This window comes from Ursus americanus, chromosome 17 (assembly GCF_024610735.1).
Source record: "Ursus americanus isolate L20-20 chromosome 17, mUrsAme1.1.p, whole genome shotgun sequence".
NCBI lineage: Eukaryota > Metazoa > Chordata > Mammalia > Carnivora > Ursidae > Ursus > Ursus americanus.
Window position 1 is genome coordinate 9,120,852 of NC_142143.1, and position 139,114 is coordinate 9,259,965.

At 55.7% G+C, this 139,114-nt stretch overlaps 3 protein-coding genes and 4 non-coding genes across 12 annotated transcripts; 6 read left to right on the forward strand and 1 right to left on the reverse strand.

Moving 5' to 3' along the window:
- Window positions 1-11,124: 11,124 nt before the first annotated feature.
- On the reverse strand, window positions 11,125-38,163 carry SYNGR1 (synaptogyrin 1). Of its 3 annotated transcripts, none has more exons than XM_045780136.2 (4): window positions 37,949-38,163; window positions 20,409-20,646; window positions 19,042-19,187; window positions 11,125-14,938 (listed from the first exon to the last, which is right to left on the reverse strand). In XM_045780136.2, exons 1-4 carry the CDS (start codon window positions 38,045-38,047, stop codon window positions 14,717-14,719), a joined length of 705 nt encoding a protein of 234 aa, XP_045636092.1. In that variant the 5' UTR covers window positions 38,048-38,163; the 3' UTR covers window positions 11,125-14,716. The 3 variants fall into 3 exon arrangements, with proteins under 3 accessions (XP_045636092.1, XP_087724824.1, XP_087724825.1); XM_087868698.1 differs by having other exon boundaries at window positions 11,125-14,872; window positions 37,949-38,156; XM_087868699.1 differs by lacking the exon at window positions 11,125-14,938 and adding an exon at window positions 17,270-17,567 and having other exon boundaries at window positions 37,949-38,122.
- A 20,996-nt stretch (window positions 38,164-59,159) lies between these two features.
- On the forward strand, window positions 59,160-66,048 carry RPL3 (ribosomal protein L3). Its single transcript, XM_045779892.2, is given in 11 exon segments — window positions 59,160-59,221; window positions 59,223-59,310; window positions 60,292-60,484; window positions 61,212-61,380; window positions 61,931-62,066; window positions 63,149-63,335; window positions 63,819-63,979; window positions 64,525-64,626; window positions 65,104-65,199; window positions 65,581-65,700; window positions 65,948-66,048. Coding segments are annotated over 11 exon segments (1,359 nt in total). The 3' UTR covers window positions 65,993-66,048.
- On the forward strand, window positions 59,806-59,869 carry LOC123780972 (small nucleolar RNA SNORD43). Its single transcript, XR_006776563.1, has one exon. It is a non-coding gene; the product is annotated as a small nucleolar RNA SNORD43 (small nucleolar RNA).
- LOC123780978 (small nucleolar RNA U82P) lies at window positions 61,876-61,930 on the forward strand. Its single transcript, XR_006776569.1, has one exon. It is a non-coding gene; the product is annotated as a small nucleolar RNA U82P (small nucleolar RNA).
- LOC123780976 (small nucleolar RNA U83B) lies at window positions 63,383-63,476 on the forward strand. Its single transcript, XR_006776567.1, has one exon. It is a non-coding gene; the product is annotated as a small nucleolar RNA U83B (small nucleolar RNA).
- LOC123780975 (small nucleolar RNA U83B) lies at window positions 64,895-64,988 on the forward strand. The gene has a single exon (XR_006776566.1). It is a non-coding gene; the product is annotated as a small nucleolar RNA U83B (small nucleolar RNA).
- A 51,405-nt stretch (window positions 66,049-117,453) lies between the features above and the next one.
- PDGFB (platelet derived growth factor subunit B) lies at window positions 117,454-137,345 on the forward strand. Of its 4 annotated transcripts, none has more exons than XM_045779676.2 (7): window positions 117,454-118,542; window positions 126,143-126,239; window positions 128,517-128,606; window positions 129,804-130,009; window positions 131,316-131,460; window positions 135,284-135,437; window positions 135,908-137,345. In XM_045779676.2, the coding sequence occupies exons 1-6, from the start codon at window positions 118,480-118,482 to the stop codon at window positions 135,409-135,411; spliced, it is 729 nt and encodes a 242-aa protein (XP_045635632.1). In that variant the 5' UTR covers window positions 117,454-118,479; the 3' UTR covers window positions 135,412-135,437; window positions 135,908-137,345. The 4 variants fall into 4 exon arrangements, with proteins under 4 accessions (XP_045635632.1, XP_045635631.1, XP_045635633.1 ...); XM_045779675.2 differs by having other exon boundaries at window positions 117,457-118,542; window positions 135,766-137,345; XM_045779677.2 differs by having other exon boundaries at window positions 117,459-118,542; window positions 135,287-135,437; window positions 135,766-137,345.
- The last annotated feature ends 1,769 nt before the right edge of the window (window positions 137,346-139,114 follow it).

Below are 139,114 nucleotides of genomic sequence, written 5' to 3' on the forward strand. Positions count from 1 at the left end.
TTCAGGAGTGAAGGAAGTGCTTGATCTCATCTAGTTGTCTCTGAAAATAAAGGTGCAATGTTTTTGTCCCCCATCCAGCCTCCCACACTCCTGTGGGACAGTCAGCTTCCTTTGCCCTGAGGCCAAATTCCTAGAAGCGGTTCCATTGGGTCAGAGTCTGCACACTGGTTAACTATTGCTGGCGGTTAGAGATCACCCAGCATTGAAAGGGCCTGTCCTCCCGCCTCCAACCTGCAGCCAGGGGTCCTCAAATTCTTCATCTCCGGGGCCACTCTGCTCTAACGTTCTGATGGAAACGGCCTTGAGCAGCTGCATATCCCCAGGTCAGGCGGGCTCCACCGCCCGCAGTCGGACAGGCCAGACCAGACCAGTGGTTCGGGAAAGGTCCGGCCTGCCTGGCTCAGCCATCCTCCTGTTTGCAGATGGTGGGACTGCGAATGCACACACGATTTTCCCCGCAGAGAGTGGAAAACCCAGCTTTAAAAAGAAAAAAAAGTCCTTTAACTAACAGACCCAGTTTACATAACTAAACAGAACCCCTAACATCTTAGTCTGAACCTGCTGGCTCGGGGCTGCCCCAAGAGCCCCGGCAGCTCTACTTCGCAGCTGCCTGACCAAGAAGGTCCATGGAGCTGATCTTTCCAGGACAATCTAGAGCAAAGGGAAGGTCCTCTCTGCAAACAAACTCGCTCTCCTGCCCTAGAACGCAAAATCTGTTTGTATCTTTTTTTTCTTAAGTTTATTTACGTGATTTCTACACCCAACGTGGGGCTCGAACTCACGACCCCAAGATCAAGAGTCGCATGCTCCGCTGACTGAGCCAGCCAGGCACCCCTGTTTATAACCTTTATTTTTTTAAGATTTATTTACTTATTTGGGGGGGGGCAGAGGGAAAGAATCTCAAGCAAACTCCCTGCCCGGGGCAGATTCCCACTCCCGCAGGGCTTGTTCCCATGACCCTGAGAGATTGATCACGACCTGAGCCCAAATCAAGAGTTGGACATTTAACCAACTGAGCCACCCAGGCGCCCCTATAACCTTGAAAATGGCAGGTTCTAATGAGGTAGTTTTTTTGACTATTGTTGTGTTGGTGAGGTTGGTGGGGTCCGGAGCCCACGGCCAAGAAAGAACTCTTGAGACATCTTTGGTGCAAAGAAGGTGGTTTTATTAAAGCACAGGGACAAGACCTCAGGGCAGAAAGAGCTGATGCCTGCTGCTTCCTTCTGCCCCAGATTGTGAAGAGCACCTGATTATATACCTTGGGGCTGGAAGAAGTAAAGATCAGGGAAATTCCAAGAGGACGTCATATGCTAAAGAAGACGCAGGATCCTGGAGAAAGGTTGCACTCTGCCTATCTCAAGTATTTGTCAGTGGGCTGCAGGTTGTAAAGACCTTTTTTTTTTTTTAAAGATTTTATTTATTTATTTGACAGAGATAGAGACAGCCAGCGAGAGAGGGAACACAAGCAGGGGGAGTGGGAGAGGAAGAAGCAGGCTCATAGCGGAGGAGCCTGATGTGGGGCTCGATCCCATAACGCCGGGATCACGCCCTGAGCCAAAGGCAGACGCCCAACCGCTGCGCCACCCAGGCGCCCCATAAGGACCTTTTTAAATCTACTTTTCCTTCCACCTTTGTTTCTCACATCACTCCCATCAGCAGTTTTAAGATGCAGTCTCCCGCTGCACCTCGTGATAGAATAATCTCATTAAAACGAATATTGGATAATTTGGTAGATTACAAATGGTACCTGAATTTGGTTTAATTTGTGTTTCTATGATTGCTCAGAAAATTGAGCTTTTTTGGGTACGTGTATCGGTGCACTATATTTCTTATTATGGGAATTGTCTGTTTACATCATGAACCTATTTCTGTTAACATGTTGGGAAGACTTTTCCCGGTTCTCTATTTTCATTTTAACTTTATTTTTTGACCTACTAAAAATTTACATTTTGCCTAATGAAATCTCTCAATATTTTCCTTTATGGTCTTTGTTTTCTGCAGTAGGCTGAGAAAGACCTACCTGACCCCGAACTGAAGTAAATATTCACTGAACTACAGTCACGTGCATTCCATTTGGGGTATAATGCAGCGGAGGGGATCCAGTCTGGTTGTTTCCATACACATGGCCAATTTCCCATGAAAGCCTTTCATTGATTAATCTCTTCTTTCCCCCCACCTGCTGCTTTGGAATGCTGCCTTTATTAGTTTTTAAACCTCATGCACCAGTTTCTTTGTTTTTGAAATCCCTACCGTCCAGAGATGTGACAACGATCAAATGAAGTAACGTTTTCAAAGCCTTTAGCGTGGGAACACGGAATCCGCTCCGAACACACTGGTTCTCTGCCCTTCTCCTTCTCCAGCCTATGACTCCCTCCTTATGCCCTATGCTTCTACTGTTTGACCTTGGGATTCTGGGAACCGTTCCAGCCACACAGAAGGTGCTTACTCGGCCCTCACTGTTTGGCCCCCAAACTTCTTTTTGGCCTGTTATCACCTCAACCAAGGTGACCTTGCTCAGGAGGGCTGGGTGGGTGAGTTGCCAAGGGAAGATGGTAGTTACCCAGTGCTGAGGATGTGGTGGGGGTGGGGGAGTCAGGGGGAACTTCACAGGAGAGGTGACCTTGGCTGGGTTCAGGAGGGGAGAGGAATTGGGGGGGTAGAGAAGGGTGAAAGGGCATCCTAGGCCAAAGGAATAGCGTGATCGAAGTGAGAATGGGAGGGAGCAATGGTAGAAGTCAAGAGCGGCAGGAGGCTGGGACTAGTGGGGGGGGGGTTGGTCTGTGCACAGGAAAGGGCAAGGATTCATTTCGGTGGGAAAATCCCATGATTACACTTGTATTTGAGGAAGATTAGCCCAGGCCAGATGGCAGGCGGGGAGACCAGCACTAGGGGGCTGCTGAGATAACGCAGATGAGATGGGGTGGTGGCCAGGACTACGGGAGTGGCCTCAAGATGAAAGGAAATGGGCAGTTTTCAAAAACATGTAATTAGATAGAAAGAAAGACTGGCAGTGGATTGGAGGTGGAAGAAAGGGGTGTTAAGGAGGACCCCAGGTTCCCTGGTTGGGCAGCTGTGTCAGTGTGGAGGATTTACTGAGACAGGAGCACTTGAAGGGGAGCACGTTGGGGCACGGGTTGGGGAGGACAAGGGGATCAATTGAAAGGACTTGGGGTAGAGAGGACACGGAAAAATTCGAAATCGGCAAAACCCAGTGTATGCTTGTATGCATTCCAGGCATCTGTTATGGAAGGGCAGAACCAAGGAGGTGGCAGAAGGGATGGTGGGAAGTGGATGGTTTGAAAAATATTTAGGAAGTTGAGTCAACAGGATCTGGCAGATGCTTTGATTTTTTAAAAGAGGAATAAAAGCTCGGATATTACCTCCAGGGAGAGGAACCAGGGGCTGAAGGTGCCTGTCTCTGGGATGGATGGTGAGCGCAGGGAAAGGAGGAGATTTGGTGGGAAGATTAATTCATTAAGGCAACAATTCTCAATTAAGCATCTACCATATGCCAGGCACCTTGTATTTAGGATAGAGCAATGACAAAATCTCTGCTCTCGTGAGACTTAAATTCAGTGAGGAGAGCTAGACAATAAAGAAACAAACCAACATATGTCAAGTGGTAAAAAGTGTTGTGGAGGAAAATAAAGGAGGGGTGGGGTCTGCCATTAAAAAAATATATATTTTTATTTTATTTTTACGTAAGCTCTACACCCAGCGTGGGGCTGGAATTCACAACCCTCAGATCAAGAGTCACACGGTCTTCCGACAGAGCCAGAGAGGCGCCCCTGGTCTGCAATTTTTTAAAGACATGACCAGGGATGGTCCCATTGACAAGGTGTCATGTAGGCAGAGACTTGGAGGGGGAAGAGCATTCCAGGCAGAAGAAACAGCATGTGCAAAGGCCCTGAGGCAGGAACATACTAGTCATGTTCTAGGAACAGTGAGAAGGCGGGTGTGGTAAAGCAAGGGGAGGAGTGGCAGATGATGGGATTGGAAGGGTAGCAGAGGCAGATCCTGTGGGGCTTCCTAGGCCATTGTAAAGACGCTGGCTTTTTCTAACAAAGGCAGGAAGGCTTTCTGGACAGTTTTGAACAGAAGAGGACCCTGAATGGCTTGTATTTTAGAGGCTTAGTGAATAAGAATTCCTTGGTCTGTAGATCCCAATTCCACCACTTTCTAGCTGGGTGACCTTGGACAAGTTATTTAATTTCTCTGTGCCTCAGTTTCATAATCTGTAAAATGGGTATAATAACAGTAGTCACTTTGCATGGTGATTTCGAGCATTAAATAAGGTTGATACAAAGGAAGCACTTGGACTTGTGTCTGGCACATTCTAAGCACTGTAGACTGGGAGTAGCAATTACAATCATGATCATCAAGGCTGCTGGTGTCACGAACGGATTGCAAGGGGCCCGGGTGGAAGCAGGGACACCATCTGGACAGCTCCTGCAGTGGCCCAGTGGCCCAGGAGAGTCATGAGGATGGCTTGGAGCAGAATGGTCATGGTGGAAGTGAAGAGAAATGGTCAGAATGAAGAAGAGCTGACAACATCTGCCAGTGGATCAGACATGAAATACGAGAGAAAGGGGAACCATGATAGCTCCAAGGATTTTTGCCCAGAGCACATGGAAGCTGAAGTTGCCATTTACTGGGTTGGGGAGCAACGTCAGGAGTCTGGCTTTGAGCGTGACAACAGGAGACGTCGACTGGATATCTCAGTGTAAAGGCAGGCAGTTGGCTCTACGAGCGGCCCAAGCTGGGGAGTGATCAGCATACAGTGGATATTTCAAGCTGTGGGACCAGATGGGCTTACCAAGGAAGCGAGGATGGAGAAGAGGGCCAAGGGTGAGCCTGGGAGTCTGCCATGTTGACAGCAAGGGCTCGGCGATGACACCACCCAGCTGACGTAATTTTTGAAAAGCCTGCAGAGTTTTGAAAAAGCTTGAGGAAAAGGTTTTCGGTTTTGTTGGAGATCTCTCAAATGTTTAAAGTAACATTTCTAGGCCACGTAATTGGGACAGGCTTGGGAAGGCACCAGAGATGGGAAGCACAGAGGAGGATGGATATGCATGACCAAAGTTGAAGCCTTTGCTGATCCAGAAACGTTCTGAGCGGGGGCAATTTTTGTGTAAAACTGGCTTTAAGGATATTGAATTACCAATACAACCATAGACTGGTATCAAAATAATTTAACAGGGGAGGCTGGGTGGCACAGCGGTTAAGCGTCTGCCTTCGGTTCAGGGCGTGATCCCGGCGTTCTGCGATCGAGCCCCACATCAGGCTCCTCCGCTGGTGAGCCTGCTTCTTCCTCTCCCACTCCCCCTGCTTGTGTTCCCTCTCTCGCTGGCTGTCTCTGTCTCTGTCTCTGTCAAATAAATAAATAAAATCTTAAAAAAAAAATAATTTAACAAAAGGCAGTGGCTAAGAACATGGATTTTCAAAAAATTGTTTATTTATTTATTTATTTATTTATTTATTTATTTATTTATTTGAGAGAGACAGAGAGAGCAGGGGTGTGTGTGGGGGAGGCAGAGGAAGAGGGAGAGAGAGAGAGAGAGAGAGAGAATCTCAAGCAGATCCCCCCTCTCCCCACTGAGCACGGAGCCTGACGCAGGGCTCCATCCCACGACCCTGAGATCAGGACCTGAGCCGAAATCAAGAGTCGGATGCTTTGCTGACTGAGCCACCCAGGCGCGCCAAGAGCATGGATTTTGAAGGCGGAAGCACTATGGTTCTTACTATGGTTCAGTTCTCTGGCCCAGCTCCTCAGCTGTAAAATGGGCTCAGCGCAGTGGCTCTGTCACGGGCATTGGAAGAAGTGAAATTGATATGCTACCAAAGTGCTCAGCACAGCTCTGTCCCTAAACACAGGCACACACACTTCTTTCTTCTCTACTATCACCAGCGCCCACACTTCTGATACCGAACATGTGGGTTTTTTCTCACATTGACCCACTCTCTGACGCCCGCTGGGTGTCCTGTATTTCGGTTCAGTTCTGACATGAGCCACCTAGAGTTAGTGTCAGATCCCACACATTAAGGGCTCAGTCCCAAGAAGGCCCTCCCTTTAGATGTTAATGGAAAGTCCCAGCCACCTCTACTTCTGAGCTGCTGGCTACAGAAATCAGGGGTTCCCATGACTCCCTCCTGAATAAGTCAGTGATTTGCTAGAATGGCTCACAGAACTCAGGGAAATGCTTTACTTTCTATTACCTATTTATTATCAAAGGCTACAACTCAGGAACAGCCAGATGAAAGAGATGAATAGGGCAAGGTACCTGGGGGGCGGGGGTGTGTGTGCACGCGCGCGTGCAGAGCTTCCATCCTCTCTCTGGGTGCACCACCCTCCCAGCACCTTGATGTGTTCACCAACCTAGAAGCTCTCTGAAGCTCTTTGGTTAGGGTTTTTATGGAGGCTCCATTAGGGAGGCATGCTTGAGTCAATCATCGGCCATTGGTGATTGAACTCATCTCCAGCCTCTCTCCTCTACCCAGAGGTCAGGGGGTGGGGCTGAAATTTCCAGCCCTTCAATCCCATGGCTGGTTTCCCGGGCAACCTCCCTCTCCCATCCTTAGGGGTTTTCTAAAAGTTACCTCATCAATATACACGCAGGTGTGACTGTAAGGGGCTTGCTATGAACAACACAAGGTGAACCTCTTAATCCTATCATTCAGACATTCCAAGGATTTTAGCAGCTCTGTGCCAGGAACTAGAACTGGGTGATCGAATTTATTATAATTATAGCCAATATGACAAACCCACAATTAAGTGCTGCTATCTAATTGACAAGGAGACTGAAAGGAGAAAAAATGGTTCAGAATAGAATGAAGGAGGGGGCCCTGGGTGGCTCGGTTGGTTAAGGGTCTGCCTTCGGCTCAGGTCTTGATCCCAGGGTTCTGGGATCGAGCCCCACATCGGGCTCCCTGCTCAGCGGAGACCCTGCTTCTCCCTCTCCCCACTTCTCATGCTCTCTCACTCTCAAATAAATGAAGTCTTAGAAAAAAAAAAATGAAGGAGCAGTGGAGAGGGGCCTGGAATCAGTATTCTGGGCAGGGCTGAACTCACAGGCGTGTGACCTGTGGAGTTATAGAGGCCTCCCAGCTCAGAATGGACCCAGCTCTTGGTTTAACACTCTGCTCTCGCCATCTTGAAATTCGTGATAATTTTCTCCTTGAACCTGTGCTTCGTACAGGAAGTCCAACGGGACAGTGAAGCATGTGTGTGAAGATACACCAGGTGGTAGGGAGCAGGCCCTGGCCAGCAAGTACGGCAGGCGGTGGGCAGCATGGGTGCCGAGCAGTTGGCCTGGCCACCCACTGTGCACCCACATGGCCGCGCAGTCTGGGATCTGTGCCCGGACTGGCAGCAGCAGAATATGGCTGCAGTCCACCCAAGCCAGGGTGAGAGGAGGGACCCCCTCCCCCGCCCCGTGGAAGAGCCCATCCGGTAGAGCTACACAGACGGAACGTCTGCAGCCGAAGTCTGGGACAGGAACTGCGAGCACGTGGGCAGTCGACTGCCGGTAAATTATTACAAAACCAAAGCCTGTGCATGGACGTTGCAGTAAAGCATATCAGGGAGTCGTCAGTTCCTCCGAGTTTAGCCTCCCTGGTTTTGAAGATCGCCGTAACATTGCAAAGCAGATATTCAGAGGCTTAGGACTGGAACTCAAATTTAAAGGTCACATTTTATAGAAAATAATTCTATTTTCATGTGACGCTTCATTACTAATGAGAAAGGTAACTTTAAAATTAATTGTTCTTGTCATCAAAGATATGGCAATCAGGTGCCTACGTAGGTTATGAAAATTCTAGACAAATTATGAAGTCGCTTTCAGTTTGGTTTTTTTCCCCCCTGAGGAGACCACGGCTGCAGGCCCGCACGGCTGGGAATTGCATAGCGGAGTCTCCCACATTTCCTAAGTGTGGTGTATGAGCCCCACCCTGCAAGAACCACCTTGGGGATCACTTAGCATCTCCCCTGCCGGGTCAGTATCACTTTCAGTTTCTTTTCTTTTTCTTTTTTTTTTTTTTTTAAGATTTCATTTATTTATTTGAGAGAGAGTGAGAAAGAGAACACGCACTAAGGGGAGGGGCAGAGGGAGAGGGAAAAGCCCACTCCCCACTAAGCAGGGAGCCCAATGTGGGGCTCGATCCCAGAACCCCGGGATCAGGGCCCAAGCCGAAGGCAGATGCCTAACCGACTGAGCCACCCAGGCGCCCCTAACTTTCAGTTTTTTGTATAACTACACAAGGTACAGAAAATGTTAGAGGAAATATTAAAATGTCACCGTATAAACTTACATAGAAAATTAAATTCAGGCATATGTGAAATTGATTTTTCGAAGACTTAAATCTTTTGACAAATTGTTCCACAAGAATCATCAGCTCTAAATGTACTAATATAATAAAATATATTTTTTTGCAATTTTGTTTGTGATGTCACTCACATAACCCCTATTTCATTTTATAAGTAATCAAATATTTTGAAAGGAAAAAATTATATTTTAGTACTTTTTTTTAAACTTTTTTTTTTAAGATTTTATTTATTTATTCGACAGAGATAGAGACAGCCAGCGAGAGAGGGAACACAAGCAGGGGGAGTGGGAGAGGAAGAAGCAGGCTCATAGTGGAAGAGCCTGATGTGGGGGCTCGATCCCATAACGCCGGGATCATGCCCTGAGCCGAAGGCAGACGCTTAACCGCTGTGCCACCCAGGCGCCCCTATTTTAGTACTTTTAACTGCACTTTTTTTTTAAGATTTTATTTATTTATTTAACAGAGATAGAGACAGCCAGCGAGAGAGGGAACACAAGCGGGGGGAGTGGGAGAGGAAGAAGCAGGCTCATAGCGGAGGAGCCTAATGTGGGGCTCGAACCCAGAACGCTGGGATCACGCCCTGAGCCGAAGGCAGACGCTTAACCGCTCTGCCACCCAGGCGCCCCTATTTTAGTACTTTAACTGCACTTTTTTTTTTTAAACTGCTGTGTGTGTTGCTGTAAGTACGCTCCATACCCAGTGTGTGTGGGAATCTGAGATCAAGATCTGAGCTGAGATCAAGAGTTGGATGCTTAACCAGCTGAGCCACCCAGGTGCCCCTTTTTACCACTTTTTGAATAAGAGGCCCCGGAAATTATGTAGGGGCCCTGATTCTGAAAACTAGTATTTCTTTGAGAGGATTTTCATATTTCTCCAAATTATTCTGACTGTGTTAAAGCCCTTTCAGGGTTTTACTGATTTCTGTCAAGTCTAAGGAACGGCCGTCATGTTACCACGGTTTGAAACCCACATCACAGCATGAAGGGTCGGTCATCTACGAGGGTGGAGATGACCACTGCGATATCCTCCTCATCTCAATCTGGGAGCATCTTCTCCAGCTAAGGCTCATTCTTCTGAGTAGTCCCCCCCCCCAACCCCCACTCCTCACAGCAGATCCGAGTCCTTTGTATTCAGATTTTAATTTTTGAAGTCCTTTGGCAGGTAAGGTATGTGACAAATACCGTGGTAACTCCAGAGTGCAGGAAATAGGCGAAAAATGATGACAAAAAAGGAAAATGCAAATGGGGGTGTGTGACTATTCAGTAACAATAATAATGATGTGATAAGTCTTGTTAACAGTGACTCTGCACATGAGCTCTGTCTGGTTGGCTCGCAATTCCCTTAGTCTTCTTGAAGCCTGGCGGGGAAGGGGACTGGCGGGGAAGGGTTGTTATAGGTGAGGAAGCCTTCCAGGGGTAGTCAAGCCCTTGTGATTGCAAACAGTTGCAGCCCCCAGGCCTCCTTTAAAGCAAGAGGAGGACTTGAACTTGCGCTCTGCACGTTCTCTAGCAACTGCGCCTCTTCCGGGGTCTCCTCCAGCTTCCTCCCACTCTTGATCGACCAATCCTTCTGCCCCATCATGGAGGGAAGCAATCTGATTGGCTTAGTCATCGGGAGGGCGGTGCCTTTTAGTGCTGCCTTGGCACCTAGGCCTGCGACCCATCAGCCTATGAAGGGGCGCCTCGTGGATCAGGTGCTCACCTCTGTCCAGTCAGAGGCCCCGCGGCTGGACTAAGGCGGGACTTGTGGACCGCCATGGTGTGGGCGTAGCCAGCACTGTGACAGACAGGCCGATACAGAGGCCGGAACTCACCTGCTCCTCCCCGACCACCTGAGCTCCTGCTTCTGATGCGGAGTGGTTCTCACACCCACCTCAGTCCTCCTTACTCATGCCATCGCTTACCGATCTGCTCTTTCCTCAAATATATCTAGATTTCCTCCAATCTTCCTATATCCATGGTGACCTTACGGTCTGAACAGGGGGAACCAACATCTTGGCTGCCGTCCGACCACAAGCAGTGGTCTTTTTCTAACACAAACCAGGATGGTCATCTGCCCCTCAGTGGGCTCCACATCACTCAGCAGGAACCAGACCTCCTACGGAAGCCTGGAGGCCCTGCGCGGTGGGACCCCCGAGTACCCTGTGACCTGTCCCTCCTCCCTCTCCTCTGTGTCCGCCTTGCCTGCCTTCCGTCGCTCCCAAGCTTTTCCCCGGCCGGGGACCTCCGCGTTTCAGTTCTTCTCTTCAGATGGCTCAGCAGCCCACCCCCTAGCCACTGAACACCTGCTCACTGGAGAGAGCTCAGGTGAATGGTCACCTCCTCAGAGCATCTGTATCTGAGCCCAGGTCTAAACGCATCTTCTGACGTTCTCTCTGCACTTGTCACAACTTACATTTTTGTTTGCATGTTGGTTTAACATCCACGCCTCCTGCTGGAAGACCACGTCTGCAGGGACAAGGGCTGTCTACTTTGCTCCGTGTTGACTTCTAGTGCTGCCCAGCGCGGTGTCCGGATGAATATTTTGTCAGCTCAGGGCCACTAACTTTAAATAGTGTCCTGCAAACATATGTGTAGGCCTGGATGGAGGCTTGGGTGCCTCTGGGGATTGGGAAAGGGGCCAGGAGAGGAACGGTGACGGGGGTGTGTGTGTGTGTCTGTGCGCCTGCATGCACGCATGTAAAGTGGGGGGCACTGGCTTCAACTGTAATGATCTTACTTGTAGTGAACAATAAGAATAAATAAAGCACGTGCCAGGTCAGGGAAACCACACTCAGAACAAAATCATCGTGACACGCTGCAGTCAGCGGGTGGGTTTGTCCTCACTTTATTAGTATGTCACCAGAAGTCACCACCTTCACTTGGTTCACCACAAATGGACAGATGTCATAACAGAGGGTGCCACGGGGCCACTGGATTCACTCTTGAGACTTGACCAGGTGGTGGGGGGAGTCCAGAGTGGGGGCCCAGGATGGGGACCGCCATTCACTGCACACACGCACACACACAGAGATAGATTTGTGGAGCCTTATATTATACATCTTATATATAGAAAATATATATATTTATACTATACACAGGCAGTTATGCTGCGGGAGGGCCGGGACACCCAGACAAGGGCTGTGGGCACCAGGGGACGGGGAGTGTCACATCAAGGGGCAGCGCTGGGAGATGGCTGGACCAGCCCATCCTCCCACAAACTCTTGGGAGGGGTATTCCCCCTTCCTGCTCCTTAGAGAATCAAAGGGGTCTTGGGCCAAGGTTGGGGGGCCCTCAAGGGGTAACGAGTGGGAGCTCTTGGTTACATGGGGGAAGCCTGGGACCCCCAAGAGTCTTTGAAGATCAAAAATCACAGGGGAGGTTGGAGTAGGGGAGCGGATGCCAGTCCCTGGGGAATTAGTCCCTTGATTGTCACACCCCCAGGTACCAGAAGCCATACCCAGGCAGATGGCCCATGGCTGTGCAGGATGAGTGTTAACTCGGCAGCAGGAGACCTAGGTCCTCAACCTCTGACTCTGGGCGTACCTTTGGACAAGTGACTGTCTTACCGGCCAACTCTACCATCTCTAAGGGTCCTTGCAGCTCTGAACTTGTGTGGAACCCAGTTTTCCTGGGCCCTCTCTTGTGTTTGGTGGAAGGAGGGAGCCCAAACTCAGCAAGGTCAGGCTGCAGGGGCGGACTTCTCCAAAGAAAGAGTTGGAAGCAAGGGAGAGGCAGAGGGAGGGAAAAGAGGATACCATTGGCCTGTGAGCACAGGCTCAAAGTTTGGGGCCTCCAGGGGGCTGTCCTCAGCCAGTGGAAGCAGCAGGGCATCCCTACCAACCTCCCAGAAGGGGAGTCAGGAGCCCTGGGTCCCAGCTGAATCCCGTCCTCTCCCTGCTTCTCACTTCCACCAGTTGGCCCCTGCCAACACCCAGCCTTATGGTGGGATCATGTCTGGGTTGTACCCCAGGTGGAATGAGGAATGCAAAGACAAGATTCCATGCCCCTCCCTCCTAGCAGGGGTCCTGACGTAAGCTTTCCTGGTCTGGGGAGGCAGGGAGAGTCTCTAAGAAACACCCAGGGGATCGGTGAAGCCTTAAGTGCAGCCTGCCCTCTGGCTCAGTATCCCGAGACACTGGTCAGTGCCGGGGAGAATGGATGGGCGGCACCCTGGGGTCTCCTGGGGTCCATCGGCAGGGGGTGTTTGGTGGGGGGTGGGTGAGGGGAAGGACCTGTCTCAGCCCCCTGCATTTGCCAGAAGCGCCCCCACAAGCACCCATGCCCTTACCTGCTTCGCAAACCTGGCCCCGGTACAGGCTCCGCTGCTCGGCCTGGTAGATGCCACAACCCCATCCCATCCTCACTTGCACCACTGCGGGGCGGGGGTACCAGAGACAGAGCCCCTTGCCATGTGGAAAACTGAAGTCTGCGATGACCAGCTATTGCTCAGCTGTCTGGGGTTCTCTCCTGTCACTGCTGCCCCTTATGAGGACTTGAACAGGCTTACGTTCAGATCCACGCTCCACTGCTAACTCGTTTACACTCTGAGCCTCAGTTTCCCCTTCTGTTAAGTGGGGACAACGATGCTACCTCTCTACCTAGGAAATTCCTTCTCCTTCCCTCATGGCTAACTGCTGCCCGTCCTCCCGGCCCCTCCTAGGGGCGTCGCGTCCCTTGGCAAGCGTGCAGATAGCACCCTGCCCTCTCGTGGACCCTGGGTACGGTGGCTGGCTTGGTGCTCATCTCTGGATGGCCAGCTCGCACACCTTCTGAATCCCTGGCACAGGACAGCCACGGAGTCAATGGGCAAGCGAGTGAGTATCACCTGTCTCTGAGGGTTCTCGTGGGGGCATGGGGTGCTGGCGGGGGAACATCCAGCATGGAGCCAAGTCACGATCCCCTGGCCCTGCTCCGCGGGGCACTGGCCAGTGGACCCGGGGCCCCACATCTCCCCACACTTCTCTCTCTCTCTCCTTTAAGGCCTCCCTGTCCTTCAAGATTCAGTGAAGAATCCGCCTGTGCGAGAGTCCCTCCCCAACCCTCCTTGTGCCTTTGGAGACACTTGCTACCGTCTGCACTGCAGCCCCCAGCCTCCCCCAGCCCACCACGCACCAGGGGCTCTCAGCGTTCATGCTGGGAGCAGTCTGTCCCATGGCAGCAGCTCGAAGGCTGGCCTTGCTGGCTCCAGAGCCCCCTGCCCCCTACTCGGACTCCCACAGGGTGACTGTCCTCTCAACAGGCCTTCTGGAAGGCCAGTGGAAGGACCCTCCATGTCCTTGGCTGTTCCGGCCCCTGAGCCCCTGGCTAACCCCGGCTGAGGGAAATATGACACAGTGTCCCAGATCAGTTCTGTTTCCTGGGAGGTCACAAGGGCAGGACAGGGAATCGGGCACCTGCTGGGTGGCTGGGGCCAAGAAACCCAGGCAGCAAGCCCAGCTCTGCCACTTATTCACTGTGACCTTGGGCCGGTCGCTCCCCGTTCTGGGCCTCCTTGTCCACCCAGCCCTGGGCAGGGACGATGGTCAATCCTTTGGGAGGCCACACAGAGGGTGCTGGAGCTCCCGGTGGGGCACGCACAGCATGGAGCAGTACATGGGGAAACAAGCAAGTGAGGCGAACCCTTTGGCCCTCCCACCCTGATGGGAGCCCAGGGGAGGGGCCGGTGGGGATGTGGGGAGAGGGGCCTAGAGGCAGGGCTGTCCCACTGTGGGGAGCAGCCTGGCAGAACAAGCCCCTGACCTGCAGCAGAATCAGGGTTATCTCACGGGCTGAGGTCCCCGAGGCCTCCCAGAGTGACGGGAGTACTGAGTGGTGGAGCCCCAGGCTCGGGGACGGGGAAGGCAGGGAGGACTGGGGACAGCAGGGGCTCTCTGGTCAGGTGGCCCGGGCTTGGCCCCAACTCTATCACTGGCTGCCTGAGTGACCCTGGGCAAGGGACCTTGACCTCTCCAGGCCCCGATGTCCTGCGGGTGTTCCCACCCACCCTGAAGCCAAACCTTCCCAGCACCGTCCGGTCTATCTTTCACACCGATTTCCACTTCCGGGACCAGCGGGGCTTCTCTGTGCCTCGTCTTCCCTCTTCCCGGGACCACTGGTCTCTCACCACCGGTGTCAAGCACATACCTGACACACAGCAGGCACTCGATGAACGCTCGGTGACACAATGCACGAACGCGAACGCCCCCAGCCCCTGCTGGACAGACTTGCACACATGTGGAGACGAACCTCCAGCCCCTTGCAGCCCCAGCCCACCCTGAGCTGCCCTGGACCTCAGGGGAACAACCCAGAGGCTGCCAAGGCGCTGGGCAGGGCAGCCTGAGAGGGAGCAGGGGTCTGGGTGTGGGCAGGGGGAAAGGGCGGGGGGCAGCTGGGGACGGGGCGGGGACAGGCGAGGGGCAGGTGGTCACTGCAGCTCAGTAGCCCTGCGACTGGTAGCCCTGGGGCTCGGTGTCAAAGGCGTTGGCGGGCTGCTGGTAGGTACCGCCCATGCCGGCGGGGTCTGGCCCGGCGCTGGGCTCCACGTAGGGGGCATAAGGCATGCTGGAGTCCTGGCTGGGGTCCATGTAGTCCTGGGAGAAGAGGGCCGAGTCGGCGCCAATCTGGTACCGCTGGAAGGCCAGCACGGCCTGACCCGCCTGGGATGGGGGCCAGCGGGGACAAGGACAGGCGGGAGGGGATGGTTAGAGGAGAGACAGACAAGAACAGCGGGTTAGTGGCAGTTAGTTCACAGGACACAGGCAGTAGGGGTTAAATATCCTCAAAGCACGGGAGACGAGACCAAGCCTGACTGAGGGGGAGTCTGTCCTGGCGGCCAGCCCTCGAGACATGCAGAGCCACACTGTCCATCCGGCCAGAAAGACCTTCAGAAGTCACCCGTCCCCTGTCCCCCAATCCCAGAGGTCCTGATGGGTCAGCAAACGTCCTCCGCTCTGGAGTGTTAAAATGGCCCAAAGGCCACAACACCATTCTCAAACTGGGTTCTCAGGGGTGTTATGCGGAATGGGGAACACAGATTTTTGGGGGGCTAGAGAACGGCTGGCATCTCCTAAAAGCCGTCCCGTCTCTCTTGCAGCTAGGTGTAAGCGCGTGACTAAGTCCCAGCCAGCACACTGCCCCAAGTCCTCTGTCCCACCCTTGGACCTGACGCCTGGAATGCGGATGTGGTAGCTAGAGCCCTAGCTGCCACGCAGGACCACGAGGTCCATGAGCCAAATTGGAGGGATGGGAAAGGCCTGGGTCACGAAAGACCTCTGGAGCCACTATGCCAGCCCTGGACTGTCCTCTCAGACTTGGGCTTCATTTAAACCACTGTGATTTATAATATCACGCGCTGCTGAACCTCATTCTAACTAAAACATATGGTCAAACAAGTTTGGGAACAGAGTAAAATAAGCCACAGGACTTGTCAGAGCCTTGACTCATGTATGCTGGGATCCCCCAGGGGAAAACTATGGCAAGCAGCATTTGCCAACCTTATCTGACCAGCAAAGCCCTTTCCCACAGGACCTAGTTGGGAAAGCCTGGTCTACAGCACATGTACGTAGGCGGGAAATTCTTTTTCAGCAAAAACAATTGCATTGTTATTAAGGACAATGACATTGACCACACCAAGCTAGGGAATAAATTTTAAAAAATAGCTTTTAGGTTTACATGGAAAGCCTCCGCCCGAGATCTTACTAGCAGACTACCCGGAAACACCGATGGAAAGATGCTAATGCTCTACATACCCGCTTTTGGGCTGGGAAGACTGAGGCTTGGTTAAGGGAGACGTCATGGCAGAGTTAGTGCCAGAACCCAGACCTGGACACAGAGGTCCTGCCTCTTCCCTGGCCGGGGCCCTCCCCATCTCCTTCCCTTTCATCAGCCCCCTGACAAGGCAAGAAACAAACAAGGAACCCCAAAGGGCCATCTGGTGAGAGGTAGGGGGTGAAGTGTGCTTGGCATTTTATTCTAGAAAATTCCAGAAGCCCAGTGACTAGGCACTGACGATTTGTGTCACTGGTAAAAGCTCTGAGGGGCAGTCCTTCTGAATGGTGGCTGTTTAAAGCAGTACGGGAGCCTGAGAAAGGCGGACCAGGAGTACAGGAGTTGAGCTGAGGAACTCAGGCCTCCCTTCGCCAGCCAGTTTGAGGCCACAACACAAGAGCCTGGGGGGGAGGGGGAGCAGGACAGGGACCCTGCTGGACTGGGGTGCAAAGGGGAGGCTGGGGCTTCTGCTCAGAGCCCAGCAACCTGGTGGCGCGCCTGGCCCTGCTTCATCAGAGTGGGTACACTGTCTGTGGCCGACTGCACTTGTATGCCTCTAGAGTTAGGAAGCTCACTCTCTTTGTGCTTTGCTCTGGGGGCCTATTTGCTCTAAGACTCCCTCAGCTCCTGCAGACAGTGGAGGGATAGGTGGATCCTGCCCAGGTAACTGGAGGCTGTGTAGAACTGGAAGCCAGAGCCTTTTGGAAGAACAAGGACTCACCCCATGAGAATTGCCCCCAAAGCAGGGATTTTGGAGGTGTCTCTGACTCCTGGGAGAGAATGAATGAATGAATGTATGAAAGAACAAAAGACCTACATTTATTGAGCATCTCTGTGCCAAGCCCTGCGCCAGCCTTTCTTTCGTCTGCACAACAGCCCTGAGAGGTTGGTCCACTGGGTAGTGGACAGAGGCTCAGAGAGGTGCAGGGCTCTGCCCAGGGTCACACAGCATACGAGAGCAGAGCCAGGCGAGGAGTCCGCTGACGTCCTCGGCCAGGCCCCCCCAGCAGCCAGCCTCCACGGGGACTGTAAGGTCAGCCTTCGTGCTGCAGCGAGGGCCAGGCTCTCCCAATGCCCAGAGTCAGCACCCTGGCAGCCCGTGTACGACCCACCTCCAACCCTCTGATAGTCCCTGGCAGTCTGTTTGGGGGAAACTGCATTTGTCTTCCCCTCCCCAGCCCGGGGCCAGGGACCCCGTCTGATTCATCACTAGGCACAACACAGCTCAATAAATGTTTACTGAATGAATGGACAAACGAAACATAAAGGAGGCAACAAGTGAATAAGTGGCAGGACTGAACTGGCCTCGCCAGCCAGCCTTCCCCTGCCCTGCGTGCCCTGGTATCCTGGCCACTCCAGGCAGCAGGCCGCCCCCCACAACTGCGCATGACACGGGGCACCCCTGCCTCTGGAAGCTGGGCAGGCCTACGGCTGTGCCGAGGCGGGAAACAGTGTGCTGTATTCCTCCTGGAAGGTAAGGTCCTTGAATCTCCGCACGGCCAGGGCTGCGGTCAGGCTCTGCCAGGAGAGAGCAGGGGTGAGGCCAGTGGAGAAGAGCTGGGAAAGGCAGAAGTGCCAGCAGGGAGGCTGGCTTCAGTGGGCCAGTGGGCACCTGTCGGTCAGGCTTTTGGATCTGCCCCTGGAAGTCCTGCTGTCCAATCACCCACTCCTCCTCCATGAACCCCACCCCCATCTCAGGGCTCACTGTTCCAAATACCTCCCTGTAGGGCTGGGGGGGCGGCGCTGGGTCATCCCCACACATGGGGCACCTTCTCTGGTCTGAGATGCCCTGGGGTCACCTGATTCTTCCTGCTCAACCTTGAGGACCTGGATGGCTGGTGTGACCACAGCTGGGGAGCTGGGGCCTGAACCACAGGTGTTCTCTAAACTCTAGTTCCTAATGTTGCATCGCGGGGAGGGGGGGTCCCAAGAGAAAAATGGATATTCAGGGGCCATCGTAAGGAGCAGGAAGTCACTCCAGGACAAGCCCAGGAGGGTAGAGGGACAGGGAGGGCTGGCTGCAGCACGCTTTGCAGAAGGGGCGAAGGCAGTCCACATCCAGCCCCAGGGGCTCTTTGCAAAAGGCTGGGCTCAGGTCTGCCGGAAGGCCTGGAGGGGAAGGGGGTGCATGCAGGGGTGGGAGAACCCTTGGGACGGGAGCCTGGAGCCCACGTGACCCCAGACATCTGCAGGAGGGAGATGAGGGGAGAAAAAGTACATCAAGGCACCCCGGAACCGGTGGGAAAGAAGGCCCAGCCCGGGTCCGGAGCTTGCCGAGGGGGCCGCTGGCCAGTCGGGCCCAGAGACGTGCTTTCTTTGATCCACATGGTATTTTTTTAACCTGAATAAATCGCTAACACATAAAAGATCAGATTTCACACAGAAATTCAGATTTCTGGCTTCCCTGGAAAACAGGAAGACCTGGCCAGTGTGGATCCCCATTTCTGCTTTGGAACAGGGGCCGAGGGTGCCCATTTTGGGCCATGCATCTGCCACCGGCCCACTCATCATTTCTCACGTGCTGCCTGCCCCATGGGCGTCTGGGTTTGTGACACCCTCCCACCCCAAATCCAATCTCCTGATTTTACAGATGGGAAGACAGAGGCCCGGAAAATTAGAGGCAGCCCCAAGATGTGGCCCAGGTCTCCTGACGCCTAGGAGCCTTATCTTCCCGGCTAGGCCTCTGCTTGTGTTTGGAAAAGGTTAGAGTAAATGCCCACGACCCAGCTACCAGAGTGTTGTGAGGGGCGTTCACGATCACTGGAGGGGGGTGCTCTGTGCCAAAGCGAGGGTCTCCCGTCCTAGGGGACTGTCCTTGCTGGCACTGGCGACAGCCTCCTTCCTCAGGATGCGGCCCTGTGTGAGCGTCGAGGAGAGACGCAGGGGGCCGTTCGGGCCCCAGGAAGCAGGAGGCCCTGGCGAAGCGGCAAGGCCGGCAGCCCAGGCCTGGCTGGGCCGGGAGAGTGCGCGCTGCGCGGGCGGCTGTACTCACCCACGTGAAAATGGAGAAGAAGGAGAAGGTGATGGCCGCCCGGGCAGCATCTGTCCCTTCATTCATCGGGTTGTCCTTGGGCTTGGACACCTGCCACTGGTTGGCCAGGAAGCAGAAGCCCACGAACCAGAGGAAGGCCCAGAAGGCTGGGGGGTCCACCAGGGCCAGGCAGAAGGGGCCACACGCGAGAGAGGGTGAGTGGGGAGGAACAGGGAGAAGCACGGCTCCCACACTCCCCCACCCCCAAAGGGAGAGGCAGGGGCAGGGGGGTGCCAGAGAGGGAAGCACAGGGAAGGTGAGGCCAGAGCAGGGAGGTCAGTCAGACGCGGAGCGGGAGAGAGAGCACAGAAAGGAGCCGGCCGTGCGGGCCGCGCAGCCAGCAGCAGAGCCGGGGAGAGCCAGGGGCAGTGAGGGGAGGGAAGGAGGGAGAGACAGAGAGAGAAAAGTCAGTCAGCCTGGGCGGGCATTTCTGTCACCTCAGCCAAACACAGATTTCCTAGCTGAATCCCTGCCTGGGGACTGCAGAGCGCCCTGCAGCAGTCTGGGAGGGGCACTGGTCTGACCCCCGGCCCACTGTGGCCTTCCAGAGAAGTGGGCAGAGAGAGGCTGGAGGAGGCTGGGCAAGGGGGGCAGCTGGGCTGCGCGGGTCTGAGCACTGACTTCTCCTGTGCCTGCAGCCCGGCAAAGCCCGAGGTTAGGGAGGGGCCTGGGGAGTTGAGCCGTGGGAGCCTTGTGGCAATGAGATCTGTGGGTGCCCAGAGTCCACCCAGAAAGAACCAGAGCTGCTCCGATAAAGCGTGTGTGTGTTGAAGGGCTGGGCTGTCTGGAGACCAACATCTCCCACAGGCACTGCTGGGGAACCCTGGGGCTCCGTGGAATACAGTTTGAGAACTACTAATTTCATTCTCTCAAGTTTAAGGGACTGGCCTTACTGCTTCCAGTCAGCCAGGCTCATCCTGAGAGTCCCAGGCCCAGTAATGGGGGGGAAGTCCCAGCCAGAGGCCTGAGACCACAGCCAAAGCCTCACTGCCCCTCGACCAAAGCACCCAGTGATCAGAGCCTCAGAACTCGTGGGGACAGAGGTCAGGTCATCTCTGCCAAAGGCTGTTTCTGGAGGACAGGGACAGCAGGTCACCCTCCCCGGGCCTGGACTGTGTGCCTTACTTGCCTTACTTCTCAACGAGGCTCCACCAAGGGAGGTGATAGAGAAAAGGCCTGGAGGGCAGGAAGCCCTGTCCCCTCCCTGCTGTGGAGCCGAGGGCCGTCCCAGGGTCTCAGGCCCAGGCCTGGTCCCACCACTCCCTGTTGCCAGCCACGTGACCCCGAGTCTGTCCCCTCACCCCGCCCCCATGGCCAGGGGGACTCACCCGAGACTCCGATGTCGGACAGCACGGCTTTCTTGCGGTCCTTCACGCTGCTGATCTGCGGGAAGTACGCGTCCAGCGCCAGGTAGAGCAGGCAGGTGAGGAAGGCGAGCACGCCCACGGCCACGCCATAGCTGCAGGCGCTGGGGTTGCGGTTGTAGATGCAGAACTTCTCGCCCCCCGAGTTGCTGTTGAGGTAGCCCTCGTTCACGATGGAGCCGAACACCACGATGGAGAACACCTGTCGGGTGGGGAAGGGGCCAGGCCGGGCCTGAGACCCAGCGCCGGGCCTGGGGAAGGGAGGCTACGCCCCTCGGCCTGCCGCGTGCCCCCACCCCAGGGAGCCCTCTTCACCCCAAACGGCCACAAGGCTGCTGTTAAGCGGGCATTGCGGAGGGGAGGCCCAGAGAGGGAGGACAACGCGCTCAGGGGCACACGGCGCAGGAGGGCACAATCACTTCCTTCCTCCGCCTCGGGCTCTAAGGACCCTCTGACCACAGATTTGCCCGTACCGTCAGGTACGTACCCACCAGGTCCTGAGAGGCCGTCTTCTCCTGACACCAAGATTCTTGTAGAATTGGACCTGGCCTCCCAGAACGAGTGGTCTCATGCCCTTCTTGGAGGTAGACCTGCCAAGCCCCCACCCCTAGGCTGCCTCCCCCAGATGCTGGCACAGGCCCAGCCCCATCTCCCATCATGACCTGAGCCGAAGGCAGACGCTTAACCAGCTGAGCCACCCAGGTGCCCCTAAACCTCTGACTCTTGGTTTGGGCTCAGGTCATGATCTTGGGGTCCTGGGATCAAGCCCCGTGGCCAGCTCTGCGCTCAGCAGGGAGTCTGCACGGGGTTCTTTCCCTCTGCCCCTCCCATCGCTCGTTCTCTCTCTCTCTCTCTCTCTCAAATAAACATATTAATTAAAAAAAAAAAGAGTAACACCAGTCACAGTCTAGCCAATGCCAGGGCAACCTGCACGTCCCCGAGCACAGTGCACGTGGTACCTCGTTTACCCCACCGACCCTCTCTGATGGGTCTATTGTAGCTGGGTAGGCGGCCCCCCCATCTCCCGACCCCACCTCCCGGTATTCACAGCCTTGTGCAACCTCCTCCCCCTTGAGTGTGGGCCCGGCCTCGTGATTCACTTCTAACCAACAGCATATTGCAAAAAGCGACAGATAACATCTCTGCCAGGAGAGCACAAAGACTTTGGCTTCCACTTGCTTACCCTCTCTTGCCACTCCCTGCTTGCTCGCTCTAATGGAAGAAGCTGCCATGTTTTGAGCCGCCCCGTGGAGAGGCCCACGTGGCATGGACTGACGGAGGCCTCCAGCCAACAGTCAACTCAGCCCGTAAGGAATTGAGTCCTGCCAGTACCAGGTAAGTGGGCTCGAAAATGGATCCGCCCTCAGCCTGCAGATAGGATCACAGCCCTGGCTGACCCCACGATGTGACCCGTGAGAGATCCTGAGGCAGCGGCAGCTGGCTAAGCAGATTCCTGACGTCAGAAACTAGGAGAGGACAAATCTGTTGTTTAAAGCCACTTCGTTTTGGGATATTTTGTTACACAGCAATAGCTAACTAATACATTAGTATCACCAGCATTTTGCAGATGAGATAGTTAAGGTATGAGTATTGATTCATGTGACCAGAGTCACAAAACCATAAGGTTTTAGAGTCCAGGGCTGGACTCTAAAGTTCATGCTTCAGGGGCACCTCTGACTTCAGCTCAGGTCATGATCTCAAGGTCCTGGGATTGAGCCCTGCATCAGGCTCCCCGCTCAGGGGAGTCTGCTTGTCTCTTTCCCTCTACCCCTCCCCCTGCTTGGGTGCTCTCTCTCTCTCTCAAATAAATAAAATCTTAAAAAAAAAAAAAAATTTATGCTTTATCCTCCTGCCTCTCCCTCCCCTGAAACCGTTTGAGGATGAAGGGGCCCGGACTCAACAGGCAGAGCCTCAGCGGTGGTCTTCAGTGAGCCTGACGCAGAGGCCGGAGGAGATTTTTACTGTCCGTTTTCCACTTCTTTGTGTTTTCCAATTTTTCTAAAATAAGAAACTATCATTTCAGGCATGTTTTCATCCTCACCTGATACTCAGGATGGGCAGTAACTCCGTGGCAGGAGTGGGAAAACACAGGAGAAGTATTATTATTTTTTAAATCTCATTTCCTAAGATGTCTATACTTTATTTTTTTTAAAGACTTTATTTGAGAGAGACAGAGAGCATACATGAGCAGGGGCAGAGGGAGATGGAGAGGGAGAAGCAGACTCCCCGCTGAGCAGGAAGCCCGACATGGGGCTTGATCCCAGGACCCCGGAAGCATGACCTGAGCCCAAGGCAGATGCTTAATCTGAGCCACCCGGGTACCCCTAAGATGTCCATAGTTTACATGGGTTTTGTAATGTACTGGATCTGTGTAGTAGAAATGTATATAGAACAGATAAATCTACATTTACTGGGAGGATTGGTTCAAAAGTTTTTTTTCCTAAAGGAGGGCATGACCAAAAGTCTGGAGATCATTGGTTCATGGCACTGTGTGTTAAGAAAAATTCTAACCCAGGGGCGCCTGGGTGGCACAGCAGTTAAGCGTCTGCCTTCGGCTCAGGGCGTGATCCCGGCGTTCTCGGATCGAGCCCCACATCAGGCTCCTCCGCTATGAGCCTGCTTCTTCCTCTCCCACTCCCCCTGCTTGTGTTCCCTCTCTCGCTGGCTGTCTCTATCTCTGTCAAATAAATAAATAAAATCTTTAAAAAAAAAAAAAGAAAAATTCTAACCCAAATGTCCATCGATGGATGAATGGAGAAACAGGTTGTGGCATATCCACATAATGGAACAGTGTTCCATCATGAAAACAAACAACAAAACAGTTCTGACACGTGCTACAACCGGATGAACCTTAAAACGAGTGGAAAAAGAGGTGAAGGAAGTCAAACACAGAAGGTCAATGTTACATGCCTTTGTTTATGTACTGTATCCTTAACAGGCAAAACTGACAAGCAGCAGACCGGAGGCGACCAGGGCTGCGGGAGGGGAGGATGGGGAGTGATTACTTAATGAGCTCGGGGTGTTTTTTATGGGGTGATGAAAAGTTTTGAAACTGGACAGAGGTATTCATTGCACAACATAAATGCCACTGAACCGTGTGCTTTAAAATTGGTTACTGCGCGCTATGTGAGTTTTTCTGCAATTAAAAAAAAAAGACAAGATTGTGGGGCTGTGTCCTGGTTCAACCATGAGCACACAGGTGGGCCGTGGTGGCCCGTGAGCCACACATTTGCCACTTCAGACTTGAGAGTGTATACAAGGCCACGGTCCAGCCCCGTGCGGGCATGCTGGCTCTCGGCGTGGCCCTGTCACACGTTCTGCGTCCTCACGATCACCCCAAGAAGCGCAGAGGGCAATTCGCGCTGCTCCCAATTAGCGGCGTAGGAAAACTGAGCCTCAGAAACAGCAGGGGGCACTGCTGTCAACAGGACAGGCTGATCCTGACCCCAAGTGTCTCTGATTCTCAGCCCTGTGCTCTTCCCCACCTGACCAAGCCAACTCTCAGCCTCTGGGGGTGGCCCTGAAGGAGGGGTGGTCTCTCCCGCCGTGTGACTGAGTGCCAAGTCTGGTGCTCGGGGGCATGGGAGGGGAGAGGCAGGAAGTCCGGACTTCACAGCAATTGTCTAAGGGACTCCCGGGACACTGACAGTCTGGACAAGCCAGGCAGATGCTGGATACCGGGAAACGAAGACAGTCCCTGATGGCTGGTGGCCAGAGCCATGCACAGCACACCTCCGGGACTGCCATTCACGCAGCCCCTTGGACCAGTGCGCCAAGAGAAGTCCAAGGTCCCTACCAGGAACCTGTTGGGGTCAGGAATCTGAGGCCCGGCTCCGGAGGTCACCTGACATCCCCAATCCAGCAGAATGGAAAAGCCTCTCCATTAGAGGGCACTCCAGACACTGACAAGTCACACAGGGTTGCTGGAGTCAAATCCCAGGCCTGCTGCTATGCTGGGTGGCCTCAGGAAATGACCACCTCTCTGAGCCTCAGATTGGTCCTCTGCAAAAGTTCACCTTCCCTTTAGGGCTAATGGGAGAATTACAGGCAAGTGCCCTGAGCAGAGCAGTGCACGGGACGGACGGGCTTAGCAAGGATTAACTCCCTTCTTCAGAGGCCCCAGGAAAGAAGGAAGAGCACCGGGAAGGCAGTCTTGGGCAGCACTTCCTGCCAGACATGCTCCACCAGGGGTGGGGACAAGGGTGGACCCCCGGCCAAAAGCAGGCCAAGAGGAGGTTGGAGGGAAACAGGTGGGCGGAAGTTGGGGCTTTGGGGACAGCAGAGAAGGAACCATTAAGACAGGGCCCTCTTGGGGGAGAGAAGCAGGGAGTCCCTGGAGAGGCCGGGAGGCACGTGCTGGAGGCAGCGTGTCCCCAGGAGGGTAAGTCACAAGATCACAACATCCTCCAAGGAACCGGTGGGGCCCAAGGGCGGGGCAGAGAGAGGAGGCTCTGTGCCAGCTCTGGTCCTCCTCTCCAGCCCACGGCTCTCCTCACAGCTCAGAGTCACCTTGGGCAAGTGACTCGCCCTCTCTGAGCCTCAGTCCCCTCATCCGTAAAGCGCGGCAACCACAGCACTCGAACCACTGGCGTGCTGCTGGGAAGTGATGAGGTCATGCACGTGAGGACCTGCACGTGCTGGGGAGGCAGCGTCCCCGACGCCAGACTGCCGCTGACCAACGCGGGGGCGGGGGGAGGGCAGCAGGGGTCAGGAAAGGGAGCTGAGGCGGCGATTTCTGAGCACAGATAAGAAAGCAGCCAGCCAGCCGTGCCAAGATGAGGGGAAGCGTGTTTTGGGCAGAACAGAAAGGGCAGACGCCGAAGGTGGGAGGAAGTGACCGAGGAGGGGCTGGAGAGGCACCTAGGTCGGGGAGAGAGAGGTGGGGGGAGAAACACAAGGCCAGATGAACCACGGTGTCACAGGGGGGTGACCAGACCCGTGGATCGCCATCCCCAGCCTGCAGCATGAAGGTCCCTAAAGCTGTTCCCCACCGCCTGGCGGACACAATCCGAGCTTCCCGGGCTAGCTGTCAAGGCCCTTGAGCCTCACCTCCCTCCACTGCTCACCTCCCCCCCTCCCCATTTCCTCTCTGAACCCAGGTTCTACCTGCGTGGGTTATGTTCCGTGGAGACGGATCCAGCTACCACCCAAAGCCTCCAGGGGCAGGAGAGTTCAGAGCCACTTCAGGCCTAAGTGTGGGTGGGTGACTTGATGTGACTTAGGTCTGAGAAGAGCCCCCCTGGGCAGGTGAAAGCTGAGAGACCCCCTGGGGGCTAGGCAGGCGTGGGCAGTGGTGGCGGTGGGACAGGGTGGGCGCTGAACACGTGTGCGAGGGAAAGCCAGCAGCATCTGCTGACATGTTGGCGGAGGGGGATGAGAGGAAGAGCAACGGGGGCTGGGGGTGGCTTGATGATCACCAGGGACACAGGTGCGCATGCCACGTGCCCCGCACCTGCAGAGCTGGCCCAGGGCAGGGAGCCTCACCGAGACCGGGCCCGAGAGGCTACACAGGGAGAGGTGTTGCCAAGGATACACAACCGGTCCCTTGCAGTCCCCAAGCTCCCTTCAGGACCCTGCAAGGCCCGGGTTAACTTCTCCATTTAGCGGCCGTCCCTCCACCCTAGTGGGAGGGAGCACCCCAAGAGCGGGCATGGGCCTCAGGTTTCCGTCCCCCAGAGCTCCCATCCCGCTGGGAGGAGGGGGGGGCTCCCTCAGGGTCTGCTAGGTGACTGAAACGTGTCCTCCTCACTCGGGGACCTGCCCAGGGCCGTGGCTGGTCAGGGTGGCTGCGGACGCAAACCCATGTCTCTGCGCCCCGTGCCAGGCTCCGCGTCAGCGCAGGCGGCCTCCAGGGGACTTGCTAAGGCCGGATCTGCAGCAGGCAACGCATGGAAATTAAACCAGAATGAAATTCTATGCTGCTGTGGCCGAACTCTTCCTGACAAGCGCGTCTGCTGGAGGCCCGGGCCACAGGTCCGTGACGGCAAACCAGCGCCCTGGAAACAGGACACGGTGGCCTGGGGGGGGGGGGGGTGTCCCAGAGAGGCTGCTGGTCACGGGAAGGCACAGAGAAAAACACCCCTTTTCCTTGAACTAAAGAAAATGCTATAAAAAAAATTTTTTTTTTTTTAAAGACACCAATGTAAATGGGCCGAGGCTGTTTTTTCACCGTCTTTATAATCCAATCCTGGGTCTTTTTAAAAATGGATTTTTAAAAAATGGATTCCAGATGGCAGTTGGAACAGAGCTATGGTGAACTCAGAAAAGCAAATCAGGGGTACCTCAGAATTTTAGGATCTTGGGGTACTGGATTCAGAGACACAGACACGGAGACTCCAGAGCAGCCAGACACCACCCCCCCGCCCCAGCCTCACCTCTGCCCCTCCCCCACTCGACTCCCCCATCCCAGAGGGCCAGGGTTGGCACAGCCGCAGGCTGTTTGGTAAGCCTGCACCTGCTGTCCCCACTCCCAGAATGCCCTTCCCCACCTTTTCCATCTTTCAAATAGGACCGAACTCCTCACCCTTCAAAACTCTCCTCCACCCTGCCCCTGGGCACGCTCCTGGTTGGAACTCATTCCTGGGTCTGTCTCCCCCAGGAGACCCCGAGCTAACCCCACAGCCTCTGCAGGGACTCTGCATCGACTGGGAGTGCCTGCCAAAAATCACGTCACTTCATCCTCACTGAAACGTCTAAGGCGCCCGGGTTTTGGCTCCGGTCGTGACCTCACAGGAGTGGGATCGAGCCCCGAGTCGGACTCTGCAATGGCTGCGGAGCCTGCTTAAGATTCTCTCTCTCCTTCTCCCTCTGCCCCTCCCTCCCTCTCTTTTTCTTTTTCTTTTTTTTAAAGATTTTATTTATTTATTCGACAGAGATAGAGACAGCCAGCGAGAGAGGGAACACAAGCAGGGGGAGTGGGAGAGGAAGAAGCAGGCTCATAGCGGAGGAGCCTGATGTGGGGCTCGATCCCATAATGCCGGGATCATGCCCTGAGCTGAAGGCAGACGCTAACCGCTGTGCCACCCAGGCGCCCCCCTCCCTCTCTTTTTCTAATAAAGTATCTTTAAAAACTTAAAAAAAAAATAAACCTAAAAACATCTCCACAAATCAGGCTCACTTAGCCCATTTCATAGAGGAGGAAGCTGAGGCTCAGAGAGGCCTGGACTCTAGCCTGCCCGTAACAGGCTGGCCCACAGCAGGTAAGCAGGGTGCCTGCTTCTAGCCCAGGCCTGCCCCCCTCCAACCCCATTCCAGGATGTAAGCCAATTCTCTACCTTCAGCCGCCTCCCCAGGAGTGAATTCCAGATCCCAAACTCTAGGAAAACATGAGTGCCAGGAGGGACACCTGCCGTGCCGAGCTGTGTCACCACCCCACTGGGTAGGAGAGGCGGGGCCCCCGTTCCTCCACATCCCAGAGCGGCAGGCCGTGTCTGGGCCACTGCAGGCATCAGGCTGACACGGCTCCCGGGAGAGCTGGGCCAGGCCAGCGTGAGGGGCAGAGGTCGCTGCTGTTTGCTGGGAGCTCCCCAGAGGTGGGCTTTAACTATCTTTAGGCACATGCTGGGTTTCCCTCCAGATAAACGGTAGAGAGGGGAGCTCTTGGGTCCTGCCAGCTCCGAATGGCACTGTCCGTCTCACCCTCTACTGGGACATGTTCCTAAGCCAGATGGCTGGAGGAGTCGCCGGCCCCTGCCCCACACACTGCAGGCAGCCAGCTGATCTGCTCCGTAACCCTCGGCTCCACGGTCCCAGCTGCTGCCCACCTCCAGGCTGCAATGTTGCCTGACCCAGGACAGCCTCCTCTCCGGCCTCCTCCAGTGACAGCCAGCGGGTGCTCACCCATCCCGACTCTTACTAGTCCCTCCCAAGGCTGGGGGTACAGTCTAGCCCCTAGGCAGGCTCTGAGGTCCCCCTATTTGAGCCGCTGGTCTCCCATCTGACCTCTCCAGCCCCAGTGACCCCCAGCGCCCCTCATCCATCCACACACTGGCTCCCACCCAGGAGCTCGAACCCCAAACTGAGCTCATTCTCAAATGCCACCCAGGGTGGCGCCAGGCCCACTGCTTCATCCTGCCCCAAGTCACTCAAGTTACCCCATGTCCTCCATGCTGGCCAGGGCCACGACCACCTCTTGCTAGGCGATGACAGCAGCTTCCCAGTCTCGGTGTGTCCACTCCCACTCCAGCACCATCCCCTTTACAGCAGCTGGACAGATCCCTTTGAACAAGTCAGTCCCCTGCTCCGTCCTACCCACCTCCACCCCCACTGCGAATCCCCCGCCCCATCGCAACCCCAGGCCTCCAGCCCTCCTCACAGACTCCTTTCTCGTCACTCTCCTCTAGCTCTCCCCAAAGCTCATTCCTGCCTCAGGGCCTTTGCACGTGGCTGTTCCCTCTACCTGGAATACCCAGGGTTCCCCAGATCTCCCAGGCTGGCTCCTGCTGGTTCCTTCTCAACATTCAACTCTCAGGGCAAGACAACTACTCAGAGAAACCGTCCAGACCCGACTCCCAGATCTATAATATTTTTTCAATAATCCACCTTATTTTCTTGATAACATCATTATACACAAATGTCCCTAGTTATTGGTTCCTTTGTGGGTGAACAACTCCCTCCTTGGACCCAGAGGGCAGGTCAGGCAAGGCTTAGAGGGGAGCAAACGGCAAACCTGACATGGGCAGAAGCAGCATGGGAATCAGAAGGCAGTATTTGCTCCTCAGTATCCTTAGCTTGGGCCTCTGCTTGCACACCTCTGACCACAGGGAGCTCACTCCCTAAAAAGTCCTCTCCATCACCCTGAGCTGAACCTGCCTTCCTGCCAGTGTCCCTACCAAAGTCTCTGATCCTGCCTCCTGGGCCCCAGGGAAAGGCTGTGAGGAAAGAAGTGGCTATGCTTTTGAGGGATGTGTCAGGCTGCCAAGGGGCCCCCCTTCATGGGAATGGGGCCCTGCCTCCCACGGGGTCATATGAGGAAAATGGCAGAAGCCAACACAGGGGCACATGACGGGCACCAGGCAGCCACTCTGCTTCCTGGAAAGCCTCGTGCGGAGCCGCAGGGCTGAGGCAGGGTCAGGTCGGGGGGCTCCCAGGGTCCCTTCTCTCCTCTGCTGCCGGGCACCCTGTTCAGAAGCCTTGGGTGTGACCTGCAGGGGATTAGGCCGTAATCTTCCTGCAAGCTGTCCCTCACATTCTCAGCGGTGGGGGAGGGGGCTCTGCGGGGCAGGGGCCTGAGCAAGCAGACCCTGGTCCCCAAGGTACTGAGAGCCTCAGCCGGGTGATCCGAAGGCTCCCCCTCCTCTCCGCACTGTCCGTACTTCACCCTCCTGTGCCTGTGTAACCACAGGGGGCAGGGGGCAACGAGACCCAGAGACAAGCTGCTTGATGGGCCCCGGGCTGCTGTGTGGGGGCAGGAGTACCCACACCCGCGCCCCCCCGCCATAGCCCAGGTCCTTCCTCACCCATGTCCGGGCACGCCGGAACTTCTGGAGGTAGGGAAGGGGAGCAATGCCACCCCTGGAAAAGCGTTGTGAACACCAGCCAAGCACCACCTGAGCCCTTCCTAGGCAGGACCTCATCTATTCCCCAACGGCCCCCTGGGGCAGGCACTGCTCTCCCCATTTTGCTGACGGGGAAACCAAGGCTCTATGCAGTCTCTGCGGGTAAGAAGAACCGGTCTGTGAGCTCTTCCTCACCTCAATGCCTGGCCTCTTCTCTGCTGGTTCCTACAAGCCTGACACTGTCCACTGTTTCCTTCCCTCTGCGGAAATTCCAGGTCTTACCTGGTCCCAGGGGCTGCCTCACTTTCTAGAGAAGAAGAAAGACACAAAGGGGGAAATGCCTTCTGCTTTGAGAGTTCTTACAGCCATTCATCTAGAGCACAAAGGAAGCAAGGAGACAGCAAGCTTGGGCGGGGGTATCCTGGAAGACTTCAAGGAGGAGGCGATATCTGAGTTGGGCCTCAAAGGCTGGGTGGGAGACCCTAAACAGGGACGGAGGGTGGAAAGGGGAAGGCAGAGCAGTGCAGTCCCCCACCTCGCTCACCCACATACAGAGCCCTTACGGGACACCACGCACCATCCAGCACCAGGGATACGGCAGTTACGTAACAGACGCAGTCTCCGCGCCCCCCCCCCCCCCAGCTTACATCCATGGGGGTGGCAGCCTCTTCACTGCTCTGCTGCACTTCTCGGTCTTTACCAAGATGTTCCTTCTGCCTGGAAGTCCTCCTCCCCGCTTCTCCGCCTGGCTGGCCCCATCCTTCTCATCTCCACTGTACTGTCGCCCCCCTGTCCCTGCCCCGACTGCCTCCTCACTCGGGCTGTGTGCTCATCTGCGTTTTTACTGGTTTCATCACCACATTTCCCTCCACCAGACCGTGAGCGCCCGGCAAAGAGCAGGCCCCCCGCACACACTCCCGTGTGTAGTACACGGAAGACGACAGGGTGCATGTGTCCTGTGGCTGGTGGGGAGGATGGATAAGCCTCTCCCTGCTGACCAGGTTGGGCTGAGAGAGCCGTTCATGACAAACGACCTGGGTCTGGCAAGGAGAAGGTCACAGATGGTGGAGAGGAGGGGAAGAAAGCCTGAGCAGGGTGAGAAACTGAGGGAGAACCCTTGGAGACTGTGACCACACAGGTCTTCTGAAGGCCCGGCCAAGTGGCTACAGGGAGGCCCGCCGGGGCCACAGACATAAGAGAGCCCGGGGGCAGGGTGAGCACCGGATGCAGGAGGCTGGGGCTGGGCATGGGTTGGTGAGACCTCCGAGGAGCCCAGCCAGAGGGGGACAGGGAGGATGGGGAAAGGGCACAGCCCAAGGGTCAGTGGCTCAGAGGTCCCAGGCCCAGGGATGCTGGGATCAAGAGGTGAGAGAGAGTTGGAGACACAGGAGAGGGGAAGTGCAGGCAGCTGCTGGAAAGGTGGGCCAGGCCTCTAGTACACCTGGCCAGAGGGGCTATGGCCCCCTGAGGAGAGGACTGTGGGACGAGGCGAGGCGGAGGAGGGAGTAGGATCACGGAGGCGGGTGGTACAGTCCCCAGGAATGAAGGCAGTGGCAGGGCTAGAGAGAGCAAGTGCCAAGTCGTAGGCACCTTCAAGGAATAGGGGAGTGACCTGCGGCTGGCCTAAGAGAAGGGGATGCCGGGGCCGACAGGGAAGTCAAAGCTGGGGGAGAATGGTCTGGAGGCAGCCTCGGGAGCCAGGAGGACCCTGTCCCACCTCCAGGCTCGGCAGAGGGAGGGTATGAGGGAAAGAAGAGCCCCCTTAAGAAGGCTGCCAGGGGGGGCGCCTGGGTGGCACAGTGGTTAAGCATCTGCCTTCAGCTCAGGGCGTGATCCCGGTGTTATGGGATCGAGCCCCACATCAGGCTCTTCTGCTATGAGCCTGCTTCTTCCTCTCCCACTCCCCCTGCTTGTGTTCCCTCTCTCGCTGGCTGTCTCTATCTCTGTTGAATAAATAAATAAAATCTTAAAAAAAAAAAAAAAAAGAAGGCTGCCAGGGGAGTGGGGTTGTGGGGGGAGGCCAAGTTACAGTGTGATTTATAATTAGGAATGTTCCGAGTGGGGCTGAAGACTCAGGGACCCAGGCCATGTTCTCTCGCCCCTGGACCGTGAGCTGAGAGCCCCGGCTTGTTGGGGATCTAAAGAGTCTGGGCCTGGCAGCCTAGGGCTGTCCCAGCCAAACAGCCACCCCCTCCTCACGGTCCCCCTCATTCCCCCCCACCAAGGGGAGTTGAGCATAATTCCATCCCTGGAAGGGAAGTGTCCTCCAGAAACACAGGGGTATGAGCCACCGTGCCAGGATCCAACCGACACTCTGCTCACATACACGGACCTGGGGCCCAGGCCCCCCTGCTGTGGGCCCCCCCGAAAGCATTGTGGGGGTGTGGTTCTTGATATCACTTCTTCAAAGACTGACAGGTCCAAAAGTCCCCCAACCTGGAGTCCGCTAGGAGCAAGAGTGGGGGTTCTTTGAGGATAGAAAGGTTGGGAACCACGAGCCCAATCTGACTCTCCTTTTCCCATTTGACAGGTGGGGAAACTGAGGCCCAGAGCACATGGCATCTTGCTCAAGTCATACCACCAGTCAGGGTCAGAGGGGGTGCAGAACGTGGCCTCAGGCCTCCAGGCCCCAGACACTTCCCAATGGCCTGTCCTGCCTCTCCTCCCAGCTGCCAGCTGGTTCTCCCGGTTTCGGTGCCAAGTGCAGCTCCCTCGCCAGCTCTGCCATCTGCCCTTCCTTTCCTCCTGGTTCTTCCTCCTCTCCGCCCCTCCTCCCCCAGCCTTTGTTCTTTCTCCCCAGGCTCGGGCTTGCCTCAGAGCTTCCCAGGAGCAGGCGCAGATCCCTGCAGGAGCAGGTCTTGGGGCTCTCCCCATGTGGCTGGGTCTCCCTGAAGCGGAAGCTGCCTGCTGGGATTCCAGCCGCTCCACTTAACCTCTCTGGGCCTCAGCTTCTCACCTCAAGTGGGGTAACAGAACCCACTCGACCGGGACGCCACAGGCCTGGGTGGAGTGGATGTATAACAGGCCCTTTCGACACCCGTCTTCACAAAGCTTCGAGTCTGCCCCAAACCTAGCATTCCAATCGCAGGTCACAGATGAGGCTTGGAGAGGCCAGGACTTTCCAAGGTCCTGCTCAGGCGATCCAGCTCCCCACATGAAATCCCAGGCTCCCCCAGGCTCCCAAGCTCCCACACTGCCCCTGTGCACGAGGAAATGCCCAAGACACAAGGCAGGATCCGACCAGCCAACATCTGAAGACCTCCTTGCCACTGACTCCATTCCAGACCTAAGACAGATGGACCAGCCAAAGGTCAGCCACCAGCGGATGAAAAGATAAGAAGATTCCAAGACTGTTAGTGATAACCGCCAAAGGAGCATGTGATCGACCTCCATGGACGTAGTTCTCTGAGTCAGTGACGGGCCGTGCCAGGTGCTGGGAGCGGACAGGCTGGATGAGGCCACCCCTTTCCTGTCAGGACACGTGCCCGCAGAACCCTCTCAAGCCGCACTTCCACACAGCAGCCACAGGGAGCGCTTCTCTGTTTGAAACCCCTCTCTGCGGCTGCCCACGGCCCTCAGATGAAGTCCAGTGTGTGCACCTGTCACCCGAGGTCTTTTGTGAGCCGCCCCCTGCCCGCCCCTCTTGAGCGCACTCGGGGTGTGACGTCACTCTCACTCGCACACCCGGGACCCCCAAGAGCTCACCATCGTTTCTAAAGCCCGCTCGGACCTCACGCCTCCGGATATTTGCACATGCTGTTCCCTCCACCTGGAATGTTCCCGCCGCACTTCTTTATCAGAACCAACTCAGAAGTCACCTCCCCCTGGAAGTCCTCCATACGCCCCTGGCAGTGGTAGCGACTCCCTACTGGATTTTCTTCTTGTAGTGTCTCAAGCCTGAAAGAGTACGTGTCACTGGACTGAGGGTGTCTCTGGTGGGACACACAGGCCGGTGCAGAGCAGGGACTTGGCATTTGTGGAATGAATGACTGAATGCCAGAGCCAGCCAGAGGTTCTATCTCCACCCCGGACCCCCTTTCCCCACCCCACAGCTCCAGGATTTTGATGCAGGATGGCTAGGGAATGGTGATCTGGACAGGAGAGGGGACAAGGGGTCTCATCTCGAAGCTGCTGGGTTTCCAAAGCAAACTCAGCTTTTATAGCCAGCGTTCACTGGGATGATTGAGGGTGCCGGTGACAATGAGACCCCGTCGGGCCCCCCTTGGTGCCACGGCAACCTAGACAGGGAGGCCAAGAGGGTATACTGAATGTGGACCCCGCAGACCTCCAAGTTGTGCCTTATTCTGTCGTGGGGGGGGGGCGTGATACCCACCCCACTCACAGAATCCTGGGATGTTACTGCCAAGGCCCTTCAGAAATCAACCCTGAAAAGGCCGAAATTTCAAACGTTCTAGCATTCCAGATGGAATTAAACATTCCAGTTTAATGTTCTCAAACTGAACATTAAAACACCAACTACCCTCTCCTCTACCGGCGCCAAAATTCCTTCCCCGCAGGTCAGTTGGACCCTCTAAAAGTAAGATTGCAAAGGCCAGAGAAGGGGGTCCTTTATATGAAATCAGCTAGCTCCCTGCCAGAGCTCCGTGCCCCCCCCTTCCCTGGCTCCGGAACACAGAAAGGTGTCCACTGACGGTCTGCGAGCACCTCTGACCTAGCTCGTCCTCCTCACTAAGCTGGGGAGACTGAGGCACAGCGGTGGTCACAGCTGGTTCGGCGAGGGGAAACCTAAAGGCACCTTCTCCTGGCCGCCAGCCGGAACGGCCCTGTCTCCCTCCAGCCCTCCAGCCAGGTCAGAGGCAGCAGCTCTGAGCTTGCCCTCATCGTCGGGGCCCCACCTCAGCCATGCCCTCCTCACCCCAGGCAGGAAAGGTCCCAGTCAGCTGAGCCAGAGGGCTGCCAGCTCCCTGCCCACTTAACCAAAGCGCTCAGTGCCTGCTGTGCAAAATCACACTACCAGGCCTGGGGGCCAGTGGGTGGGGAAGGGGGGGCAGAGAGGAGCTACAGAAGCCAAAGAGGAGGTGCTGGGGGATCTGTGTCTGCCCCGGTGGCTCAGGTTCTAGGGCAGATCCAGGATTGCAGAGGCCCCGAAGCTTATATGGTATGGGGGTCCCTCTTTCAGAAATCAGATCTGTTTTTTACAAATTGCACAAAATCACCAGCCCACGAGCCCACGGGGCTAGGGCCGCTCCACGGGAGTGGTCCTGTTAGAGGGACCAGGCGTCCGGGTTTGTGTGGGACTGATGGGGCTCCCAGGACACAGGACTTGCAGCGCTAAAGCTGGGAAAGGTCCAGCAAACCGGGATGAACCGGTCACCCTAGCCCCGGAGCTCAGGCTTCGTTAGCTTGAAGGTGAAGCCTGGTGCCTCCCTGACCCCGTGCGGCCCCAAGGGAACACCAGGGCGAAGGACAGGTCTCCAACCGCATCTTCTCCATGCTCGTCAACGTGTTAAAACATGTTGGCCCACCACACATTTTCGAAAAAGCCTGGAAGGAAGCACTGGGCCTCCCTGAGCAGTGAGATCATGCATGATTTTTTTTCCTGATTGTTTTTACCGTGGTAAAACACACAGGATATAAAATGTCCTCATTGCTAGCTGTACGGTGGTATTAAGTCCAGTACGTTTATATTGTTGGGTGACCACTGCAAATGATGTTTATACTTTCCAGACATCAGCAAGCATTTACTTTCGTGATCAGAAAAAAATACTATATATGTTTTAAAGGTGTCAGTCAGCCTGTATCAGCCACCTGTGCTCACACGAAGGTAGTGAGCAGAGCTAGGAGGCGGTGGGGGGATTTGGGCATTAGATGGTGGTTGGCCCAGATGACCTTTATCCTGCCCAATCCCGAAAGCCGGCATTCTGACCTCTCCCAGCTCCCGGGGAAGCAACCAATGTGCTCTGGAGACTCCAAGATTTGGGTTCGGATCCTCTGTCTGCCGCTTATGTGCTCAGGAACCTTGGGTCTCTCTGAGCCTGCTTCCTCGGGTGATGCAGGCCGTAGCGGGATGAGCTGGGTGACCACGTGCGCCCCCCTGCACACAGTGGGCTCTCCATCAGTTACTCCTCCTTCCTCCTGCTTGGAATGTCTCCCCGCACCCGGACGTGAACAGAGGAAAGCCCTGCTCATCCTTCAAGGCCCAATTTGATAACACCTTCTCCACGAAGCCTCTCTGATTCCCACGGCCGGGAGACCCCTCTGCTGGTTCTCACGGCCTCTGCCCGGGGGGTACCTGGCTTCCTTCCCAGTGGGACTGTGCCATCCCCGAGCGCTAAAGGCTGCGTCTGAGTCATGCCGCCTTCCCTAGGGGCCGAGCGGACTTGATGAAGCTTTGCTAAATGAAGCCATCACAGGCAGAAGTGCCCCAAGCAGGCAAACTGCCCACACCTCCCTCACAAAGCCAATGGCTTCGCCCTCCCAGGCCCGTGGTCCAGGGGCTGGCAAAGGGGAGCAGAGCACACAGCTGGCCCCTCGGATCAGGCAGGTGCCACCCCAGAGCTCCATCTCTGCCGAGGGCCAGTCGGGGTCTCTGGGGAGCTGGAGACTGGCACAGATGAATGTTCTGGATGTGCCCAGGGTGCCAGGCCCGCTGCCAGGCCCTGTGCTGCCACGGGGGCTTCCCTGCCCTCCCCGAGCTCCCCATCTGGTGGGTACTTGAGAAGAAAGGGGTTTACACTTGGCTATGCTTCTTGCAGCACCACGAGGAGGTTTTAACGTTTTCAGACAAAGGACAGTTAGCTTCCTTTCTCTCTGGGAGGCCAGAGATAAACACCCAAACTGTCCCACCCATCAGACCCTAATATTGCCCCGAAAACCTAGCAAGTGAGGGAGCTTGAGCACCCTGAGGCCACAACTGGCCTTAGGTGTAGCCCCTTGGGGTCGCTGATAGTGACCCTGCCCAGTGTCCCCAATCCTAGCCCTTCAGGTATGGGCCCACAAGAATAGGCCCCAGGCCTGCAGAGGCATGACCCTCTAGTGAGGGTATCTGGGCAATGGCCAGCAAACCCTAGGGGGCCCCAGGCACTCCCTCCTGTAACGGGCCTTCTTCTCCTGGGGTACTGCCCAGACCATTTGAACCCCTCCCTCTGTGCTCACGGTCTCTGTCCCATCCTCCTCCCCCACAGTCCCGGGTCTGAGCAGGGACCCCCTACTGCTGGGGGATTCTGACCCCCACCAGGCCGGAGGTCCAGAACAGGCCTCTCTGCTCTTCCCTGTGGGTAGAGGACCTCTTCCTTATCCCCTCCACAAGCATCCAGGTGTACTTGGGCGGGGGGCGGTCTGGATTCAGGAAATATCAGAGCCCAAAGTGGCTCCTCCCACGTCTCTACAAATCGGGAAACTGAGGCATGAGAGAGGAGTTGCCTCTCCCCACCTCAGTGTGTAACTCCTCGTTTCCCATAAACATTTCTTGGGTGGTTCCCAGCCCAAGGTCACGCAGCGAAGGAGAGGCAGTTCCCGGGTGGAAGCCAGGTATCCGGCTTCCCAACGAATCTCTCCATACCTTCCGGGCTAAGCCATCAAACCTGGTTTCCGGCCCTCACCTCCTTGAACGTCCGCGGCAGGCGCGGCGTGCACCCCGTGAGATGATCCACGCCCTGATCCACCCCACCAAAAAGGCCACCTGAAACCCGGGCTCAGTCCCCACCGCCGCTGATCCGCCCGTGCGGCAGCGCGCACCCCGAGCCGCCAGCTGCATAGCTGCGGCCTGGAGGTCACGGCGATGGGGGGCCGCAAGCGAATGGGGGCGCCGGGACGCAAGGGCGCCGTCGGCAGAAGCGGGAGCCCCTCGCCAGAGCTGAGACCCCCCTCCGGGGCCCGGGAGGGAGGGAGCGGCGAGCGCCGGCACCCCGCCGGAAAGCTCCCCGCCGGTTGCGGCACCTTTGCCCGGGGTCCGGCGGGGTTGGCGTCCGTCCGGGCGCGCCGCCCTTGCTCGAGCCCCCACGACACGCCACCCCCAGCGCGGCCGGGCCACCCAGCCGTCCTTACCCAAGACACGACGCGCAGAATGGTGTGCGGCTGCCGGACCAGGGTGTGGGGGTCGAAGGCGCCCCCGGCTTTGCCCGCTCCGTACGCACCCCCTTCCATCGTGGCTGCACCCGCGCGGTGCCCCCCGCTCGGCGCGCGCCGCCGGCCCTGCGCGTGCGCGGCGCCCCCGCCCCCTCCCCGGCTCGCGCGGCCGGCGTGGTCGAGGGCTCCCGCCAGGGGGCGTCGTGCGCGGAGGGCGCCGGGGCGCGGGCGGGCAGTGGGCCGCGCGCGCTCGTTCGCGGGGGCGCGCGTGCTGCGGACCGGGCGGAGGGCTAACGTCGTGACCTCTTTGCGGAGCCCGAGCCGGGGGAGGCGGGGGCTGCCGCAAATACAGGACGTCCCCGCCCCCGGGCGGCCGCTCTACCCGGCCGTCCTGTCCCCATCACAGTCCCGCGGTGCCTAAGGTTCTGGCTGAAACCCTGTTCGTTATTCGTTTCCTGTCGCTGTCTGCCCCCCAACATAGTAGGGCAGGGGCCGCGTTTGTCTTCCTGCACAGTAGGTGCGGTGTGAAGATTTCGCAAATGGATGAATGGACCACGAATGAATAACCCCTCTCTCAGAGTCCTCCGAAGCACAGCCCCCACCTCCCCGAAGACCTTTCCACTTTGCCTTTAGGCTGACATCAAGTGGGCCCGTGTCTGCGCACCCCACACGCCCAGCCTGGAGGGGCCCCGACACCTGGTACAGAAGCGGAACCTGAGGAAAGGCGATAAATTTTTTTATTGGACGTAACACCTCCCCCCATACACACACTATCCTTTTCCTTAAGTCAGCAATTAATTACATAATTATTTGTTCATTGTTCTCTTCTGCTAGTGTGTGGGTTCTATCTCTTTCGCTGCTGGAGCCAATGGCCTGGCACACAGTAGGTGTTCAATAAATAGACCCTACTCCCCAGAACCGCGTCAAAATTTGGGTTAGACCTTCAGGTTTCATGGAAACAGGCAGGGTGGAGGAGTGCTAACTGGCGCAGTAGCAAGAACACCTTCCAGCTCTGGCTCTTGAAATGACCTGCAGTCCTTATGGCTTCTCTCGAGGGCTCAGGTACCTCCACTCGTTCCAGGATCAGGTTGGATGAAGATATGCTTTGCTGCTGTGTCTTGTCATTCTGTGATGACAGGACACAGGTCTGTGCAGAGGAAACGTGTGGTGGGTGTGCGGGCACGTCTTATAAATATCACCTAGGTAAATGTCCATCTTAGGCTCTGTTCACTGAGGGTTAATTCTGTGCCAAGCTCTGTGCTAAGGGCTTTACATACATTACCCCCATGCAATCCAGCAACCTCATAAGGTAGCTGCTATGATTATATAAAACTTCTAGAAGAAAACACAAGAGAAATTGTTGTGACTTTGAGTTGGGCAAATTCTTAGATATAACGCGAAGAGCATGATCCCTAAGAGAAAGCAACCGATCAGTGGAACTTCATCAAAATTAAGAACTGCTCCTCAAAAGTCACTCTTACAGGAACGAAAGAAGGCAAACCACAATCTGGGAGAAAATCCTTACAAAGCATACATCTGATAAAGAATTTGCATCCCAAGGGCCCCTGGGGGGCACGGTTGAGTGTCACAATCTTGATTTTGACTCAGGTCATGATCTCAGTCAGGGTCCTGAAATCAAGCTCCGAGTTGGGCTCCGAGCTCAGGGAGGAGTCTGCTTAAGTTTTTCTCTCCCTCTCCCTCTGCAACTCCCCATGCTTGTACTCTCTCTCTAAAATAAATACATAAATCTTTTTTAAAAAAAGAATCTGCATCCCAAATATATAAAGAACCCTGCAAAGTCAATAGTAAGAAAATAACCTGTTTTTTAGAAAATGGGAGAAAGACTTGAACAGATACATTTCACCAAAAAAGATACATAGATGGCAACTAAGCACATGAAAATATGCCCGACATCACCAGTCACTAGGGAAATGCACATTAAAACCAGGACGAGACACTTCCACATACCTATTAAAATGGTTAAAAAATTTAATTTGACAAAATCGAGTGCTCAAGAGGATTTAGAACAACTGGAACTCTTGTACCTTGCTGGTGAAAATATGAAATGGTACAGCCACTTAGGAAAACAAGTTAGCAACTTCTTATAAAGGTAGCTTAGACGTTTACCATAGGACCCTGTAATCCCCTCCTAAGTATTTACCCTAGAGAAATTCAAAGTTATGTTCGCTAAACCCTTGTACAAGAATGTACATAGCAGGGGCACCTGGGTGGCTCAGTCGTTAAGCGCCCGCCTTCGGCTCAGGGCGTGATCCTGGCGTTCTGGGATCGAGCCTGGGATCGAGCCCCACGTCAGGCTCCTCTGCTGGGAGCCTGCTTCTTCCTCTCCCACTCCCCCTGCTTGTGTTCCCTCTCTCGCTGGCTGTCTCTCTCTCTGTCAAATAAATAAATAAAATCTTAAAAAAAAAAAAAAAAGAATGTATATAGCAGCTTTATGTGTAATAGCCCAAACTTGGAAATAACCCCAATGTCCCTCAACTGAAGAATGTATAAACAAACTGTGGGACGCTGCGTGCAATGGGATACTACTCAGGAATAAAAGGGAACGAATGATTGATACGCTCAGTGTTACAGTAAGTAAAAGAGGCCTGGTTCAAAAGACCACAGACGGCATGTTTCCTTTTATGGGTCCTTCTTGCGAAAGCAAAACTATAGGGACAGAAAACAGATACTATGGTTGCTGGGGACTGGAAATGTGGTTGGAGGGCACGTTAGAGGATTTACTAGTAAGGAGCATGGGAAAATTTGGGGGATGATGGAATCCTTTTCTATCTTGTTTGTGGTGATGGTTATACAATTGGCAATACATGTTGGTCCATAAAAAGGGCGATTTTCACTATATGTAAATTATACACATTTTTTATATGGTAAAGAAATCTGTGTGAGTGTGATGGGCTGAATGAGTAAGTAATATTCACATATTCATTCACTAAATCTTTATTTAAAAAAATTTTTTTAAAGATTTTATTTATTTATTAGAGGTGGAGAGAGAGCGCATGAGCAGTTGGGGAGGGGCGGGGGGAGAGGGAGAAGCAGGCTTCCCGCTGAGCGGGGAGCCCAACTTGGGCTGATCCCAGGACGCTGGGATTATGACTTGAGCTGAAGGCAGACGCCCGACTGAGCCACCATCAATAAATCTTTATTTGAAGCCCACCTTACCGAAGGCTTTGTGCTAGGCACGGGGGCATTCGGGGTGAAGAATTTAAAGACTGTTTCTAACCCTTCCAGCATTAAGATTTGATCACACCCATGAATTTAAATCTCAGAAAGAGTGGTGTTCAGTAACTTGAGCTCCAGATGGAGATATTCTTGGGTGGAAGTCCTGGTTCCCTCTGACAGCCACTGAGTCACCTCGGGCAAATGGCTTCACCTCTCTGGGCCTGTTTCCTCATATGAAAAATAGAAATTAGCATAGTACTTTATTATAAATAAACCTGAGGGGGTGCCTGGGTGGCTCAGTCTGTTGAGTGTCTGCCTTTGGTTCGGGTCCCTCTCCCTCGGCCCCTCCCCTCACTCTCTCTCTCTCAAAAAAACAAGTAAATAAAACCTTAAGAAAAACAAACCCTGAGGATTATTGTCAGGATTAAATGAGAGAATGCACAAAATGTACTTAGAATAGTGCTTGATACAAAGAAGGAGCTCAGTAAACATGGTTGGCCTTCCCGTCCCAGTTGGTTTTCAGGGTAGGTACATACAACAGGTGTGTAGGCATTTTCTTAGAAGCACAAAGTTACAAACGATGGGTAGGTTTCCAGGGTGCCCCATGAGCCTCTAGTTCATACCTAGCAGCATTGCCAGTTATAGAAACGTCCTTCTCTCTTACCGTTGGTGTTTACGTGTTCCCTGTTAACGGCAGGGCCAAAGGAGGAAGTCAGGCTGTCCTTTGTACGTCAAGATTTTGCAAACCCAGAGCTGCCCAATCTTGCCATGTTCTGCACGGTAATCTGAGTTCCCAGTCCAGGCCGAGCTGTGACTCACCATTGCTCCTCCTCTCCTTCCCCCTTGAGATCTGTTTTCTGTGAGAGCGCGGGGCTGCCTGGGCAGAGGGGCAATGTGTTCATTGAATTTGAGTGGATGAACCACAGCAGAATTATAATCTTAAAAATTTGCTACTGCGATGGGTGCCTGGGTGGCTCAGTCAGTGAAGGGTCTGCCTTTGGCCTGGGGGGTGAACTCAGGGTCCTGGGACTGAGCCCCACATAGGCTCTCTGCTCAGGGGGAGGCCGGCTTCTCCCTCTCCCTCTGCCTGCTGCTCCCCTTGCTCGTGCTCTCTCTCTGTCAAATGAATAAATAAAATCTTAAAAACAAAGCAAAACAGAAAAAAACCCAAGAAATAATTAACAACAACAAAAACTACTTAAAACCTAATATATTAGATTTTTAAAACACACTACCAAATAACCCATGGACCAAGGAAAAAAATTATAATGAAAATTAGAAAATACTTAGGAGTGCAAAGTAATTAAAGTGAAAATCTGGGAGCCTGCAGATAAATAGTGTGCAAGAGGAAATTTTTTTAATTTTTAAATGCTTAATTTTTTAAAAAGATTTTTTTTTTATTTATTTGAGAGAGAGAGAGTGAGCAAGAGAGAGAGAGAGCAGGGTGAGGAGCAGAGGGAAAAGCAGACTCCCCACTGAGCAGAGAGCCTGAAGCAGGGCTTGATCCGGGGACCCCAGGATCGTGACCTGAGCCAAAAGCAGACGCTTAACCCACTGAGCCACCCAGGAGCCATTATTATAAAAGCCATTATAATAAAGATAATCCATGAAGCTAAAAGTCAGTTCTTTAAAAAGACCAAAAACCTGACATATTTTTTGCAAGACTGATCAATAAGACCGGAATAAACAATATTAGGGGTGAAAAAAGCCTCTATCTACAGGTACAGCAGAGATTTTAAATAATAATTATTATAAAAAAAAGCAAGAGGATATTGTGAACAACTTTATGCCAATAGCCTTGAAAATAGACAAAAATGGACAACTCCCCACATATTTATAGAAAAATATAACATACTAAAACTGATTCAACATCAAAATCAGACAAAGATATTATAAGGAAGGAAAAGTTTCAGCCAACCGCACTCATGAATATCGTTGCAAACAGTGCTGAGAAAATACTAGCAAACTTAATCTTGCAATTCACAAGGTAATATGTCACAAACAAGTTGGGTTTATCCTAGGAATGCAGACTTGGCTTATTATTAGGAAATGGAGAAGTGTGATTTCTCCTATTAACAGATTAAAAGGTAAAAACCACAGGATCGTCTCCACAGACGCAAGAAAACTCTTCAATAAAACCAACACGCATTCAATAGAAAATCTCTTACCAAATTAAAAATAGAATGTCCTTAATTTAATAAAGATTATCTACAAAAATCGTACAGGATGGGTAAATTTCACAGATGAAACAGTAAAAGCATTCATTTTAGAGGCTCCTGGCTGGCTCAGTTTGCAGAGCATGGGACTCTGGATCTCAAGGTCATGAGTTCAAGCCCCATGTTGGGCATGAAGCCTACTTTAAAAAAAAAAAAAAGCACAAAAAAAGGAGCGTTCCTTTAAAAAATTGGAGAATAAACAAGAATGCCAGCCATCATCACTACATTCGACACTGCTCCAGGGGGGTCCCAGCTGGCACAGTGAGACAAGACAAAAAAGTTACATAAGGTATGAAGATTGGAAAGGAAGACACAAATATTTATTATTTTCACCTGATATAATTGTTCCACATAGAAACTCTAAAGAATGCACAAATTATCAGACTCGATAAGAGTTTTGTAAGTTTGCTGATCAGAATATCGAGATGCCAAAAGCAATTGTATTTTTATATTCCCATAGCCAGTAGTTAGAAAATGTAACTTTAAAAAGGGTGCCATTTATAATTTATTTTTTAAAAAGCAACTAGGAATAATTTAAAAGCAGGGAGGGGTGCCTGGCTGGCTCAGTCGGAAGTGCACGTGACTCTTGATCTTGGGGTCGTGAGTTTGAGCCCCAAAAATTGGGTGTAGAGATTACTTAAGTAAATAAATAAATGAAACTTTTAAAGGAGGGGGATAGACAGATCTTTAGAAAGAAAACTCTAAAATTAAAGGCAACAAAGACCTAAAGAAGTGGAGAGATAGTCGAGATAACTGTGTGTGAAGATCTCTATTCTTCCCATGTTGATGTGTAGAGCCAGTGCAATATATATATCAAATATCAAATATATACCAAATAGCAAAAGATTTTCAGTGGAACTTGATAAGCTGATTCCAAACCTCTTTTTTTTTTTTTTTAATAAATATTTACTTAGGGGCGCCTGGGTGGCTCAGTCGGTTAAGGTCTGCCTTCAGCTCAGGTCATGATCCCGGGGTTCTGGAATCCAGTCCCACATTGGGTTCTCTGCTTAGTGGGGAGTCTGCTTCTCCCTCTGCCTCTGTCCCTCCTCCCTCCCCCGTGCTCGTGCTCACTCTCTCGCTCAAATAAATACATAAAATCTTAAAAAAAATAAATTCTCTAGGCCGTTTAAAACAAAACAAAACATTTACGTATTTATTATTATTTTTTAAAGTTTTAATTTAAATTCCAGTTCATTAACATACAGTGTAATAGTTTCAGGTGAGAATGCAGTGACTCAACACTTCCATACAGCACCCAGCGCTCATCTGGACAAGTGCTTCCTTAATCCCTATCACCCATTTCACCCATCCCCCACCCACCTCTCCTCCGGTAACCATCAGTTTGTTCTCGATAGTTAAGAGTCTGTTTCTTGGTTTTCTTCTCTTTCTTCCCCCCTACGTTCTTTTGTTTTATTTCTTAAGTTCCACATGTGCATGAAATCATAGGGTATTTGTCTTTCTCTGACTGACTTATTTCGCTTAGAAGCTGATTCTAAAATTCTATGGAAAAGAAAAGGGCCAAGAATTGCCAATCCAATTTTGAGGACGAAGAGCAAGTTCCACCAGATAGACACAGCAGATGTAAAGGTTTATTATAAAGCTGTAGTAAATCAGATGATAGACCAAAAGAACAAAGGAACAGAATGCAGAGCCCAGAATTAGAACGAAGAACATTTGGAAATGTGATATACAGAAGTGACATTGCAAACGGAAGGATGGGCCATTTAGTAAGTGAGCAGTGCTGGGAACATTGACTATCCATATGGCGAAAGAAATGAGGTTGGGTTCCTACCTCACACCATTCACACAAATGAATTCCATGTGCTGGCTGGAAGTTGAAGACAGTTGCGCTCAGGATTCATTCACCCACCCCCCTCCTCACATTTGCCGAACCCAGTATGCCAATGAGGAGACTGCTAAAGCTGGTTTAAGGTGAAACCATGATTAGCTGGAGGCAGTAGCAACCAGGGGGACTGCTTTGAGCTGTCTGGTGGACCCTGAAGCTTTCTGCTCCCTACCATTCCCAGGGCACATCCTCCCCTCTCCTCAGATTTCTTGGGATTAACACAAACAAGGAACTGGCCTTTTCCTTCTCTCAATACACACAACAATTGAGATCCTTGTGCGGAGGGGAAAGGAACTCAGGGGCTAAAACAACTCGATACCTGAGTAGTACAACTCCCTGAAAATAAAGTCAATAAATGGCCTGACATACGCCATTTGAAGCAGAGGTATTATAGGACAAACAAATCAAGAATTTGAAACAAGTATGATGTGGAGATGGGGACAATTTAGCAATGTCAAAGAAGAAAAAGAAATAAGGAAAATGAATCAAGCCGAAGAATATTAGAAATGAAAAATATGGGGACGCCTGGGTGGCTCAGTCGGTTGAGCGTCTGCCTTTGGCTCAGGTCATGAATCCAGGGTCCTGGGATCGAGTCCCTCATTGAGCTACTTGCTAGTGGGGGAGCCTGTTTCTCCTTCTGCCTGCTGCACCCCCTGCTTGTGCTCTCTCTCTGACAAATAAATAAAATCTTTTAAAAATTTTTAAAAAAAGAAATGAAAAATATGAATGTGGAAATAAAGATGGAGAAAATAGGAGCATGGATACAGCTAAAAAATGAATTAGTGAGGTAGGCAATTAGAGTGAATAAATGCCTTGGTAGAGTTTACCAGTGGGTGTGGTGCCCAGTTGTTCCATCAAACACTAGTGAAAGCACTTTGTAGAAGCGATCAAGATTACTAAATAAAGGCATTGACCCACAAGAACGTGGGTGGGCCTCACCCGATCAGTTGAAGGCCTTACGACGGAAAAGAGAGTCTTCCCAGAATGGAGAGAATTTGGACTCCAGACTCCAACATCAACTCCTTTCTGAGTTTCCAGTCTGTCGGTCTGCCCTGCAGATTTTGGACCCAAGACTGCAACATCAACTCTTGCCTGAGTTTCAAACTTGCTGGCGTGCCCTACGGATTTCAGACTTGCCAACTCCCACAATCACATGAATTAATTCCTTGAAATAAATCATATATATGTGTGTATACACACACACACGCACAGGATTGGTTCTGCTGGCTCTGTTTCTCTGAAGAACGCTGACTAACACAGTGGAAAATGAAATCTCCCTGCACCTTCCTGCTTTATGTTGTAGTTACATGTATCACCTCTGTATACGCCAGAAACCCCAGCTGTGGGAATTGCAATAAATCAAGAGGTGAAAAAAGGGACAGTTGGAAGAGGGACAAGGTGAAAGTGGGGGCCAGAGTGGCTTGATTGGTCTTTTTCTTGTCTTTCCTTTCCTTTCCTTTCCTTTCCTTTCCTTTCCTTTCCTTTCCTTTCCTTTCCTTTCCTTTCCTTCCTTTTCGTTTCGTTTCCTTTCTTTTTTTTTTTAAAGGATTTATTTATATATTTCTTTGACAAAGAGAGAGAGCAAGAGAGCACAAGCAGGGGGAGCTGCAGAGGGAGAGGGAGAAGCAGGCTCCTGCTGAGCAGGGAGCCTGATGCAGGGCTCAATCCCAGGACTCTGGGATCATGACCTGAGCCCAAACAGATGCTCAACTGATTGAGCCACCCAATGCTTTTTTTTTTTTCAAAGATTTTATTTATTTGAGAGATATAGAGCTAGCATGCACAAGAGTGTGTATGATGAGCAGTGAGGGGGGCAGAGGGAGAGAGAGAAGTAGACTCCTTGTTGAGCAGGGAGCCTGATGTGTGGCTTGATCCCAGGACCCTGAGGTCATGACCTGAGCTGAAGGCCGATGCTTAACTAACTGAGCCACCCAGGGGCTCCACACCCAGTGTTTTTTAACATCTGTTGGAGATCCTTGCCTGACTCAATTAGGGATGACAAAGGGGTGATTTTCTACTTTTATTCTGTATTCATTAGCAGGACAGTTATCTGGTGTTTTGTTTTTAACAAGATAGTAGTAGGTCTTGGTTGGATTAGCAACATAGCCCACCTAGAATCCTAAAAGGTAAGTGGATGGGACCTGGGACCATCCATTAAAGACATTCTGGTCCAACCTCCTCATTTTCCAAAAAAAGGGACTCAGACCCAGAGATGGAAAGGGATTTGCTCAGAGTCTTCCAACATGAGCTTTATAATGTCCCAGAAGAGCTTTCTGGTACACAAAAAAGACTTTTACAATTACTTGGATTTCAAGTTCAAATGATTTGCCCAAACCTTCCCTGGCTGAGTGGTGCTTAAGGGGATGTGCCCATCAGAATTATCTGGGGTTCTTTTCCGGCCTAGTTGTGCTTCCCCTTCCCCCAGCTTCTGATTCAGCAGGTCCCAGGGTGGTATCTATATTTTGAAAAAGTCCAGATGATTCCTGTTTTGTTTCTTCTCAGAAGTTCACTTTGATTTTTATTTTTAAAAATTGTTCAAGTAATTAACGATGAGTACATTCTTGTGAAGAACACAGCAGGCTATACAGAACCATCTGGGAAAGCCGCCTTCACACCCACCCCTCATGCCCACTGCACTCCTCACAAGTATCCCCAGTTTAAGCCACCTCCTGGTCGGCTGTCTATGAATTTACTCATTTTGCATGCGTGGACATGTATCTAATTTTTAAATAAATAGGATTATAGCATTTGTGTTGTTCCATGACTTGCTTTTTTTTACTTGATGATGTGTCTTGAAAGTCTTTTCATGTCGCTATATATAGACCTACCTAATTCTGCTTAACAGACTGCAAACTATTTCACTGTACAGAAATATCATTGAAGGAAACCAGAATATGACACCCCAAAATATGCTTCTTTGACATAAGAATTATTTTGAGCTGAAGGCAATTAAAAAGTAGCAAATACAGGAAAAGCTCTCTTTCCCTTCTCCCTTTCTAGGGTTTAAATTTTCCTTTACTGGAAACCACTCTAGACTCTTATGAACCCAGTGGCAGCACCAGAGGAATCTGAAAACAAATGGCATTCTGTTCGTTTCCCCCCATATATTTACTTTCCCACAGTTTGCCACCCTTGGAAGTCTAAAATGGTTTCCTTTGCCCTGTCGTTCTCTACAAATGTGTTGTTCTTTGCTGAATATGCCGAATAAGCCCAAGTTTTAGCCACCCCTTTGAGCTACTCATCCCCGGATTTCTCCCATGTATATATGAAATATACATTGTTAACAGACTTCTGTTTGTTTTTTTTCCTGTGAATTTGTCATTTCTTATAGAGATCCAGCTGAGAACCTAGAGGGGCCGATGGAAGGAAAAACAATTATTATGGTGATATATATAAATGGGTGTATTTATCTAAATCTAAAATATATATAGATTTTATTTATTTATTTATTTATTTATTTATTTATTTATTTATTTATTTATTTGAGAGAGAGGGAGCACTCCAGCCAGGTGCCCCATTTGTGTTTTTAAATAGCATGGATGGCATTGGGCTGTAAATATTGCTGTTTCTTCCCTTTCTCGACTCAACATTATGGTGTTAAAACGTATCCATGTTACAGTAGGAACATCTGACTTGTTTATTCCCAGTGGTGCCCAGTGTCTCATCGTGCACATGCCCACATCTTATTACCCATCCCGGGGGTGGTGGACACCAGAGCTGTCTCCAACTCCTGCTCTATTTCCACTGTTCTCATTTGCTTCAAGAACCACTGAATTAAAGGAAAGGGAAGATAAGTGTTTCCATACCCACCTGATAAGGGGATAGGGAGCAGGGAGAAAGGGCTCCTATGGAAGAGCAGATAGGAGTTGTGACATTCAGATAAAATTTGTTTAAGCAATTATTCAGGTTACAGTGGTTAGTTCAGGTTACAATGGTTAGTCTCCTTTCTGGCTGTGAGTCGCCCAGACTGAGGATTTATGGTGGCTGTATCTTTCAGGAAGTCCTTTGTAAGGCAGCAAAGAAATTTAGGCAAGTTTTTTCTTTCTTGTGACTGATGTCTGTTCAGGTGTTTTTAGCTTAAAATAATCCCAATGCCAGGGAAGTGAACTTTGGATCCCTACAACTGTTTGGTCCACAGAGCCAAAAAAAATGTACTCTCTGGCCCTTTACAGAAAGCAGAAAGCATTTGTGGACCCCTGGCTAAGAGCTTGGACTTTAGTCCCTGACTGCTTGAGCTTGAATCAGTTCTCACCACTTTCAAGTGTACCTTTTTCTGTGGCTCTGTTTTCCCATGTACTGAAGGGAGGACACAGATGGGACCAAGCTCGTAGAATGGTTTGATTACAGGGTTACCATTTGCAAACACGTAGAACAGTGTCAGGCACGTAGTGAGCACTCCGTGAGTATTAAGTAATGATACCACCTTTTACTGAAAAGCAAACCCTAATTTTGATATGGCCTATGACAATTATTTTCCCCTCATGGTTTGTGTTTCTGGGGCCTTATTTTAAGACTTTCAGCATCTGTAGGTCACAGATTTTTCTCTCACATTTTTATATTATCTTTATAGTCTTAAATTGTTTTAATATACCTAGAATCTGCCTTTCTATATGGTGTATGTAGAAGATGCAATTTTCCCCCCAGAATAAGTTGGTTCTTCCCACACTGTATACATCACTCATCAACCCAACTGCCCCACAGCCTTGTGGCTCTTCAATCATGGATCAGGTCCTGATGTGTACAGAAATCTGCTTCTGTGCTCTTTCTTTATTTCCTTTGTCTCTGCCGGCCTCTCTTCCACGCTGTTTCTATCACTAAAGCTAGAATGTAAGCTCCCAGTGGGCAGGGAACGTTGTTTTATTCACTGAGGTATCCCAAATGCCTAGAACAGTGTCTGGCAAACAACAGGGGCACAATAAGTGTATAGTGAATGAATGACTGTGGCATGTTTTAACGTCAGAGAAGGTGAGTCATGACTAATAGGCATTTACTATTTTTCAGGGGATCCTGTGCCCAAGAATCACACCAGGGTCACCCTAGGTCCTGAGAGACCCCGGCAGAAGTCACCCAGCCAAGGAGACTATAGGACAGGTCACAGAAACCTTCTCACCTCAGAGGAGAGCTGCCTCCTTCTAGAAGACACACCTCACCTCCTCTTCCATCTCCAGCCCTCTCCCACCCTTCCCGGTATCTTGAGTGAACACCAAATGGATTCATCTCCAAATCCCCAACCCCCAGGGCAGAACCTGGAACACATTATAAGTCTAGAAGAGGTTGGTTGGGTGGGTGAACATTGAAACCTACGAACTCAACCCTCATACAGAATTCTTTAGTCTTGTAGCTCTCAATTTTGGCTACATTTTAGAGTTCTCTGGAGAACGTTCCAAACCGCCCTCTGTCTGGATTTCACCTCCAGAAATTGCAATTTGTTGTGTTAAAAAACAGAAATTCAACAGAGTAAAATTGAAGATCTAATTGGTTTTATTAAACAATTCATGAAACAGGCAGCATCCCACCTAGCAAGCAGAGGGGAGCTCCAAGAAGCTGTACAAAGTGGTAGCTTTTTTATAGGAAGGAGGGTGAGGCAAGGAAGTTACTAGCAAAAGAAACAGAAGGATTGTTCCAAGCAAGGTCACCTTCCCTTAGTGGGAAGGGCAGAGGTCTTCTTAGGTGGATGACCTCATCTTTCTTTGGGGAATGGAGGGGGCCCGTGTGATATATTCCTCATTGGTGCTGATCAGAAAATCTCAGACTCATGAAGACTGCATTTCTGGGGGAGGTGAAACTGCATTAGGTTAAGTATCAAGCCCAGTTTGGTGACTTGGCCTAAGGATGTCATTTTGGACCTGTGGTTTTCTTTTTAACGGTTCTGAGATTAAGCCTGGGAGTCAGAATCTCTGAAATCTCCCTGGGGTTATTCCAATGCACAGCCAACGCTGAAGACCTTCTACTTTACCTTGTCCCTGAAACCCCTCTCAATGTCTGCTGGCTTCGGGCCCCTCAATCTCTCAGAGCCTCAGTCATCTGGGCTACATAACGGGTAGTTAATAAGATGTATTTAAGGCCTTGCTGTTTAAAGGGTGTTCCGTGGAGCAGGAGGCGATCCAGTCTTCAGGGATCTGAACCCACATTCTAACAAGCTGCCTGGTGATTTGTTTGAGGATTAACTGAGATAATGGATATTATAATCACAAAATAAATTATATGTCATGACTATAACTGATGAGAGAAAAACTCTCTGAAGGTCTGAGATACGAGGGAAGCCATTCTAGATTTCCTTCTAAGCCAACATGACTGTATATAAACTCTGTTCAAACCCAAATCCTGATTTATGGCCCGCCACACATCCATCGTACACCTGCATTGTGAAAGAGTAGCCCGAAGGAAAACCATCTTGTCCTTGAGATATCGATCAATGTTCCTACTCCCTGCATTCCTTTCTGATAGAACTCTTGATTCCTGATGACTTGCTAACCTATAATCTTCTGAGCTTTTACAAGATGTAAAAAAGTATATAACCCGTAAAAATTGTTCATTCTCTGAAACATTTTCCTCCCCGTGAAGAGCCTGTTTCCCCAGTAGCTGTCCTAACTTGGGCTCAAATAAAATTCTTACTCTTAGAGATTTTAAAAAGGTTTGTTCGATTTGCATCAACATAACAGAATCTGGGTGTAACAGGCAATCCTACACATTCACTGAATGAATGAATGGATGAATGAATGAATGGACGAAAGACCCCCGCCCCTTGATTCAGATGTGATTGTTACTCTACTCCTAAGGAAACAAAGGCTCTGGTGGCTATTAGGTCAGTTGGTCAAACTAGGAAAATGCTGGGGGTTCTGGGCATGGTGTTTGCAGGGATGGCAAGAGGAGAAGGTTCCCAGAGACGTGAAGTCCAGGACACAGAATCACACCTTTGGTTCTGGGCGGAGGGGTTTCTAATCTTCATATTCCCCCAGGGAAGGGAAACACATGTTGGTTAGAGGGACCCAGGAGGTCCAAACCTGAGGCTCCATTGACAGTATTTACATATCCCCAGAACAAACAGGCTCACCCTTACCTTCATCCACAAATATTTATGAAACCTGCCTATGTGTTTGGTGCCGTGCCAAACGGAGATGCCCCTTCTTTAAAGCAACTGACATTGACAATTTAAAATCCACAGTTGGGCGGGGGGGGGGGGTGCATGCCTGGCTGACTCAGTCGGTAGAGCATGTGACTTTTGATGACTCTTGGTCTCCAGGTCGTGAGTTCTCCTGTTGGGAGTAAAGCTTACATACATACATAAAATCTACAATGGGGCGGGTAAGGTCTGAGGAGGGGAGGGAGACCAGTTTGTACTATCAGCTGATTGGGGAAGGCTTCCCAAGAGGTAACGTATAAGATACAATCCGAGGAGTGGAGGAAAAACGTGAAGATTTTGGAAGAAGGAAAAGAGCTCTCTGATTGTCCTTTTGCTGACATGCCGGAGCCTTGAGGATTATCTAGTTGGGTGTAGTTTTAGAAGAGATTCTTCCTTGCCCTCAAACTGTTTCACAGCTCTGTGGATTGTAGATAAAGTGTAGCTATGCAAATAGCCCTAATCTGTCCATACACAAATAAGTCGTCTCTGTTGGAAGGACACATCCCCCCAATGGAAAACTCCAGTTTTACATCTATTTGTAAATTCATTCTGACATTTCTTTGTTCCATATAAATGTGTGGTTCTGCATCTTTTCCTTTGAACCAGCTGTGGCATCTGTCTAGTTCTCTCGTTAATTAATGAGCTAAATAAAATCTTTGACATATGTTCATTTTATATCCGTACAAGAGTTGTGATCTTATCATCTCTTCATATTTATGCTTTAACAAGAATAAGTAGAAGTCAACCCGTGTTCCGGGCAGGGAGAGAAGCAGGTGCAAAGGCTCTGCCACAGGGAGGGTTGTGTGTGGAATGGGAGAGGTCTTCGTGGGGGGCCCCCTCGGGGACCCAGGGATGTGCTGGGACCATGGTCGCAGTCCCCCCCAGGTCTCATACTATGGGAAGCCACTGAAGGGTCTTGATCAGTGGAATGACTTGGTCTGATTCATGGTGTGAGATCTTACGCAGCTGCCAGGCAGAGAAGGGATCTCAGGGGCAGGACGGGGACAAAAGGATGCTTCTGGAGGCTGGTGCAGCAATCCGGGCAGGAGGGGACTGCTGCCTTGATTTGTGGGTTGACAACTGAGGAGGAAAGCAGTCTCTGTAGACAGCAAACAAATGGGGAGAGTGCAGGCAAAAGTCTAAAAGGGAACTCTGGCATCTGATGTCATTCTTAGGATCTATGTATGCTCTTGGCCTGGAGACACAGCAGAGAATCCAGTAGAGCCTGTCTTCCCGCCACCTCCATGCTAGTGGAGGCAGGGAAAGAGGTAAACCCTGGAAAAAGCTCATTCTGAGCAGGAACATGAGGGCTGGGGGTTGAAGGCATGTATTCTGCTGTGTGAAGCTACTAAATTATTTTTTTAAAAAAGATTTTATTTATTTATTTGACAGAGATAGAGACAGCCAGCGAGAGAGGGAACACAAGCAAGGGGAGCGGGAGAGGAAGAAGCAGGCTCATAGCTGAAGAGCCTGATGTGGGGCTCAATCCCATAACGCCGGGATCACGCCCTGAGCCGAAGGCAGACGCTTAACCGCTGTGCCACCCAGGCGCCCCAACTACTAAATTATTTTGAGACAATTTCTTTAGCTATAGAACGGAGCTGATAAGAGAGTGCTTTCCTCAAAGGGTTGATTGGATGATCGAATGAAGTGAAAGGGTGTTCTGCCCTCAATAACGGGCAGCTAACATTACTTCCCAAAGAATAATAAATGCGTTGGGCACATACAAATCATTGTCATAATATAAATAATACCAACCTGCATGGGTATAGTACTTCAAATGTTTTTGGACCTTCACTCTGGAGTAGAGGCACAAAGTAAGGATCTGTATTTGTTCCTTGCGGCCCCTGCAGCAAATTACCAAAAGCTTGGTGGCTTCAAACAGCAGAAATGTTCTCTCTCACGGTGCTGGAGAGGTCTGAAATCAGGGTGTTACAGGACTGGTTCCTTCTGGAGGCTCTGAGGAGGAAACTCTTCATGCTTCTCTCCCAGCTTCCGGGGGCTGCTGGCCATCCTTGGCTTTCCTTGGCTAATCGGTGTCCCTCTTCACATGGCCTTCTTCTCTGTGTTTCTCCTCCCCTTCGTTTCTCTTATAAAGACACTTGTCATTGGGTTTAGAGCCCATCCTAATTCAGGATGATCTAATCTGAAGACCCTTGGTTCAAAGAAACCTTTGCAAAGGACTGTTTCCCAAATAAGGCCACACTTACAGGTTCTGGGTGGACATATCTTTAGGGAACAACTTCAATCCACCGGAAGATCCATAGGTATTTATTTCCTCATATTGTGAACCAATTTCTCCAACCCCATCTGCTAACGAGTCCGTGCTCTCACACGGTTTGGGATGTCCCTTTTCTCCTGTATTTAGTTTCCATTTGTAGCCAGCCTCTGTCTGGGGTTCTACAGACATTCATCTGCCTGTTTGTCCTGCCACTACCACATTGCTTTTACTGCTGTGCTTTTGTAGTGCATAGGTCTTAATATCTGGTAGAGTAAGTTCCCATCTTGGTTCCATTTTTACAAAATTGCCTTAAATTTTCAAGGACCTTGACCCTCTCCATATGCCTTAGAATCAGGTTCCCACTATGCCTTGCCTCAATCCCTTGGGATTTTGGTTGGAATCCTAATGACTTTATAGATTAGTTTGGAGACAATTGACAGTTTTAGGACATTAGGCCAGTCAATCCATGAATTGACTATGTCCCTCCATTTATTCGGGTCTTCTTTTTATGTCCCTTAATAGAATACAAACGTGTTCTCCAAGGAGGTCTTATACACGCTGTTAGGGTAATTACAGAAGGAAGAGCACTCAACAATTTACAGATGGCACAATTGTATATATCCCCTCTCCCTGGAGTGCTATTATCTACATTTCACAAAAAAGGAAACTGAAGCTAAGAAAGATAAAAGAACCTCCCCAGGGACACATAGTGGTGACAGAGCTGAGACCAGGTCCCCCAGCCTAGCCCCGGGTATGCCTGTGGCTTCCCACCGACCCTTGCCCCCAGCACAGCAAAGGCCTAGGTGAACGGACTTGGTACCATTCAATCTCTCACGGACACAGCAAAGCTGGGGACATACCAGAGGCTGGCTGCCACTTGATCATTTATCTTAAGATCTGCACGAAGAGAGACGTGGCATAGACATAGAGAAGAATGATGAGAACACAGGTGGCCTTGATTTGCTGGGCGAGGGCCTGCTTGGATGAACACCTGAAGGCCATCTTGCTTGTCCTGCTGCTCAGGAACCTGGTGCTAATGGGCACCTCTGTGGCCCCAAAGCTGCAGCCTCCTTCCTGCTTGCTGGCACCCTTGTCCCCAACCATGAGGCACAGGCTGATGGAGGCCACTGTGACCCCGCTCAGGGTGGCTGAGTTAGGTCCAGGGAAGCACTGGCTAAAAGGGGTGGTGGTGGCTGGAAGGATGGTGGTGACTGCATCCAGGTCTTTGGAGTCTGCCCAGCACAGCTTGGCCCACTCCAGGGGTTGTAGGCCACTGCCCTGCATGGCCCAGGCTGCCCATCGCATGGCCACCCACAGCCTATCCAGGCAGCAGAGCAGCAGGGGGACAGCCACCTGCTGCAGGATGGCTCGCAGCAGCAGCTCCACGGCCTTGCTGTTCTCGTGGTGGAAGTTGGCCAGGCTGTAGGAGGCCCGCTGGGCCATGGAGAGCAGGACTAGGCTTGCCTCCCACTTCAAGTGCTGCAGGATGCAGTAGTGGGCTCCATGCATCAGGGTGGTGAGCTGCCGAAGGCCCCAGCCCCACGTGATGGTCCGTGGCTGCCACAAGGCCCGCTGGATGGGCAGCAGCATGTCTATGCACAGCTTCCTGGCCAGGATGAGGGTGAGCCCCCTGCCTACCTGCTGGCTGCTGCACCATGGGATACAGAGGCCCAGTATGTACACTGAAGGGCAGCAGGAGGCCATATTTGTTATGGCTGCCTGCAGCCCCAGCAGAGGGGCAGAGAATTTCACCAGGCCAGGGCCACACAGGAGCAGGAGTAGGAGCTGCCATGCACCCCTGGCCAGTCGGCTCCCATTCTGTGGGGCATCGTCCTGGCAGCTGGTGGTGGAGGAGCAGGGATGGGAGGCTTTCATGACCCAGGCTCCTGCCCAGAGGGCATTGGGCTGCCTCCTGCCACAAGCTCACATTAATTGAACCTGTGGCCCAAATACTCTGTCATTTGGGCCAGGTGATTTTGCAACAATCAATGACAGCACAAAAGACCAACATGTGAGCTTATGTCAAAGAGGGGGCATTATTGCTTCAAAGGGACAAGAGAGGCAGCCTTTGAAAGTAAAACTGTGATGTTCTAGTTTGGGTCCCCTGTGTTCATGCCCTCATCTGACAAATGTGACCCAGACCTCTGTGCTCAGCCCTGCACTGGGTGCTGAGCACATGGTCTCTGCCTACAGGAAGCTTCCACTCTAGTAAGAGAGACGAACGTTAAAACATCCTCATGTAGTCCCCATTCAGCTCCTCCTCAGATCCTCCTACCCTTCCACATCTTGGGTTTTACCTGGCTGTAGAGAACGTCTGCTCTTTAAGTATTTGAGCAAAGCCTGGGACGCTTTTCTGCTCCTTACCAGAAATTCCGTTTTATTTTTTTGTTTTTTTAAAGATTTTATTTATTTATTTTAGAGAGAAAGAGAATGCACGTGTGCAAGCTGGGATGGGGCAGAGGGAGAGGAGAAGAAAATCTCAAGCAGACTCCTGCTGACTGTGGAGCTTGTCGTGGGGCTCGATCACAGCACCCTGAGATCATGACCTGAGCCTAAGTCAGATGCTTAACCGACTGAGTCACCCAGGCAGCCCTGCTCTCTTTTTTCTGGATGGTAAAGAGGGAGTTTCTTTTAGGGAGGATAGGTTGTCTAACACCTCCAGGGACATTGTCAAACCTTTTTTTTTTTTTTTTAAAGATTTTATTTATTTATTTAACACAGATAGAGACAGCCAGCGAGAGAGGGAACACAAGCAGGGGGAGTGGGAGAGGAAGATGCAGGCTCATAGCAGAGGAGCCTGATGTGGGGCTTGATCCCATAATGCCGGGATCACGCCCTGAGCTGAAGGCAGACGCTTAACCGCTGTGCCACCCAGGTGCCCCTGTCAAACCTTTTTAAACTCTCTTTACAGTTTTAAATAGTCTTATTTGGTGTGTGATGGTGGCTGTCTTGTTCTGCTCTGTACTCCCGCAGTCTGGCACAGTCCCCAGCACACAGCAGGCCTTCAGTAAGAATTTCTTACTGAGTGAGTGACTTGGGACCCCAGAGGTCTTTCCAGTGAGGGGGTTACTGAACACCAAGTCTGATGTGAAAACCCAAGCTGGAGTCAGCTCTGTCCTTCACTGATTGCGTGACTTTTGTCAAATTATTTCCTCTTGGCCTGAGACTTAGTTTTGTCTGTAAGAGGGGACAGACAATATGGGTCATAAACCTTTGTTTGCAATTCTGAAATTGAAAACTTAAATCATTTGATAACAAAAACCAAACTGATCTGAACTTTTTAGGCAGCAAAATCAGCCTTGAACCGATGTGAAGACATTTATATTTATCCCACTCCATGAGAATATTCTTTTTTTTGACAGAATTAATGTGTTTCATTAAAGAGTTTGAGGAGGATTACATAAGTGCATGCACCATATTGCATGATTTATTTAAAACATGAAAAATGCTGAGTTTGGAAACACATCTGGCCCCAAAGATTTCCAATAAAAGACTGAGGACCCATCAGCACTGCCCCTCAAGGGAAGGTGTGAAGATTAGAAGATTTTTTTTTTTTTTTTTTTTTTTAGCAAGGGTGCAAGCAATTGCCAGCCCCAGAATCAAATAACAGGACTGGGTGAGATGGAGGAGCAGGCGATATACGGGAGACAGTGTGCGGGCTCTCACACAGGGAAAAGGGTGGAGGAGTAGCCGGTTACAACAGAGCCTTGGGTGGCAGCCTCCTTCAGGAGTTAATGCCTAATCCCAACGAGAAACAGTACCCAGCACACAGCAGGCCCTCAGTAAGAATTTCTGAGTGAATGACTTGGGACCCCGGAGGTCTTTCCAGTGAGGGGGTTACTTCCATGGGAAGTAACAAGATGACATTTGATTCTTAAAACGATTTGGAGAGGCAAGCCGGAGATAGGAAGAGCACTTAGGAGCCTCCTGGGTCACGGGGGTGGGAGGTTGGGGTGCAAGCAGAGATCAGCAAGGGTCCCTGAGGCTGAAGAGCCAGGCTCCGAGGTTGGGCTGCTGGACCCGTCACCGCAGGTCCTGAGGGCGTTTTGCCGCCTCATTGACCCTAAGAAGCAGGGCCACAGCAGCTGGACACCGGGAGTAGTGGCTGGGATGAGGCTTCAGGGACGGGATGTCCGAAAACAGAACGCATTAAAGGCAAGTTGGTGTCGTGGAAGCGGCTCTGGGTTGGGAGCCAGAAAGCCAGGCTTTCAGTCTTTTCTCTCCAACTTTGAGCAGGTGGCAGCGGGGCAATTCGTCCCAACTCAGCGTGCCCGCTAAATGGCACCACCGCAGATTTATAGCGTCGGATGGAAATGGGATACCACGTGCGAAGACGCTTTGGACATGAAACCCACAGCTGGGTTATTCAATCCTGGAGGTGACTGCATTTCACGTGAAAAAAGACGCAGCTCTTTAGCTTCAGCGTAACGGCGTCTTTCAGCAACTTTGGCAGCTACCTAAAGCCCTACGGTCGCGGCATTCCAATTCTTGGCCACAGTTTCCGCGGCTCTTCACAAAATTAGAACCCAGTCGCTCGCCGTATAGTCTCTAATCCCCGCCCCCGAAGGTGGCGTCCAGCTCAGAACGAACGCGAGGCGAGGACGAGCATGCGTAGAAATGGCGGCCCGTATCCGCCCCACGACCCGGCGTCCACCGCGGGCGCGCGCGCGCCCCGGAAGGGGCGGGACCAGGCTGGGCTTTATAAATGGCTCGTCGCGCTTCCTCCGACCTCTACCGGCAGCGTTCGGCGGCGGAATGGTACGTGTCGCTATGGCGCTTTCCTCCTCGTTGGCGCGGCGGTGCGGCTCAATCCGTGGCGCATCGCCGTCATCTCAACTCGGCGGGCGCCGGGGGCCTGCTCGAGGAGCATGGGGGACTTAGTGAGACCCACAGTGAGGCCTATTTTCTGAAAACACCGGAGGCCTGTGGTTGGCCTGGGGCCCGCCGGGCGGCTGGCGAAAACCGGTGGGGCGGGCTCCAGTTCGGAGGCCCCCGAGTCCGGAAATTTTCAAGTCACAGATAATTTCTGCGTCTCGAGCTCACCAGTTTCGTGTTAATCTAGATCAGAGTCCGTGAGCACATTGGCCAGGAGGACCTTGAGTGGGGGCGCTGGGCCCTATTCGTGCTGACCCGGGGAGGTGCCGAAATCAGGGTAGCACGTGGGAGGGGAGCCTAGGCTGGGGTTGCTGAGGCCTCAGGCTGACCTGGGTGCACGTTGGTACCACCCTTAAGGCTTCTGGAGTTCCCAGGAACCACAGATGATGAACTTACTGACGGGCGGACAGACACTCTGTGCTGATTGTCACGTTCTGATTTGGCTCTGTCGAGTTCTAGTGGCCTTCGGGTGTCAGTCTAGCGGGGGGGAGCCTGTGGGGTCATCTGCTACCCAGCTCTTGGGTCCCAGCAGCCGTTTTGTGCTGACTTGACCGGAAAGCCACCTGTGAAGTGATATTAAGGACATCACCTGGTGTGCTTTTGTCCTACTCAGAAGAAAGGGGAGGGTACATTTTCTTACATTACGAAATGAGGTTTTGAGGCAAAGAGTCAAGTCATCTGGGCTGTGTGTGATCCTTCTCAAAGTGAACCCAGCCTAGCATGTAAGCATGTTTATTAGCTGGGCTGCTGTGTCTGGTGTGGACTCAGACTTGCGGCGGATCCTTCCACCACTGAGGCAAGCCGGGCATTAGAAGAGCGCTACTTAAGACAAGTTTGAGTGCTAGCGTAGATCTTTTCTCCCAGTCTCACAGGAAATTCTCCGCTCCCAGGCATGGGTCCCTGGGCTTCTTGCCTCGGAAACGAAGCAGCCGGCACCGTGGGAAGGTGAAGAGCTTCCCCAAGGATGACTCTTCCAAGCCCGTCCACCTCACAGCCTTCCTGGGCTACAAGGCCGGCATGACTCACATTGTGCGGGAGGTGGACAGGCCAGGATCCAGTGAGTACAAGTAGTATCTTTCACACTGGTTGGGGTTGGTAGTGGAGGGTGGGGATAGACTGGGCTGCAGTCAGAAGAGGGCAGACCCTCCTTTGACAGGATGGAAATCTCCATTAGGATTGATTACTGCTAAGGGCTACAGGTGGCTGGCATTACTGCTTTAGGTGGGGGGAATGTATTGAAGTCCGTGTTATCTTGAGCAGATTTTTCAAGAGCCACAGCATAGAGGAGTATGCTAATTAGGGACATTGTACCTGTGAGCCCTAACCTGAGAGCCTGAATGCTGTCCATGTCCCTGGGTTATGAAGTGCAAATAGAAAAATGCATTAAGTCAAACAGCACTGGTTACTGAATCACATGCTATCTACTAATGCTGGTATTGAACATCTGCCCTGAGCTCAGACCTATTACCACATCCCGTTACACATAGTACTCCTGTATTATTTAGGTAATAAGGAATTTGCTTTTAGAGGTTTGTGATAGATGAGAATTGAAGCTATACAATTTGTCTTAGGGTCCTGATATTTTTTTGAGTTAGAATTACAATGTATGTGGTAAGGACAGGCCTGGGAGTCCAGACTGCTAAGTAAGGCCCCATTTCTGCAAAGTGGCCTGTTACCCAAATCAGGTTCCCCTCTTGACCTAAATGGGCTTTTCACACTCCTGCAAAATACCGTGATCCCATTCTAGCCAACCCACTCAAGTCTGACCACTCTATTTTCGGCAGAGGTGAACAAGAAGGAAGTTGTGGAGGCTGTGACCATTGTGGAGACACCACCCATGGTGGTTGTGGGCATCGTGGGCTACGTGGAAACCCCTCGAGGCCTCCGAACCTTTAAGACCATCTTTGCTGAGCACATCAGTGATGAATGCAAAAGGCGCTTCTATAAGAACTGGTAAGGGATGAGGAGACCCTGGACTGGGATTAGGAGAGGAGAGAGTACCCTGTGCTGGGCTTCTCTGTAGCAGGGAGAGAGCTGCTCTGGTGTCCGGTTTAATTGCCTCCTGAACAGAACAGTTCTGAGGACAGACCTTGAGCAGCCCCTCTGGACCTTCATGTTCACCCTGGCAGGGGTTGGCTGAGGACTCCGTACTCAGTGTTCTCTTAGTTGCTGGGAAGTATTGAGAGTCCGGTTAGAAGCTGAGAGCAGTGTAACTCCCCCGGTCCTGCCCGGGAGTGTGGTTGGGTTAGTGGCTAAGCTGGAGCAAGAATAGTGTGTATTTGAATGCTTGTGACTTCCGTTAATTTTGTGGACCTCTGCTCAGCTCCGCTCGGCTCCGCCCGATGAGCTCCATCCAGGCTCCGCTTGCCGGTGGAAAAGGCTCCTTAGAAGCCGGCAATGAGCCCCATCCCCACGTGGTGCCAGTGTGCCTTCCGCTCACCCCCTGGAGGGGTGATGAAGGCCCGCACCCGGCCCCCTCCCCAACTCTGCTCTGCCCCTGAAGGCATAAGTCTAAGAAGAAGGCCTTCACCAAATACTGCAAGAAGTGGCAGGATGATGATGGCAAAAAGCAGCTGGAGAAGGACTTCAACAGCATGAAGAAGTACTGCCAGGTGATCCGGGTCATCGCCCACACCCAGGTGAGCACTCAAGGGGCACAAAAGTAGGGTGACTGCCCCACTGCTTCAAGTAGCGGGTGCCACCGAGTTATCTGCTGAGTTGATCCTCAGCTCAAACTGACTTTGTGCCAAGTCTCAGGATTTTAGAGTGATGGTAAGACCAGTTCCAGTTCCTTAAACTTGTCTGGATGGATGGGCCAGGGAGCAGCCCAGGGCACCAGCCCTGCCCTTAATTTCTGGGGCCAGGCTAAGGCCATTGTTGGTCTGAGAAAGCAGCCAGTGGTGCCTCCAGGCTGGTGGGTTGGTTTTTCTGTTGCCAGCAGAGGGCGCTGTCTCTCCATGGGTTTTGTATTAGGGAACCCATGCCCCATTTTAGGGAAAGTGGTTGAAGGAACTGGTGACTCCTTAATGTTGTAAAAGGTGTAGCTGGAAAATTACAATAGCATATCGGCCATTTGCGCTCAAATCTGACTTGCTACGAACTGCATGATCCTTTGCCTGACTTGGTCATAATGGTGATCTCACATACAGTTGGTCTGAGCTGCCGTCCTAGGTTTATACCCCGTTCTTAGGTATTCAGTTTCCCTATGGTTAGCAGTGACAATAGCGGTTCAAGTTTGTGGTAGTGTCCATTACTGAAGAAAGTTCTGTGGAACAGCACTGGGCCACTCTTGATGAAGTTTTAGACTTGAATTCTTTTCCCCCCCTAATCTTTGCAGCTGTGCCCTTGACTGAGGTGCTGTTCCACTGTCGGGCAATGTAAATGCCTTCCTGAGAGACCGAGATAGATGGCCAGGGTAAACCAGGGCAGTGCCCCAAAGGGACGGGCCAAAAGCCTGATGACCAGGAACGTGTAGCTAGTGGTCCTAGGGTCTTGTTCCAGGTCTGCTTGGGTTGACGTGGCCCTTGTATGTCTGTTAAGGATCAGCTCGTCATGGTGAACTTGGGCACCCAGTGGGAAGTTAGAACACAGGAAGGAGTCTTCACTTTGCCACTAGGGAGACATGAGGTTCAAGGTTGCCACACGGTTCTGCCCACCCTGAGTTCCTTTGCTGTGGAGAGCTGGAAGCTCGGGGGTCTGAGCCGTATCGATTCCCTCCTAGATGCGCCTGCTTCCTCTGCGCCAGAAGAAGGCCCACCTCATGGAGATCCAGGTGAACGGAGGCACAGTGGCGGAGAAGCTGGACTGGGCCCGCGAGAGGCTGGAGCAGCAGGTCCCTGTGAACCAGGTGTTCGGGCAGGATGAGATGATCGATGTCATTGGTGTCACCAAGGGCAAAGGCTACAAAGGTGAGCTTTGCGGTGGCCCCAGTTGTGGTAAAACTCAAGCTTCAGGCCCAGATCTTTGATGAGGCTCTGGAATGAGTGCTGGGCACATGGCCTGAGTAAGATGACAGAAACTTGTCTCAGTGCCTGTCTTCCGAGAATAGCCGTGCGCTCAGGTGGGAGGGAAGTATGGAGGGCTGGGGGAGAGCCCTCACCATCCATCTGAACCCTGACCCTATGCAGCCCACCGCAGAAAGCAGAGGACCGGGAGATTGGCTGGGCCTCTGCCAGTGAGGAACTCGGTGGATGCTGTGACGCGCACATGGTCGCATGCCAGTTCAGGGCTGATTGTCCAGCGCCTTTTCTTACAGGTTGAGAGCAGGTTTATGTCTAGGCTGGTGATCAGCCTGAGGAAATACGAGGAGCGAACTCCCGTTGGGCATTCGGCAGGAAGGGCTGATGGCATGAGTGCCAGACGCCCCGGTGACAAGCTGGCGTCTCTTCCAGGGGTCACCAGCCGCTGGCACACCAAGAAGCTACCCCGCAAAACCCACCGGGGCCTGCGCAAGGTTGCCTGTATTGGGGCGTGGCATCCTGCCCGAGTGGCCTTCTCCGTGGCTCGGGCTGGGCAGAAAGGCTACCATCACCGCACTGAGATCAACAAGAAGGTGAGCTGCCAAGGGGCTTTCGGTGGAGACGGAACGCCAGGAAGGGAAAGACAAGTCCCGTGTTGGGAGCGCAGTTCCTGTTAGTGCTGCTATGGTGGGGGAGCTTCTGGAATGCATGTGGCCTTGAGGTGCTCCCCTTGTCTGATGGGCATGGTTTTGGTGCTTGGGTGTGATTTGGAAGGTGCCATCGAAGGTGGTTCTGGTACCGCGGACTCTTGGAGTGACGCCAGGATGAGAGCTTTGTCCGTCCCTTTGCCTTGGAGGGTTTGGGGAAGGCCTCCGTGCATTGTTGTTTCTGTCAAGCGGCAGTATTTTTAGGCCCAACCGGCTTTTCTTTCTGCCCCCGGCCTGGGGTGCCCCGTCACTAGAACTGATCGCTGCTTTCCAGAGTCCTTTGCTGGTTATTACCCCACTGCTGAGTTGAGAGTTAGGTGTCCCGAGTTACGTGTCCCTGTTGGCTGGCCTTCCCGCAGCCAGCCTGCTGTCAGGGACACGTGAGTCTGTCCCCCTGGAGTGTGAAAATGCTCATTTATTTCTTTACCTAGATCTACAAGATCGGCCAGGGCTACCTCATCAAGGATGGCAAACTGATCAAGAACAACGCTTCCACTGATTATGACCTGTCTGACAAGAGCATCAACCCTCTGGTGAGTAACGAGAGCTGTCTTCCAAAGCCTCTAAGGTCTTGGCTTTGGCAGGGATCCCCCCCACCTCATTCCGTGTGAATCTGCGCCAGGCCTCACCTGCGGGGTGGGACCCTAGTGCTCTTGGGTCCTAGCTGACGCACGGAGGCCGTGTCTCCAGAGCCCGTTAACTGTCCCCTGCACAGACCGCATCCAGCTGTCTGTTCCTTGCACATGCTGTGTCTTCAGTCATCTGGTTGGGCCTGGCTGGTGCGAAGTGGGGTCTCAGCCAGCTGTTCGGTGATGAGGCTCTGGAATGCGCGCTGGGCACAGCGCCCGAGTGAGACTGCGGAAGCATTCCTTGCTGCCTTCCTTCTGAGAACAGCCCGGTGGTGGGCAGCCGGCAGGGCCCACCTGAGCCTGAAGCGGCCGCGCGTGTCGTGTCGTCTGCGCGGTTCCTAGTCCTGTGCTTGGTCTGACCTGATGCCTTGGTGTTTCCAGGGTGGCTTTGTCCACTATGGTGAAGTGACCAATGACTTTGTCATGCTGAAAGGCTGTGTGGTGGGAACCAAGAAGCGAGTGCTTACTCTCCGCAAGGTGAGGCTGGGGCCCTTCCCGGCAGTCGGGGGGGGGCGGGTAGGCAGGAGCTCGGCCCTCCGAGTGGAGGGGGGAGTGATGGGTAGCGGTGGAACACAGTGCCCGCACTTTGTGGAGGGAGTTCAGAGGAAAAGGGGGGGTTGCCACTCCTCAGCAGCAGCTTTGAAGTCCCGGGAGGAGGAAATTCCCAGTCTGGCGCGGCCCAGCTGTTTGCCTCTGCGCTCGTGTTTGCTCAGTCTGGCGGCAGGGCGAGCTCCTTGGGTAAACCCGCTGGCCTGGTGGTGTCGCCGGAGGGGCTGGTGGTGGTCCTCTGTGAAACACGATGGGGCAGCGGAGGGCCCGGCTGTTCGTAACTAACCCTCCCTCTTGGCCCATACATAGTCCTTGCTGGTGCAGACCAAACGGCGGGCCCTGGAGAAGATTGACCTTAAGTTCATCGACACCACCTCCAAATTTGGCCACGGCCGGTTCCAGACGGTGGAGGAGAAGAAAGCATTCATGGTGAGCACCCCTAGCTTGCCGCCCTCGGGCTGGGGTTGGGATGGCTCCCAGTCCATGTCCCCTGCCAGCCTGCCCGTCTGCTGCTGGTGCAGGAGGCGGCAGCTGGGCTGGCTCCTGGGGGTCCTGAGCTTGTATCTGCGCCGGGAGCCCACGTAGCATCTCTCCTCGCGCTGGGATGTGGGTGGGGTATTGCTCGTGCCCAGCTGCTTTCCGTCCTCTGACCTTGCCTGCTGCCCTCTCTCCACAGGGACCACTTAAGAAAGACCGAATTGCAAAGGAAGAAGGAGCTTAATGTCAGGGGCAGATTGTGCAGCTGGTGGGGTCTCAATAAAAATGATTTTCCAGTGAGCTCTGCTTCTGGTTTTTTGCTTCCCTGTCCTGGCTGTTGCCACAGGGGCCTCGCGTTCTCTGAGAGAGGTTGCCCTTGGCCTCTGGGCTTCGCTGAGGGTCTTCTTTGTCCCCTACCACTTCAGAGCAGATGGGGTGTAAGGGGAGCTCAGAGCTGCACCCCAGTCTGCCCCTGGACTGTTGAAGCCGGCCCAGAGCAGCAGGCTTTGTGCAAATGCATGTTCCCCGGGTGAGGGCCGGCTCTGCTGTAGAGCTCGGTGTGTTTGCACAGCGTGGGTGGCGGCTCAGCAGGAAAGAGGCCGAGAGGATTTCATGTTCCCTGTGTTTTTAGAGTTGCTAATGGGCATGGCAGGGCCAGCTCTGTTCTGCTGAGTGTAAGAAGTACTTTAGTCACTAATCCACGTGGGATTGGGTTCCAGTGATGGCTTGTTGGGGTTCTTCGTGACCTGCAGCTATGTTACGACACTGGGGGGGAGGGCGGGCTTGCCAGGCAGAAGCACCTGGGCCTGCTAGGAACCTGGAGGTGCTGGTGTGGAGCTCCCCCAGCTTGTCACACAGGTTGGGGACATGAGCGCACACAGGTGAGATTTGGCCAGCTGGTGAAGCCATTGGGCCCCTTCTCCGTTCTGGGATGGAATGGTTATCCTCCACCCTGTGCTTTGTTGACCAGCGTATTGGGCATCTCATCTGGGCTTGGGGACCCGAAATGCTGCTGAGCAGCCTGGCTGCTCTAGGCTCTGAACACCCCGGCCTCTGATTCTGGACTGAGCCCGCTGGCTTTCATTCAGGAGACTGGGCCTCAGTCCTGGCCTTCGGGTGTCCCGATGCTCTTGTAGGCTCCCTGCTAAGCCCATCCCGGGCCAGGGCTGCTTCACACAGTCTCTGCTTATGTAGCGTGTTTGGCCTCTGACTCCTTGAGACTGCTGCTGGACTTCCCAGCCCAGCCGTCCAGCAGCTGTCCTGCTTCTGGTGCACCGTGCCGTGGTGCTCACTGGGGGTGGGCTGGTGCTGTGGACGTGCTGCTAGGCCAAGGACATTCGAGGTGGTACAAGTTGTCCCTCTGGTTCCCAGTTAGCATGGTGCCCGGAGTGAGTGGGGTGAGGGTCCTAAAATGCCCAGGTTGGAGGCCCAGGACAGGTTGCTAAAATGATAGACAAGGGTTCCAGGACAGGCAGGGTGAGGTCTGGAATGCACAGGAGTCCCAAGCCTGGGATCCTCCTGTGATGTCTTCTGACCAGCCTTTCTGGAGCCCCTTATGAGCTCTGGGGGAGTGGGCCTCAAAGCCCGCTTTGGGCTAATGCAGAAGACCCCTGTTGGCTGGCGCGGTGCCTCCCCACCTTGGGTCTCCAGGTCCTGAAGCCCGAGTGGCTGGAGCTGCATTTCGGGGCCCGGCCGCCAGGGGGTGAGTGGGCAGCATCCTGCCGGAGCGCCCTGGAGCTTCATTCTAGGCTTCGGAGAGGGCAGTGACGCCTTCCCCCTCCTACTAGGGTCTCTTCACCAGGATTCTCCACCATCTTGGGGATCAAGCCCACAGTCAGAAAAGGTCAGGACCTGGTCCAAGGCCACCAGACACCTGGCAGAGCTGGCCACGGGGCCTGGGCTCGCCTCGGATTCTCTTGTCAGTCTCCCCACCCAGTCATGTTCTGGAGAGGACACTGAGCTGGGCAGGAGCCCCGCCCTCATCCCCTTGGCCTCAGCCTGGGGGCCTCCCCACTACCCTTAGACCAGCTCTGGAGCTCAGCTGCCCCACCCCCGCCCCAGCCCGGGTAGGAGGCGTTTTGGTGGTTGGAGATGTGCTGGCTGGGCCTCGCTCCCTGTCCAGGGCTCTGCTCCGTTGTGGGCATGGCCAGAATGATGGGATGTGGGGTCCAGGGAACAAAGGCTCTTTTCTAAGGGCGGAAAAGAGTCTTCTGTGTGCCCCCAGGCTGAGGACATGCACACCACAGATACACGTCCAGGTGACGGGGTCACCACACCCATCTCTGTCCCCACACATGGACATGGACACAGCCCTTTTCAGGGGCAGTCTTGCTTGATAGGGACAGCCCTTGGCTGTTGACCATACCCTCCCATTCCCATCCTCTGTTTCTGCCTGCCCCGGCCAGTGAGTGACCTTGAGCAGCTCCAAGCCTCAGCCTCATTGGGCGGTGACTCACCTCCTCGGCAGGGTTAGTGGGACCAGATGAGCAAGACGGCCCCAGTGGGGGCGCAGAACAGCTGGGGTTGTTAGTACGGATCATAGGGTTTCCCGGGGGGCGGCGGGAATGGCCAACCATACGTGTGTGGGGTCAGCTGCCCTCACTCAAATCCTGAGCACCTGCCACGGACACAGCAGTCCTCCAGCCACTGGCGGAGCAGTGGGGGACGCAACGGCCCTTCTCTCCAGAAGCTGATCTAGGTGGGTACGCAGACGGTAAACACGAGTAAACAAGACAGTTTTAGCAGTGACGGATGTGGGGCGCCTGGGTGGCTCAGTCGGTGAAGGGTCTGCCTTCTGCTCGGGTCATGATCCTGGGACCCTGGGATCGAGCCCTGCGTCAGGCTCTGCTTCTCCCCTCTGCTTGAGCTCTCTCTCTCTCTCTCAAATAAATAAAATCTTAAAAAAAAAGCGATGGATACCATGAGGAAATAAAACAGACCAGTGGGCTACAGAGTGATGGGGGGGGCGCTCTGAGACAGCATGTAAAGGATCCAGCCCGAGTGAGCCCTACAGAGAGGACAGCCCCGAGGAGAATAGCGGGTGCAAAGGCCCTGAGGTAGGGAAGGCTTCCATGCTCGATTTGAGCTCCCAAGGGAGGCAGATCCGTGAAGGTGAAACTGGATCTCCCTGCCTACCTACCCAGGGCTTAGCATATAGTAGGTGCTCAGTAAATATTCCCTGTGTCTTGGGGACCCGTCTGTGCTCGTGTGTATGTCTGGGTGCCCCAGCCAGGGGTCTCTAGGCATTGCTGCGGGCCCACAGTGGGTGGGGCAGCCGTCTCTGTCTCCTGCAATCTGCGCTGGCACATGTCACTGAGGGTGCTTCTCTGAGGGCCTGTCGGCTGTGAGCTTCCTGTCACCAGAACCCTCAGACAGGCCTCGCTGGAATCCTGTGGTGACAGAACAAGGAGCCTCATTCCATTCCTCCTGGAAAAAAAAAAAAGAGAGAGAGAGAGAGAGAGAAAGAAAGAAAAGAAAATACCTGCTGGGAATTTCTGAGCAAGTGGGAACAGGGAGGTGGCGGTGGCAGGAGCCACCATTGCCTTAAAAGGCACGACAGAGCCAGTGACTTCGCTGAGCTCACCTGGGGATGGTCTTGGAGGGTGGAGGGGTGGGGAGCTGGTTGCACCTCCTGGGCTCACCCCAAGGTACTCTGCCCCCTCTCCCCGGATCTTCACGGGCAGGCTTGCCAGCAGCTGCTGGGCCCTCTGTCCTTCTCGTCCTCGAGCCCCGACCCCAGCCCCCAGAGCCCACCCCTGCACTCCCAGTGGCCTCGCCCTCCTCCCATCCGCTCTCAGCACGCAGCTACTTGTCTGAAGCTCCCGTGGGTCCCTGCCCGCCCTCCATGCGGTGTCGCACCGCATAGGCTGGTACTCCAGGCTTGCCAACCTCTCCAGCATCACGTCCCCTCCCCCAGGGCCAGACTCCTGGCCTGTTCCCAGGAGCCCAGGGAGCTTTCCCTGCCCTCTCAGCAGTAGGCTCAGAAGCCCGGGCTGGGGCTAGGGCTGGGGCTGGACCCAGACACCATAGGAGGCAGGAAATAACAGCCCTGGGCTTGTAAGTTACAAAGGTGGCCTCCAGGAAACTTCTAGGGCCTATGAACACATCAGAACTATGAAAATGCAGAATCCTGACCGTGTCTCCTCCATCAGTCCCCTGGACCTGCGACACAGTGCTGCCCAGGGCCCAAGCTCCGCTGCCCCGGGCCCACGGTGAGCAGCGCTCCCACGGACGTTGCCTCTAGAGGGCACTGCTCGGTGGGGCAGGTGGTACCAGCCGTGAATACCTTACCCTCCCAGGCACCGCCCTGCGCACTTCACACACAGAGACTCAGTTTCCAGGATCAGCCCTGCAGTGGCTTCTCTTCCTACCGCATTTTGCAGAGGAGAAACCGAGGCGCAGAGAAGTTGGGCGGCTTGCCCAAGGACACACAGTGGATAACCGAGAGGGCTGGGAGTTGAGGCCTGGCATCTCTTCGCCCTGACCCCGCGCTACCAGGGCCTGCCAGACATTTGGCTTTAGGAGCAGAAGGAGCGGAGGACTCCTTCTTTGAGCACCTACCGCGTGCCAAGCCTTGTGCTCGCCCCTCTCAGAGCTACTGCAGCCCTCACAACCATCATTCCCATTGTACAGATGGGAAACTGGGGGTCCAGAGAGATTCGGGGACTCCTGCGAGGTCACAGAGCTGGACTGTGCTCTGCCGGGCATCTGACGTGCTGTCTCCCTGCGGGATCGTCACAGCTCCGGGAGCCGGCGCTCCTGTTATCACTTCTGTTTTCACAATGAGAAAACACAAGCTGGGTCATGGCCCCTCGCGTGGGACTCTCCGGAGTGCCGAAGCAGGGATTCGAATCCAGGCTCCAGAAAAGGAGCGCCCACCCCTGCACCTCGCTGCCCCCCGGGAGTAGGTGGCCAGAGTCTGCAGGTGAGGAAGGGGCGGGGCAGCGTTTCCCAGCAGCCCCTGCAGCACCACTGTCCCTTTGCCCCCACCCCCCAAGACTTCCAGCACGGGCCTTGACAGATGGGAGTGCAGGGGACGCTGCTGCACGGCTGCGACAGACAGGTGGGGGCCCTGGCCCCACAGCTGGCCTCCGGGCCCCCAGGCTTCATATGACTATGGAGAAGTGGCCGTCCCCGCTGGCTGCCGCCCGAGCCCAGCAGCACGCAGAGGAAAAGGGCTATGAGAGAAGACACTAAAGATAGTCGGCTCACCACTTCCCCATCCTCGCTGGCCACCACCTCGGCCCCGATGGCTCCTAGCAGGCCCCCGCCCCGTGGCAGGCCACTCCTCAGAGCCCGGTTGCCCATCTGGGGGCACGATACAGGGACCCAGGCAATGGTCACCTTGGGAAGACTCTCCGGGCAGGGGCGCCCGGCCGGGCAGGGATGTGCCTCGTGCGGCTCAGACAATCCCCTCGACAGGAGGCAGGGGTGCTATCGTCACCCCCATTTGAACCACGGGCACACCTCGACACTGACGCAACCACACCATTTCCATCAAGGCCAGGGCCCGTGACCACACTGGCGTGACAACCCCGGGGCCCACTAGGACACATGCCGCCACTCATTCCTCTGTGTGTCTGTCTCCACCCGCTTGGAAGTATTTCTACCAGGGAAATTTGTAAAGGCCAGCGCAGAGTGAGGAGAGAGACTTCACGGGCTGTAGCAATCAGGGAAGGCTTTCCGAAAGAGGGAGGCTTGAGACGAGCGGCGAAGGCAGAGCAATACCCTGCCCACAGCTAACCTGAATGGAATGGATGGTTCTGGAAGGGTGCGAAAGCATAATTCAAAGGAATGAGCTTCGAATAGAGAAATGTCAGGCACAGCAAGAAGCAAGTTGGGGAGAGATTTAGAGGGGGTTTTGGGAGGTCTTCCCTGTGACCCTCCATTGTACCAGGGGATCCCAGTTCTCCAGACCACGATGGGGTGGGTGGGGGTGGGGAAGTTGACCCCCATGGTCCATCCGTGCACTGGGGGCCAGGCACCACATCTGGCACTTGCCAAGCATTGGCTCCTTTCCTCCTCCCATCTACGGGAGACAGGCACTAAGAGGACCCCATTTCACAGAAGAGGAACTTGGGCTTGACCCACAGGCTGCTCTGGGCCCCTTTACCTGGAGGATCAAATGGGGAGGAAGCCTTTCATAGAACCTGGTGGCTTCTGCCTAGGCTGTTCCCCTGCCAGGAATGCTTTTCCCTCTTTTCTGTAGTGGACAGTCCCAACTTGCCCTTCTGGGCTGGGCTCCAATGTCGCCTCCTCCTGGAAGCCTCCCCAGACCCCCACCCCCGCCCGCCGACCAGAGTGCCCTAATGTCGGCTCTTCCTGCTGTCTCAGCTTCTCTCTCCCCACCTCTCACGATGGCCATCATGTTATCAATTCTTGCTGCTGCTTTTGGCTCCGTGTTCAACTTCCCAGCCAGACAGCAACCTCCTTGAGTCAGGGGCTGCGTCTGTATCTGTTCTGCTCTTCTTGTGCCCTGTGTACCCAGCAAGTGCCGAGCACATAGTAGGTGTTCAATACAATAAACACCTGTTGAATAACCAGCTCACCAAAGGCGAGAATGAACATGCAGATTGAAGAATGAAGCGATTTTGCCAGGGTCACCCTGACGGTCAGGGCCACATGGCCCTGGTGGAACCCGGGGGGTCCTTGCCCTCCGTTTGGCTTCCCTGCTTCCATTCTGGAGGCTCATGTCCATTCTGCACTCAGCAGCTAGAGGGATCCTGTTAAAGCCCCCGTCGAACCGCACCCCTCCGTGCAGGGTCTCCCCTTTCGAAGACGGAAAGGGCTGTGGGATGTCAGCTGCACCATGTGAATGAATTTAATTCCGCCAAAGTGTACACTTAAAAATCCATAAAATGGCAAATTTTATGTGATGTGGCTTTTACCACAGTAATCAAACAAGGTGTCTCCCTTTTCGGCTCCAAACCCTGCAGAGCTCCCGTCGGATGCAGAGTGCCAGCCCGAGTTGCCCCCGTGCCCAGTCCCCGACCTCACCTCCCCCTCTCCCCGCACTCGTCCGTGCCACACTGGCCTCCTCTCTGTTCCTCTCTCGTGGCAGGCGCACTGCTGCCTCAGGGCCTTTGCACCAGCTCTCCCCTTGTCCTGGAATGCTTCTTCTCTAGAAGTTGGCTGAAATGCCGCTTTCCCAGCCCGGCCTCTCCTGCCCACCCTAGTGAAAACTGCAGCCCTCTCTCCCGACGTCCCCCTGTGCCCACCTCTTCTCTTTTCCACGACACTGTCGCTTGCCACCTTAGGGAGAAGGACCTTACTCATCACGTTGACTGTGTTCCCTGTTCCCTTATTTTGGTCATTGTTCTCCAGGTTCCAGAGAAGCTGGGGAGGGAAGGGATGTGGTCTGGAGCGCGTGAGAGAGAGGGAGAACCCAGAGGCTCCGCAACTTCCTCAAAGCAAATTTAGGAAAAGCTGAAGTGAAAAAGGCTTGGGCAGCTGAGGGCTTCCTGCAGCCGGTCCCAGGGGCCAGGGACACGCGGGTGTGCGTGTGCATCTGTGCGCGTGGCAGTGCGCGTGCGTGCGTATGTACGTGCACGCGTGTGTATGTACATGCACGCGTGTCTGCCCACATACCTGCGTCTGTGTGCGCGCACATGCGTGAGCTGTGTGTGCATGTCTGCGTGCGTGTGTGTGCTGCATGTGTGCATGGGTGTGCCGCGCGTGTGTGTCCGCATGCGCGTGTGTGCGAGGGCGTGAGAGAGGGACAAGGAGAAGCGGCGTGTGTCTCTGCGTGTGGAGAGTGTCTGTGGGGCTGCTGGGAGAAGGGACTTGCCCTCTTGGGGCCTCAGGGCGTTGAGCTAGGGGGTCCTGGATACCCCAAGACTCCCGGGCACTGTGGGGCTCCGTGCTCCGCCCTCGCCCTCCCTGGGGGGTGCGACCTGGTGAAAGAGCCTGTGGGCTCGGGAGCCAGGCTCTCAGGGTCCGGGTCTCAGCTCTGCCGCTGATGAACTGTGGCAGCTTGAGGAAGCCCTTTAGCCCCACTGCCCGAATCTCAGAATCTGAAAAATGGGGATGACTGGACAAGAACCCACTTCCTCGTGTTGTTGCGGGGTTCGATGACCGCAAGCATGTGAGGGGCTGAAGCCAGCAGTGGGACCTCGGTTAAATCGGCACAGTTGCTATTGGTCTCAGATCTGGCCTGGGTGAGCCGGAGCCCAGCCGCAGAGAGCAGGCACCCAGGGGGCGGTCACCACCTGCCGAGGAGCGGGTGGTCAGGAGGAGGCGCCTGTTCCCAGCAGGTGGTCTCAGCTGCTGCCAGGGGCTGACGACGGTTTGGGGGGGGGAGGGGGAGGGAGGGAGGAGGGCGGAGGGCAAGGGGCTACAGGGAGCAGGGAGTGAGGGACAGAGATGGCTTGGTGGCAGCTGCCAGGAACTTGGTGAGATCTATGCCCCGCGGGATCAAGGAATGAGGCTGCAGTGTGGCCACCAGGGGACCCCATCCCGGAAGTGCCTGCCTGCATTTGTCTGGGGCAGCAGGGAGCCATGGTAGGTGTTTGAGCAGGGGCAAGGAAGCTTCAACACAAGGCTTCTGGTTCCAGACCGATAGGCGGAAACCACCGTAGCACAGTCTGGAACATTTCCCCACAGAATACCTAGAAAACATAACCTGTAAAAACAACACAGTAGTTAGAGCGCCCTCCTCGGGTATGGAGCGGTAAAGCCTTAAGGGACATAGGGGCCCAGGGGAGCGGGATCTGTAAAGCCTTCCTAGAGGAGGAGGCCCTGGAAGTGGATCTTTGTGGAGGCAATAAGAGACTCTGCTGTGGTGTGCTGGGTGGCTTTGGGCAAACCACTGCCCTCTCTGGTCTCCGCTCCCATTTGCCCTGCCAGGGCTGACCCAGGCTCCTCCCCAGCGGCTCTCTCAGTTCTGACATTCCTTCATCAAAGGTGAGGACTGCTGGAATCTGCCGGGGGCCAATTCGGGTTCTTGGTTTAGAAAGAGACCCCCACCTGCCTCGGTTTCTCCTCTGCACAGGGCGAGGTAGGGAGGATAATAATGCTTGATTGTCAAGGACTTTGCACGCCTCAGGGGCCAGATGCCAAGGATTGTTTTCCATTCCTAGGAGGGTGGGCCCTTCCTGCCAGGAGAAAATTCCAAGCTCCAGCAGCCGGGGAGGGGGTAGATCCTGCCACCACCCCCTGTGACCACATACCCGCCGCCCAAACCTGTGGCATCAACAGCTTTCTTTCTCTTCTCCTTCTCTCTTGGCAAAGGTACTTGCCCGGGGCCCAGAGGAGAGGCCCTCAGCTCTTTTTGTTTGCTCAGAAGCGCCCTCTCTCTTCCCCCTCTCCTTTCCCGCCTTTGCTAGTCAGGCCGAGACACAGCTCTGAGGCAGGGGCCCTGTGGAAGGACCCCCACCAGGGCCTGGCTCATCCCCCTACGGGATGTCTGTTGGTCTGGCCGGTGGGAAGATTGCGGGCTGGAGTCCTCTGGGACAATGGGATTTTTGTTTGGGAATTTGCAGCTACTCAGAGCCCGCTCCCACTATTCCTAAATCCATTTCCATGGTTATGATCTTTGGTTGCAAGACGCTGCATTTCTGAAATTATTTGGTTATAAGAACCTCGGGCCTGGAACGGAAAATGTTCCAATATTCGATGGTCTTGGAATTTTCTGGTTGTAAGAAACTGTGGTGCTAGAATTTTCTAGTTCAAAGGCTCTGTGGTTCCGGAAGTCTGGATCCAGTTGTCCATAGTCCCAACGCCACATCGGGGGTTGAGGGTGCCACAGGAGCTGGGGGGGCGGGAGGAGGGACTGGGGAGGGGGCAGTGGCAGGCGGCGCAGTGGCAGGCCAGGTGCCCCAGTGTGGACGGTGGTGGCAGCCCCTGTGCTGACAGCTGGGCAGGGGAACTGCCTGAGCTCATGGCACCTGGACTTGACTCAGGACCAGCAGGGGATGGGATGGGAGGGGGACCCAGAAGAAGTCAAGCTGAGAACCTTCCACAAGCTCCGCCACCTCCTTCCCTCCATGGGCCCCCCTCCTGTTGCAACTGAACTCCCAGGGGCCGAGGGTGCCGAGCCCACCTAGGGCAGCCCCTCATGGAATGAGGGGAGACTCCAGACACAGGGAGGGTGGGAGGGGCTTTCCCAGTCCCACCGAGGGCAGGGGCAGCCTGAGACACCCCTCACCTCCCGCTGCAGGTCCAGGGCTCTTTCTACAGGGTCTCAGGCTGATCAGCCCCTCAAACATCTCTCTTCTTCCCTGGATGTATGGTGTCTGCTCACAGGCTGAGCCCCCACCTCACGCCCCTAGAACACCGGCCATCCCAGATCTTTGGCCTGCCAAGAGTCGGGAGCTCGGAGTTTGACACCAGGGGGCCTCAGTCTTCCCATCTGAGTGCGGGAGGTGGTGAGCTCCCCGCCCTTGGGCCCAGCCCATGTCCACTCTGACGGTCCGGTGTGCTTCTTCGGCACCCCACCCCCAACACCAGCCCTTCCCCAGGCTCCCCCTGGGCCCCCCTGGCTTCTGTGAAGGGGCTCCCCGCCGCTCCCGGCGCACTTTGGCGTCCTCCCAGCAGGCTCGTGGGAGCTGGAATTCGGAGCAGTCCCTGGCGTGTGTGTGCTGCATCCCGCCTGCCGGGGCACCTCCCCTGACGAGGGGCCAGGAATTCCTCCCGCTGGCTCCCAACAAGCCCCCGGGGAAGGAGGAGCTGTGGGAAGGGGCAGGGAACATACTGGAAGTTGGGACTGAGTGGGGGGTTGGGAGGGAGCCTTGGCCTGTGGACACCCAAAGTAGGACAGGCAGGTGGAGGGGAGAGTCAGGATGTGGGTGAGCTCTGACCACGTCCTCCAACCTTGTCTGTGGTCCCATCATGTGCGCCGGCGATGACAGCTTTGGTGTCCTTCTCTGCCCTTATATAGATTTGTCTGCTGATTCAAATGTTTACTGAGCAGCTACGTGTGCCAGGCATTACTCTAGGTGCTGGGGACACAGCCCTGAGTGGGGCAGAGACAAATGACATCCGCATGGGGCTTACATTCTGTGCAACGACAGCCGATCAACACGGACCCCATCTGAGTTGTGCTCCTGTGAGTTCCTGGGGACAGGGGTCTCTCCTGGGCACAGCCGTCTCCCACTGCTCATGCTTCTCTGGTCCTCACCCAGTAGGGTGCTGGGGACCATGGCCCTTGACTGGGTACGGTGTCCCAGGGAACATTGAGGGCAGAGCACTGTGCTGGGTTCCTTCCAGGATTTGCCCTTCTCCTGCTAGGTAACCTTGGGAGAGGCGCTGCTCAGTGTCCCTATCTGTAAGACGAGGCCCTGGGACCAGATGGGCACCTTCCCCACCCCAATGGCCTCTCAGTCCTGTTTCCAAGACACATGAGGGCCGGTCATCCTCCAGCGGTCTTTGCCTGCTGATGGGGGTAGCCCCGGGGTTGGTGACATACTTCTAGCTGCCTACCTGGCCCCGCCTCGGCTTGCCTGGTCCTCCAGCTGTGCAGCCCAGAGCAGTGATGTCACTGCTGGGGAGACAGTGACCTCAGGTGGGGGTTACCCTGCCCCAGGCTCCTCTGGCCTATCGCCAGGCCTGCCTCCCATGGGGAGCCTTCACGGCTTACTCTGCCACTCTGAACACCTCCCAGCTCACGTGGACCCTCAGCATGGGCTCGGCCCTCATCTGGACACGAGTCAGGTCTCTCCAAGCCGATCTGGCACAGCCAGAGGGCAGGGCAGGGAGTTGTGGCTCAATCCTAACCCACTCTGTGCCCTCGGGCAAGTCACTCTCTCTTGCTGGGTTTCAACTCCTCTCCTGAAATACAGGTCCGTTTGGTGTCCCAGCGGAGAGTGGGTGGGGGGCGTGACCCAGAGCAGGTGGCCCTGGGTCTGTGGCCGGGAGAGAACTCCCTCAGTTGTCTGGATAATTCCAACATGCCCCTACTCTCCTGCTTTAACGGCGCCGACACGCTGATGTTGGCTTCATCGCCAGCCTGGGCTCAGCTGCCTCTTCCGTGGCCCCCAGAACACCGGACCCCCCCCCAAACTGCTCCTCCCTGGCCATCCCTGGCTCAGTAAATGGCACCACTGCTCACCTAGTTTCTTAAGCTAGAAACCCACGGTCCTCCTTGCTGCCCACAACAACACGGACACATCTCCCATCGGGAGCAAAACATCACGCACGCAAAGGAGCCTAGGCCGCCGCTGAGGCTGCGTGCAGGTCAAGGAGGGGTGGGGCAGGAGGATGATCCTCCTTGGCAGTCGGACGGTCCTCCTGGCAGTCTGGTGGGTGGGTGCTGACCAGAAAGAGAAGAAGGGAGCTTCTGGGGGCCAGAAGTGATCTGGCTCTTGATCTTGGAGCCCATACAGGTATGTTGAATTAAAACATCTGATCATCAGTTTTGATTCTTCTCTTCTCTTGTCTATATTGTATAGCAGGAGACAAAAATCCCAGCTGGCGCACACCTTCCCGTCTATAGGGGGCAGGGATGTGGGGGGGTGGGCAGCTGCCAAACAAGGAAAAGAGGTAAATATGTTGTAAATCGGAGAGTAGGGATAGGAGGAAGCAAAAGGACACAGCCAGGGAGGCGAGCCCTCGCGCGATGGAGGGAAGGAGCCTCAGGGTTCCTGCGAGGTGTCCCCGGCAGGGACGGCGCGTGCCAAGGCCCTCAGGAGGGAACTGAGACAGTTAGACAGATTGGTGCTGTTGTGGGTTAGAAGAGATCACCGTGAGGGCTCAGGAGAAATAGAAAGCAGAAAATGGGGATTGGAAGTTGTCATTTTAGGGGTGGATAAGGAAAGTTGAAATACTTAGGGGCTGATATTTTAGGTAGTGTAGCCCCTGGTTTAATTGCCGACAGAGCCCTTACCATCTCCCCAACCTGCGTCTACTGTTCTCCCTGGAACATGCTCGCCTCTCCCCGCCCGAGGGCAGCCCTCGCCCTGCACCCCAGCTCCCGGCTGCCTGGCCTGGATTGTGGGATGGGTACCCGCGTGACGGACGAGTGAATGATCTTTGACAGAGGGCCCTGCCTCTGTGCACCAGAACACGCCCTCACTACGGAGATTTGTTTGGACACCACTTTCCCCCTGGATGTTCTCTCCTTGCCGCCCACCAGGCCTGCTCTGTTCCAAGCTGTTCCCTGCAGGAGGTGGAGGGCGTGGGCTGGGACTCACGACCTGGGCTAGATCTCATCTCAGTTGCTCCTCGCTGGGTGGCCTTGGCAAGCGCCTTCCTTCCTGAGTTGGCTTCCTGGACTGTAAAATGGGGATATTCACACCCAAGCAGGGTGACGTGAAGGCAGGGGTCGCCAAGGGCCAGCACAGGTCCGGCCCGTGCGGGGAGCTGTGAGCTGGCGTGTCCGGTGGCTCCCTGGGTAAAGGGGTTTGGGAGGGGAGTTTTTAGGGAAGAGAAATTCACAGGAGGAGGTGTCCAGGGATTTGGATTTTGACCTGGGTGACTTGGGGCAGGTGGCCTTCCCTCTCTGATCATCGCTTGGCTCCAAGACAGCTGGCGTGGCTGCCCTCCGAGGGGCTGGGGCCTGGGACAGGGGCTTGGGGAGCCCCACCTGGTAACAGGAGGCTGTGGGGCCGTGTCGGAGGCCAGGGGCAGCGGCAGCTCAAAGTGTCTGGGGCAGACAATGGGCACTGTGTGCGGGGGAGCAGGGTGGGGCGGCGTGGGTGGCACGGTGGCACCCCAGCAGGAATGTGCTGGCCTGTCTGGGAATGTGAGCACATCATTTCCCTCGTGGCCTGCTCCCCCACAGTGGCCTCGTGCCCACCCTGCCACACGGGGTTCGGCCGAGCCCGGAATGGCCAAGGAAGGCACGGGCAGACCGGGAATTCCTGGGTTCCCGCTCCCTGCAAGCCTGAGCAACCCCCTGGGCCTTGGAAGAATGATGGGGGCGGGCGCATGGAGCTTCCCCATGCCGTTGGCTCTCTGGGTGGCCTTGGGCAAGTCTCTGCCTCCTTTGAGGCCTCAGTTTCCCCATGTGTATGAATGGTCTCTGATGGCCCTGTAGGGACTTCCTTGCGTTAAAACATCTCTCGTGTCCCGATCACCTCCCTCTCTCTGCCTCCCTTGCCCTCCATGGAGTGGGGACTTGGTCTGTCTGGGTCAACCACGCTGTCCCTTGGCCCAGAACAAAGCGTGGCCATGGCTCCGCTCAGTAAACATTTGCTGAATGAAGTCCTTTTCATTACCATTCGGATCATTTTCTGCTTGCCCCCCTGGTCCTTTCTCTACGCTTCTCATCCTGCCTGTCTGTTGCCCTGTTCTGGGGGTTTTCAGGACAGCAGGCTTCCCTCCCAGCAGCTTCTAGTGGGTTCAGGCAAGGGGAGGCACTGGCAGATGGGGCTGTGGGACGAGAGAAGAGGGGCGTCTCTCCCCTGCTCTCCTCCTTGGTCCAGCCAGACCCCCCCACCCCCGCTCCCCTCTGGAGCTTCTGTATACGTGGCTTTCCTTCCTGCTACCCCTCTCACTTGCTCTTCCCTCAGCCCCTCCTTATCCCTCCGCTCTGGGGACGCTCCTCTGTCCAGCTCAGAGTGGCCCCTTTTCCAAGCTCTCTTCTTCTTTTTTTTTTTTTTTAAGATTAAAAAAAAAATTTATTTGTTCCAGAGAGAGTGCACAAGCAAGGGGAGCGGCAGACAGAGGGAGAAGCAGGCTCCCTGCTGAGCAGGGAGCCAAATGTGGGGCTCGTTCCCAGGACCCCGGGGTCATGACCTGATCTGAAGGCAGATGCTTCGCCGACTGAACCACCCAGGTTCCCCAAAGCTCTCTCCTTCTACAGCCCCTCCTATCTGTTCTGGCCAGGATGCTGCCACGTGTGTTCATTGCATCCTCCCAGCCACTGGGCCAGCAGTCTGGTGGCTTTCATGATCCCCATTTTACAGAGGCAAAAACGGAGGCCCAGAGAGGTGCTGTGAATGGCTCCAAGCCTTGCAGCCGGGGGGGTGTCAGAATTGGAAGCCCCGGTCTGTTACTCTGCCGTCCGGGGCCTTGGGTCCTGGGCAACCCTTATATTCAGCTTTCCTGATGGTCGCAGTGTTAAAAGCTTGGGATGCTCGGGTGGCAGGCCCAGCAGGCAAGAAGAGCAGTCAGTCCTGTTCTCCAGCTCACTCCGGCCAGGCCAGCGGGGCCGGGCTCTGGGCCAGGGGCATATCGCAGGCGCTCCCCCACTCCTCCCCGGGGTGGGGCTGTGGGGACCGGCGGCTGGGTGGGCCAGGGGACGGCTGCGCCAAGGCCAGCCACAGGGCAGGTGAAGTGGAGGTCTGGGAGCCTCCAACAGTCTCCATCTGTCAGCAGCCGTCTCTGTCCTGCAGCCCGGCAAGCAGACGGCCCCTCCCTGGGGAACTCCCCGACCGGCCGGTGAGCCCAGGGCCCAGACAGGCTCCCGAACTCCCGAGGTGGCCGCTGGATGACTTCATGGGCCTTTCCCACTCCTGAGTCACCACCACTCACTCGTTGACCCCTTGGGCACCTTTGTGGGGGGGCGGCAGGGCAGGTCTCTGTTACCTAACGGTGCAGGGGGAGGGGAGGGGAGGCAGACAGTGGTGTTGCCTCTGGTGTGCCCTATGAGAGGGCACCTCGGCCCCTCTCTGGCCTCAGAGACAACATCACCCCCTCTGGGGGGTGCATCTAAGTCCCCCCCCATTCCCGCTTGGGCCTGGGAGAACTGACCGGCTTGGGGCTGTGAATGCGGCCGCAGCAGAGCGAAGGGAGGAACGTTTCTTCCCTGCTTGCCCCCAACACAGGTGTGAATCAGCCCAGGTGAGGAAGCTGACTCACCTTCCCACCTGGCCCTGGAGAAAGGGACACTTTCCCTTCCCTGGGGGTTGGAATCGAACTTGACTGTTACTTGCAGAAGAGAGTGACTCTGACACTGGGTGGAGTGGGATGGGGGGGAGACACAATGCGAGCACTTAGGGTGTCAGGTCCCTGGAGGAAGACGCCAAGCACCGACTAAGTGCCAGGCTCATGGCATCCACTTGGCAGACATCATCTTAGAGAAGGCTTACACCAACCTGTCAGCACATACCCTCGGTTTGCAGAGAAGGAGACAGAGGCTCAGTGCGGAGAGTCACTCACTTTAGGTCCCATTGCCGGGGGAAGTGCCTATAGCCGGAGATCTGACCCAAGCCTGGGAATTTTGTTTTTGGAGGAACTTTCTTATCCCATCTTACGCCCTCAGCCCCCCACTGTGAGTTCAGCCCCATCTTTCTTAGAGACCAGGGGAGGCTGGGAGGTGCAGAGGCAGGGAGGGGCAGATCCAGATCCCTTCACACCCCAACCTGTGTCACAGGGTCCAGGGGTCGCCAGGGAAGGGGTGAGCTCCTCCTCTGTGCCCCCATCACGGGTTAAGTCTTCTCCCCAACATTCTGCTGTTGTTAATCTTTAAACAGCCTGATGATTAATTAATTACCAAAACCCACAGGGGCTCGGTTGAATGCACCTGCTGCCTGTGACCAGGGCGCCCTCTACCCAGCCCCCTGTCCCCCAACCACAGTGTGGGCAGACAGACGCACAGGGGAGGCCCGCCGGACTCGCAGACGCAGATAGGGCAACACTGTTCCTGCTGCGGGCAAACCCTGCTCTGTCCCGGGCCCTGGCCGAAGCACGGCCTGCAGATGGCAGGGGACAGGGCAGGAGGCAGGGCCAGGGCTGCCAGAGGAAGGAAGACAACCCGAGAGGCCAGGCAGGGTGAGGAGGGCTGCTGAGGCCTCCTCCCGGCCTTGGTTACACGGGCTCTGTTGGAACTCCACTGGGCACACTGGGAGCTTCCCGAATCTTTGTGCCCTTGGTGTCCAGCACTGCGGTGGCACCAAGGACCATCTGAGCCCGGCAGGTGTCTGCTGACCGGACGAGACAGGCCCAGTGTGGGTTCTGACCCCTCTCCCCCTTCATCAGCTTGAGCCTCAGTTTCCCTCATTTGCCTGACTGTCCTGCTTGCCTCCCGGGATGAACAGAGCAGAATGAATCTCTAGTGGAAACGCTGGGGGCTGCAGATGGGGGCTGTGGAGGGGATTTGGGCGCAGGGCTCTTGCTGAGAAGCAGTAGGACAGGGCACAGGACTCCAAATTCAGAAAGTGACCTTGGCCAAATCCTTTCTTCTCTTTGAGCCTCTGTTTCCTCATCTGGGGGACGAGGGGCTGGGATCAGTGAATGCTCAGGACCTCAGGGGGACCGCTAATGGGTGAGTGGGTCCTTGGGGTCATGAAGCGGTCCCCGCCCACCACTCTCCCCTTTCCCTCCCTATCCCCACCACGCCCCGGGCTGCTCAGCTTACCCCCCTAGGAGGTGCTGGGCTGTGAATGTCAGCAGGTCATCCCTCCACGGACACGGGGACAGCCCATTATCTAGAGGTCTAAGGACCCCAGGTGACTTCCAGCCAGGTCCACCAAGGCACACGGGAGAAATGTCAGCCCTGCCCATGGTGACCATACTTATCTCATTTCTGAGGGGCTTGGCCTCCCAGAGAACCTGAGACTCTGACCCTGGGAGGCCAGGGGTCTTTGAAGACGTGCTGTCTTCTGGGGTTTTAGAATTTTTGGGAAATTAAAAGGAAATGACACAAGTAATCCATAAATCCAGAAGCACACTCTCATCGTAGGAAGGCATATTGGCCTTCCCCCTGTTGGGGTTCAATCGAGTCCCCCCAAAATTCATGTCCACCCAGAACCTCCAAATGTGACATTATTTTGAATACAGTTTTTTTGCAGTTGTACTTAGAATAAGGATTTCAAAATAAAATGATAACGGAATTGGGTGGGTCCTAAACCCACCAAGAGTGTCACGGGAGCGAAGGAGCCACTTGAGACAGAGGCAGGGACTAGGAGGACCAGGTGACAAACCACATGGGCCAGAGCCACCAGAAGCCAGAAGAGGCAGAAAGGATCCTCCCCCGGGGCCTTGGGAGGGAGCGTGGCCCTGATGACGCCTTCGTTTCAGACGTCGGGCCTCCGGGACTGAGAGTCAACCTTTAGTGTTGACTTGGGTCTCCCAGTTTGTGGTGATTTCTTACGGCAGCCGCAGGGTACAGACCCGGGTCCCTGGGTCCCTCACAGTCTGCAGTCTGTCCCCCGGGGCTTCTCTCTGCTCTCCACCCATGACCATATCGTGTAGACAGAGACTGTGCCCTTAAAACTCGAATAGGCACACGTTCCACGGATGTTCGACAAACGGCTCTCCCCCACCCGCCCAGGCGTACCTGGGAGAGCGTCCAGGTTCTTCCCCTGCAGCTGACTCTGTCCTTTCTATGAGTCCACGAGTGACTCTGTCATCCCTCCTTCAAGAAGCCTGGCTGATGGGCACGCGGGTCCTTCCCAGCTCTTTTCCATCAGACACAACGCCACGACGACTGTCTTAGCCCGGTCCCCCTTGGCGCCTGCATGGCAGTTCCTGGAGCATAGAAGTTTCCTTAGAAGGGGAGTTACTAGGTCAAAGCATAAGCTCGTTTAGAATTTGATTGGTTTTGTCAGATGGGGTCAACATGTATTAGAAACATAGACTCCTGAGAAGGAGAGAAGCATGGACGTATACTTTTGGATTTTATAATGTTGGATACTCCCAACCCCAGAATCAGGAGACGCGAAGGCATTGGGAGAGGGGCCCTGGAAAGGACATCCGTGCCGGGGTCTCACTCCGAGGGAGCCTTGCGTAACTTCTCCCAAACTCTCTGTGGGTCTTTGTCCCTCTGGGATGAGCAGGAGAAAGCAGAGGGGACAGGACTGGGGCCCTGAGCCCCTGGGGGATGCTGGGGGAGCTTGACGTGGAGTTAAGTGCCTCCACAGCCTGGGCACCCAGCCCCTCTGCCCCATTCAGGCTGCCCCTTTCTAGCTGAGGTACCAGGCCCAGTTGGGCCTCTGGAGCCCCACTCAATGGCCCCTCTGTGTGCAGCTCAAAAGATGAGCATGGAAAGGGCAGGAGGGAGGTGGGGGAGGTGGGGGCCACCCGTTTCTAAGGCTGATCTGCTAGCCCCAGCTGGAGGTCTGGGGTCTGGGCCAGGGCAGGGGGCTCTGGGCTAGACTGGCGGCCTGCCTCAGGCCACCTCCGACCTCACTCTGGCCGTCATGCCATCCCGGCTCCCCTCAGTGATTTGATCCTGCTTTTATTGAGAGGTAGGGGCCTTGGTCCCCTTCCCTTGAATCCGAGTCCCGTGGATGCTTGCACAATATGGAGGAAGTGATGCTACGTCAGAGCCTCGACCCAGCTCGCGTGACATGGCAGCTTCCACGACGTATCTCTTGGGACGCTTGCTCTTGGAACTCAGCCGCCATGCTGTAAGGAAGCCCAGCCGCTCCATGGAAAGGCCATGTGGAGAGGAGCAGAGGCCCCAGCTCTCAGCCCAATAGAGCTAACGGGGCACCCAGGTCCCAGCCGAGCTGCCCAGCCGAAGCCACTCAGAGCAGGGGTGGGACGTCCCTGCCGAGCTCTGCTTATTTGCAGCGAGGTGAGAGAAATAGATGCTTGCTCTTGTTAAAGCCACTGAAGTTTGGAGTCATTTGTTATCTAGTGATAGAGAACTGGACACCCCCAGGACCAAGAGAGTCACCACCAATGCCTGAGAATAGGCTCTGGGGTCAGACCCACAAGCTATGTGCTAAGACCTCTCTCTGCGAATAGTGATTGTACTAGTTCTTGCCCCATAGGGCCCTGAGAGGGTGAAATGGGGTGACGCAGGGAGCGGCCCGGCCCGGCGTGAGCACAGGGTGAGTGGTAGCTGTTAGGACTCTCGGCTGCTACTGTTATTTTTGTGGGCACCAGGCTTTATTAAAACAGGTAGATCCTTCACTGCTTCTTCCTTCAGGGGCCTCCCCCTCCAGGAAGCCTTCCCTGATCACCCCAGGTTGAGCTGCCACCTCCTCCATGCAGCTACAGCCCCCCGTTCCACCCCTGCCACGGTGTGGGTTCCCCCGAGTGGCCACGGCCTGTGTATAGCTACCAGGCTGGGAGCCCCTCAAGGGCATCATTAGAAGGGCCAGCAAGTGGTTGAAGTGTCCACAGTAAGGGCGAGGTCTGTATGCACACGGGTGGGGGCTCTGGGGTGCTTCTGTAGTTGAATGCAGCCGGGGTGTGCACTGGGTGGGTCTGGGGTACGGCCGCTGTGTGTTTGGGCTGGCCCGTGTGCTGTGCGTGTGTGCGTGTCCGTGCGCGTGTGAATACCTGTCTGCGTGTCTGTAGGTGGATGCGGCCACGCCTCTGTGCGTGGAGTGCCCCTGCGCCCCTGCCTCTGCGGGAGAACGTGTTCATTCGCATGCATTCATGGATTTGCATGAGAGCCGTGTGCATGGGTGTGCGTGTGCGTGTGTGTGTGTGTGCGCGCGCCTGCGAGCATGCTTCCAGGGCCGGGCTGCTGCCGTGAAAAGCCTCTCGTCGTAGCAGCTGCTACATCCAGGTCCCACCATTCCTCATTTGAGAACTAAAAATAGCCCGTGTCCAGCTCTGTCCCAGCGGGCAGGGGGCCAACGGGCAGCCCCAGCGGGCACCTTAGGCGGTTGCCCTCCCTTCTCGGGCCACTGTCCTCCTTGCCTGTCCCTGCCCCGGGCTCCCATGAGCTCATGCAGGCCTTGCTCAGCCAGGGCAGGGAGGCGGGGGGGTGGGGAGGTGTGGAGGCCCTGCCCCTGGCCAGGCGGCTGGACTCAAGCAAGGCCTGATAAGGTCAAGCGTGGCGTGGGGTCCGCCCCCTCGCTCTGGCCAGGGCCAGCGGACGGACATGAGTCAGCACAGGGGGCATCGGGCAGCCCAGACCTGACCACTGGCTGGCCGCAGGTCAGGCCCAGGGGTGGGCTCTCCTCCCTGGGCAAGGCTGGAACGGGCCAGGAGGAATCACCTGCTGGTGTCTGCCAAGCCCTGACCTCATTCTCCATCTTGAGGAACACCGCCTCCACTTCCACCCAGAAAGCCCCTCTCAGAGGCCCCCGGGGGGCTTCCTGCGCTGGTCTGGTCATACCCCTTAGCATTCACAGGGCGGATGCCCACCCTGCACCAGGGTGCTTCCCGGTTTAGCTGGACTGCCCCGGGAACCCCCATACACCCCCCTCCTCGGGAAGTCCTCGATGAGCCCCAGGCTGTTCCGGGGCGTCTTCTGAGCTTCCGGCTCCCTCCGTCGGAGCCCCTCACTCTCAAGAGGGAAGCATGTCTTCTTCATCTCCGTGTTCACGTTGTGGTCCCTCGATCCTTCTCCATCATAGCCTGGGGGGAGGTGTCGTTTTATCCTCCTCTACAGGGGAGGAAGCCAAGCAATGGGACTGGCCCAAAGTCCTCATTTAACTGTGTGACTTTAGGCTAATGGCCTGACCTCTCTGGTTTCCTCACCAGAGGGCTCAACGCGGCACTAACCTCCTCCCGGTGACGCTGTGTGTGGTGTCAGGGGACACCGTGAATTCTTGAGGTATCCTGCAAATCCCACCTTGGGCAGGATGTCCTGGGGGATCCCCAGACATGGGCTCTCTTGGGGGCTGTGCAGCCCCCAGCTGGACCGGAGGTTCAGGGATGAAAATGCTTCTGGCTGGAACCCAGATGGTCCCTGGACCTGGGGTTGAGCCATTCCCGGAAGGAATCCAGCTGCTCTGAGCCCAGCTGGATTGACGGGAGCGTGAGGGGAAGGCTGCGGGACCGGGAGCTGGCCCACTAACTCAGGAAGGAACCTGGAGAAGGAGCCTCTGGCCCAGGGCGTGGGTGGGACCATGACACACCCCAGGCTGTGGCTCCTCAGCTGAGAAAGGGGAGGACTTAGAGGAGGAGGAAGGACTCTCCGGCCTGGCCCCTGAGCTCTGAGCCGGCCCCCCCAACTTCTGGTGCGCGACTCGGTTTCCTCATCTATAAAATGCGGTTATAACGACCTCGCCTCGGAGACTTGTTGTGGGGACTGAGTGGATCATGCGCACAGGGGCCTGGCGCACAGGGGGCCTCGTCTGGGGCACCTCTCCTCCCCCATCCTCTCTGCCTCCCAGACTCCAGGACACCTGCAAATGCCTCCCGGGTCCCAGGCTTAGAGAATGACACAAAGGGGGGAAGAGGGGACAATTAAAACAAACAAACACCTTACAGACCTGCTAACAGGCTCACGCATGTCCAACAATCAAAATACATCAAAGGGTGTGCAATGAAACGGCCCCCTCCCGTCCACCCCCTCAGTCCCATGCTGGAGGCTTCTCCCAGAGACACCTATGCAGAGACTCTCGAATATAGATGATCTTTTTGTTCTCCACCTTAAGCCATTATCCCTAAAGGGCAGAGTCTTCCTTGCACCTCGGAGAGCGGCCCACACGGATACACACAGGGCTTCCTCGTCCTTCTCCGCGGCTGAGGTGGAAGGCGGCCCATCACTTCTTCCACGAGACTGTGGACGGAAGTGTGATTTATTTATTTATTTAGGAAAGTAAGGGAAAGCCTTAAGGGAAGCGTCCTTCCTCACACGTCTGCCATGGGGGCCCCGGGTTTGAGTGTGGACCCCGCCACACACCACATGGGCGGGGGTGTGGGGGCGTCTGGTGACTTGCTTCTCCTCTTTTGGCCTCATTTTCTCACCTGTGAGATGGGGGTTGTATCCAGCACTGAGATAATTTGCTAACTGATGGCCCATTGGCTGTACCCTGTTCGTGGAGGTGTTTTGCTCCCCCAAGTTTTCCAAAATCTGGAGATTTTACACTAAAGTCCTGGCTTTTGAAAATTCAAGCCTGGCAATAGGGGGCTCAAGTGCTTTGGATGGGGCAGGGGTGCTCTGCTTGGCCGCAGGCCCCACCACGCCCCATTGCCCCCTTCCATTCCCTCCTGCCTGACCTTGTCAGCCTCCTCCACGGCGGAGGTGTGGCTTTGGCTGTTGGTGTTAGAGTTGAGCAAGCATAATGGCGCCTTTGTGAGCTCCCCAAGGTCAGGGTCGCCAGCACCCCGCACAAGCCCAGCGTCATCCTCTAGAGTGTCTGGGACTCGGTAGCTGGAGCCACAGCTCGTGTAGACCTAGGGACCCAGGCCCCAAGCAGGAGGCTCCAGAGCGTCTCCCCTTCCAGCAGGGAAGCGGAAGTGCTGGCACCGTGTCTGGGAAGGGCTCCGGGCTCCGAGCCAGGCAGCTGTGTCCCAAGAGGCAGTGGCTAAGTCTTCTTCCCGAGGCTGGAGCCGGAAGCTAGGCTGCAGACACCTGGAGTTCCCATCTCCTGGTCCCCAGGATGCGGATTCCTGTACGCCACCCCCCACGCCTTCCTCTTCCCCACCTACGTTTGGCAGCCACATCCTGTAGGTTGGGCCAGGCCGAGAGGGGAAAGGGGAGGCAGGACGTGGGTGGGCTCCCAGGGGGACCTCAGTGGCATCCTTTGTCCAGGGCAGTTGAAATCTCTTCTTGGCCCCAGGGTGCCTTGAAACACAGTTTGAAAACCACTGATGGAGCCTTTTGACAAATGGAAAGCAGGGACCTGGGGTGAGGGACCGTGGGAGGGTCAGACCCTGGGGACCCTCACAGTTCCCCCTAATCCCCAGTCTGCACCAGAGCCTGGCACTCAAAAATGCCGCGTGTGGTGCCCCAGCCCTCATCCCCTGACAGTCCCCCTCCGCCTTGCTCTCATTTGTCCAGAAGGCCAGGAAAATAATGGGGCTTCACTGCTTCCTATGTCGGACACCCCATTTCTCCAAGCCTCACTGGGCGGGTTCTGCCAAATGCCCACCTCCCAGGGCTGTTGTGAGCAGCAAAAGGGATGCTAGCAGACATAAATAACGGGGATACTAATCCCAGCAGCACCCCTCTCCCAGCTCCAACCAGACGCTGCTGCAGCTCATTGGTGAAAACAGCTTTAATAAGCCCTAACTTGCACCCCATAAAAGTCCCTCGTTTAAAGTGTGTGATTCAATGGTTTATAGGACCTTTACAGAATCATACAACCAGCATCATAATCTAATTTTAGATCATCCCTGAAAGAAACCCAATCCCCCCACCCCCGCAGCCACGCCCCGTTGCCCTTCCCCCAGCCCGGAGAGCCACCTGCTACTCTGTGGATGTGGCTCTTCTGGACTTTTCGCATCAATGACACCACACAGTATCCGTGGTCTTTCTCAACTGGCTTCTGTCACTGACCATCACGGGGTAAGGATCAACACTTCCTTCTTTTTTTTCTGGCTAAACAATATTTCATTGCGTGGATTCACCACATCTGACTTATCCATTCCTCCGTGGTGGACACTCGGGCTGTTCCCCTCCTTTTGGCTATTATGACGAATGCTTCTATGAACATTCCCGCACGAGTCTCTGTGTGGACATATGTTTTCATTTCTCTTGGGTGTATGCCTAGGCAGAGAGCTGCTGGCTCCGATGGTAACTGTGTTTAACATTTTGAGGAACTGTCAAATCATGTTCCAAAGCCGCTGAATCATTTTACATTTCCACCAGCCAATGCATGACGACTCCCGTTTCTCTGCACCCTCAGCCACGCTTGTTCGAGTCTGTCCTGATGACAGTCATCCTAGTAGGTGTGAAGTGGTACCTCATTGTGGTGTTGATTTTTTTTTTTTTTAAGTAGGCTCCACGTCCAGCGCAGAGCCCAGCACGGGGCCCGAACCCACAGCACTGAGACCAAGACCTGAGCCGAGATTAAGAATCGGATGCTCAACGGACTGGGCCACCCAGGCGCCCCCGGGGTTTGATTTTCATTTCCCCAACCATGAATCATGGTGATCATCTTCCATACATATTTTTTGGCGAAATGTCTATCCAAATGGCAGGATCTCATTTAACCCTCACAACGACATGACGACATTTGTGATTCAGAAGAGCTCCTGAGATGGGGCGCCTGGGTGGCTCAGTCGTTAAGCGTCTGCCTTTGGCTTAGGTCATGATCCCAGGGTCCTGGGATCGAGCCCCTCATTGGGCTCCCTGCTCCGCTGGGAGCCTGCTTCTTCCTCTCCCTCTCCCCCTGCTTTTTTTCCTTCTCTTGCTGGCTGTCTCTCTCTCTCTCTCTCTCTGTCAAATAAATAAAATAAAATCTTAAAAAAAAAAAAAGAAGAAGAAGAGCTCATGAGAGATGGTGGGGACAGGGCTGGCAAGCTCTTGGCCACCATGCTGGGCACTGAGTCTGGGGAAGAGGGACCTCACGCATTACAAAATCATCAGAGTGGAGGCCCTAGCTGATGGTGGGGGTTAAGGCAGTATTAGGAACCCCCCACCCGGGGCTGCAGGAACAAAGAACTGAGCCCTGAGTTCTATTTCTCTCTGCCTCTGTTTCATTCTGTGACTTTGGACAAGACACCGCCTGCTCTGAGCCTCAGTTTCCCTATCTAACATTGATTCTGCTGTGAGAACCAGGTTCGGTGCTACAGGTGAATACAGTGAAAGCAAGATGAGGGGCTTGGTGGTTCCAACCCTCAGGTGGCTCACCTCCAGTCTCCGGCCTGCCGGAGCCGGCTGTCCGCAGGGGCCTCTGATCCAGGTCTCGGCCAGCCCTTGCTCTTGGGCACCGAATGCTGGGAGGTCTGGGTCTGCAGGGAAGACCTCAGGCTGGTGGTGAGCGGAGAGCAGGTGGTCAGAGCCTGGGCTGCTAGTCTGTGGGAAGCGGCACATTTGTCTCTTGGCTGAGTGCTCCTCCCCACTGTTCACCTGCTGCTCCCACCTGGGGGCGGGCGTGAGGCCGGAAGCTGGAAGGCGAGAAGAGGTGGGTCAAGCTGGGGAGGAAGAAACTGAGCGGATTGACTCCCTCCCTCCCTCTCTCCCCAGTGGCTTGTCCAGCCCTGCGTGCCCGTCCTCCACGGTGCCTTCTAGATGGAAATGCTGAGCACAGTACGGTCCTCATCTCAGGAGACTTGCTGAGGGGATGGACCCCGCAAGCCTGGGACCCGTGCTGCGCGCGGCACACCCCAGGCCCTGCGCCACGGAGCTCTGGTGGAGCAGGACAGACAGACAGAGAAGCCAATGCAGAATCACAGCCGTTCCCTAGGGTGTTTGCCAGGGGCCAGGTGCTGCCCTAAGGCGCTCGAACACATGAAGTCATTTAATTCACCGTGCAGCACGCTTCCGGCAAAACCACCATCCCCTCTGCTTATAGATGGGGGAACTGAGGCTAGGAGATGAGGAGGGGACTGGGTCAAAGGGCCCCAGCGAGTTAGTTGCAGAGCTGGGAGCAGAAACCTGGGGTCCCGCTCCCAGCTCTGGGTCCCCTTCTCACCCTGCAGCCCCTTCCTCTTTTCCCCACCCCACCCTCTAGTACTCAGACCTGGTGCTTTGCCCCCCCTGCCCCCTACCTCACGGTCTCTGACCAGGGTTTGAGACGGCCGTCTGGTGTGCTGCAGGAGATCCAGGTTTAAGCCCTCACTGTGACTTGGGCAAGGCCCCCAACTTCTCCCATTCCAGGTTCTTCCTTGGTCAGCAAGAGGGCTGGGCTGGGTGCTCTTGAAGGGGCTCTGTCTTAGGGCAGCTCCGGAGAGCCTGGGCTGGGTCAGGGTGGGCTCCCTGGCGAGGTGTGGGTAGAGCTGGGCTCGGGGAAGGGTGGCTGCAGCCTTTGGGTCATTTTCCAGGGAACACTGGAGACCAGCCCCCCCCCCGACCCCAGCTCTGGCCTGCTTATCATCGGCCTGTCTCAGGCGGCTCTTCCGAGCGGCTCCTCAGATTTCAGCCTGGAGTTTGTGATAGTGGGATCGTGGGAGACCCGGGGGGCAGGTGGGTGGCCCTGCTGCTAGGAGGGCTCCGGCACCCCGTCTGCCCCGGGTTATCTCTGGTCTGGGACAGGCTGGGAAAGTGAGAAGCTGTGTTATCTCCTTCACTTCCCTCCGGAGATAGGGCTGCCTCAAAGCCCTCTTGTTCTGCCCCCTCACACCCACCGGCCCCCCCGGGAAAGTGGGGAGGCACCAATGCAGCCCTGAGGCCATGGGAGGGGGGGAAGAAGTGAGGCTGAGTGCACTGAGCACCAGGCAGGGAGCAAGGGGGGCCTGGAGGGTTTTCAGCCTCCCTCTTCACTCATTCACCGCATACTCACTGAGCACCTGCCATATGCCGGAGCGGGGGGGGCGGGGTGGGAGGAGTTAAAGTAGTTCACACCCAGTGTGGCCCAGGCACTGGCCAATCAGGTGACTTGGGGGAGGCAGGACCAAGAATCCCCTTCTGGAACACGGGGTGCACACTAGTTATTAGTCAGGCGGAGGTCAGGGGGTCTTCAGGGAGCGTTCGGGCAGGTGGGGGGCGTTTGGAGGCCTGGAGCAGAGGCTAGAATGTTGATTTGGGTGTATTTCTGGATTTTAGCAACCTGTAAGTCCTGGTGCCTCCCAGACGGCTGGGTGGTGATGAGGGGCCCTGGGGGCAGAGGCACCTGGAGTTCTTGTCCGGAAAATGGTCTGGGAGTGGCTCTTTCTGCCCAGAGAGGTGAGGTGGAAGCAAGGTCCTTCACCCTCCCAGTGCCAATGAGGGCCAAAGTGCTGCTATTTGCCCGTCTTTGGCAAAAATGGCCATTTCACATTCTCGGCCGCAGTGAGCGCAGACGAATGGAGGAATTCGGGTTTCCCAAGCCTCTTGCTAGGCACTGGGGACACGGCAGTGAGCAGGGCTGGCCAGGCCAGCACTCCGGAGCCCACGTCCTGTGGAAGACAGGGGACCGCCGGCCTCCGGCGTGGCACATGGAGAAACAGCACATGGAGAAACAGCACCCCCCCCCCCAGGCTGGCCGTGTCCTGGGCCCCGGATCTGGTGACCATGTCACCTACAGGGCAAGAGGGCCTTTGTAGGTGTGATTAAGTGAAGGATCTGGAGCTGGGAGGTTAGCCTGGATCTTCCAGGTGAAGCCCAGGTTGTCACAGGGGCTTTGGAAGAGGGAGACGCACTGATCTGTACACTTAAAACTAGTGAAAACGACAAGTTACGTTAGATGTGCTTTATTACAATTCGAGAAAATTCATAATGTGATAAACCCCATGTCAGTGACTTAAACATTTTCAATGACATGTGAATCGAGTCTCCATAAAGCTGTTCAACAAAACCAAATGGGAGTCATTCTCCAGACCATACACGCGGTGTTTTTCAAGCGTCAACGTCAGGAAAGACTGAAGGCCATCGCGTACGGGAGAGACGAAGGTGACCCGAAGGCCAAATGCCACGTGGGATCCTAGATGGGTTCTGCAACAGGGAAAGGACATGGGTGACAAAACTGGTGACATTTGACTAAAGTCTGTGGTTTGGGGGCACGTGGGTGGCTCAGTCGGTGAAGCGTCTGCCTTCAGCTCAGGTCATGATCTCAGGGTCCTGGGATCGAGCCCTGCATCGGGCTCCCTGCTCCGAGGGGAGTCTGCTTCTCCTTCTCCCTCTTCACCCCTGCTCATGCTCTCCCTCTCTCTCTCTCTCAAATAAATAAATAAAATCTTAAAAAATAAAAAAGAAGAAAGTCTGCTGTATCCCTTCTAAGGCCTTCATTCTTCTTCTTTTTTTTTTTTTTTAAGGATTTTTATTTATTTATTTGACAGAGATAGAGACAGCCAGCGAGAAAGGGAACACAAGCAGGGGGAGTGGGAGAGGAAGAAGCAGGCTCACAGCAGAGGAGCCTGATGTGGGGCTCGATCCGAGAACGCCGGGATCACGCCCTGAGCCGAAGGCAGACGCTTAACCGCTGTGCCACCCAGGCGCCCCGCCTAACTCCTTCATTCTGATGGATGCAGCCCAGTGATGTTGCAGGTTAACATTGGGGGAATCTGGGTGGAGAGCACGTGGGAGCTCTCCGAATTAACTTTGTAACTTCTAGAAGCCTAAAATGAGTTCTGCATAAAAAGGTTAAAAAATGGAGGGAGGGGAGAGGGCCGAAGTCAGAGAGACGTGATGATAGGAACGGAGATCAGAAGGAGGTCGGAAGACGCTGCGTTGCCGTCTCTGAAGACGGAGGAAGGGGCCGCAAGCCGAGGAATGCAGATGCCTCTAGAATCTGAAAGAGGCGAGGACAGGGACTCTCCCCTAGAGCCTCCAGAAGGGACACAACCCTGCCCCCAGCTGGGTCTCCAAAAGTGGAAAGTAAAAAAGAATCGTGTTGTTTTAAGTGTCCACGCTTGTCGTCATTTGTTCCAGCGGCCACGGGAGACTCGCGCAGCCGGTAAGGGGGTCGCAGTGATGGTTGCCACCCCTGAGGAACTCTCAGAAAGGGCATGGCAGCATTCTTTAAGTGCTTTACATATGTCAACTCAGCGAATCTTCAGACACCCCTCTGCAGAGGGACTATTACTGCTCCCATTTTAGATGAAGAAACTAAGGCACAGAGAGGTTAAGTAACTTGCCCAAGGCCACACAGCTGGATGGGTCGGGCAGGTGGTGACTGCGCACGTGTGTAGCCCCTGCCCTCCCTGCCGGGCTTCACCCTATGTGTAAATGCTCACCCCACGTCGTCAGTGTTAGGCCCTTTACGCAGAAAACTTCATAACTACCCTATGGACTAGCTGTTCTTGTCATTCTCCATCTAACAGGCGGGGAAACTGAGGCCCAGTGAGGTGGAGGTCCTTGCCTGAGGTCAGAAGGACAAGGCTGGAGAGTGTACCCCCACGATGTGGCTGCCTCCTGCTGGGGAGCGGCCCCCAGCTCCCCTCTCCTGCCCTCATGTCCACATTCGCTGGGCTCCCAGAATGGAAATGGCATCCTCGTCAGATGTCCCCGCACCCCTGCATGCCAGAGACCGAGGGACATCCTGGCCCCATTGTTCAGGCCAGGAAGCCAACCCCTCCCTTGATGGCCAGGAGAGGCGGTCTTTGGGGGGAAAGTTCCTTCCCAGAGAGGTGAATGCCCAGGGAGCAGGCCCTGGCTGGGCCCAGGCCAGAAGGCACAAGCTGGTCCTTTAAGGGAGGCGCTGGGGTGGAACTGCACGCCAGGGTTTTCTTATCAGAAACCCTTTCTGGGGGATGGGAGTGGACCCAGGGCCAAGGGTGGCTGGTGTCCGCAACTGGGGTGGGGATAAGGGGCTCTTGGTTAAGGTCTGGCCCCCTCCCTCTCTGGGCTCGGTTTTCTTTGCTGTGAAGTGAGAGAGTGGGGCAGGGGCTCTCTAAGCCCCCGGGATTCGGTGCGCGCACTCCCCTGTTCATCCACAAAGACGCAGTGAAAGCTCACGGTGGGGGGGGGGCAGGGGGCGCATCCACGCCAGGTCTGCTCCTGACAGCCGTGAGACACTCCCTTACGGTGTGTTTTGGAGGTGAGGACGCTGAGGCACAGAGAGGTTAAGAAATGCCCAAGGTCACCAGCCAGCGAGCTGAAGCTGGGGTGTATGCCTGGGAATCAGACTGCTGGGCCGTGGAGACCACCAGCCACACCCGCTGGCCTGGATCAGGGCTCCCTCTCCCTTTCTCTGCCCCCTGCCCAGCCGCAGAGGGTGGGGCTGGATCAGGGATTGGAGGTTGGGGAGTGAGGGTCTTCTTGTGGGAATTGAGAACATGGGTGTTGCTGGAGCTGTAGTCTCTCCCCGCCTCCCCGTCTGGACAAGGGCTCCAGAGCCAGCTGCAAACCCTCCACTGGGTTAGGGAGGGCTTCTTGGAAAAAGGCGGCATCTCAGGGGAGCAGGAGTAAGTGTTAGGCAGGTAAAGGGAGGGGGAGGAGGCATCCTGGTCAGGAGAAACCCCAGGTCCAAAGAAACATAGGGGCTCCTGGGTGGTTCAGTTAGTTAAGCATCCGACTCTTGATCTTAGCCCAGGTCTTGATCTCGGGTCGTGAGCTCAAGCCCTGCATTGGGCTCCACATTGGGCACGGAGCCTACTTAAAAAAACAAAACAAAACAAAACCCCACGAAGAATTGGAAAATCTCTAGCGCCTGACTTTTCACTTCCAGCTTTCAGGTGCATTTGCTCAGGGCTGCTTGGGCCTGTGCTGTCCTGGGGGCCCCTCTGAATTTCCTCTGGCTGGGCTCTCTATTCAGCTGCCGGGGCCTTCTGGTACCTGTCTTCCCCACTGGACTGTCAGCCACGTGCGGCTAAGGACCTGGACTCAGGAGCCTGACCACCCCGCTCAGATCCTGCCTCTGTCCCTTGAGGCTCTGTCACCTGGCCCAAGTGACTTCCTGTTACTTGTCTCAGTGTTACTACTGTCTTTGGTCTTAACTGCTGAATCCTTCCAGCCAGGCTCACATCACACAAGGCTCGTGGACTGAATGTGTATGGGACGGGCAACCAAGCGGCTGAGCATAGTGTGGGGGCGGGCTGGCCAGGTGGGGTCTGGGTGGTGGTTGGGGGGTGGCTAGCCTGAGCAGCGGGCCCCTCCCTCCCCCCCGGGGCCATCTGGGAATTGGCCGGGTCTGCAGAGTGTTCAGGAGATGCCAGAAATCCACGTTTGTGAAATCTCCCAAATTTTAAGGGAAGGCCAAATTCTAGAAAATGATTGGGGGTCCAGGAAAACACTGGAGGGGCTGCCAGACATCACCCCTCTCTGCCTTCTCACGGGCCCAAGACCCGGGTATGCAAATGAGCACCTTGATTTGCATATAACCCAGTGCAGAGTTGTCTTGAGGGAGTGGGTTTTATCCGTTTTGTTCATTAAAGGATCTCCAGGGCCTCGGCCTGCACCTAGGGGCCCCTTATCTGTTGACTGCAGGAGGGGATGATTAGAGGGGCCCGTAATGATGGAGGCAGATGAGGTACAGAGGAAGGACTGCGGCGTCGCCGCCTGGCTCAGCGACCACGCACAGTGCAACGCCACTTCTTGGGGCCTCTCTTTGTTCCTCTGGAGAGTGGGCACAGCTCGGGTCCTTTGGAAAGCAATTCGACCAACTGTGCCAGAAACGTGTATGACTCACTGACCCAGTAATTCCATTCCGGCCAAGGAGATATCTCTAAATACGGAAAAAAGAAAAGCTTCCTGTGCAAAGATGTACCGAGATATATGATTGATGCCGCTGAAACACTGGAAATCACAGAGATGTCCAACAATAAGGGCATGTTAAATAAACTATGGAACTTCCACTGGACAAGCTATTAGGCGGCCAATAAAAATGAGGATCCGACGGGAGGGAACAGAAAGGAGGTGAGAGAGAAACTAGCCAGGGGAGTGCCCACGCTCTAATGGCAGGTCCAAAAAGCAGGATACTACCGTTTTGTTTTTTTTCTTTTAATATACGGTATGATCTCAGCCACGTTTAAAAAAAGTTCCCAAACAAAAAACTATGGAAGGAAATACATCAAACCTTAACAATGATTGTCTCTGGGTGGCGGGGCCGTGGGTGGTGATTTTTCTTCCTTATTTTGACTTTTCTGCATTTTTCAGATTTTCGTAAGTGAGCGTGTATTGTTGCGCTCATAGTCAGGGCATTAAAAACGAGAAAGAATTAGAGTTCGGGGGTGGGAGCTGACGCTGTGTAAGATCCACCCAGGTCTCTGACAGGGAAGGTCAAACTGGCCTGCTGGGCATCAGGGAAGTTTCTGGGCTTGGAGCTGGCACCCCAAGCGTCAGAACCAGGACCGCCGGTGTGACCCTGGGCAAATGTCTCTGCCCTTCAGCACCTCAGTGGTGTTCCTTGTCAAATGGGGCCGGGTCCCCTCTTTCACAGGGGGGGAGCGAGAACAGGACACGAACGAGGCCCTGGAAGGCCTTCAGGAATTCTCACTGAATGAACAGAAATGGTACCGTTCTTATCAGTTCCTGGGACGGCCAGTTCTGCTTTAGGACACCTCCGAAAGATGTCAGCATTTCTGCCAGGGAGCCCCTGGGAATGTTTTCAGCCCCCAGAGGTACAGATGTTCCTGACTCACTTTGGAAAGTAGAACTGGGGTGATTTCCAGAAATGTATTACCAAGTAGAGGAGAAGCATGACTGGGGGTTAGAGGCCTAAGATCTGGTCCCAGCTCTTCCCCTACAGCTGTGTGACCTTGGGCGAGTCACTCAGCCTTCCTGGCCTCAGCTTCCCCTATGCCATGGGCTCTGGACACAGAGAGTGCTACAATTCCTAACCTCTCTCTGTTGAACCCAGACCTTAGAAGCAGGGACCCTGAAAAAAAAAAAAAAGAAGAAGAAGAAGCAGGGACCCTGGAGTCCCAGAGGGAGCCCTTTATAGCCCAGGGTCCCCAAAAGCTCCCATGGGTGACTTGTGACCTCATTTCTTGTCTTCATTTCCCAGGAGAGTTGGGGGAGGGTTGGAAGGACATTTCCCAGCTGGTCTCTGGTAGCTCAGTCTGCCGTGATGGGATTGTCCTCAGTTTCCCTCAACGTTCTCTGTCGCATTTGACTCCTTTAGAGGGTCTGGCAGTGCAGGGCAGGGTGGGGCTGCTTCCGGGCAGGCAGTGTGTAACCAGGCAGGGCACCCGAGCACATGCGGCCCGCACCACACTCCCAGCCCGGGGGTGACAGCCACCCTGTCCTGGTGCCACAAGGACCGTCAGAACCTCAGCCCTGGATATTCCCGGCCTTCCGCTCTGACACAGAGTGGCTGTGTTCCCATGAACCCGTCATAGGACCGCAGACCTCACTATGATCTCATTAGCCATTCCGATCCGGCGTGTCTGCAGCGTCCCCCAGGCTCGCTTTCCATGGAGTCATCGAAGTGAACCTTTGCAACCATTCCGTGAGATGGGCCCTGACGCTCTCCACCACTGAAGATGGGGGTCGGAGGCTCAGAGAGGTTAAAAATCTCGCCCAAGGTCACTCAGTCGGCAAGGGGGCAGGGCCGGGATTTGAGCCCAGGCTGTCTGGCCTGAGTCCACACTTGTGACCGTGATGCTTCGAGATCATGCAGCCTCTTCCAGCTGCTGCTTTGCCAAATGAGAAGCTCAGCACAGGTCAGTGGCTTCCCAAGGTCACACAGCAAGTTAGTGCAGAGCCCAGACCTGCTCCAGACCCCTGGACTTGGAGTAAGAGGTCTTTGCACAGGAATGCGAGTGGGTCTGTCATCCCCGGCTTATGGGCCCAGCGTGGTGTTTGCCACACAGGCTAATGGGTAATGGGCTGATTGGACCCAAATAACTCTCCATTCATTCGTCCATCGGCTGAGATCCTTCCCGGTGCCAAGCCCTATGCCTGGCCCTGGGGGATGGCTATGAGCAAGACCCATCTGCTGCTCATAACCCAGGGACTTGCAGAAGGAGGTGACAGCTGAGATTTGGTCAGAGGGAGGAGGGAAGACAGGGTGTTCTGCGCCTGGGGAACGGCTGATGCATTTGGGGAAACCCCATGGCTTCTGGGAGGTTGGCAAAGGGGAAGGAGAGAAGGCTGCTAGGGTCTGACACTGCGGGGCCAGTGGGTGGGTGAGGGGGGAAGGTGGTGAGGGAGTCCAAAGTGGGTCAGCCACTGACAGAGAGGCCAGGCTGGGAGTCTGAGGCCCACCCACTGGGAGGGGAGATCCAGTTAAGGAAAGGATGTGGCTCCTGACTTCCTGGGTCACAACTGGAAGAGGAAGTGGGGGTTGGGGCTGGGCTGGGTGGGGCTGAGGTCATGAGGCAGGAGGGGCGGTGACAGAGCAGCACCCCAGGCCACGGCTCTGCAAAGTGCTAGTCCCTCAGAGGCGGGAAGGGCGAGAGGGAAGCTGACCTAGCCTCTGAGGTTCTCTGACCACATCTCCCTGCTCTCTTCCTCACTCGCTTCCCTACTGGCCTTGTCTTTTCTCCAAAGCAGCCAGTTCGTTCCTGCCACAGGGCCTTTGCACCTGCTGTTCCTGCTGCCTGATATGGCTCTCTTAATCATTTACCTCTTTAAATGGCACCCCCCAGAGAAAGCTTCTAAATGAGGCTTCTAAACCACTCTGCCCCCTCCCCATCCACCTTGCCTCCCCCAGCACCACTCGTAGTTTGTTACTGCCCATCTCTGTGAGCCATTTCATGCCACTTGCTCGCTTGTTCACTGTCTGTTCCCCGTCTCAGGACATAAGCTCAGGAGGACAGGGGCTTGGTCGATCTGGTTCATCACTGAATCCCCAGCTCTTGGGGACAGTGCCTGGCACCCAGTGGGCCCCCAACACCATGGCACTGAGTACTCACCATGTACTAGGTACCACCCTATGGGCAGTAACTTATTTAATTCTGAAAGCCCTGTGGGCAAGGGCTAATCCTGGGTTGGTGAGGCCTGACGCTGAATGAATCTTGGGACCTTTAAGGAAAATCGGTCATGATTAGAAATATAAAAATAAGGATTTTATATGTACCTTGGAACGGCTATGCACGTGAGGGGTGCTGGGGCTTCAAGTTAAAAGACTGCTATAAAGCTTTTACATCTGTTGAATACATGAATGACAAATGACTTATCTTCTCTGGGCCTCAGTTTCCCCCCATTTGGAGCATGAGGATGTACCCTGAATGGGCAGGAGGGCAGCCCATTTTGAGAGGCCCCTTGTCTCACCCATCAGGGGTTTTATTTGAGTGGAAGGATACTGAAATCGTTCATTCATTCACTCATTCACTCACTCGTTCGTTCATTCATTCATTCATTCATTCATTCAAGAGACACCTGAAGCTCTACTACATGCCGGGCCCTGTGTCAGGCCCTCAGGACAGAGCAGTCAAAAATAGAGTCGCTGTTGGCAGGAAGCTCGCCTGACGATGGAAGAAGGCAGCCCACGGAACATTGAGATACAACGGGTCATCATTGGAAGGAGATCATCAGGAGACGAGAGAAACAGTGGAGAAAAATAAAGCAGGGAGAGAATGGGGAGTCAGAGGGGTACGGTGTCAGGGGGGACTCCCTGAATCAGTGACATTTGAGCTGGAAGCCGAGGGGTGCGAGAGTGAGCTAGGCAGGTGTGCAGGGAAAAGAAACCTGAGGCAGAAGGAACAGCATCAGCAATGGTAAGTGCCGGAAGTAAGTGGGGACCAGCTAGAGGCAGCGGGTGAGGGCAGAGCAGGTGAGGGCAGAGCGGGGGGAGCGGAGTGCAGAGAGCTCTGGGGCAGATCGCGTAGGGCCTGTGGGTCACTGTCAAGACTTGGGGGAGACAGGAGCCACTGGAGGGCTTGGAGCAGAGGTGTCTCTGTTCCACAGGCTCACTCTGGCTGTTGTGCAGAGAAGAACCACGGGCTTGAGGGCAGAAGGAGGGTGATGGGTCAGGAGGCCGCTGCAGGCATCCAGGTAAGAGATCATGGCCGCCTGGATCAGGATGGCGCGTGCAGATGTGAGAAGCAATCCTGGATTATTCTGAACATGGACCCAACAGGATTTGCAATGGGTTATGTTCCAATGAGCTTCTGCTGTCCAACAAACAAACCCCAAAGCAGCTTCAAACAATCAGAATCACTTCATTATTTCTCGTGGTTTCTGCAGCTCAGGATTTGGGGATGGGTCCGGCCCGGCGGGCTGGCTTGGGGTCTCGCGTGCGGCTGCAGGCAGTGGCTGGAGCTGGGATGGCAGGGCGGGGGCTGTGGGGACTGCCTGGGCGTCTTTCCCCTCCTTCGGTCCAGCCACGGGCTCTCCCTTTGGGCTGTGTGGCCTCGTTGGGCTTCCTCACAGCATGGCGGCCCAGAGCCCGAGGGGAGAGGCCCAAGCAAACCCAGCAGAAGCCACATTGCATTTTCTGACCTACCTCGGAAGCCCCAGAGCATTGCTTTTGCAAATCCAAGTCTATCCAGCTTCAAGAAGAGGAACACAGGGGGAGCATCGGCAGCCTGCCGTTTAGAGTGTGTGGGATGGGAGATACTGCTGTGGCTCTCTCTGGAAAATGCAACCTGTCACAGACTGAAAAAGCAGAATCCGGGTGCTGTCACTGGGTGACGTGACCAAATTGCTCAGCCTCTTCACGCCTCCGCTTCCTCATTTGTAAGGGGGAGCAGGGACCGGCGACATCCCAAGGTTGGAATTCCACGCGGGCCACGCCTCTCCCACGGATGGGCTCCGTGAACGTGAGCTTCCCCTGCCCACGTCTCGCCAACCACGTTTGCTCCTGTGCAGCCTGGGGAGGTTCCCTGCCACGGAGAAGCCGGATGTAAGACACAGAGCGGCTGGGCCTCGTGGCATCTGTCGACCCTGAGCCATCTGCCCGGGCCTGGGCTGCCCTCCCGGTGTGGTGCCCGTGCACGTGCATGTGTATGGGCGTGCTCGTGGTGCACACCCACGTCCTCAGTGCCTGTGAGCCCGTCCCTCTCCCAGCCCTGCTGTGGGGGCATCTCAGCCTCCAGCCAGCTGCTTCAGCGGGAAACCTTGCCTGGTCTGCCATAGCTGGACGCTCACCTGGTCCTGAGAATTCCCCTCAAAGCCAGTTATCAGGGTGGCCCCCCTTGACCCTCCTCGGGCCAGGCCTGTCATGGTCACCTCCACCCTGCTGGGTCCCTCGATCCTCCTCGGGTCTCCTCTCCAGGGCCCGTGTGGCCCCAGAACCATTCCAGATGCAGGCATGGAATTCTAGAAAGGCGGCATTGTAGGGCTAGAAGTCAGGTCAGTGACTGCCAGGGCCAGGGCAAGGGGCATGAAGGAACTTTCAGGGTGAAGAACATATCCTACGTCCTGACTGAGGTGGGGGTTACACGACTGGGTATGTTTGCGGTTTGACACCTGCTGACTTTTACACCTTGCTAAGCTGACAACCACAAAAGCTTCCCGCGTTCCTCATCTATTCGAGAGCTTGTCGAGCACCTGTGGTGTGTCTGGCACCGTTCTCGGCACTGGGGCACAGAGCGGTGGGCAGAGCAGACCAGATCCCCGTCTTCATCGGCGGGGGGGCGTTCGGGGGCAGACGAATTATAACTACAGGATATATAACGAGCAGCGATGCCGGGGGAGAATCAAGGCAGCCGAGGAACCAGGAGGGACCCAGCTTATGTCGAGGACTTTGGCCACCTGTCCCCTCTCCACTGCCCCCTCCCAGAGGTCTCCCTTTGAGACTGCTCCCCAGCAGCCCAGGTGGGGTCAGGCTCTGGGAGAGGGGGGCTTGATGGCCAGTGCTTCCTGTCTCACCAGGAGAGGACAGCGGGAAGAGACATGTGCCCCTGTGCTCCCACCTCAGTGGCAGGATGAGGGGACAAAAGCCATTTCCAGTCCTTGTGAGCACGCCCTCGGTATACACACTCCCCAGGCTCGGGCACATGCATTCTCCTTGGACATCAGTGCGCACACTTGAACACAGGGCTCTAGCCTGCGTGTAAATCCACACCGCGACTTCGGTGCCTGTTCTCTTGCAGTCCCGTTCGATGGCTCCCACACTCTCTGGGGGCACACTCGCAGCGCAAATGCAGGTGGGTGCGCACGCGCACGCAGACATCTTGGCTCTGCTGCGCACGTGGTTAAGTGCGGTGCTCGCTGAGCGCTTACTCTCCCCGTGTTCTGTCTCTATCTTCCCACCAGCCCCACAAGGCAGGCACGACCATGACCGTGTTTCACAGATGGGGACACGGAGGTGCTAAAGGGGTCGTTACCTTGCCCCAGATCTGCAGCTGACCGTGGAGAGCCCGGACCTGCGGCCCGGCCGTCTGGCTCTGGGTCTGGTGTTTGTGGCTCTCCATGGAGATCACCAGGTGTTGAGGACACCTGTTTTCAGGGTCTCCGGCTCCTCGGGAGGCCCCGTGCCCCATGCGTGCACACCAGTTCAGAGTTCACCAAGCCCTCCCCCGTCCTGAGACGCGACAGTCATGGGTCTCGCTCAAGGTCACACAGGGGTTATGGCAGGACCAGGACTAGACCCCGTATCCCTGACTCCTGGTCTCTCGATCTTGCCCTGACCTCCGGGATGTTAAGCTGCTGGGCACTGTGCTCTTGCTGCACAGACTCAGGAATTTTCTGGAGAGCCGTGGGCAAGGGGAGGTGTGAGGAGGCAATAGTGCATCACTGGGCGGGATAGGGAAGCTTCCCGAGGCAGGATATCCAGCCTAGTTTGGTAGGGGGGTTATGGGGACAGAGGGGGAGTCTGGGGGGCCTGCTGTCCCGGGTTCTGGGACTGGCCCTGCAGGGGGCCGAGCACAGCAGGTGTACTTCATCCACTCCTGTTTGATGGGGGCGGCTTGTCCCAGACAGACGACAGGGACCCTAGAATCCGGATCTGCCCCCCACCACCCCAGGGAGAGCAGGGTCAAGGCCAGGGATGAGGGAAACTTAAGCAGGCAGGGTACCTATCTGGGGATGAGGAGTGTCGGCCCAGGAAGTGTGGCTCGCAGCCCATCGTCGCTCTCTCCGTCCGCTGTAGGAGGCTGTGCCTGGCCAGGCATTGTTCGCAGGTTTAAAAATAAAGGCATCTTGGCCTGGGCCCTGCTGGCAGAGGGGAGGAGGGGGTGGCCCTGCCCCAGGCCTGAAGGGCATCTGGCTGGAAAAGGAGGCCTCACCCAGCTCCACCACCACCAGCATAGTTGGGAGTGTGGGGGGTCCACAGAGAATCGCCAGCACCTCAGCTTCTACGACGAGATGCAGGCAGAGGGTCCCTGGGTACTGGCTGTCCTGTCCTCACTCCGGCCACTCAGGGCTGCCCATCACCCTCACCAGAAGCTTCCAACAACCTGGGGCCACTGGGGAGACACAAGTCTCCCCCTAGCACCCTCTCTCCTCCACCAGCTGATAATACCGACAATAATAACCGTGTCCCAACAGCCCCGGTGGGGAAGGCACTGTGATTACCATTAAGCAAATAAGAAAATTGAGGTTCAGAGAGGTTTATTAACTTGCCCAAGGCCACACAGCTGAGCAGTGGAGGAGTCAGGGCTCAAACCCAGGTCTGTCTGACTCCTGAGTCAGGGTCCTAGCCAGGTGCCCCAGTGTCCCTCGCTACTCCAGCGCTCCACCTCCCCCCAGGCCCTCTTCCTGGCCCGCAGAGGCGACATGCAGTCTACTTCGCCCAGGGGGTCAGGGAGGGAGGCAACCGGCAGATGAGGAGCCCTGGAGTGTGCCAGGGCCTGGGGCGGGGGCGGGCTTGGTGTTACCTTACTCAGTTCTTACACCAAGCCCTTGCAGGGGGGAATCATCTCCATTTTGTAGATTAGGAAACTGAGGCCCAGAGAGGCAGTCACTGTCGAGATGGGATTTGAACCCCGATCAGCCTCAGCCCAAAGCACTTTTCCTCACATTCAGTGTCTGAAGGGTAAATAGGAATCTCCGACACAGAGCACTAGCCCCCCCAACCAGAGAGGGTTCAAGTATAAACCAAGAGGCACTGAGCATGTGGGTAGCTGGAGGGAAGAGTGTGATGGGGGGATGGTTGCCAGGGAACCAGCCCCCCCCCAGAGATGGGAAGTTGCTACCGCAGGCCAGCAGTTCAGGCAGCCCCCATGCGCTCCAGTGCAGGATGCCCCCCACCTGAGAGGGGACCGCCGGGGCGCTGCCCTTCCCCGCTGGCTCATGGCTGCCAGCCTCCCCATTCCAGACGAGATCCGGTGATCCCCCGTCCGCCCCCGAGGCCTCTGCCGAGGTTGGCACACTGGTGCTGGCTCCGGAAAGCGACATTCCAGAGGCCCCCCACAACTCCCTGCCAACCTCGGATTCTTGGCAGGGCTGGGGGCGGGGGGGCGGGGGACGGCCGCAGTTGGGGAGGATTGTGGGAGGAGCCGGAGTCAGAACACCTGTCCACAGGATGTGAGAGGAAACAGGCCAGAGCCGGGGCAGACCCCGCGCCCCCCCAGGGACTGTGTGCCTCTGGCTTGCTCACCCACCCCCCAACAGGAGCCTGGGCAGGGGGCAGCGTCTCAGACACGGCTTTCTTGAAAAGACACATCCTTTTCAGGTGGCAAAGTTCCTCTTCCCACCTTCTCTAAAAGGTTTTCCAGGCCGAGTTCCCACTTGCTGTGTGACCTTGGGCAGACACATGCTCTCTCTGGGCCTCAGAGACTCATGAGAGGGCCGAAGCCGGAAAATCTTGAAGGTGCCCTCCAGCAAACAGTGTTTATTATCCCTAGGTGCTGTGACTTTAGTCTCCTCCCCGGGCTCCCTGCTGATCCCCTCTGTCCACAGCCAACAGACCCTCTTAAATCTGCGGGAGGCTGTGGCTCCCCCGCTCCTCACCCCGGCGAGGGCATCTCCTCTTGCTCAGTGTGCTACCCTGGCTTCTTCCCCATCTGGCCCCTGCTGCCTCCTGACCGCATTCCTGCCCCTCTCTCTCCTGGGAGTGGGCTCCTGGCCTCCAGACTGCCCCAAACCAGACCCGTTTCTTCTCTCCTTGGAGTCTGCCCTTGCCCCTCCTCTGGCCTGGAGGGCTCAGCCCCACCCAGCTCTTCCAATAGTTCTTTCTGGCCATCCAAGTCTCAGCTCAAATGTCACCTCTCCGAGAGGCCTCCCCTGACCCTCTCTCCACATCAGGGCCAGCCACCCCACCCCCGTTTCGTGATCGTATCTCTCTGATTTATTTCCTTCATAACATGTGTCAAAACGAAAACGATCTTGGTCATTGACTGTTCACTTGCTGATTGTCTCTCTTCCTCTGTGCTGTCCGCCCCAGGAGGGCAGGTCCGCTCTTTCCGCAGCGCTGGGCCCGGCACACAGCCTGCTTGGCCAGAGACCTCGTGCGTCTCTCTACATGCCCCAGGCCCCTGGTTCCTCACCATGTGTTTCTATCCCTGGAAGCTCCCCCTGCCCCTGCCTCTGCGGCTTCTCCCCCACCCAGGCTTGGGCTTAGGTTCCTGGGGACTCAGCTTCGGGCCGAGCAGCCCGAGGGGCAGGGCAGGCAGGGTGGGAAGACCCATGACCCCGATCCCCTGGCCGCCCACTCCCCAAGAGCAGGAGAGCAGCCCTGGACCTGGAAACCCCCTGGGTCTGGCTGCTGGGGCAGGCAGTTCCGGGGTGACCTCATCGCCTTGAAAGGAGGGCAGCAGGGGCAGGAAGCAGAGGACGCATCAGATGGGCTAAATTTAGAGCGTTTGATTCAGCTCAGGCGGGACAATATTCCTGGAGTCCCCATTGTTTGTGAGGGGCCAGAGGGCAGGCTGTCCGTTGAATGGCTGGGTCTGAGCCATGCCAAGCTGTCTGTGCAAGCAGAGGTGGGGGGTGGGGGAGAAGCCAGGCCAAGGGTCCTAGGGGCAAGGCCAGTTGGGGTGGGTGCAGGCTCTGGGGCTGCTGCCCTTGGAATTAAGGCCCAAGGTGGGAAGGAGGATGCCTCAGAGACAGGAATGGGGCTCTGGGTGAGAACTCAGCTGTGTGACCCTCACGATGGCCAGGTCAGCTGTTAGGCCCCCTCCCTATTCTACCATTTTACAGGCCAGGAGCCTGAGGCTCAGACCCAGGAAATGAGCTGCCGCGGGGCGCACCGCTGCCCTGTGTCCTGATTCCCGGCCTGGGTCTGCGCCCGTCAGCCGCGCCTGAGCCCGCTGCCCTCCCGACCAAGACAGGTGCTAAGGGCCCGCACCCTGGCGTAGCCCTCTCCCTGCAAGGCCAGGCAGCTGCGGGGGGGGGGGGGGGGTGCTGACACGGGAGGAGGGTGGCTCGGCCTGCGCAGGCTCCAGACCCCGTTGCCATGGCAACCCAGGGTCCAAGCCTGCCCTGCTCTGGAAGCAAGCCTGATGCGGAGGATTTCCCTGGGTGAGCGGGCAGGGGCTGGAGCTGGCTTCTGACCCTTGCCTGCGGGAGCCCAGGACTGGGCCAGCGGCCCTGCCTAGCTGCCTGGGCTCCTCACACGACCCGTGCTAGGCCAGTGCTCCCTGACGGTGTCCTGTTTCTGCACCCACACCCCTCATGCCCACGCTGCGGCCAGGCAGCCAAAAGAGGGTGGGGATTGTCCTCGATTCGAGGCCTTCTCCCTGGACGGAGAAGGAACGTTTTCCCCCACCTTGCAGGCTGCGAGTCCTTCCTGTAAGTCCCACTGAGGCCCAGGGAACTCCTCAGGCCACCTGCCTTGGAAATGGGGGAGGGGACGAGAAGTTCCTAGGGACCTGATCTTCCCACTGACCTGTGACAGGCACAGGGACAGGACCAAGGATGCTCACCGTGGGCCCTACCCTCTTCCTCTTCCCCGCTCAGGGAGGGCCTTGGGAATGAAGCCCAGCCTAACCGCCCCCCCCAGCCGCCCACAGTTCCAGGTGAGCAACCTGAGCGCCTGAGCCTGGATGAGGCTCGTCTCACACCATACACGGGGCAGCCCTGTCCTCCTGGGCCCTGCCCGCTGCCAGTCCCCGGGCTCCAGAGCCCCTTCTCCCTGGAGCCCCACTGCCCTGCCCCGGGCGGTGGCCCAAGGCTGTTCACTGCTCCTCTTGATTTCACATCATGACTCATGTTATCATGTTCTCAGGAGCTGAGTAACCACCTGAGTTATTTATACCCCGGCTTAGCAGGCTTCCTTCCCTCCTCCCAGCACTCAGGCAGGGAGGACTGGGAGGGGGTGGGGAGGAATCTGGGAGGGGGGGATGTGGACTGGGAGAAGGCAGCTGAGCACCCCCCAGATCACCTCCCCTGGGGTACCACCCCCGTAAAGCACCCAAAAATAACTGTGACTACCCCAGCACGACAGGGTGGGCCTGTATCTACGGCTTCGATATATAGGTTTTATGATGGTTTGGGGAGGGGGGAGTTCCTTTCCCGAGCGAGTCACCCGTCTGGAAAAATAAAGAAGGAAAAAGCTGAAATTTTTCCCTTCCATCAAAACAGGAAGGAGCTGGGGGAGGTGGGGGGGGGGGTGGGAAGATAAAGGGTGGGGGCTGAGACGCACCCTCCACCCTGTGGTGGTCTTCAGGGAGGGGAGGCCCGGGGCACCTGCACGCAGGGCCCACCGGCCCTCAGCTGGCCCTGTGTGTCCCCGCCGTGGGCCTCCCTGGCCGCCCAGGGACGTTTTCATCCCCTCCCTCCCGGGCCTGTGTACGTTCATGGACACACACAGATGCCCACGTGCACACAGACCCGTGTCCCTCCTTCTGCTCCCCACCCCCCCCCGTCCCTCTCATACGCACATCACACAGACACACTCACTCACCCCCACGGGCCCCCACCAGATCCCACAAGAGAAAAGGTCTCACTCTGGGTGGGTGGCACTTGGGAGGCCTGCCTTCCTGACTCATTTGTTTCTCCCTCCCCTTGAGCACTGTTCTGGGAGTCCTAAAACTTCAGTTCACCTCTGACTTTGCTCCAACAATGACCAGCAGGATGACCTTAAAGTCACGTTTCCTCTCTGGAGCCTCAGTTTCTCTTCTGTAATACGGGTACGGTCATTGCCGTGCTGCTTCCCTCGGGGCCAACGGTGGGAACGGCCTTGCCCCAGTGAGGGGAATTGGAACTACAGCTCCCCTTTCCTGAGAGCTCTCTCTGCTAAGCATCTACGATCAGTCCCTGGATTAATCCCGTCACCCAATGTGCTAGTTACAGAATGAGCCTCTTCTACGGCCCAGAGGGCAGGGACTCACCAGGGTTACACAGCTGGGGTGTGGTGGAGGTTGGTTTTGAACCCTGGGCTCCTCTGCACTGTTGGCACCCAAGGAAGAATGAAGGAGGTGCCGTCAGAGCCCCAAGAAAGGGGAGGAGGAGGAGGAAGGGGAGCAGGAGGCGGAAGAGGGCGATCTCCCCTCTCTGGCCTCGTGCTCCCGCCTGGGACCACTGATGACAATGCCCCGTCATCAGCAGGGATGTGCCCTGGTGGCCAGGGGGCGCATCCGTGCGCAACGAGCCTCGTGCCCACTGTGCTGGTGGTTCCCATTAAGACGATTAGTCACTCCCACTGGGCTGTCCTGTTTGCTTATTGACTTATGTAAGCACCGCCGGGAGGTGTTTGTATAGTTCTCCGTCTTTCTGTCTGTCTGCCACTTGCCTGCCTCAGCCTGTATGCCCCTCAAGGGTAGGGGGCTCCAGAGAGGTGAGCTGGCAATGTAACACCCAATTCTTTGTGAGGACAAGTCTGGGGTACCGGGCAGGGCATGTCTGCACACACCCCCCACAATCAGATCGTGTTGGGACCCCATTCTACAGATGAGGACACTGGGGTCCTGGATTTTGCTCCTCCCAGCTCAACACCAGACAGGCCCAGGACGGCCACTCCAGGAGTTGTAGCTCCGAAGCCCATGGCACTGGTTCAAATCTGGTTTGGGGTGGGGGAATGGATGGACCAGTGATGGGTAGTAGGGAGGGCACGTATTGCATGGTGCACTGGGTGTTATACGCAACTAATGAATCATCGAGCCTTACATCGGAAACCGGGGATGTACTGTATGGTGACTAACATAATATAATAAAAAATCATTAAAAAAAAAATCTGGTTTGGCGACCCCCTGATCATGTGAATCAGGGAGGTCATGTGATCTCCCCAGGACTCAGTTTTCTTGTCTGTAAAATGGGGATAACATACTTTGCTCTCCCAGGATTGTTGGGCGGCTCAAGGGAGTTGATGCATTAGTTCGGTCCATGTGAAATCACGGAGCTTGACCGTTTGTGACCTACCCTGTAGGTCAGCGCTTCTCAAACTGCTGTGCCCGTGGGCCACTGGGAGTCTTCTTAAAACGCAGATGCTGACCAGGCAGGTCTGGGGTGGGCCTGGCACCGGGACTGCTGACAAGCCCCCAGGTGCTGGTTGGCGGACCACACATTGAGGAGCAATGGTGTGGATCTAGACGATGAAAGGGCAGTGGCTGAGCAGTGCTGAGCAACCGTGCTGCACCGGCAGCCGTTCTCACATCTGGTCCTCACACAACCACACAAGGTGAATGTCATGATCCCGGTTCGCAGCTGAAGAAACAGGCTCAGAGAGATCAGTGTCCTGCCCAAGGACACACAGCCAGTAACTCGCACAGCACGGTCTCAAAGCCCCGCCTGCGGGGCTTACCCTCCAGGGTGCTTGTCCGCGGATCCAAACCCCTGCACGGGCTCACGGTCCCTGCCCTTGAGAAGCTCGCAAGCCTCAGGGGGGATCTAAGACACATCCAGGACATGGAAGCATCCTCAAGTGGCCTCTAGGCAGTGGTGAGAAGGGACAACTTGCTACTTCTGGAAACTCACTCCAGGGAAAGCTCCCCAGCGGGCAGGCAGGACGGGTGAGGAAGTGGGAGAGATGCGGTTATGGAGGAGAGTGAAGGCTGCACTGGGATGGGGGTTGTTACAAGTAAAAGTGTGGTCTGGGGTAAAAATTAGCCACCCACTCTTCCTTGTGAACTCCACCTTCACCCAGAACCTTCTCTCATACCCATCTGCTTCCCTCCCTTTCCTACTGACCATAATTCCAGAGTCACCGCCCTAGGGTCCTTGCCCTCCCCCCCCCCCCCACCGCAGGAGAGGGCTGGGGGTCCCTGCCGTTAGCAGACCTGTTGCTCATTCCTGTCTCTGACTCACTGTGTGATCGTGGGGAAGTCACATGACATCTCTGAACCTCAGTGGTCCCCTCCGAACAGACTTGGCCTATACGGCAGGGACAGGAGCTTGAACACCGATGCTGTGTCAGACTTTCTCCCAAACGAGGGCTTCCTAATGGTGGTGAGAGATGGGGACTCCGGTGGCAAGCCGAGGAAAGGGAGTGAGGGGGGCAACGACCATCCGTTACCCGCCATCTCGGTCTAATTCTAGCAACCTCCCCTGTCCAGTGTCAGCCGGCCATGGTGGGGCACCACTCATGGCAGAGAGGAGGCTCCTTCAGCCGGGAGTCCAGCCCAGTGCCCACCAGAGGGCCCTCCGCAGGTAGGGGTGGAGCGAAGCCAGAACCAGTGGGTGAGGGAGGGCGGAGCCCAGGTGGTCTGGGCAGCTATGTTTCATCTTTGCCCGGCCTGGCGGGCAGGGGCAGACGTCCGGAGGGTGATGCCGGCACCAGGCTGCCCAGGTTCAAGTTCCAGCTCTGCCCTCGCTCATCCTTGACCCTGCCGAAGCTGCTCCAGATCTCGGCTTCCCCATCTGTAAAATGGGGGTGACATAGCTCCTCTCTCATCGGCAGGTTGTGAGGCTTAACTGGGTGAATATACCTGGGCTCATTTGCTCTCAGGAATATTGAGGATGAATCTGTGACCTTATTACTGGGATTAACTTCCCATCCTTTTGACAGGCCCATCATGTGTCCTGCAGTTACGAATATCTTCCTTCAGAGAGCTGGGGAGGGTCTGTGTGCAGCTGTACCCCCACCAAGAGGGGCTGCCTGATACCTGCCTGCCCTTCTCTCCTGCCTACCCTATCCCAGTCCAATTTCAGAGCCTGGGCGGCAAGGACATCCTGATTTGGAAAGAGCCAGCCAGCCCCTCTGCGGGGCCACACATGGCTCCCCGCCCCGAGGTGGAGGGCAGGTCCTGGGGGCCCGCTGCCTCCAGCCCTGCCCAGCCTCCTCCACTTGGCTCACTTGTTTAATTTTCTGCACAGAAAGTGACATGAAACGCTGAGCAGCTCCAACACAGGCCACACAGGGAGGCATCATGTCACAAGGAGATGGCAAAAGTGTGGGCTTTGGTGTCACCGCTCTGGATTCAAATCTCGCCACTGCTGCTTCCTTGCTGGGTGATGCCAGGCAAGCGAGGATCCGTCTCAGAGCCTCAGTGCCCCCTCCCCCATGTATGAACAAGATAAGAGCCCGGCTCCTTTGCTGGTAGAATGGTGACAATTGCTGTACTTTCCTCAGGCAGAGCGCTTGGCCCAGGGCGCGTGCTCTGTGCGGGAGGTGTCAGTGTTCCCGAGGCCCAGCCCGGGAGCAGCCAGCGGGGCCATGAGGAACAACTTTCTCTGGGCAAAGCCGACCAGCACCAGCTCCAGGGTGGGGTCATCTCTCAGCCAGTTTGGGGGGGGCTCTGCTCCATTTCCAGCCAGCTTCCAGGACAGGTAGATCTGAGCCTTCCCGTCCAAACATCCTCTTCCTTGTCTGGAGACTAGAGGAGCTAAAAATGCATTGCTCAACCCCAGGAAAACAAACACTGAGCTTCCCTTGCCTTTGTATACAGGACACAAGGCCCGAGGCTGCAGAGGCAATGCCGGTGGGCTCCCCCAGGCTGCCCTAGGCCTGGGGGTCTGCCGGTCTGTCTGTCTGTCTGTCTGCCTTCCTGGGGTCTCTCCTGCCTCCCCGTGACTCACAGCCACAGTGTCAGAGCCTCACCAGCGTGGGGGTGTCTCCCACAGAAGTGGTGGGGGGCTCTGTGTGAGGACCACCCCCCTTCCAGGTGATGTGCCTGTAGCCTGCCCAGCCTTGGGCTCCTCCCCTGGCCCTGTCTCCCGAGCTCACAGGTGGGTGTGTGCGCGCGTGCGCATATGCCTGGGGCTGGAGTGGTAACAACATCAGCCCAGCCACCGACATGCATGGAGCGCTCCCGCCAGGCTTTCAACACCGAGGATGTGTTAGCTCCATGAGGCGATCACTATTGTTATCCATGTTTTATAGATGAGAAAACCCGAGGCTCAGAAAGGTGAAGGTCAAGGTCACGAGCTAGTAAATGGCAGAGCAGGCTTTGAACCAAGGCAGTCTTTGCTGGGAAGCCTCGTCCCCGGTTCCACGCAAGCCTCCGGTTCCTCAGCTGCGAAAGGAGCACCAACGCTGAGATAGCTCTCTTCCTGGGTGAGGGTGAAGTGGGCCCAGGCCTTGCAGCCCGGGGGGGGGGGGCAGGGCCACGAGGGGCTCTGGGCCAGCTGACTGCAGCTACATGGGGGTAGATGCGTCCTTTGCCATCATACAGCCTGGGGCTGGGGCCTCAGGCCATTTGTGGCTTGGCCTTGGACTGTCCCCAATTTGGAGCCGGACTTCCTCCAGCCATCAAGCTGGGAAAAGCAAACGTGCCTGGCACGGGCGTTGTTAGGGTTCTCTCAGGAGAGCGGGGATACCCATTCTGGACTTGAGGGCCCAAGTCTGCCCCCGGGATGGAAGCCAGCTCCTTCTTTGGCCCTGAGCCCCCACTCCCAGGGTATGAGACGTTTTTGATGGAGGAAAGCTTAGACTGCTCTGGACACAGTCTAAAAAGCCCTGGCCTTGGACGGGCCCCTTGGCAATTAGCTGAGGGCTGTGACCACTTGGTTTTCTGCTGGACTCAGACTTATCAAGGGGGTGGAGGGTGAGAGTTAGGGGGTGTGGCCCCCAGCCCACAGAACCAGCTCACAGACTATTGGAAAGCCTGATTCCTCAGGGCCCCAGTGCCAAAGATGGGCCAGGGTCTTTCCAGGTCTGTGAGGTGCCCTTGTGCATTATGGTGTAGAGGCTCACGTTATAAGCCCCCTCCCCGACCCCTTGCACCCCTCAGGTAGGGCCTGGCATCTTTGCACCAAAAGGCCAGGACTCAGAGGAAGAAATAGGCAAGATATTTACTCATTTATTCATTCTTTTAGTAGACATTTATTGAGCAACTGCTGTATCATGGGAGCTGGAATGAGGCCCTTGCTCACCTGGATCTCAGCCTAGTGCTAGATTGATAAATGGCCAATGACAATATCATGGGGCACATGCTGTGGGAACCCAGAGCAAGTACCAAGCCCAGGGGGCTTCCTGGAGGAGGTGCTAAGTCAAGTCTCACAGGAGGAAGAGGAGGAGGTGTTCTTTAGAGGATTGCTTGTGTGGAAAGACCCCCACATTGGCATGGTGTCTGCAATAAGACGGTACAGGAAAGGGGTTCTCCTTAGTACGGCATTCAGGCCCGGTGCCCTGTGGTTCCAGCTGCCTCTGCTGTCTCTGTCCTGCCCCTTCTAACCTGTGCAAAAAGACATCTGGACTGTAATCATCTGTGTCTATCTCACTCAAGAGCCTGGTAGGTCCCAGAGTCCCGGCTCTGGGTCTCCTTTATTACATTTCCTCATGGGGCCTGCAGACAGCAGGTGCTCAATGATGCTGCTCCCAGTAGCCTCCCCCCTTTGCATCCCTCCCCTGAGGCTGAACCTTGTGCTCCCTCCTTTGCGCTCCTACAGCTTTGTAAGTCAGCACTTTCAGCTGGCAAAGCACTTGCACATATATTCGTGTGTTTGATGTTCACAGAAGTGTAAAATGTGTCAATTATCACCATCAATCATCACCTGCCAAGAGGCAGCATAGCATGGTGGCTTAAGGGTGTGGGCTCCACAGCTGGAATGCTTGGGTTCGAGTCTAGTCTCTACCACTTACTGGCTGTGTGACCTTGAACAAGTTGCTTAACCTCTCTGTGCTTCAATTGCCCCATCTGTAAGATAGGAGCCACATACCTCACAGGAGCACAGAGAGGCTACATGCCAAGTAAGAAGAACACTACCTCTTACACAGTCCCCGTGATAATAATGGTAGCTGTTCTCATCTCTTTAATGGATAAGGATCCAGAAGGTCAAGGTCAACATCACCTAGCGTCCTATGGTTTTATCTCTAAGTCTTTAGACTTCAAAGCTTGTGTTTGGGGATTATCTTCCCACCCCTCCCACCCCCAATCTCTCTTGTCACCCTGTCTCCTAATTTATCTGTTTATGCATCTGTCTGTCCTTCTGGATGGGGCCCCTCCAGGGCAGGAGCCTGTATGAGCCCTGTGCTGTCTCCCCAGCGCCTGGAATAGTGCCCGGCCACCGGGGAACACTCAAATCCTGCGTTGAACGAATGATGCACTCCGGGGGCCAGCATCATGCTCAGTCCTTCCAGATGGACGATCTCATCTGAGCCTCCAGACCACGTTAGGAGGTAGCTCCGAATTCTACAACCGCATTGAGGTACCATAAAATGCACAGATCGGTTTTGATATAGGCATGAACCCGGGAACTCATCATTCCCAGCAAAGCCGACACACAGCCCCCCCACCCCTGCAATTTCCCCAGGCCTCTCTGAATCCTTCTCTCCCGCCAATTCTAGATTTATTTCTAGCTTATAGGGGAGGAAACCAAGGCACGGAGAGGTGAAGCTTCCCAGAGACACTGTGACCAGCTCAGGTGGCCACACCAGGATTTGAACCAAGGTGACCTGTCCCCAGCCTGCCTCTCGGCCACTGCGCCGTGCTGCCTAGGTAGTCATGAGAAGAGGGTGGGTTCTTGTGTAAAGAGGCCCGCCTGGCAGAGTCTTCCCTCCTCTGTGCCCCCCTCGCTCACGTCCAAGAAGATGGCTTAGGAAGAGACAGCGGGTGTGCCTGTTTCGGCGACAGAGGCGTGAGGAGCAGGTTGGCACCCCAAAGGGATGTCTGGGTACCAAGGGCAGACGGTGGAGACAGTGCGAGGGGACCAGATAAAGGTGTCCTACAGCCAGGAGCCCGGTGATGCAGTGAGCCTGCGGGTCCCGTGGTGGGTGCTGGGCTCAGCGGGCGTGCGTGTGACTCTGTGACTGGGACCGTGTGACAGCTGAAGGCAGGGCCACCGCAGCTCTCCACGCTGGGGGCGGAAGGCGTTAACTGTGTGAATGCTGGCGTGGGGGGGGGGGGCCCGGGCCTCCAAACCTGGGGGCTGAGGGAGGTAGTAAACATCAGGGTGACTGTGGGATTGTGATGGCGTCCCTGTGAGGATGCTGCAGGGCTGTGGGGGTTTGTGCGACTTTGCAGTTCAACAAATTGGCAGCGCCTGTCATGTGCCAGGCAACCAGGGAGAAGGCGGAGACACGGACCCAGCTTTCTGCTGAATAGTACTGGCTGTGGGGTCTGTGCGATCACCTTGTGGCCGGTTCGGGGCTGGGTGCCCTTTCTGGCCCTAGGTCCTCCCAAGAACTCTATCCCACTCGGAGGCTAGATGCAAGTGCACAGAAAGGAAGTGACTTGCCCAAGGTGACCCAGCTCCTCAGCAGCCGGGCAGGATGCGAAGAAGCTGCAAAGCGTGAGTCCTTCACCGCTACGCCCGTGTCAGGGTGCGAGTGCCGCCCTCGGGGCTGCGGGTTTGGACTCCTGGCGATGGCCGTGGAGACAACTCCCCAACCACGTGGGCTAGAAATCAGGCCACGGTCACTGTGCTAAGGGGCGGGGCGCTCAGTCGCCCCTAGTTCTCCCTTCCCAAGGGCCAGATCCTGGGCAGAGGGGCTGCCAGGCTCTCAGAGACCCCTGAGCGCCCCGCCCCCGCCTCAGGCCCTCCCGGAGCTCCCCCCCCCCCCTCTTCCCGGTGCTGACTCTCGGCCAGAAGAGGAAAGGCAGTCTCCACCCACCTCTAGCGCTCTCCCTTCTCCTTTATAAAGGCCGGAACAGCTGAAAGGGTGGCAACTTCTCCTCCTGCCGCCGGGAGCAGCCCGCCTGTCTCCCCGCGCGCCCGCAGCCTCCCCCGCTACCTCCCTGAGGACTCCCCTCTGGCCGCCAGCGCCCATCTTTCATTCCCGAGATAGAGATATTTTGCGCACACACACATACACACACGCGCAAAAAGGGGGAAAAAAAAGGCCCACCCTCCAGCCTCGTTGCAAAGAGAAGCCGGAGCAGCCGCAGCTCACAGCCCGCAGAGGACGCCCAGAGCGGCGAGCGCGCGGACAGACGGACCGACGGACTCGCGCCGCGTCCACCTGTCTGCCGCGCCCGGCACTGCGCGCAGCGGGCACGCCGCGAGCGCGGAGCAGCCGTGCCCGCCGCCCGGGCCCCGCGCCAAGGCGCACACGCTCCGGCTCCCCCCACCCGGCCCGGGCGGGAGTTTGCACCTCTCCCTGCCCGGGTACTCGGGCCGCCGCTGCAAAGCCAACTTTGGAAAAAGTTTTTTGGGGGAGACTTTGGCCCTGAGGTGCCCAGCTCTGCACTTTCCGACTTCGGGGGCCTTTCCAGAAAATGTTGCAAAAAAGCTAAGCCTGCGGGCAGAGGAAAACGCCTATAGTCGGCGAGTGAAGACGAGCCATCGACCGCCGTGTTCTTTTTCCTCTTGGAGGTTGGAGTCCCCTGGGCGCCCCCACACGGCTAGACGCCTCGGCTGGTTCGCGACGCAGACCCCTGGCCGTGGATGCTCACTCGGGCTCGGGATCCGCCCAGGTAGCGGCCTCGGACCCTGGTTCAGCGCCCAGGCCCTCCCCAGCCCCTCAACGACGGAGCCGGGGCCGGGGGCGGCGGCGCCCGGGGGCCATGCGGGTGAGCCGCGGCGGCGGCTGCAGCTGCCTGAGCGCCTGATCGCCGCAGACCCGAGCCGAGCCCACCTCTCTCCCCAGCCCCCGCCCCCCACCCTGGCCGCGGGGGCGGCGCGCTCGGTCCACGCGTCCGGGGCCCCGCGGGGCCGGGCCCGGAGTCGGCATGAATCGCTGCTGGGCGCTCTTCCTGTCTCTCTGCTGCTACCTGCGTCTGGTCAGCGCCGAGGTGAGTTGCGACGGCTGCCAGGGCTGCTTCGCTTCATTCATTACCCCCACCCTCACCCCTTAGTCGCCCCCTCCCCTCCCTGCAGTGAACTTTGGACCCTTGCAGCCCACGGGCCTAGCGCCGGGCGCTAGGTGACCTCCGAGGGCTGGGACGCGAGGTCCGGGACGTGCCAGGCTCTAAGGGGACGTGCCAGGCTCTAAAGCAGGGGTAGCTTTCTTTCCCAGGGGCGACCCCAGATCTCCGGCCCTTTCAGTGTCGGGGGAGGGTGTGTGTGGCCCTGTCCCCCACCCCTCGGGAACCCGAAGGGAGAGAGGGTGGGGGTGGTGCTGAGGGTGCAGAAGGCAGCGCGTTCTCCCAAGCCCACTTTGGTTCCAGCTTAGGTTCTGTCCAGGACCCGGCTTGCACGGGAGGTGCGAGCTCGCGCACCGGTGGCAGTCACGCCAGCCTTCCTCGGGGATCTGCCTCCCCTCCCTGGCTCTGGCTCCCGGTCGGGACGGGCGCCCTCGGGCCAGCGCAGGGCATGCCCGGCCCTAGAGCTCAGTCCAGCAGCAGCTTGTGTCTTAGGGGCGGGGGGCGCCGAGAGAAAGAGAGAGAGAGAGAGAATGAGAGAGAGAGAGACGGAGGTTTTGGGCACTCGGGAATTGGGGAGGAGTAGAGGCTTTTAAGGAATCCAGCCCTCGGGGCGGTGTGTGCCCCAGGCCCCGCCATACCTGCGCCCGCGCCCTGCGAGAGGAAGCGCCTCTCTTCCCCGCTTGCAGGGTGCGGAGCGCGCCAGTAAAAGCGTAGCTGCAAGGCAGGTGGGGTGTAAAAACGTCTGCGGGAGCTATCAGGTCGGATCAGTACCCCCCCCCACCCCTCCCAGCCTCACGTAGCAGTGAGTTGGCAAGTCCACCCGGAATCCAGGTGGGAAAGGGGGCGGGGCAGGGAGGAAGCGCGAGGTGGAGGGGAGGAGAGGGCAGCGGGGAGCGCGGCGCGCCTGGGTCCCGTCCCGCCTCCGCTCGGTGGCGGCCGAGAGCCCGCACCTCGCCGGCTCCCGAGGAGGGCCGGCCCCTCCTGGCGTCCAACGAGGCGCAGGAAGGAGGCGGCGGCGGCGGCGGCGAAGGGGTTAAGGTGAAGGGCTCCGAGGCCGCGGCCAGACGTTGGGCCGCCGCCAGCGCAGGTTGTTTTGACCACATAGGAGCCGTCGCCGTCTCCTTTTGTTCTCGGGGCTCCTCGAGGGCCGCCGGCCGCCCGCCCTGGGGCCCCGCCCTTCCGCGGCCAACCCCCCGCGGTCCGCACCCGGGAGGGAGGCCGCAGGGCTCGGCCCGGCAGCCTGCAGGCCCCTCCCGACGCCCCCTCCTCTCTTCTCTGCAGCTCCCCGGGCCGCGGCCAGCTGTTGGGGAGGGGGGTGCCGGCCGGCCCCAGCTGCCGCCTCGCCTTGCCGCGGGGCCTGGGGCTGGGGCCGGTGCCAGGGCGCCCTGGGAACGGCGGCGCCCCCGCCGCTGCTCTCCGCAGCCCACCCCGCCCGGCCCCCGGACTCGCTCACTCACCCCACGCATGCACACTCTTGGCCAGAGGCGATGCTGCGCTCCAGCGGGCGGGCGGGCGCGCAGAGCGACGGGCACGCACTACCGCGGCCGGGTCGCGCGCCCGCCGCCGCCACGCCCGTGCACACGCGGGGCACACGCGCGCGCACCGCACACACACGTACGCCTGGCCCCAGAACACGCGGCCTGAACACACGTGCGCGCACACCCACGCACGCACACAGGCACGCACGGTCCCTATACACCCAGCACCAGGTGCCCACCCCCGCGCAACAGGTGGGCCCACCGTGGGCCCACCGCGGGTCCTGGAACCTCGTCATCTCTGTAGTGACAGCATTTCCTTGCAGGGCCCTAGGAGGAAGGGGAAACAGGGACCCTCCCATCGCGTCCTGGCTCCACAGCACCCACTGATTTTTGCCTGCTCAGGTCAGCTTGCCGCCCCTCAAGCATCACCCCTCGGTGATTGCATTTTTTCAACTACCCCAGGAGACGGAAAATAGTGTTGATGAGACGGGGGGGGGGGGGGAGCGCTGTGATGTCCAGATCATTTTCCCTTCCAGTGAGCCCTTCTTTGATCCTCCAAGACTGCAGGCCCCTCGCTGCTGAGGGGGCTCCCACCTGGCTGTTCTGTCTTCTTCACTGATCCCAGCGTGCTCTGGAGAGGCTGGGTGTTAGCGGGATGAGGCTTTTCCCCTCCCTGGGGCCTGCCCTCCTCATTTCCAGCTTCCTCCAGCACCTCCTCCTTCCCTGCCACTCCATGGATATGCGCGTTTGGGGGAACGCTATGGCACAGAAGCCGGTGCCGTCGCCCCCCTGTAAGCCCAGCGTCCAGGAACACAAGGCCCTCGGGAAGTCACAATTGTGTGGTGCTTTGCAGTTTCCCACTTTCGCGCTGAGCCGGTGTCAGCCTCAGCCGGCCCTGGGGGAGGAGACATAAAGGGGAAACCCTTCAACATGGGGGCCAGGCGGGGAAGGGAGACTCCAGGAGAGCTCACTGCTGGAGGTAACCTTGGGGCTGGCCTGATCCCTGGCCCAAGCCTCAGGTAGAGGCCCCAGCAGCTGGGAAGGAAGGGGGGGGGGTGGGAGCTCTGATGCGGGGCCTGGCAGAGGGTCCGCTGAGGCCTGGGAGGTCCTATCTCCATCAGCTGAGCTGGCTTCCGCAGAGGGTAACTCCCACTGTCATGTGATGTCTCCCGCCTCAGCACCCTTCTGCCCCCAGCGATCGAGGGAAGGGGACTGACAGCCCTTTACCCCCCAGCTTCTTTCTGGTTTGCTATTGGCCTTGGGTGGTGGGGGACCGACTTGCTGGATTCTCCCAGCTCTAGAAGTGTCTGCAAGTTTAGGACCGAACAGAACTTCGAGGCTCTGGGGCAAGACCTAGAACAGTGTGCTTATCTGTGTGGGGTGGGGGGAGGGGGAGGTTAATTCAGCGAGAGTGGTAAAGAGGTGTTTGCCATGTGCTTCCTGGGTCCCTCTCAGTCTCCCCCTCCCCCCATGCCTCTTCCAGGACAGCTATTCCATTTTCTGGTTTATTTGTTGTCTGTTTTCCCTCGCTAGTCTAAACTCCTCTAGAGAGTTTGTCTTGGTCACCACGGTCTCCCATTCTTGGAACAGTGCCTGGTCCAAGGTGGATAATCTCTAAATATTTGGGGAAAGGACAATGGATGTGGGGGGACATGGGGGATAGTGGTGAGGACCAGACAGCTGTCTAGCGCTTGCTAAGTGCTTCATAAACATGGCCTCACCCCCAGGGCGGTGCAGCCCGGCTACTCTGCCCTGGGGCAGGCATTCTCCTTTGAGCCCTTCCCCCCATCTTGAGAGACAAGCTTGTCTTTCTGTTCCACGTCTTGGGAGTTGGCCTGCCAAGACTGGACAGGACAGAGGAAGAAACAGAAGGAAAATCAGACTGCAAAGATTCCATGTATCTTGAGCTGGGCCTCAGTTTCCCCCACCCCCCAAAATGTGAAGGTTGGATCAGCTCAGAGTTCCCTGAGGGCAGCAGAATTCCGGGGCCTCTGGAAAATGCGGATTCCTGCTCAGCCCGCCCCAGTGCTGGGAGTTGGGCCGGCCTGGGGTCGAGGGTAGGACTCCCCGGCGGGAGGGGGGCAGGCAGTGACTGTGATGGGCTGCCCCGGTCCCTCTTCCGGTCCCTCTTCCAGCCCTAACAGTGTTTCTGCTCCAGGGAGAGGTGGACAATCCCGTGTGGGGCTGGGCCAACACCATTCAGGAGGGGCGGGAGGGCCCCAGGAGCAACAGGGAAGGGAAATGCTAGGTGGGAAAGTCTGGTTCTAAGTGGCTTCTGTGGTCTGCCCAGAGAAGGCTTCTTCAAAGGGCTTGGCTTTGGCATCGAATCTAAATCAGGCCTGAGACTGTCAGGCAGGCGGGCGCTTGGAGGCCTTGCCGGCTCCTCTCTCCGCCAGCCACAGACAACGCCCCTGGTTGCTTGGGCTGAGCCTGTCGTCTCCCTCCGCGGAACTGCGGGCTGGGGAGGGCTGCGGAGTGCGTATCTGTGTGTGCAGCTGGGGCCCTTGGGGGAGGGTGGGGTCCAAGCCCCTTTGATCTGCCAGCCTGGTTGGGAGCAGGTAATTCACCTGGCCTCATGCTAGCTCGCTAGCTCGTGCCCTTCCTACCTTCTGCAGCTGGTGTTGGGGGTGGGGCGGGCTGGGGAGGAGGCTGTTTGCCTTGGCTCCCGGGGCTGGCTGTGCCCCAGCTGCCTTCTCACCACGCCCTTGCCCTGTCAGGAACCCCAGGCCTGAGCTCTAGGGCAGCTTCATCTGGATGCCATGCCGCTTTTCCCTGCCCACCGTAGGAGGGTTCTAGAACCTGTGCCCAGGAAGCCTGGGCTCTGGGCTGCTCACCCTCCCACGCCAAGAGGAGCCTCTGACCCCCAGCAGGTGCCCATGCCAGTCTCCCCCAGGGCACTGCATCCTGGAGCGGACCACAGGCTGCATTTCCCCATCCCTCACCCACCCCCAGCCCGGAAGGGACCCGCCGGCCCACGCGGCCCCAGGCAGTGCCAGTGGGGGCTAGGGTGCCGTTTCCTGGGGCCCGGCACAGGGGCCAGTGCAAAGCCACACACTCTCCCAGGGCAGGTCTCCTTGGCAGCTGAAGCCCCTGCTTTTCTGTGTCCTTGAGTTTCTCAGCCTCTGCCCTGTTGACATCTTGGGCCAGGTAATTCTGTATTGTGGAAGGCTGTCCTGTGTGGGGCGGGCACCGGCCACCACCCGCTAGATGCCAGGAGCACTGCTCTAGCTGTGACCCCCTCAGCCATGGCCAGTGTCCCCTGAGGACCGTCTGGCCCCTGCTCTGTGACACCTGATGCCAGAAGGCTCCGTGGTGAGCTGGAAGAGGGAGGCGCACGGCCCTGCTCTTGTGGTGTAGACCTGTAGTCCTTCACTTATTTCTCTAAGCCTTGGGCTTCCTCATCTGGAAGACGGGGATTCAAATACAGAGCCAGCTGCTTTGGACTGGTAGTTAGTACATCACCAGCTCAGTACCTGGCTCAGAGCCGGCACTCGATAAAAGTTAGCTGGGGTATTATTATCAAATCCAGGGGGCTCTTGGTGAGTTCTGGGCATCCAGTGGCCAAGTGACTAGAAACATGTGCAGGAATGGCCTCTCTGCTTAGAATGAAGTGGATGCTTTAGGAGGGAATTTGCTAAGGGAGTGGAGGGGGGAAATAACCCAGGTGGTCCTCCTGGTGGAGGAGGTAGGAGGATCATACAGGAGAGAACCCCAGGGAGAAGGGGAGAGACCTTCGTGCATTTTATGAGTACTTCTTGAGCACCTACTGTGTACTTCCTCCCACCACTCCAGTCTGTCCTGGGCTCTTGACCACTCAGCCCGGGAGGGTGTGGGTCCATTTTCATAAAATATCGTCTCTGTGCATCGCAGGCTGGGTTTGGGGCATCGACTAGTCCTGTTTGGGGTCTGCCTACTCCGCCCCGGCTGACAGATGCAGCCAGCTCTCCAACGGTCAGGGAGGTCTTGGCATGAGTGCTACATGCCTTTTGGTACTGGGGCTTTGGGCCCTCTCCTGGGGGGTTAATTGAATGATTACTGCACAGATAGCCTGGGAGCCCTAACTGGGCACCCTCCCCCTTGGCTTTCCTCTGCTGCCTCTCGTGCCACCATGGGCAGAATTAGAACGGAATCAAATGTCTGCGACCCCCTGATGCACACAGATGAGGGCCAGGACCAGGGAGGGGCAGTGACGCGCCTGAGGTCATGGGGTGGTTGGTAGCAGAACAGGGGTAGAATTTAGCTCCCTAGACTACCAGTTCTGGGCTTGGCAAAGCCCTCAGGGGAAGTAGCCTGCCTTGGCCTTAACTGGGCACCAGCCGCCTGCCTTCTGGTCTGTGGGTAGGGCTCTGTGTCCACATTTGGAGACACCAAAGGCAGGGGCTCTCTCTTGGAGTAGGAGGAGTGGAGCGTGGCAGAGGTAGGGGAGGAAAGTGAGGGGCGGCTGAGCTGATGCCCCTCTCCCATCTCACGCATGCAGCCCCAGGCTCCCCAGCTTTGTAGCCATGGACCCTGAAGGAAAGACCCCAGCTGCCAGCCAGGCTTACTGCTCGGGCCCCAAGCTTCCCTGTCTTGAACCTCCCGGCAGCCCTAGACACCAAGCAGGATTATAAGCGCCATGTTCAAATGAAAAAACTGAGCTCAGGGTTTCAAGGAATTTGTTTTAAAAGCCGGCATACTCACACTCTACCCTGGCTCGAAGGCCAACCTGGGTGGCCAGAGCTGGATGGATGTGATGGAACCCCGGGGGGAGGTGTTCCCAGAAGCCACGATGACCATAGAAGAAACGGAGCTTTGGGGGAGTCAGACACTGATCCATCCCCAAGCTCCTAACAGAGTTTTGGGGAGAGCCCCCTGGGGCCGGCCACGGGGCAGATGACCTCCTTCCCCCGTCAGGCAGGGACTCAGCCTGTGCAAAGCCAATGAGAACTCGGGTCCTTGGAGTGTTCCGTGAACTGACTAGAGGGGGAGCTCCTGCTTCCTAATCCAGAGAAACTGAGGCACAGAGTTGTTTAAGTGAGTCAGGTCTGCCGGCGCCCACTCCAGGGCTCCTTCCACACGACCGCATCTTCCTGCGTCTGTGTGCGCACGTGTGTGTGTGTTTGCGCGGCTGTGAGTTCGGACGTGGGGCAGGGTCTCCCGCATTTCCTTTGCCCCAAGGCACTGGGTGTCCAGATTGGGCACGCCTCCTCAAGACCTCTGGCATCAGCCCCTCAGGTCTCCCTAGACCACGAGGGACGTGGCCATGACCTTCCTATCGGGCTGCTCTCCTGTCATTGTGAGGCCTGCGGTTTCCCTGGAGGAAGCCCGGCTCCGAGTGGGGCCTGTTAAAGCACTTATTAAGTTTCAAGTGTTTTTGGTAACAGGCCAGAGGGGCTCTAAAAATAGGGTTTGGTTGGGCATGGGGCATGGGTAAGCTTTCAGGTTTCGTGTCTGTATCTAAGGATTCCCTCTCTCCTCTTTTGAGCAAGAGACTAAATAGATCTGTTAGTGCCAGGGGTCCCCTGAGCCCACCCAGCTCTGCAAGCATTTAGGAACCAGCTCATGTACCCAGAAGGCTGGGGGCACGGGCTCTGCCATCAGAGCGCCTGGGCTTTGCGTGCGGGTGCCGCTGACCATTCTGTCTTCTCATCCGTGAAATGGGGGCAATTAGATCTCCTCTGACAAAAGCTGGCTGTCATTGGCTGTCAGGTGGGGATGAAAAGCAGAAAGACGGTTGGAGTCTCCTGGACCCTGTGATGCGATGTGGGAGACGGGCGGACATCCTATCTAACGCAGAGCAAGCTGGCGCTCTCGTGTGGGGTGGGGATGGGCATCTGATCTGGGTCTTAGAGGCTTGAGTAGGTTCTGGTCCCCAGAACTTTGTGCTTCTGATTGTCAGGCCTGGAATTTGCTCCCACTGTGCCCCCGGCTCGGCTGTCCATTTGCCCATAGCCGAGAGGCCCTGTGGGAGTTTTCCATGGGAGGGTGCATGCGTGTGCGGCAGGGAAGAGGGCCATGGCTGGAAAGCCCTCCACTCCAGCTCACTTGACCCCACGGTGTCTACCTGGCAGGGGGACCCCATTCCCGAGGAGCTCTACGAGATGCTGAGTGACCACTCGATCCGCTCCTTTGATGACCTCCAGCGTCTGCTGCACGGAACCTCCGTAGGTAAATTGAACCCTCATTCAGTGCTCTGGGCCGCCACTGAGTCCTCGGGGGGCTGGGAGGGGCAGGGCAAGGGGCATCCTCCCTTCCTTGACTTCCAGAGAACGAGAGGCCTGTGGCAGCCCCAGGAGGGCTCGGCCACACCTGTCCAGGGCAGGGCTGGGTGGGTGGACGGGTTGGTACCTGGGATGTGGGGCGTGGCAGAAGCAGCCACATGTGGCTCTGGCTTGGTGCACGGGGTGGGGTGCCAGGAGGAGGGGGGCAGGGAGAAGGTGCCCGGGGCATATGCTGAATGTGTATCCAGGTGTGGACTCAGCCAGGGAGGGTGGTGCCGAAGGAGCCATCTCCCTGCCCCTCTGGCCGAGGGCCCAGTCTGTGAGGTCTCCCGGGGACACCTGGCCCAGACCAGCGGGCAGCCCTGCCCCAGCCAGAGAGTGCACTCAGCGAATGGGCACGTGCTTGGTGGCACACACGTGGCAGGGCTGGCGGGCTGGGTCGGGAATGTATTTATAAACGCTGTCTTCAGAGCAAATTCCATTCTATTCTAACCTCTGGCCTGTTCCCTGGAGCCCTGGTCAGCACCCTCCCCTGCACCCCCAGCTCCCCTTCCCTCTAGGGTTTTGTCTCTTTGTCACTTTGTAATCCTTGCCCAGACTCCTATCTACGGGGGACAGCATTTCCTGTCTTTGTTTCCTCTCCCCGTTGGGCCCCTGGCTCCCTCTCAAAAGCATTCCCGGGCCCTTTCAAACCCGCCTATGCCGGGGGCTGGTGAGGCAGGCAGGAGGGGGCCCCAGCTGGGCCCACCTATTGTTCACTAGGCCCCCCACCCGACGTCTCCCACATCCCCCACCCCATGCCCGACTGGCCAGCCCTGGCCAACACAATGGGGCAACTTCCAAATTTAGCCTTTCTGCAGTTTCTTTCCAAGGCCCTTGGCCCCCACCCTCGGACAGCCCCTACACACCCCGGCTGGGGGTCGGGATTGGAGACAGAGGTTTTCAATAGCCGGCCTGTTTCGAGGCAACCATGTGGCTATTTTTTCCTAATCAACTTAACCTTTCCACAAAGCACATCTTTTCCCCCATCTCCTCTCCACCAGGGACATTCCAGAGATGGCAGGGAGAAAGGAAGGGAGCGAGAGGGACAGACAGACGCGCTGACGCGGGAGCAGTAGGCTGGATGGAAACGCACCAGTTGTAGGACCGTCTCCTCCAGACAGGACCCCCTGGGAGCCCACAGAACAGCAGGAGCTTTGTCATTGGCAGGGTCAGCGGGAAGGGGAGACAGCCAGAGCAGCGAGGGGCTGCATGGAGGGGGCGGGAGCTTGTCTCCAACACCCCTGGTCTGTTTGCTCGCTCTTCAGACATCAGAGAGCTGGAAGGGTCTGCCCAGGATTCAGTATCAAGCTCAAAGTCCTCCTGTCCGGCCCTCACCTCCCACAGAGGTGTCGGCTGCCTCTTAGAGAGAGGGATGGCTCCAAGGAGCACTAATGATGCCAAGATGAGGGCCTTCCAGGCTGGAGAAGGGAGCTGTAGTTTATGACCCGAGAGAGCAAAGGAGAGTTTAGGGCAGACACCAGGTCGAAGGTTAGAGGGGAGAGGCAAACACAATGAGACTCTGGGAGCTGGAGCAAGACCCAGGCCTGGAAGGGCTCGGGGTACGGGCGCCCCTATCCCAGCAGGCCGGCTCCCCACCCCTCCCTGCCTTCAGCCCCCACCCCCACTCCTCTCCCTCCTCCCTCTCCAGCTCAGCTGGGCCATTGTCCGGGGCTCCAGAGGGGCTGTGTCCAGGGCATGCTGGTCCCCCCGGGGATTCTGGGAATTTCTCCATTCAGCACTTCCTATGGGAACGCTGGGCGGAGGGGCACTGGAAACTGGCCTTCCGAGCTCTGGGTCCTTGCCCTGCCCTGGAGGCCGAGGAGGGTTCGCTTACAGTAGCAAAGGGAAGGGTTATTTTTAACTCCTTTGACATGGGTTCTGTCCAAAAATGTGGCTGAAGGACCCAGAGGGGGGCTGAAGGCCCCCCCAGGGATGCAGTCCGGGCCCCACCACCCCCTGAGCCCCATGGCCACCCTGGGGTTGCCTGGAGGGCCCCTTGTCAGAGCGAGGACCCTCAGGTTTACAGGGACCTGGAAAGGGAGTCTGTTCTTTGGAGTGGGGTGCCAGTGAGGGGTGAGAGGCCACCTTCCTGCCTGCTCCAGATCCCCCATTGGAGCCCCCAGCCCACGATCGGACCAGCCAGAGGCTATCAGGGTGCATCTGACTGTGCCTTCTCTTGCAGACGAAGACGGGGCCGAGCTGGACCTGAATTTGACCCGATCCCATTCTGGAGGCGAGCTGGAAAGCTTATCCCGAGGGAGAAGGAGCCTAGGTGAGGCTGCAGATGAGAATGGTGACCCCTCCATGGTGGGAGCCAGACAAGGAGAACTGGGGTGTGTAGCCAGTCCACAGCTTTGGGCCACCCCATTCGTCCCACTCTGAGGACTGAGTTGAGCTCTAGGAGAGTAGAACGGTGCTTCGATACACTATATTGAGTTGAGTCATCACGCCCAATCCCCCAACACACAGTTTCCTAAATATAGTGCTTTTAAACTCATTTTTCATTACTCTAACCCTAGAGATAGCTCTTACTGACCCCATGTTACACAGTTGGAAACAGGGGCCCAGAGAGTGTAAAGCCATGACCGAAGTCACACAGCTAGCAAGGGATAGGGCTGGGATCCCAGCAGCTCTTCTCACTTGAACCCAGTGCCGTCCTGTGGGCCGTGTGTCTCTTCTGTGGCTTAGGGCTGCAGCCTGGGACAGCAGGCAAAGCTTGGCACCTGCCTAGGTCCCACGGAAGCCTTCCCAGGGGAGGCCAGTATCTGCTCTAAGCCCTTCCTCCTCTCTGCCCACCTGTAGACCCCAAAACACTGGAGACAGTGGCTAGGGGGACCTTCAGATAGGAGGTGGTGGCCTGAGTTCCACTCCTCACTTTGAATTTGGGCAGCTAGTCGAGCCTCAGTGTCTCTCCATGAGAACGACGGCAGAGCCCCAGCATGGACGGAAGACTTGCTGTGGGCCACTCACGCTAGTCAGATCGGCAAGGGCAGCGTATAGGCTCTGTGATCCCCGTGCCATAGATGAGGAAGCGGGCTTTGAAAGAAGCAAGGATGTAAGGATAGAAAATAGTGAAAAGCGGCAACATGAAAGTGGTCATAGAATAACAAGCGAGTAGGAGCCAGGGGTCAGGCCTGAGATCACAGAAGGAACTTGAAGGTGGGCGGAAGGAAACTGACATTTATGACAGACCAGCGCTCTCAGTGACCTTGCTGGATCCTTGCAGCGGTTCTTGGGTGCAGATCTCATGGGGAAACTGAGGCTGAGGGCACCTCAGCAACCTGTCCAAGGGCCACAGCTGAGAACATCCAGGACGCGCAAACGGGTGGCAGGGGGGAATGGAAGGAAGTGGGACTCGGCGGGCCACTGGGGAGGGCACCGAGGGCCAGAGCTGCCCCGCTGGGCTGGGCCGCCGGGCGGGGGCTCTGGGCCGGCCCACCCTCCTGACGGGGGTCCCCTCTCCCTTCAGGTTCCCCGACGGTCGCCGAGCCGGCCGTGATCGCCGAGTGCAAGACGCGCACTGAGGTGTTCGAGATCTCGCGGCGCCTCATAGACCACACCAACGCTAACTTCCTGGTGTGGCCGCCGTGCGTGGAGGTGCAGCGCTGCTCCGGCTGCTGCAACAACCGCAACGTGCAGTGCCGCCCCACCCAGGTGCAGCTGCGGCCCGTCCAGGTGCGCGGGCGCGCTGCCGCCGCCCCCCCCCCCAGCTGGGGGTGGGGTCTGGGGGCCGCGGGGGGGGGGGGCTCCGGACCGGGCAGAGGCACTCCTGGCAGGCTCCTGGGCTCTGTCCAGTTAGGGCCGCCGGCAGGAGGCTCTCTGGGCAGGTGCGCTGAGTCCTCAAGGCCACCCCAGCCGCTGTACCCAAAAGCCGCAGGCAGACCCCCAGGCAGGGCTTGGTGTGGAATGTTAAGGGAAGGCTGCTGCCTCCTCCTTTACAGGGATTAAAATCCCCAAATGTCCCTTGAAGAGACCCGTCTACGGGCACTTATTGGACGCTCAGAAAGTTCTGGGCTGCTCAGTTTTCCTCCGAACCTGTTTAGATTCCTTGCTGTGTCTTTAACAAAGACAGGCACAGAGTCCCTCCAGGCAACAGATACAGCAGTGCTGGGGGCAGCCCCTAGCAAATGGTCAGAATGCTGAATCTTGCCTCCTTTCTGGAGAGATCGGCTATGCACGCTGACTCCAGGCAAATTCTAGAATAGAGGCTACTCTGGGAAGCTCCGGGTCTCATGCTGGGCAGGGCAGAGCCAGAGAAGCCTCAGCTGTCTTCTGATTCATGTGGGAAGGTTTTTGTGCCCCTTGGGTCAGCCTCGCCTACACACCAACTCAGGCGGGGCGGAGCTGCCGGGCAGGGGGCACACCTAGGGCTCAGTGCTGGCTCTTGCCAAATGCTCCACCTGCTTTGCCCCACTCCCCTCCCTGAGGTCAGCTGTGGCCTTTCCCCGTGCCTGCCATCCATCCCAGGCCTGGGCCCCATGCCCGAGATCACAAGTGTCACTCTCTACCACACCACCCACTGTCATGGTATCTCCTGTCCCCAGTCTTCCAGCCCTATGGATGGACACCTGACAGCTGACCTCCCCCTTCCCGCCTCCCTCCTGGATAAAGCCTCCCCCCACTTCCTTCCAGACAACCATCTCCCGCCTCTGCCATAGTCCCTGACCTTGGCTGGCGCTCCGGGAATGAGGACACCACAGGCCCTACATTCAACCCGGAAATGCCTTTCTCCCTCTCTGGGAGCTCCAAGGGGGCTGGGGCCAAGCTGGAGGCCAGGTCGGGAGCGCTTGTTTTGATGGAAAAGCTACGAGAAGGGCAGAGGGCAAGGTCCTGCTATTGTTTGGGCCAGGGCCTCTCCACTCCCGGCTTTCGAGGAAAGATCCCTGCGGGGGACACTGGGGTAGGAAGAGTAGGCAGGCGGGCTCCCTCAGCCCCTGCCTGTGTGGTCTTACAGAGGCACTTGGATGGTTCTGTCCTCCAGGTGAGAAAAATCGAGATTGTACGGAAGAAGCCAACCTTTAAGAAGGCCACGGTGACCCTGGAGGACCACCTGGCGTGCAAGTGTGAGACAGTGGTGGCTGCTCGACCTGTGACCCGAAGCCTGGGGAGTACCCAGGAGCAGCGAGGTAACCGCTGGTGCAGGGTCTGCCTCTGAATGACTCGGCTGGGCAGCCCCCTTCTCTCGTGGCAGCTGCCAGTGGGGGGAAATTGGATCAGGCACACCCCTTGTTAAATTCATCTGAAGCTTTCCATCTCACTGAGAACAATCCAGATTCCTCCCCTGCCTGTGAGGCTTTACACGAAGATGTTAACCCCTGATTGGCCTTCCAGGCTTGCGGCCCACCATCCCGCCTCACCTATGCCACCCCCACCAGCCTGACCTCCTTGAGTGGCCAAATATGTTTCTGCCACAGGGCCTTTGCACATGCCACTTTCCATCTGAAATTCACTTCTCTCAACTCTTCACAAGCCTACTCATCTTCATTTGGGTCTCAACTCAGAAGTCACCTCCTCCTAGAGGTCTGCCCTGACTACCTGTCCAGAGCAGCTCCCATCCCCGTCTTGCTACCATAGCCCCCTACCTTGTTGAATGAGTACATGAAATAGTGGGACAAGAGAAGACTCCATGGACATCATCTTCAGATATTTGACAACCTGTCCTGGGGATGAAAAATCAAACTAATTCCCTGTGGCCTTCAGGAGGGATTAGGGCCAGTGGGGAAAAGCCATTGGAGAGAGATTTTAACTCCATATACCCAAAGCTGTTGATCAGTCAGGGGGGCAAGATGGAATTATATGCCTCGTACGGTAGTGAGTTTCCTGTCATTGACGATGTGTAGGTAGACACTGGGCAACCGTGCGACAGTGATGTGACAGAGTTCAAGCATCAGAAGGACAATTGGAACTGGACTTCTGTTCCACTCTTTAGCGTTCGTGAATTCACAATTTCAGGGGCATAGTTTGATTTGAGTTGAAAGGGACCAACAAAATGATCTGATCCAATTGCCTGGTCCACATTCTACAGAAAAGGTGCCTGAGGCTCAGCGAGGCTGGGATCTTGCCCAAGGTCACACAGCCAGGCCCAGGCAGGGGTACAGTTAGAGTCTAGGTATCCTGAAGTTTTATTCTGGGCCCTTCCCTCACCCTGACAGCAGTCACTGGCTCTTACCTGCCTTGTCAAAGACTTTAGCATTGTTAGAGCTAGAATGGTCTGGAGAGATGACCTTACAAGTCAGTTGTTCAGTGTTCTTGATGGGGCTGCCGGAACTCCGAGAGGTTAAGGGACTTTTAATGAAGGTTGCATAGCGACAGAGTCTAGCCCAGAACCCAGGTCTTGTACTGTCTAGTTCTGCGTTCTTTAGGCTGTCCTGCTGCCTTTTCTCCCTCAAATGTTTGCAGTAAGGATCAAGAATTATTATTATTATTTTAAGATTTTATTTCTAAGTAATCTCTACACCCAACATGCGGTTTGAACTCACAACCCTGAGATCAAGAGTCGCATGTTCTACCACCTGGGGTGCCAGCCAGGCACCCCAAGGATCCAGACTTATTAAATTAATATGATTAGATGAGCATTAAAAAAAAATCACCTCTTGACTTTCAGTAACTTTCTATCGGTAGAGGACAGACCATCTTAGAAGCCTTCCGAAGGCAGGCCTGTCTCTTAGCCTCTGTCCCGGTCCGAGAGCTGAGCTGAGGCACGGATTCCCTGGGAAGGTTGATCATTTGACAGCTTCAAACTGACCTGTTGTAAATTATTAGTCCAGTTAACACAGAACAACATGGAATATCAAATAACACGGAATAATAATAGGAATTAACATGGATTGACTTAGTCAGGAAAAATCCTACTCTTTATGTTTAGGTTGGGGTTCTTTCATGTACCCTTGCTTCACGTGATTTTCCAAACCAGGTTTTGGAAGGCGTGTTCAACTGATTCGTATGTACATTACATAAAGTCATGCCGTGTAAGTTGCCGCAGTGCGGCCCTGGCCTGGCTAAGGCTTGGTGGTGTGGCCCGTGTGATGCCAGTGTCAGACCTCGGGGCTCAAGACTGCTCTGTCACACGTGAGCTGTAGGACGACCTTGAGCCCGCTCAGGCTTTGCCCAGCCCAGGGTCCTGCTGATGACCCCATCTCTGGAGCCCAAATTCCGGGCCCTTCCATGGCCCTTCTAGGTGTCCTCCCCCAATGGGGATCTGAGACACCCCCCCCCCCCGCATCCTTCCACTGCCCGATCGCAGAGATGGGCTAACCGCCTTATGGGAGCTTGTGTCTGTGAGGTGGGAGGTCGGCGCTGGCCCCGACGAGCTGGGGGTGCCGGGGAAGGCTCCTAGGAAGAGATGGGCCTTGAGCTTGGCCGAGAAAGCCTTCACTGCCACGGTGTTGACCTGGGGGCTCGGGAGGAAGAGACATAAGTGCTAACCTTGCCTGAGGCTCACGAGCACTGTGATTTACAGGCCAATGGTTGAAAGTATGGACTCCTGAGGCCTCTCCCAGGTTCAAATCCCAGTGTCTCTGCCTCAGTGTCCTTATCTGTTAAATGGAGATACTTGTACCTGCTGTGAGGATAAACTGGGTGCTCGGGAAGGGCTAGCCAAGGGTTTCTGGCTATTTCCATGTGTTATCACCTAACCCGAGGGCCGGGGCTGCTGCCAGGTCAGGTTTAAAGATACAGAAATTGACGCACAGAGCGTTTATATGACTTGCCCCAAAGCACGCCACTAATACCTGGGAGAGCCCAGATTCGAACCCCGGCAGTCTGGCCCACAGCCCGAGCTCTGGCCACCCCCCTGAGCCGCTTCTTGGAGTGGCGAGGGCCAGGCGATGGCAGGCGCAGGGATGGGGAGGTCAGCTCCATGGCGGGAGCGGGTGGTTCTGGCCCGATGCTCAGCGGCTCCCCCATCCCAGGACTGGAAGGGGCTGAGAGGCTGGTGGGAGGAAACCTCAACAGGAGGTCAGGGGAGGGAATAAGAAAAGAGTGAGGAAGAGCCACTCGCGGTTGCTGATCACTTCTTAGTCTGATCTTAGTGGCTTAAGACAACAACCATGTTACCGTCTCTCCCTGATCCATGGGCTGACTGGGCTCCACCCGCTGTCTCCTGCCGTTGTAATGTGTCATCTGGAGGCGTGGGGCAGCTGGGCCCGTGTCCCTCTCTCTAGTCCAGGGCGTCTCCTCCCCACGAGCCTTCCCCAGCCGAGGAGCCAGACTTCTTAGGCAGTGGTAGAGGGCTCCCCAAAGCAAAATAGGGGGAGCTGCCAAGGCTTTTTTTTAAAATAAGATTTATTTATTTAGTTGAGAGAGAGAGAGAGACTGCGAACGTCAGCAGGGGGAGGGGCAGAGGGAGAAGGAGAGAGCATCTCCAGCAGACCCCTCTGAGCACAGAGCCTCACTCGGCGCTCGATCCCAGGACCCCAAGATCATGACCTGAGCCAAAATCAAGAGTCAGATGCTCAACCGACTGACCCCCCAGGCGCTCTGGGAGCTGCCAGGCCCTCTTAAGGGTTGTGCCTGGAACTGGCACAGCACCACCCTACCATCTTCTACTGGTTAACAGATCCGAGTCCATGCGAGGCTCAAGGGGCCTGGAAATCAGGAGGGTCCGTGGGGTAAGGAAAAGAACTTGAAGCCAATTCCCCTCTGTGTTCTGTGTTTGGCAGTATACTGCCATTGACTCATTTTACCAGTCCTGTGAGGTGAGCAGTCTTCTTACCCCTGTATCACAGGTGGGGAAACTGAGGCCCAGAGTGGTTCAATAGTTGTCCCCAAGGCATATGCAGCTGATAAGCTGTGGGGCTGGGATTTGAACCCAAGGAGGGCCGGCCTCAAACTCCTACCCCTTGTTTCAGCCCGGAAGATCTGGAGAGGTCTGTGGCAGGTGTTGGTTGAGAGCGATAGACCCTCTCCAGAGGCTATCCACCTGCTGACAAGACGTTTCTTTCTCTCAAGCAGCCAAGACACCCCAAACTCGGGTGACCATTCGGACGGTGCGAGTCCGCCGGCCCCCCAAGGGGAAGCACCGGAAGTTCAAGCACACGCATGACAAGAAGGCGCTGAAGGAGACCCTCGGAGCCTAGGGGCATCTGCGAGAGAGTGTGGGCAGGTGAGGCCTGGTGGGGAACCTGAGGCCTAGACCCCTGGCCTGTGGCTTGGGCTGTGGAAGGGGAGAGGTACTTCCCCATACAAAATCCTGGCTCTCGAGCCTGGATTCCCCTCTGCCCAGTTTCAACTGAATTTTCCCATAGGGTAGGTGGGGGAGGGGGCTTTGGGGACCCCAGCCCAGCTGTGTCTCAGCATGCCCTACGAAAATGGGAAGTCTAACCCTCAACTCCCCCAGTCCTGAGCGATGTGGGAAATCAGCTCCCCATCCCCCGGCAAGGGAGGCACGTGAGCTGTCTCTGACTCCCTGTGTCCCTCTGCTTGGCCCACAGGGTTATTTAATATGGTATTTGCTGTATCGCCCCCATGGGGTCCTTGGAGTGATAATATTGTTCCCCTCGTCCGTCTGTCTCGATGCCTGATTCGGACGGCCAATGGTGCTTCCCCCCTTCCACGCGTCCGTCCACCCACCAGCGGGTCCCCTCATTGGCCTCCAGCGCCTTGCCCGGAAGCTCGAGAAGGAAACGGAGGACCTGAACTCCATTGCTGTCTTCCTCCGCCGACCCCGAGAATCTGGGATAGAAGCACAAGAGACACCGGTGGGCCCGCTGTTCCCCGGCTTCTGCCCGGGTCACACCTGAGTGCTGTGGACTGGCGAAGCCCTGCACGAGGCCCCGAGGCCCTCTAGGCATGGGTGGCCTGCCTGGTCCCAGGACCCCTGGCCAGCTTTGAAGGGAACACCCCCAGGCAGACCAGGGTACCTCGTACTCCTGTGGCTGAGACCACGCGGGGGAGCACAGACTGGAGAAAAGCCCTCCCACGGCGCCCAGGCCCAGTCACTTCTCCCTGGTCACCTCTGCTTACAGTGGCTTCCTTTCGTTTTATACATATGAGATCTTTGAAGGTGCGGTCTCCTCTGGGTGGGCGTGGCCCAAGCACCAGGCAGCCAAGTGCCCCCTCAGATGGGTTAGAGATGAGGTTTGCTCTGGAGTCGACATGGATGGTGACCTGGGCATTCACTGCCTCCTTCCACTCTCCCCCACCTTCACTTCCTCTGTTTTATCTCGCTACCTCCACCCTGTATCTTCCTCTTGTCCTGGCCCTCAGTCTGCTCCACCAAGGGGCTCTTGGACCCCATACTTCTGCTCCATTAGGCAGAAGACCAGGGGTCAGGACAGCAGGGGGCCTGCCTGTCATATTCCAGCCCAGCCAAGACTGCCATGTAGGTTTGCGCAGGGTGTGCACTGCACAAAGGCACTGCCTGCAGGGATCATTGTTCACACCGTAAAACGTGGCCAATTTGTGTATTTATTAGGACAGTTTTCTGGCAGACGGAGAGAAAAATGTCTAGAGAAAGGGATCCTTTTCCTAACTGACACAAAGGCTCCATGTGGACTGGCTGTGCCCCAACCTGGCTGATGGCTCAGAGTGGTTGGACAGGAGAGCCCATGTTGGGTGGGGAGGCAACACTGTTGTCCATCTGGCCTCCGTTTTCCTGAGTCCTCAGCTCAAGCAGCTCCCCTTCCAGGCAGGTGTGAAAAACCCAAGAGAAAGTCTCCAAGGGAGGGGGTAGCCCTTGCTCTCCCCCTGCACACTCCCCCCATATTAGATTCTTTTGAGTTCCACTTCTGGTGGCCCCTCCCAGGAAACCAGCTCATGGGCTGGGAGTGGGGGAGAAAAGGGAAAAGACCCCCAGGGCTCCCCACGGTGGGGTCTGAGCTCCCACCTCCCTCCCCACCTTCGACTGCACTTTCCTCCCCACCGCCTCCCCTCCAAAATCTGCTTCCTTCAGTTTGTAAAGTTGGTGATTATATTTTTGGGGGCTTTCCTTTTATTTTTTAATTGTAAATTTATTTATATTCCGTATTTAAAGTTGTAAAAAAAAAATAACCACAAAACAAAACCAAGTGAATCCACCGGAGTTCTATCTGTTGGCATCGTGCGTGACGATTACCCTTCCCGAATTGGCAGGATTTACTGACAGCTTGTTACGTGTTTGTCTGGCTTTGGGAAGTGCAGACACACGCTCGTGCACACGCTCACACGTGGGTGTGTACACTCGTGGGCCTGCTGTTCTGTGAGGCCCCTGTCTGGGGGTGGGTAAGACCCATGCAGCCTGTCCTATAGGTCCTGGTCCTGCAGCGGCTCCTGACCCCCCCGACCACAGGTCTCAGCCGTGTGCCTGTCACTGGCAGTGACAAGAGATGGTTTTCTCCAGCATGAGGATCTCCATCAGGGCACCAGGACCTCGGCATCGTAGGGTGGGGCTCGCGGTGGGGAGGGGGTACCCCATGTGGGGAAGGCTGGGGGAGGTCCTGGAGGGGCTGTGGAATTTAGAAGGAACACAGCTGAAAGATGGATCTGGGGTCAGCCCTTACCCAGCTGTGTGGCTTTGGGTGAGCCCTAGCCCCCCTCTGGTCAGGGCTTCCTCTGAAACACAGGAAGATGACCGAGAGACTTGTGGTCTCTAAGGTCCAGCTGTGGGATTCTGTGCTTTCTCTTGCCTGCAGAGACTTGGGTCCCATCCCATAAAAAAGATTCTGAATGTGTTTTGGGTCCCACCTGTAGGCAGACTGGGGCTGATGGGGAAACTAAAACTAAAACCATTTTGCCTCTGGAAGTAGTGATCTTCCCGTCACTGGAAGTATGTAAATGGAAGCTGGGTGACAACTTGGCTGAGCTTAGACTGAATAACAGCATGATTGAGTGATCGGTTAATTTATTGACTCATTCATTCATTCACTCACTCATTCGCTCACCTTCTTGAGCCCCGACCTTGTGTCTGTCTCTAGCAAGGGCTTTTATAGCAATCTGGTTTAAATTCTTCTGGGACTGCTTGTCCTACACTTGGGGAATTGGAGTCCGTCTGTGGTGGCGGCGGGAGGCACAGGTCAGAGGGGTTTAGCTGGAAATGTAGCCTGCCTGCCCAACTCTTTAGGACCCTCCCTTTCCACCAAGCCCTGAATGTTCTGGGTTCCCAGGGCACCAGAGAAAGCTCTGGCTGGGAGGATGGGAGACACCTCCAGTAGGAGGTGGGAGTTAGGGGGGCGCTGGAGGGCCCGGCGCAAGTGGCATCTTGGAAGCGGCCAACCGCTATGCTGTTCCATGGAAGGCAGCAGGGACTTCCCTGGGGGAGACAGGCAGAGCTGCCTATATCTCCCTCCCCAGACGCCATCTCAAGCAGCAGCAGTGCTATGGGCTTTCCAGGGGCCTGGTGGGCCCTCTCTGGGTCTTAGAACTGCTAACCTAAAATGGCATTCTTCTAGAAACCATTCTGCTGGGGAGAAGGCATTCCCTTCTTTATCCTTTCCTCTATCCTGTTGGCTGTGATACAGACGTGATGTCTGGTACTCAAGCAGCCATATTGAGCCATGAGGTTAAAGCTAAATACTGAGATTGGTGGAGCAAGATGGAAGAGGCCGGGTCCCTGCCACCTGACTACCTAGCTTAGGAGTTTTTATTCTTTTTTTTTTCAAGTAAGTTTTAGTTCAAGTTTGTGCCTTGAACTCATGACCTTGAGATCAAGAGTCACATGCTGTACCAACTGAGCCAGCCAGACACCCCAAGAGTTTTTACATAAGAAAGGAAGAAATTTTTCTGTTTGAGCTACTCCTATCTTGGGTTTTCTAACCTAATCCTGATAAATAGCCCCCTTCTTTCTGGGAAAGAGAGGATGTGGCC

Coding starts and splice junctions, on each gene's coding strand:
- PDGFB (XM_045779676.2), top strand. CDS start 118,480: ATGAATCGCTGCTGGGCGCTCTTCCTGTCTCTCTGCTGCTACCTGCGT. Junction 126,240..128,516: donor GCTGCACGGAACCTCCGTAG/GTAAATTGAACC, acceptor CTTCTCTTGCAG/ACGAAGACGGGGCCGAGCTG. Junction 131,461..135,283: donor GAGTACCCAGGAGCAGCGAG/GTAACCGCTGGT, acceptor CTTTCTCTCAAG/CAGCCAAGACACCCCAAACT.
- SYNGR1 (XM_045780136.2), bottom strand. CDS start 38,047: ATGGAAGGGGGTGCGTACGGAGCGGGCAAAGCCGGGGGCGCCTTCGAC. Junction 19,188..20,408: donor GTCCGACATCGGAGTCTCGG/GTGAGTCCCCCT, acceptor TGGACCCCCCAG/CCTTCTGGGCCTTCCTCTGG. Junction 14,939..19,041: donor TCTTCTCCATTTTCACGTGG/GTGAGTACAGCC, acceptor CCCCCATCCCAG/GCGGGTCAGGCCGTGCTGGC.